The sequence below is a fragment of the Lepidothrix coronata genome, unplaced genomic scaffold (genome assembly GCF_001604755.1).
Source record: "Lepidothrix coronata isolate B3197 unplaced genomic scaffold, Lepidothrix_coronata-1.0 Scaffold9, whole genome shotgun sequence".
In the NCBI taxonomy this organism is placed as follows: domain Eukaryota; kingdom Metazoa; phylum Chordata; class Aves; order Passeriformes; family Pipridae; genus Lepidothrix; species Lepidothrix coronata.
Genome location: NW_016690189.1, coordinates 213,269 through 357,447, shown reverse-complemented (window position 1 = coordinate 357,447; position 144,179 = coordinate 213,269). Strand labels below are relative to the sequence as shown.

Below are 144,179 nucleotides of genomic sequence, written 5' to 3'. Positions count from 1 at the left end.
AAAATTCTTTTTTAATTAGCATGAAGTAGAAGTAGTAGAGACTTTAAAGAAGAAAGAGAAGGACTTTTAAATGAATTGTTGAGGAAAAGGTGTGTGGGGTTTTTTGTTTGTTTTTCTTATAATTCGTTAAATTTGATTTATAAAAATATTGTATTTTTTGTGTAGAGTAAACAGCTTGAAGATGGACATAATGATGATCTTATAGCTCTTGATGAGAAAGCTCTCCTGCAACAATGCTACACAAACAAGCCCTATAATATGCAGCACAGTATAAGGAAATTGGAAGCTGTAAGTATTTTGACTGGTATTATGCTGTTAACAATCTGGATATGGAGAATGACTTCCCAGATATTCAACAGAAGTTATGCCTTTGGTGATTTGGTTCTAATATGTAATTGCACCCATTGAAATAATTTCTTTCAATGGGAGCTGAATTGAGCAACCCAGTGAACATTTTTTAAATCTTATCTGCAATGGTTTTGTTTTATGCAGTAATGTATATAACTGAGAATGAAAACTATGAATAATAAATACAGATATATTCATACAACTAACAATAACTGAGTGATTTGACTGAACCTGAACATAGTGTTACATTCAGTGTCAGGAGCTGGACTTTGATGATCCTTGTGGGTCTCTTCCAGCTCAGGATATTCTATGATTTCCTCTGATCTGTAGCTTTTAGCTGAGCCTGTGTTCCATGATCCATGGATTCCATGATTCCATAAGCTCTGCTGCTAGTATTAGATTAAGTCAGCAATGGCTTTGACCAAGTCTTCAAGCTCCAGGGATGGAGCTGCTACAGCATCTCTAGCCAACGTCTTCATCTTCATGTCATACCCTGCTGTCCTTGAGAAGTTCTTCCTATTGCCTGTACCAAGCCTCCCAAGGCTCAGTGTTTAACCTTCACTTCCTGTTATACCATTGGCTACTGTCAAAAAAAGTTTGGTTATGTCTTCTTTGTAACTTCTCTTTTGTCGCAGGATGTTTTCAGAATGCCTCATAGCTGCTGTTTTTGCCAACTAAACAAACCCAAGCTCCATTAGACTCTCCTTTCAATTGCTTTGGCTCCGATCCTCTGTCAGATCCTTTCCAGGTTTCTCTCATCCCTGTTGATCTTGGGAAGGGGGGAGCTCTGAAAAATGGAACAAGTATGGCCTCACTAGCATGCATAGAAGGGAATTAAAACTTTTCTTATATAGATGTACCCAATATGTTTCTTTAATTCCTTACATAGACATACATTCTACTCTTTTTAGGACTGAGCCGTAAGGATTTCTTGCCCATCTAAAGTTACCTCTTGAATTTAGGATCATTTACAATGATGAAGAACCTTGATTTGATCTTGCATGATTCAGTATTTGCATATGCAAAGTGATAGCTTTCATAGCTGTTTTTTGAAAGTATTGTTGAGCAGAGTTATACATTCTAACTTTCTCGTGGAATATTAATCCATGAGAAATTTTATGATGTTTTAAAGTAAATAATAATTTTAATTTATTTTGTTTACTCATGACTATGCACTGAAATTTGCATCATTGCAAGCCTTTATTTGATTTCTAGTCTTGTCAAAGTGAATGCAGATGTTTCACTGCTGGGATCACTATTAATTTTCATGATAAGAAAATCTTTTGAGAAAGTACTTTTATGAAGAACTTGAAGAAGCTCTTATTTTTAAAATAAATTTGAAAATCTATGCTATAGGCTGAAGATAATGGAAAAAAGTCTTGAAGTTCACTAGAGTAACTACTTAGTATCAAATCAAATAAGATGAAAATACTGAGAAAGGGAGCAGTGCAGGACCACAAAATAGGAGGTACTCTGCAGCTGGTATGCTCTAAAAGGAAGCCAGGAGGTGTCTGAGCAAGGTGTTAATGGGACCTTCAGAAGCCCTTTTGTTATTGATTAGCACGCATGGTTACATAGGTTGACTCACTTTTTCTAGGAGCATCTCTTAGGTTCTCCCAGGTTCATGCTTCTGATAACGGTAAGAATAATGGAAAAAATCAGCAAAAGTGACTGCATGCATATTAATTCCATTGTGTAAATGTTGCTTCAATTGCTGCCATTTGATTTTAAAGTGCTTTAAAATTTTGCTTAAGAATACACAATATTAACATGTCCTTTTACTGTAATCATTACCAAAAAGTCAAATGTTAAAGTAGAATTTCTCCTAATTTTTCTATAGTTTGAGATGAAAGTTTATAGTACATGTGTAATTGCCAATAGATGGCAATTACTTTTGAAAATAAGTAATTCAATAACCTTTGAAAAAGGATGGTTTTCTCTGAATTGTCATATTTAGGGAACAACAGTTACTACTTTCTAAACAGTGAGAGTTGCTGCAAGTTCAGTGTTTGCCTTCTACATTTTTGTAAATTCATAGTAGAACTTTTGTCTAAGAGCTGAATGGAGGATGTCCCATGGAAAAGTACGTTTAGTGAGCTAGTATTCATTGAAATTCAAGGTGTAAGCTTTCTTTTTTTTTTTCCTTTTTTTTAAAATCACATTCTTTTCAGCATGCTAACTGATTTGGGCCTATAAGCCAAGGTCCATGGAATATGTTCTGTTTTAACAAACACTGCTCTTTATTATCCCTATGTCCTCCTTTACATCATGCCTTTTAATACATCTGTTGTGACAGTTAATGGGGAGAATTTATAACTCAGAATAAAGCACCCTGTAGTTCTGATAGCTACAAAAATGAAATACGAAAACAAACTAAAAAGCCCCCTATTGCCTATAATTCAGAAATCTTTTAAGGCCTACAATCAGTTTGGGATAACCAGCAACTGGTCTGATGTTACATTAGTTATTTTGGTTTTTTAGATTTGGCTTTTTTTCGACTAGTGCCAAGCAGTATTTATTTTGAATGATGTGAATTTTACCCATGCCATCTCTGTGGAATTGGGAATTATCTGTTATGGTTACCTGGTGTCTGGGAACCACCTCTCAGATCTTCTTCATCCATGGAGAGACTTGATCTCTCTAGAATTTGGTTTGCACACAAAAATCGAGCAGAAAAAATTACCAATTGGAAAAACCTCTTAATTCTTTAGTTTCAGAATACCTAAAAAAAATATCAGAAAGCTGGCATAAACCCCCTAAGTAACAATAATCTCTGTTTTCTTATATATAAAAATTGTCTTTTGGAAAAAAAAGGCAAATTTAAGTTCAGTGAAAAAGTTTAGAAATCTGGAAGATAAAACTAAGAGATGCTGAGGTCTGGTTGTTGCTGGTGGCCTCTATACTGTTCTGGGGCATCCTCTTGTGCTTCGGTTTCTTTCTGTGTAAGGAGTGTTGATCAACATCTGCACACTTTACAGTGAGCGGCACAAGGTTATGATTCAGTATTACTTTAATAAAAATAATAGGTTCATGTTAAATCCCCTTCCCCCTTAGGATGATATTTCCTGAAAGGCTTTTCAGCTTGGCCTGTCTCAGCAGAAAATTATTGTGGCATGCAGGAGAGAAAAATCTTGCACTGAGACTAAAAGAATTTTTTTGACTAAATATTGCTGGAGGTAAAGTTTCATTCTCAGAGTTGGAATCTGTGTCAACCATGAAACCTGGAATAGTGTGATTTTCCTCAGGCTCTGTAGTACTTACATAATGTCTCAGAAACAATACAGAAATAAGGATGCTGTCTGTCAGTTGAAATAGTAGAATTCTCATATTTATTGACAACTAATATGCATAGACAAATTTAGTGTGTAGCAGAGAATATTAATGCATATTTGTTATGCTAATAGAACTCTATTTAAAAAGGATGGAAAAAATATTAATTGGGACATTGGTAAGATTGTGACCTCTGATGGTTAAAGAGTAATTTATTATTTGAAGTGTCTGATGTTATATATTTCATTTGCACTCAGTCAGTTTTTCATCGCAGGAGGATGTTGCTGCAGAGAGGAGAAAACAGGCTGTAGTAGAACAAGTGATGGTGGATCAGTTATGTAGGTAAGTGAATTTATGATGTAAAATTGCATTTTTCCCTATACAAGAATTTAGATCTGTGTGTGACTTTTCTTGCTTAAGAGGTGTTTTGGTCATCTTGTTCCAAGTCTTATGCAGTCATATGTAGTAGTATTGCTTGCAAAAATTCTTTAAATTAAGTCTTTTTAATGTAACTTAAGAGATCACTATAAAGTGCTATGTGTATGTTAATCTTTTTTCTGAGAATAATTTTTAATTTTGTACTTTAACCTATTTTAAGGGATTTAATAGCGCTAGCTCACAGAAATAACCCTCCTGTACCGCAACAAAATATATGGATGCCTGATGTTACAAATTACACTTCTTCGGTATTTATTGTCTTTTCTTAGAATCTTAGCTTTATTAATACTCCTTTAATAATACTGGCACAACATCTTTCAGGCATAAAGGAGTATTATACCAGTGTTGGTCAGGTAGGAAAAAAAGACACAATGATAAATCAAGTTGTTCAAAATTGTACAGTAAGGCTCTCCTAAATTCATTGCTATCCCTTTAGCTACAAGAAAGCATTGCTTCTGTATGGAAGGATCCCCCTATTTTAAGCATGGTTTAATAATTCGGGGCTTTATGCAAGCTATGTAGTTATGACAATATAGGAAGATGCAAGCTAGTTTAATCTAGTTTCATTTTAGTTTATTCTTGCTAAGAATTATCTGTGGGTACGTCTACAGTATATCGCATTCTATGCCTGTTTTACAGTCTCTGTAGTCATCTGCACTGGTATTTTAGCCCATCAGATCTTAAGACTTTGAGGTTGAAATGTTGTCGCACTCACCATTTTATTTTTTCTTTGTTTTTGTTACGATGGCTGTTAAATTACCTATATTGTTTAAAAGTCTGTTAATGCTTTTATGCTACTTAAAAGCTGAGATAAAAGGAAGGTTACCTGAGGGAAACAAGATTGTCATGAAACATAATGATAAATTACAAGTGTCATTGTAGCAGGATTAAAATTAGGCAACTATTCAGTGTAGAAATCCCCAGTTTTTAAATAAATGCTTGGCCTGTGTCATACCTCTTTAAAGATTGTTACAGAGATGATCTTAAAAATACACTGGTTATGTTGAAGTGTTTCAGTACGACTGTGTAGCATTAAATGTACAGCTTTGTGCATCTTAGGTCAAGAATGCTCATTCTGTGTTTAACCTACTTCAGCTGCTTTGCCTTATTTTTCCCATGTATTCTTTCTACTCTGAACCCTTCTACTGATAATGTCAAACCAATATTCAGTAGTGCTACAGTTGCATCAAGATGAAGTTTTAATTTAAAAAATCTCTCTGTTTATGTTACAAGTATAACTGTGCCAGTACTGCCAAACAAATTGGTATCAGATAATTGGAGTAGTTCAAAACTGTTGAATGAAAAAAAAAACTATTAAAAGAAACACAAGGGTGTTTTGAATATATTTTTTTTTTTTAGTAGAGCCAATTTTGCACTTAAATCAGTGTAACTGATGTGTGCAAAGATGGATCTTTATAGATCAGAGAGCAGGTTTAGAAAACCATAATAGCTGTGCAAAATTATTTTTTCCTTCTGATAACCATTTCAATAACAACAAGCATCTCATTTATTTTTAAAAGGTCTTTTGTTTACTTGCTGAACAGATAGAGAAAATATCAAAATGTTCAAAAACCAGTTAATCTGTTTCTTTTCTGCTTGATGGGACTTTGAGATCCTATCAGCTCTGTAGTCAGCGCTTTGAGGAAGGAAAGGAAGTGCCAATGTTTTTGTTGGATGACGGATTGGATGGGGCTCTGAGCAACCTTGTCTAGTGAAAGGTGTCCTTGCCCACAGCAGGGGAGTTGGAACTAAATGGTCTTTAAGGTCCCTTCCAACCTAAGCCATTCTATGATTCTTTGATGATGTCACTGGCCACTATTAGAAAATGCTGTCACTGATCTTGGTGGGAGCCATGTATGAAGAATATCACTGGTGGAATATTTACCGAAACAGTGGAAATCATGAAAAAACCCACAAACCTTCATAATACTAAGATTTATTTTGTATCAAAATATGTAAAATATACTTTAAATAATACATATATACATGTAAAGTTACTAGATAGTAAGGCACTGCCAGAATATTATTGCATATATTTGATTTTAAGTAATAAACTTAAGAATTCGTAAAAACAAACAAAAAAGGAAGTCCAGAAATTTACGCAAGCTTGATGGATAACTCCGAGATTTTATTGCTGTGTTATTCTTTGGTGTTTTCTTTCCTGAGTAAAAATATGTAAGACCTGAAACTGAGACATACTAATAGTCAGAGGGCTTCTCCCTGCTTTTTGTGGTCAGAGCTGTTATAAGCGACCCGGAGCAGTCTACGCGTTCTGATGTTTGCAAGGAAGCTCAAGGACTTCTGGAACTTGGGACAGCACCAGTGCATTTTAGAAAAAGAATACTGCATGAAACGAAGTAAGTTTATAGAAATACATTTTCTGCTGGTTTGGGGTTTTTTTTTGCTCTGTGAAGTTTGTTTGCCTTCCAGATGTTTTATTTCTGGCTAGGATCCACCAGCTTCATGTGAGACCTTTTTTATAGCCTTCTTGTGCTTATTATTGCCTAGTGGGACCTTTTTATGTGGATTATTTTTGTATAATGATTGATTCATAGAATTTATAAAACCTGGGAGAACATTTTTAAGCTTATATTGGTATTATTCATCACAAGGTTTTGCCAACCTTTTCCAAGCAAGTTCGATGCTTGCAATCCTGTCATATCCTGAGGTGCATAAATTGCATAAATATGCATCTGTAAATGCTAATGTAGATTGACACAATATAATCTTACTTTTCTATCATGTTTTGATTTCTGCTGCAATAATTAACCCTAATTGGCATTTAAATTACATTCCTGGACTGTGAGCATTGAAACAGTAGCTGCAAGGACTTAAGAAAAAAATGAAAAAACACTGTGATCTGTAAAATGCAATGAATCTGCAGGTCTGAGTTTTGTTCTGTTAATTTTTTTCAACATTCAGGCAAGCATCTCTGCTTTGTGCATTTTAACATCATACTCTAAAGTCTTTCTCATCAAATGCCATCTTTGTAATCTTAAACAAAGAAGAAAGACAACAAAACCAGTCTCTCAATCTCTTACACCCATCGCATGGACAAATCTTCATTTCTGGAACTAGTAATAGGGCCAATATAAAACATTTAGGTGGGTAAAGAAGCCTCAGTCTGGATATTTTTGCAAGACAACATTGATTCATGGAAGTATGGTGAGTGGTAGAGGTTTAATTCTTATAAAAGTGTGTGTAAACAAAATATCCCATTCATATTTATGCCTTCTGTGAATATACTCTCATATTATATAATAACAGAACATATTACAACTCTGAGTTGCTTTCTAATTCAACTACAAGGGATCGTCTCCTCGACCAGTTGCCAAGGATACCGTATTTCATGTTTTTTGCTGTTTTGAAATGGTTGATTTTTATGTAACATTTATCTGTGAGCCCATAGGTATTGTTAACATGCTGCATTATTTTCACAGAATAAGGACCAAATCAGGATTAACTGAAAATATGCTCTCTAACAAGCTACGCTTTGATAGTAGGATTATATCAAGGTAATCACAAATTTTGTGAAGCTTTTCAATTCTGTGAATTTATAAATGATGATATTTACTCATACTAATTACTTGCACTGAATGTTTCTGTTGCCTATACTGAGGAAAAAAGTATGTGCTGTGTGGTTGCAGATATATGCCTACGTGTATAATACAAATTTTGACATAGCTGATGAATAATGGCTTTACAGTCCCACTGTAGTGTTGAGATCTGTAAGTCATGTTATGTTACCATCATGCCTGTAGCTCTGTTGAGGACAGTTAGCACAGGGACTGTTTAAAATAGTGCTTTTAGCTATAGCATCCCAGTTGATTAAAACTTATTTTTGTAACTGTCACAATTGTAGATGTGGTTTTGCAACTTATTTGTAGCTCCATATGTATTAAATTTTAGGACATCTTTGAAAGTGTTCTGATTCGAGTAGCTGTGGCATAAACATATTTTTCAACTTTGAAAGTGATGCTTTTCTGAAGCTGTGAGCTGTATACTCACTAGACATAGCTGAGGATTCAGCTACAAAGCTTCATATAGCACAATGAATGCGGTAGTCCTGGTGTACATAATCCTTGAGTTAATGAGTGAAAATTATATTGTATACTAAAACACGAAGCCTTGAAAGGTGTTTCTGACATTATAGAAATGGAATATTGCATTAAAATATGTAATTGAATCCACAAGTTGAATTCCACGGTGAGTTAGAGAAAATAGTCAAATACTTCTTAAAAAAAATTGTGCAATACTCAACATTGGAAATAAAATGGGTATTGAGAGCAGCCTTGAGGAGAAGAATTTGGGGGTGCTGGTGGATGAGAAGCTACAGAACTCGTCAATGTGTGCTTGCAGCTCAGAAAGGCAGCCATGTCCTGGGTTGCATCAAAAGCAGTGTGGCCAGCAAGTCAAGGGAGATGATTCTCCCCCTCTACTCCTCTTTCGTGAGACCCCACCTGGAGTGCTGCATGCAGCTCTGGGGTCCCCGCCACAGGAAGGATGTGTACCTGTTGCAGCAAGTCCAGAGGAAGGTCATGAAGATGAGCAGAGGGCTGGAGCACCTCTACTATCAGAACAGGTTGAGAGAGTTGGGATTGTTCAGTCTGGAGAAGGGAAGGCACCAGGGAGACCTTATTGCAGCCTTCCAGTGCCTAAAGGAAGGCTGCAAGAAAGCTGGAGAGGGCCTTTTTAGAAGTGCATGTATTGGTAGGACAAGGGGAAATTACTTTAAACTGAAAGAAGCCAGGTTTAGATTAGATATTAGGAAGAAATTCTTTATCGTGAGAGTGATGAGGCACTGGAACAGGTTGCCCAGAGAAGTGATGAATGCCTGATCCCTGAAAGTGTTCAAGGCCAGGTTGGATGGGGCTCTGAGGAACCTGGTGTAGTAGAAGGTGTCCCTACCCAAGGCAGGAGGATTAGAACTAGATGATCTTTAAGGTCCCACCCAACCCAAACCATTCTGATTCCAAAATAAGTGTTATTTATGTTTGGGGTGAATTGGATTTATATAGATGAAAAGCATAAAGGTGCTTTTTAATTTCCCTTCTAGAAATGGCCGCGATGCTTGTAGAGAGTTGATTGGATTTTTTTTCGCATGTGACAGATCCCTCACTGTGTATGAATTTCGACAGTTTGGAAGAAACAGGTAGGATAAATTACTTTTTAAAAAGGTTTTAGGAAACATCTTTCACTGTATCTAAGAAGCCTAAATAAATTTAATTGTTTGAATACCAGTTTTGAATTTTTTCACAGAACAAACGCCTTGCCTTTCATTCAGAAGGGAGTTTATCGACATCAGCGTGGGCAAAGGAAGGGAAAAACTTATGATCTTGGTGACCTCTATGTTGTAAGTATTCTTCTGCTGAATGTAAGGCAATTTTGTTGGTGACTTGGAAGTAATATTTAGGTATTCGAATGGAAAATTGTGATCTAGCCTTCTGGGAAGACCAAAAGTCTTCCCTTCAATAACATTTTTGAATTAAAGACTTCTAGGAGTCTGGATTATTTTGCTGTCCCGTGTTTTATTGATTCCAATTTAGGCTTCAGATTAAGGTGTAGTTTGTGATTTTCCCCCTAGAGGGCACAAGACTGCAGGGAGTGTGGAAAAATTTTGTGGGCAAAAATTATCTGCTTGGAGAGTCCTGAAGAGAAAGTAGACCAAAGTATTTGTTAAAAATAAATAATCTTTGCAAGGTCTACTGGCATTTTTAACTCGAGGCAATGATTAATTATTTTTTATACATGAAGAAGTTGCAGGTTAATTTTTTTTAACCTACAGTTTCAAATGTACACTGCCAGCTGTTTAGAGCAAGCATTTTAAACAATGGTAAACTTCATCTGCCAGCTGATCTGATGACTGACTACAAATCATATTGCATCTTCTGTACTGCCGTACTTCTGTACTGAGTTAAATGTTCGTGGTTTATAAATACTTGAGCCAGTTTTCAAGTACAGACTGTTTTCACTGAGTTCTTCACATCCTCCTGCAAATCTGAAGTTCAGAGCAAAAACCATGTTTGTATAAAGTATTGAAAGTAAAAGAAGATGACATTAGTATTTAGTATGCTTTGTCTCATCATATGACTTACCCTAACTGCTTGCATGTAGTGACAGTCTAAGAATTTCCAAAATGAAATAGACAAATTTGTGATATGGAGATTGAAGCTACTTGTTAGAGATTTTCTTTCTTTATTGTCATTTGTATTTTTGTAATCTGCAGATGGAAATGGGTTCTGAATAAAGATGTATCATTGGAATGATGTTATATCTGTGAATCTCCATATCTACAGTCTTGCTTTCTGAGCTGATATTAAAGATATACAGACCTTTTATAAAGTCCAAATAGTTTAAACACTTGCACAATAACAGTGTCTCTGTCTCCTCCTTCTGAATTCTTGAGTTCTGAAATTATTACAGTTATTACAGTTAAAACTACTGCTATTTTTTTTTATTATTCTCAGCATTCTTTGCATTTAGTTTGCTGCTTTTCTTTCTCTCCTCTCCCCTCCCCTCTTCTTCCAAACCAAAAAGCATCTTTAACTTTGAAGAATGTCAGGTGTGTCCTCTGTCCCCAAACTGAAAGGAAGGGGAATTAGTAATACTTAGAGGAGACTATATAGGATAGTAGAACTCTATGTTACTAATAACATATTTTTATTCCATATTTCTTAGAGAATTTTTAAAGCATAACTTTATTGTTAAACAATAAAACAACTGAAGAGTTTCTCCTAGTCTGAGAGAACTTTGCTCTCATGGAATCAGTGTTGCACCTTCTGTGACTCTCTTCTCTGGTCCAGTGAGTTTTGGATCTTATAAGGCTGAAAGGAGAAGAAAAATTGAAAAGCAGAGCCTGTCTGAGGGAACAACAATCTGTAGCCTCAAATTTTTCAGCTGTAGGTTAGGCAACAGTATGCCCTCTTACTAGACAAACCTGCATGTAGAGGATAATGTGTCATCTTGGAACCTGAAGCTCAGCTGTTTTTATTTAGAATTAGAAGGGCTCTGTTTAGAAGGTTAACTCACCCCAGCTACACTTTGTCATCATTTCATAAATGCTTATAACATTTGAAAGTCTTGGATGATGTACTTTACGAAATTCACAGAATCACAGAATATGCTGAGTTGGAAGGGACCCACGAGGATCATCAAGTCCAAATCCTGGCCCTGCGCAGGACCTTCTCCAAGTGTCACACCATGTGCCTGAGAGTATCATCCAAATGCTTCTTGCACTCTGTCAGGCTTGCTGCTGTTACCACTTCCCCAGGGAACCTGTTCCAGCACCCAACCACCCTCTGGGTGAAGAACCTCTTTCTAATATTCAACCTAAACCTCCCTTGACACAATTTCAGGCCATTTCCACAGGTCCTGTCACTGGTCACCACAGAGAATAGATCAGTGCCTGCCTTTCCTCTTCCCCTCATGAGGAAGCTGTAGACTGCAGTGAGGTCTCCCCTCAGTCTCCTCCAGGCTGAACAAAGTGACCTCAGTCTCTCCTCATACGGCTTCCCCTCAAGCCCTTCACCATCTTCATTGCCCTTCTTTGGACACTCTCTAATACCTTAATATCTTTCTTATATTGAGGTGCCCAAAACCGCACACAATATTCAAGGTGAGGCTGCACCAGTGCAGAGCAGAGAGGGACAATCCCCTCTCTCAACTGGCTGACGATGCTTTGCCTGATGTCCCCCAGAACACGGTTGGCCCTCCTGGCTGCCAGAGCACTGCTGTTGATGAGGACCCTCAGGTTCCTTTCCATGGCACTGCTTTCCAGCATCTCATTCCCCAGTCTGTACGAACATCCGAGATTGCCTCTTCCCAGGTGCAGAATTCAGCACTTACCCTTGTTGAACTTCATACGGTTCGTGACTGCCCAGTCCTCTGATTTGTTGAGGTCTCTCTGCAGGGCCTCCCTGCCTTCAAGGGAGTCAACAGCTCCTCCCAGTTTTGTGTTGTCTGCAAACTTGCTTAGTATCCCTTCCAGTCATGTGTCCAAGTAATTTATGAAAATGTTGAAGTGCACAGGACCTACGACCTATGACCTATTTTTAAATCACTGTATGCTTTACCAACAGGGAGCTAATCTAACTTTCCGAAGTGTTGATCATAACCTTCCAGAAAGCGTTAAGCAGAACCCTGTCTTCACCCTTCGTGTGATAAGTATTGATGAAGCAGCTATGGATTTTCTAAAGTAAGTGCTGGTAGCTGTTTTTCAAATTACCTTCCATTCCTTAAGCAAAAAAGATTTTTTTAATAAGAGCTTCTAATACCATATTACTTACACTGCTAAAAACAGAATCTGTATTTAGACTTTAAATTAGTAATAGATGTTAGTGGACTTTGCATAGTTCAGTAACTTTCTAGAATGATAAGGATAAAATAATTAATTAAATTTTGAATCTGTCCTATTTGCAATGTTTGAAGTTACATGTTTTTATATACTAATCATATACTGAAAATTTTCTTATGTGATGAACTAAAATACCACATTTGGGCAAAAATGCTTTTTTTATGATCAACATTATTATTGAATCTTTTGTGACATGTATGTTAAAAGTTTATATCAGTCATGATAATATAAGTGTTTGAACACACACAGGAGAAGAATTGGAGGTTTATCTCTCTGGTTTTTCATTTTCTTTTTCATTCCTCTCCTAATTCTTCCAGGCATTGTTACATGTTGAAGACTGCAAGTTTTCTGCACTTATTCTTTCAAAATAGTTTTTACTAAATTATGTTGTCCCAGAGTCTGAAAGATGAGAATTTTTTTAGAATTTTTTCAAATGGTTAGGTAAATGGTTAATTTTGACTATGTATCTCATACCAATACCTATACAGAAGTCATCTGTCTAGAGAATTAAGTATCTTTCTCTTCAGTTTCTGGCTTTTATTGTGAGTATACTGCTTCTTAGTACAAATAACATCTTGGTATAGAATTTATCACATTGCTGTGCCTGCCTGATCACTGAAGTTATTCAACAGTGTTGGAAATACAGTCAGGGTTTGATTACTCAGATTTTGGTGAGGCGTGTCAGCTGATAGCAGATGTTACAGGGTAGAAATTTTCATAAAATCATGGAATCATAGAAAGGGGCCTCAAGAGGGTCTCTAGTCCATCCCTACTGTTCAGAGCATGGTTTACTGCAGCAGATTGCTCAAGGCTGCATCCAGTTGGGTTTTTAAATACCTCCAAGGATGGAGACTTTGCAGCCTCTGTGGGCAACCTGTTCAGTGTTCAGTCACCCTCATGGTACAAAAGTGTTTCGTGATTGTTCAGAGGGAACCTCTTGTGTTTCAGTTTGTGCCCATTGTCTCTTGTCCTGTCATCGGGCACCACTGAGCGGGGCCTGTCTCAGTCTTCTGTACTCCCTCCTGTCAGGTGTTTATGCACACTGATAAGATCCCTCAAGCCTTCTCTTGTCCAGGCTAAACAGTTTCATCTCTCCCAGCCTCTCTTCATATATCAAATGCTTTGATCCCTGCTTGATTAGGAAGAGCAATAACAAAATCTCAATTAAATATGTTCCGTATCTAAAGACTACTTTTGTTAGCACAACTACACTATTATGTAAGTGTTTAGACACATGAAGCTTATTCTCAGTTACGGTAATATTCATTTTAATGTCCCTTTATACTGAAAGCTTTGCAAAGGAGCCGTAGTGAGCTAACAGTGCATAGAACAGTAAATTCAAATTCAGTTGGTTATAGAAATATATAGTTGTATGATGCTTAGTGCTAATTGTTCCCTCCATGAGGTAAAACACCATGTAGTTTAATTTAAGACAGTTTATGTAAGAAATTTACATCTCAGAAGCCTATCATTCAGGTAAACAACTTTTTCTTTCATTTGTTGCTAATCTTATACTTGTGAAATTTAGAGTTGATCCAGTGTTATCTCTGAAGGTTCCAGAAAGACGACTTGCTCACTGGGCTATAATTTTGGCTTTTTTTGCTACCTGTGGTGGAATAGCTTGTTTCTTTTTTTATGCTCTCTCTGTGTTCTTTCCATTAGTGACTAAATTTCAGACAGTGAAGTCTGTCTTTTTCTTCTGTATGCGGGTGTTATTGAACGCTCTTGTATTCGGTCTGAGCTGGAGTTCATTTCCCCATAGCAGCCCTCACAGTGCTGTGCTTCACATTGGTAGCCAGAAGGGTGTTGATAACACACCGGTGTTGTGGCTGCTGCTGAGCACAGCACCAGTGCTGTAACATCCCTTCCTCAATCGAGAGCAAGATCCTGGGAGGGAACCCAAGTAGGCCTAAACTGACCAAAGGGATATGACGTCATATCAGATATGATGTCATACCAGACCATATGACATCAGCTCAGATATAAAAGCTAAGGCAAGGAGCAGGAAGGCAGGCATTCATTGTCTCCAGTGGCTGCCTGATGAGAAACTGTGGCGCGTACTGAAGCCCTGCTTCTCGGGAGTGGCCAACCATCGCTGCTCATGGGAAGTAGAGAATAAACGCTGCTGTCTTTTGCTTTACTTTTGCACATGCAAGCTTTTGCCTAGCTTCTGCTTTAATAAACTGCCTTATCCATACCCACAAGTTGTTTTCCATCTTATTCTCTCCCCTGTCCGGTTGGAAAGGGAAGTGATAGAGTGGCTGGGTGGGCACTCGGTGTCCAGCCAAGGTCAACCCACCATAGCTCTATTCTCTGGTGCAAAACTCTTGAATTGAGTCCTCTAACCTTCATTACTGTACTGAAAGAGAGTCCTGCTGAGCTACAGTCCAAAAGATCTGTTGCAGCTTTCCAAGAGCACCTGCGTCCTGCTATCACAAAGCATGAATCTTTTGATTTACACGTGTTTTAGAGAATACATTGTCCTCTGTAGGTGGTTGTTGACTTTCCAGTTTAGGTGATTTGAATTAAAGCTCAATATGTTTTTTTGTTTTTTTTTTTAATACAGCTGTTTTGAATATAGTAATATTATGTGTAATTTCACCAATCAACATTAATTTTGATTTCTTTAGAGCTTCTTCTGTGGAATTCAAGCAACAATGTTCCAAGCAGGCAGACAGCAAAGTTTTCAAGAAGATTCAAGGTTTGTGTTTACCAGAACCCATTTTATTTTAATTTCTGTATCTCTGTGTCTTTACAGCTCAGGGCAATGAACAATAGTGATGTTATAAAGATTTTATTTGTATAAATGAAATTAAACAAAAGTTAAATATTTATCAGAATATTACTGGAATCTGATACTAGCACAAATTAGTCATAAGAATGTTTTCTGCTGTCTCTTTGAATAAACAGTCTGGGTAAAGATTGTGGAGAAGGTAGAGAATAATTGTGAATGTTTGCTGTCATTTGCTAAACCTGTTTTATGTAGGCACTCTTTGGTCACTAGAATGTGCTTGGACATTTACTTTCACAAAAAATTTTTGGAATAAAAATTAGGGTTATTTTTTAATCTTCTAGTTATTCCATTTTTTCTCCTTGCATAATAGACACAAATTGATTTCTCAATTATCTGACTACCTCAAAGGTTTCCTAGTGTGGCCTGGAAGAAGGTTACATGTGTATACTTTAAGGCACCTTTTAACATCCATCTGAGTATCATCTTCACTGGAGAAAACTTCTTTCTTTCACCTTATGTCACAGGTGGGAGTGGGAGCTTCAGACAAAGTTTGTTAGAGAAGCCCTCCCGTTGAGGCAGGAGGTGCAGAAAGGAACCCCTTGCTTTCTAAACTGCTTCTCAGAGAGGAGCCTGGGTGTGGCTGGATCCAATCTCAGCCCCAGACTTTGTCAATGGTTCTAAGTCTAAGGAATTACAGAGGTGTGACTGAACCTTTGTACAGCTTTGTCCTGCAGGATTAAAGATGGCAAACTGAGTATATTTATATAAAATGAATTATTTATTATGAGAAATTATTAGACAAAAGATCTTAATCAAAATTATTGGCTACACAGTGTAGAAACTAAAACTACTAGGATAGGATAGTGCACTATAGCGATTATATTAAAGCTAGCAAAATAGAAAGAAACTATTATTGAGATTGATGTAACTCACCCATACAAATGACCGTGGGCAGATCTCTCACTCAGCCTTGAGGGTAACCTTGAGGGGTGGCCCCATCCAAGGGAGGAATCTCCACACACACTCCAAGAAGGGTCATGTTAGAAGAACCTACTGTATGCAAATGGACTGGACTTTTATAATATAAAGTGATTGACTGCCAGTCATGTGTCTCCAGGTCAGCTTAACAGCTTATCTGCCAAATCTTTGCCTTATTATCAGGATGTTAGTTTGGGGTTGATGTGTCAGACTGGTTTTAACATAATTCAACACCAAAAACTGCAAGACATATCCTCTCTCAGTCCACCACTGATAGCTTTGCAAATAGGGAATTGTTCAGGTTGCTTGTCCACATTCCAGAGCAGAGCATCCTGATACACCATGCCCCTATTTTGCTTTATAATTGTAGATACAAGTAATTTGAAGGTAATAGCAGGTGACTTCTGTTAAAAGAATATGTTGAGAAACTTGGACATCCCTAAAGTAAACCTCCTACCTGAAGATTTTGATAAGGCAGTTGTTTTTACCCTAGAAATAGTTCTCTGCATATAATTCTGGAACGATTTTGCATAATTACTCGTATTTGTCCTTGTTTCCACATGTTTTTAACATGTTTGCACAATAAAGAAGCAACTCTGTTTCATAATGGAGTGTTTGTATTGTTCCAGAGTTGCTTTGTATGTTGAATCATGGTATGTAATCTGTTCTAGCAGAAGTAAACAGCTTTATAATCTGAGCATATAGAGGGCAATAGCCATTATTCCTTTCCTTCTGTGGTCTTTTTAAAAGTTCGTGCTGCTGCTTTATATGGTTTCCACTCAAATGTTAAGTAACTGATAGTTTCATTTTGGACTGGTATTCTTTCATCAAAGATCAGGGAGCCTGGATGCATAGATATGTCATTTTAACCAGCACTATCATAAGTAGATGTGATGTTCTTTACTTCTATATTACCTCCATAGCAAGGGGCCAACTTCGGGTAAACATTGTGTCCCTTATTTCTCTAAATCCTTAGGTATATTCAGAGGGACACTAAGTAAAAGAGGAGTTCGGGTTATAACAGGCTTAGGAAAGTATTTCCGACAAGTAGACAAGAGCAGAAATGGTTTTCTCTCTCAGGCAGCCTTTAAAGAAGCTCTAAGAGTATTCCATTTGGAAATCCCTGAAGGGGTAAGTCTAGCTGAAACTGTAATCATGGGTATTATCTTTCTTAATTTATGGAATTGCTTTCTTTTCTTTGCTTAAATCTGTAGTTTAATAGCTGATTTTTGCACATTTTCTTTTGGTGGTGTTTTTGATTTGGCTTTTTTTCCCCCTTGTGGTATATTGGCATTTGAGCATTCAGTTTTGTGTGAAATTCTTAAAAATAAAAAAATAGTATATTTAAAAGCATGCAATCTTCTTACATCATGACATGAAGAAGCAAGAGTGATTGCAATCCATTTCTTCTTCTTTGGCTTTAGAGAATAGTTTATGCTATTTTCTTATGTTTTTCCTTTGTTTTATATGTTAGGTTTTGCAAATAGCCCACAGCTATCGAACTGCAAATAATGTGAATTATGGTCCTCAGTGACTGATATGCATTATTTTTACAAATCTTTAAATGAGTTTGGATTTAGAAGTTTGGGGGTTTTGTGGTGACAATATTGTAATTTTCCATTATAGCGAATGTTTTATTTTAGGACATACTGAAGAACTTTGGCAAAATATTTTTAAATTGCAGGACTTCGAATCTTTATGGCTTATTCTTGATGATAGCAAGAGTGATAAGGTCGACTATGGAGAATTTACTCGTGCCATATTTGGAGAAATGAATGAATATAGGAAAGCCTTTGTAAGAAAAGTAAGTTTTATTGCAGATATTCTAAATGCAAAGATTTTGCAGTCTAACTTTGGAGTTAGTTACTTATCATGTCCTGGTTGTTGAGTTCTGTTGTTTTTCTGAGTTGTGTTTTTGGAAATTGACTTTTTAAAGTTTCAGATCAGTTTGTCAAAATAAAAGTAAATTAGAGGACTGCATGCTGTTCCATTGTTGAATTAGTTAATTTTAAACTCTAGAATTAATTTCTTTATTATTTTGATTTTATGTATATGTGTGCTTTTCTCATAGTTCAGTCCAGTGTATAAAGCATCTGACACCCTAAAATGATCTCTTCCAGAAGTCTGTTTCCTTATTTTGGCAGATGACTATATCAGTGTAGACTTTTTTCCCACATTGCCTGAAATAGGAGGCAATAATACTTGTCTCCTTTGAGACCTACAATTAGAGTCATTTGTGAGACACGTTGTATTTGAAGTACCACTTGTTATGTGTCTATAATGTGATGTGGAGCTGTTTGCAGTATCAAACACTGATTACAAACCAGCCAAGTAGTAGTGACTGGATATCAAGATCAAGAAAAATGACATATACTTTCATACTTTCAATCATGGAGAGATCCGACTCTTCTAGCCTTTTATATTGAGCATGTGTATTTGAGTAAACTGAAATGAAAATGAAGCTGCTGTTAGCAGTGCTGAAGAGGCTCTGTCAGAATGATGCAGGAATCTTAGTAATTGGAGGAGGCAGAAGGGAAGCAGCTTAACTTCTGATGCTAAGGATGAGCTAAAAATTATGGAGAGAAAAATTTTTTGACTTGTTGAGGGGACTACATTTGATGTGAAAGCTGTTGAGATAAAATAATCATGAAACTGCATAATCTAGAATAATTTTCTGGTATCTGTTGCCTTATATAAAATAGGTAAATTGACATAATCTACTGCACAAGATCTGTTAGTGTAAGCCAAGTAGTTAAGTGTATTTGATCTTTTCATCTTTCCACATTTTTTTCCTTATATGCTCATGCTTTAACTCTTTTTTTCCCTATAGGCTTATATGAAACTAGATTTCAACAAAACTGGGAGTGTGCCTATGGTGGATGTCAGGAAATGTTACTGTGCAAAGAAACATCCTCTAGTATTGGCAGGTAATTCACATGAACAAGCAAAAAAAATCTGTAACTACTGAAGTCGTTAGCAGAAGTTACCAGATGCAGAAACTGGTTGGAAATACAGACTGTTTTCATATTGGCTTAGACTTGAACTGTTAAGGAGAACTTTTTTTGTCTGATGACTTAAAATGTATCCAGAACATGACTATAAATAGTAATGGAGTTCATATATACAATTTTAATACTGCTCTTTATCAAGCTGCACACACTGCATATATGCAGAGTAATTGTTTTCCATGTTGGTGTAGGACTACATGTAAGCAGTTATTTCTCAGCTTTCATCTGTAAGTTATCAGTGAAAAATATGATATAAATAATTTTCACTTAGGAGGATACTCTTATTTTCACATGACTGTTTTCCATCAAAATACACAAGGATTCCAGCTGACACAGAGTGTACTCTACACTTGAATAATTTATTCAGAAGGAACTTCATTTATTTCTGGGACAGGTTTGTCATCCTTTACAGAGGAAGTGCTGGTTTCTTCATTATTCATTCATTATTCATTATTTTTTCAGGATTCTCAAAAATGTTTAAAATCTACCATTGAAAAAATATGAATTTAAGTATTTGTATGGCAGTTTCTAAAATAATATGTACCAAACTAGTCACTATGAAAGTCTACATAGTGTCGTGACCCTTTTGGTTTTACCTGTAGAAAAGAGGATGTTTTTTTGTATTGCCAGTGATTTTAATGGTAACATATGAAGACACATGCTGGTGTAGGGATACAACATATGAATTTTTCCAATGCTATAGTGGCATATTTTTTGCATTTTTTTCTCAATGACACAAAATCATTTTGAGTATTATCTTTATAAAGTCACGAGGACACATATAAATTGCAGAGCACTTTTCAAATGCTAATTTGCATCCTAAAGTTTTCCTAGAACTTTGAACTTGTGTTACATGTTCTTACAAAATAACTTCTGAAATACCAAAATTTTAGTTTACAAATGCATTATTCAACTTTTGCATTCCCTTCAAGAAAAAAATTTTCCTGATGTCATTAATTCATTGCAATTGACTGACCATGTTTCTGTTGATATTTAATGCTATCATGCTGTCAAAGTAAGGTGATTTCTACAGCTTATATTAAGTGAACCAATAACTTAATTCTGAAATCAGAATCTTGACTTTGCTCATGAAAAAAATATTTGAAAGCTAAAATTTGAAAGTTTCTTGCCTGAAGTATATTAAATGCTACATATTAACTGTTCTTTAAAATGTATTTAATGGAAAAATATACTTTCATAGGCAAAGCTGCAGAAGAAGAAATTAAATCGTCATTTCTAGAAACATTAGGAGAGACCTGCAGCAACCCCACTGAAGTGTCCTATTCTGAGTTTGAAGATTACTATGAAGGATTAAGTTTTGGAATTGTGTGTGATGATGATTTTGTTAATATCTTAAGGAACTCTTGGGGTGTTTAGAGTGGAAGATGACAAAAATGAAGAAGAAACATTTTCTAAACAAGGAGTAACTAAATAAGGGAGGATTTAATCTTGATGTGCATTGCTTTATAAATAGTGTGTTAAACTGACATCAGGAACTGAAAACTTTAGATACTTTAAGAATAATATATGACAAATTTCTTGGAGTGTCTGTTCAGCTATGCTAGCCACTCTGCTAATACAAATACTGTTCATTTCATTTCATTGGAAATAATAAAGGCTGTTTCTTATACCAAAAACCATCTTTTTGATATTAGAATAAAGTGGCATATTTTAAAATAACTGGGAATTAGAATACTAAAATGCATGAATGTGTATGTGCAAGAGAAGATTTTGTTTTATGATGCATTGTGAAAAGTTTTAGGTTCGACTGTATATCAATGGTAACTTTTCTTCAGAAAGTTTCTTATAACATTCTTTGTCTTGTTTCTTGTTTCTTATGGTAGCACTTAGCTTGAAAGAGAGCAAGTCATACTTTTCCAGTTTTGAGGGTGTTTGCAGTACTGAAAGTGCAGAGACGTTCACAGCAACTAGCCCCTTGGCCTATGGACCATCTTGACTGATCTTACTTTGTCATTTTGGTCAGGAATCCAAAGCTGAGCATTGAATCCCAAAGGTTTTACAAAGCACACATGAATTTTATAATGCACATCTTCCTTTCCTACATTTTGCTAAGTGGTTTTCTAAACAAATAAGTTTTCTTTATATCCCTAGGATTTTTTTTTAACTAATACTTAGCAATTATATATTTTGTCAAATGGACATATAGCATTTCATATCAACTCTGAAAGTATAAAACAGAAAAGTATTTAAAAAAACCCCCAAACAACCACCTGTGTTACCACAAAAATTAAATCATAAAATATTCCTTGCTACTTCAAATATTCAGACAGATGCTTTTTTCAATGTAATACATCTTGTTAATTCTGTAAAATTATTAGTGTTAAGAAATAAAAAAGTATTGTTAATTACACAGTGAGAGAGAGATAGCCTTTGGTTCCAATAGACCTGTCACTAAAATTAACTGTATGTTGAACTGCATTTCTTAAGCCTATACGATTAAAATATATTAGTTTCCTTAGAGCTTGTCTGCCTGGTTTTGAATTTATAGTCTATGGTTAACACAACCTTCCTCTGAGACAGAATTTATATTTCATAGGAATTAAGGGGCAGTGCTGGAATGGATGCCGAAATGAGGGACTTTGGTCCCTCTGTCGATGATGGGTATATTCTAGATATAGTACTTCCTTGGTCTAATAGCTTGTGCGTTTTTATTTTTCGGTTGTTTGTACCCTCAGTTGTAACAAGAATTTCAGTTTCTGCTCTGAATCTTCAAGTGAGAGATTTTGGAGGATTCTTTTGGGGCTGCAAAAGTCTGTGTGTATTGGTTTACAGGGAAAGGCAGATTTTATCAATGGTTATTCTAAGCAGGAATTCTGATGTGGCTCATTACAATTTTCTTGTTCACAATTCCTGCCAGACTTTCTCTTGATGAAAAGATTTTTTTAATTAGTGTTTCTGGAATTGGTGATTCTGAGAAGGGCAGCTTCATCTGGTTGTACAGGGATCTGCTTGTTAATGTGTCAGTTCAAATAACTGAAAAATACCAAGTGATTTTTATTAATTGTTTTAAGAATCACTTGCTCTATTTAGACTTGCTCACTTAGAAGAATTGTACCAACAAATAAAACTGTAGCTCAATTTAATGAATGAAAGTGATGGTGAAGTGAGGTATTTTCTTTTTGCAATGCTTAATTTTATTGTGAAGCTTTTAGGAAGATTATTCCACATTTTCCTATGGAATGGAAAAATTCATGACAAGTGGACATATCCTAAGTGGGCCTGCTTATCAGCCAAAGCTGTGTAGGTCACATCTGCTGCGAATTACTTGCTCTTTATTTTGTTCTTATCACAGAAATGAGGTGCTGTTATGACAATATTGTTGATGTAGCTTTGGTAGTCATGCATAGTATTTTTTAATCTGAAGACAGATCCCTAACAGGGTAATGTAAGATAAATTCTAAAGGTCGGAAATTGCCTGGAAATACAAGCAGGTACTCTGTAATTATGTGAAACCTGCTAAGTATATAATTTCTTTTAACTACAGGGTCGGTTATGCGGGTCCTGCTTGACCAACCTGATTTCCTTTTATGACCAGGAACCTGCCTGGTTTATGCAGTAAAGGCTGTAGATGCTGTCTACCTGGACTTCAGTAAAGCTTTCAATACTGCCTCCCACAGCATGCTCATGGGGAAGCTGGCAGCCTATGGCTTGGATGGGTGTCCTCTTTGCTGGGTTAAAAACCAGCTGGATTGCTGGGCCCAGAGAATGGTGGTGAATGGAGTTACATCCAGCTGCTGGCCAGTCATGAGTGGTGTTCCCCTGGGCTTGGTATTGGGGCCTGTCCTGTTTAATATCTTTTGATTATCAATGATCTGAATGAAGGGGTTGAATGCCCCCTAAGTAAGGTTGCAAACTGTGCAGGAGTGTTGATCTGCTGGAGGGTAGGAAGGCTCTGGAGAGGGATCTGGACAGGCTGGATCCATGGGGGAAGGCCAATGGTATGAGGTTCAGTAAGGCCAAGTGCTGGGTCCCGCACCTGGGTCACAACAACCCCATGCAGAGCTGCAGGCTAGGGGTAGACTGGCTGGAAAGGACCTGGAGGTGCTGCTCAACACCCAGCTGAACCTGATCCAGCAGTGTGCCCAGGTGGCCAAGAAGGCCAACGGCATCCTGGCCTGTATCAGAAATAGTGTGGCCACCAGGACTAGGGAAATGATTGTCCCTCTGTACTCGGCACTGGTGAGGCCACGTCTCAAATCCTGTGTTCAGTTTTGGGCCCCTCACTTCGAGAAAGATGTTGAAGTATTGGAGCATGTCTAGAGAGCAGTGAAGCTCGTGAAGGGTCTGCCGAGTAAGTCATATGATTAGCAGCTCAGGGAACGGGGGTCCTTTAGCCTGGAGAAAGGGAGGCTCAGAGGAGACCTTATCCCTCTCTACAACTACCTGTAAGGACATTGTAGCAAGGTGGGGGTTGGTCTGTTCTCCCAGGCAATCAGCAACAAGACAAGTGGAAACAGCCTCAGGCTGTGCCATTGGAGGTTCAGGTTGGACATGAGGAAAAAAATACTCACTGAAAGGGTGATTAAGCATTGGAATGGGCTGCCCAGGGAGATGGTGGAGTCACCATCCCTGGAAGTGTTTGAGCAATGACTGGACATGGCATTTAATGCTATGGTTTAGTTGGCATGGTGATGCTTGGTCAAAGGTTGGACTCAGTGATCTTGAAGGTATTTTCCAGCCTTAATAATTCTATGATCAGCTGCCTCAAAACATCAGGTATGGTGACTATGGTGAATTTTTAACAATTTTCACAAAAGTCACTTTTATCCGCCCACTGCTTTTCATTGTCTAAATTTCAGATGGCAGCAAACAATTCAAACCAGCTTCTACCTAAGGCTTGCCCACCATGCTTACAGTCAGTAAAATAACACATGAAGTGTATTCAGACAAGGGTCTGTGATGTCTGACTTGTCAGTAAAAGTGATCTCAATGCCCTGATTATTTGCATTCTGACTTGCTCTTATTTACTTTTGAACATTTTATGAACCTGAATTCTGTTCTGTCATCAATACTTTGTAGCTTTAAAACTTTCTGGAGATGTCTGCTGGAGTTTACTGCCTTTGTGTTTCAAACAAAACTTTTTCTACATTTGCTACCTTTCTCAGAATTGCCTGCATTTTCCAAATTAGAATGTGCTCTTAGTTAGGGGTTCTCAAAGAAGCTGGCTGGCTTGTTCCCTGAAACTCACTGCTTAATAGAACTAATAGTCTTCATACCACCATGATTTACACTTCTGCTAAAAAGTTTTAGCAACTTGCTGCAGTTGAGAACATCAGAAGTGCATTATGCTGTGAACATATTTTGTCCTATTAGATGTGCAGGCTCCCAGAAGACAAGTAGAAATTAAGTGAAGTGATATAACTCCTTATTCTCAGTGTCTGTAAGTACTTCATAAAATGAATATGCACTGACACTGTAAGCTGGAATGTGTAAGAGAACTTGGAAAAAGCAGAACACAGGCACACAGAGCAGAACCTTCAGTAGCTTCACTCTGTTTGCTAATGGAAGTACAGCGTCCTCACCTGGGATAGCTTTGTTGCTGAGAGGAGGTGTTCTTACTGATTCACACTCAAAAACTCATTTGTCTTCCGTAAGAGTTACTGCCAGCTGATCAAATTATATGGGTCTTTGTGACCAGAACAATAAAAAGATTAAAAACATATCTACCGATGTGTGTTTGTAGGGAGGTGCTGTTACTTTTGGATGTGGGTTGCTTTGGTGTTTGGTTTTTTTTCCGGTTTTGGGTGGTGTTTTTTTGCTTGTGGGATGGTTTTTTGGTTTTGGCTTTTTTGGAGGTTTGTGGTTTGCTTTGGTTTTGAGCATGCTAGCACTAGATAGTAAAAAAAGAAAGCCTAGAATTGACTTCTGACATGTTGAACAAAACAGGTAAGTTTCTGTGGCAGAAAAAGGAAAGGTGGAAATCACATGCATTTTTTTTTCTGGATATTACTCTAATTTATCCTTCTTCATACTCAGCAATTTAGAGACTGAGATAGTTCAGTGCTTCATCTTCTTAAGCATCTTGTCTTTGAGAAGCTGCATCAGAACTACTCTCATAAGCCTAAGACATTTCCAGTGATGAAAGAGACGAGTAGTATTTCCTTCCAGGTCTACTTAGACTATTTTTTCCACAGGGAACATTTCTAAACATTAAACAAACTGGAAGCTACTTAGGAAAGAAATGTGGTAAGACATTACCTTATGAAATATTTTGTTTTGTGGCTCCTATACTTTTTTGGCACTCATTTTTGATTGTGAGGAACTCAAGGCTTAAAGATGATAAAGCACCTTTGAGGGGAAAAAAAATTAAATCTGTTTATCACAGATTTCTTAATGCATTTCTTAGAGCATTTCTAATTTCTTAGAGCATTTGTTCTGTTTATCTGGAATTTATAGAATCTGACTACTTGTTTTCTGGCTATTTTTTTTTCCTCCTCACTCATGTGTTATATTTTGGATGGAATTAATTGGAGTTGTGCACAGAAACTTCTTTGTTTGTTGCCACTGGCAGAATTTTGTGTGTCCAGCATCCCTGGAGAAGCAGCTTCAAGATAAGAAAAGTAACAGCCATTTCTTTGTGCTTTGGTTTTTTTGCAGGCTGCATTCTTACGAAAGATGTTTAATATTTTAACATCTTTTGCTGGCTGGTGTTTTTTTTTTTTTTTTTACGGTGCTTGCTTGTTTCTGTAAATTCCTCTCCCAATTTTAGGAGAAAATAGGAACCTGACAGACTCTGAAAAATGTAGGAAAAATGGTATTTAGAGGGTGTGCTGTCTAGGTATTTAGCAAATGAGAATTCTCCCTGTGGAAGCCTGACAGTACTTTTGAACTGCCCTTTCGAGTAGTCTCAAAGGACCTCTTTGGTGGACTCCTTCCAAGTAGACAGAGACCTGAAAGGTTCTCCTCATGGACAGTGGAGGTCAGGAGGCATAAGCACTGATGAGAAGGTCTAACCTTGTGGTTGGCAGAGGCAAAGTTGCCTGCTTTGGTCCCAGCAGTGATGTCTGCTTGCCTTGCTGGGCGCTTTGGTAACTGCTGAGATGGTGGACTCCTTTTGTAGTCCTTGTTGTGAGAGGATTGTGGGAAGAAGACTCCTTGCATACATTATAGCTACTTACCAGTGCGCCAAGGTAGAAGACAAGGACTGTCCTTCTCATGGAAAAGCTGCTCTTTATAACAACTTTATAACAAAAGACAGGCAGAAGACTTAAAATGGAGATGAAACAGCAGGGGATTGCAAAGACCTCCTTTGTACCAGGGATTTGTGGGGCTTTGAATCATAGAATGGTTAGGGTTGGATGGGACCTTAAAGATCACCTGGTTCCAATATCCCTGCCATGGGCAGAGACACCTTCCAGTAGACCAGGTTGCTCAAAACCCCATCCAGCCTGGCCTTGAACACTTCAGCCTCTTCCCCATATTTCTGTTTTATGCCACATCTCACATTTGGTTGTAAATTGGGAATTAAACTTGGCAAGATCTGATTAATTAAGGTTCAAAAGGGCTCTATTCCAAAGATAACTGCTGATATTCTGGTGTCCTGTTTTTATCTATCTCATTTCTAGGGTGGTTGTCGGCAGCTACAGAATGGGTAAGGGTGGAAGGGACCACAGTGTGTCATCTGGTCCAACCTCTCTGTTCAGTCAGGGTCATCCCAGAGCACATTGCACAGGATTGTGTCCAGACTGTTCTTGAATATCTCCAGTGAGGGAGAGTCCACAACCTCTCTGGACAATCTATTCCAGTGCAGTCAACCGCAGTCTACCCTAGTACTAGTGACATCTTGAAGTTGAGGCTGAGGACCCCTGCAACATGAGTGGCCCAGATCAGAAAGGTATACAGGGAGAAATGTTGGTGTAGTTCTTTGCTCTCTTTGACATGTCTTTTGAAGCTCCAGTGTCCCTGGAGCTGTAGACTTTGTGACTCTCTGAACCTTAACCCTAATGATTGCTTGAGACTAAGGCTGAGGTCCTCAGCACCCTGGGTTGCCAAGATTAGGGGTCACAAAACTTGCTTTAGGAGGAGCATGCCATGGACTTTACCTGCTTTACACAGTTTTATACTTCACATGGGGAAAGGACTCTGCTATAGAAAAGCATAGGTTAATATCAGTGGAAGCTGAATAGCAGCTTCAGGGACGTATCTTAGAACAATATTCCTTTTTCTTACAACTGGTGTTGAGTAAGTGAACACTTAATGACTCCTATGTCTAATTATGAGATCCTATGATTTGTCTTGGCATGAATTAAATCCTGCACTCACACTGGTAAAATTATTCCCCTGAAGTAATTTCTTTTGACAATAGCATTTGCCTTGCAGATGCTAGTGATTAACCACAAGTTTCAGTTGTGAATACTGCAGTTGCTTTCATCCACTAGACATTCTTGACTTCTCCTTTCTCAGTGTTTCATGACTAAGGGGAGCAGACAAAAGTCAAACCAATGTTTTTGTTTTTCCTTTAGAATCATCATTTTGGAAGTCCCTGATATAGCAAAACAGTTTCAACCAAATTATACTCTGTTTCTTATAGGTTTAATATGCTTTTGAGAAATATCTGTTCTAGATACTGTTGTTGCATAGATCCAACTAACCATGGGGAAATAAGCACTCAGAAAAGTTAGTTTGTTTATTTATTTATTAAAACCAGCACAGTGAGAAGGGAATCAGTTGTCAGTGCCAGATAATTAACTTTCCATGTTACTTGTGTTTCTTTTCTGATTCCTTGTCCATTATTTGAGACTGTGTGATTTCTAAGTTCTTCTTCCAGTTTTATCTTGATATACCTCCAAAATCTTTTCTTTTGGGAGCATCCTTCTTGGAAATGAGCTTCTTCAGTAACAGCCATAATGCTAAAGAATGTTCTGAAATAAATCAAAATATGACGTAATATCCAACAAGACAATCTCTGGGGAAAGGATAGGAGACGGTGCAGATAAAAGCAAATAGTAGGTGGTATGACATTCCTAGTAATTAATATTTTGTGTTCCTTCATATCTTCTGACTCTTCCCTCTTCCTTCTGGAATGCCAGCCATGAAGCAAAGCCTACCCTGTACTGGGTAGGTGTATTGTTCAGTATAAATACTCTTGCTTCACATAAAGTCAGAAGAAACCAGTCTGGAAGAGAATTCACAAGGTTATCTACTCTATTATCCTATATTATCTGGGAAAAAAAGAGCGTGTGCTGCTTTCTCATCTGTAATAGAGACTTCACCACATTCCCAGCTAATCTGTTCTCTTGCTTCACTGTGCTTCATATTAGGAGAAGTTGTCTACTGATTGACCTGAATATCTCTCTATGGTTTAAGCTGATTACTGTTTCTGCTATCCCATGCTTTCCTTATGTAACAGCTTTGAAAATTATTATTACATTCCCTTTGATCTGAAGTTTGCTAAGTATGCCTGTTACAAAAATTACATTAAGTGGACAGATTGAAGACCATTCTCATTTTTGTCCCCTAACTGCCAGTTGGTGCCTTTCTTGTGTTGAATGCAATGCCTTACACTAGGCACAATGCTCTGGTTAAGGTCTTGCCCATGAGGTACTTACATTATAGATCTTATTTTTGTATCAGTGTGTCTTTCATCTCTTCCTTCTTTCCTCTATTATCTCTTTCCTGTCCTCTCTCTTTCCTCTCTCTTTCCTTTCACAACAATCTGATTTTATTAAATATTGCTGATGATATGATTAATTTTAGCTCACAGATTTTCTTCTCAAGAACTGATTTTTCTTGCATCATTTCACTTGAAGTGAAACAGGGAAGTTCTGCCACACTTCGAGGTATGGGGATATGGTACTGCTGGAAAACCTGGCCTTGAGTGTCTCAGTTGTGTGGGATTCTTGTGCTTATGGTTTTTTTGGGTAGCTATCAGGCTCGTGTCAGCTTTACCTGAGACTAGAAGTATTATTATAACTATCCTTCCTAGTTTTGCTTTGTAGGATATATGTCAGTGAAATTCACGGCATCAACATGGAATCTTAAAATGGAAAATAAAGAAAAATCAAACAATTATTATTTTTTAATTATTATTTTTTTAAGGGAATCTGAACGAAAAAGTAAGGTATTTAACAGCAGCTTTTTTCAGACACTGTATGTAAATGGTCTGTTATGCATTTAAGAAATGTAATGTAACGTAATGTAATTATGTATACATGTATTTATTAGAATAGGTTTTATCATTGCTTATTTTTTATATCATATGGAAAATCTTTTGTCTAAGCTGAAGCATATATTTAAGATGTGTAGTAATCCCTGCTGCTGTGTGATGCGTAGAAATGCAGGTAAACCACCTTCAGTCTACAGTTTACTGTAATTCCAAAGCAAAACCTTGCTTCTCTTCCATATTGAAGGTGTAGCATGTCTATTTTTTCCTGCTCCTCTGTTTTTAATTCTTTTCCTTAACTTAGCCTGTGTCTAGCCTGGTGAACTATGTTCAGTAAACATAGTGGAAGACTGCAGTTACCAGGTGAGATTTTTCCTTAGCCCCCTTGTCAACTTACTACTGTATTAATGTCTGAAGTGCCTTCTTTCTTCTCCCCAGTGAATTAACTCCCATAAATAATACATAAAACTATGAACTGCCTTTCACCTTGAACAAGCAGTCCACAAGGTTGCTTTAGACACTAGTAAGGATTATGTCAAGATCACTAACTTGTTACTATTCTTTTTGGCTTAATTGCATTTTTCTCTCACTAAAATGAAAGGAATAGTAAAAACTGTAGTTGTATTAATTCCAAATAATCATGGACTTCAAAACTGTTCCTTTGCACTTTGACTTCGAAGACAGTATTTTTTTATAGCTTGTTAGATTGACTTGTGCTCCTGAGCTGTAGAGACTATTTTACAGAAGCAGTGAATGTAGGCTGTTAATTTATAACTCGTATCTATGAGTAGTTTAAAGGTGGAAAAAGATGGTTCTGATACTTAAAAAAACAACTCAGAATGATGACAATACGGCAATACTCAGTTTAGACAGAGTTTTAATTGCTGGTTTCTAATATCTTTCCTGGTAAAAAAAGTGTTCAGAAGCATCAAACAAAAATTGGCATGGTAGGTGTCAGTTTAGTGATCTAATAAAATTTAAGTGGGGGCTGGTGTCATATCTTTGTGCTGCTGGAAGGGCCTTATGTCATCTCTGTACCATAAAGCTGATTGTCCTGTTGCCAAAACAGGGCACGGTGATACTCTTCCTTTAGGAGAAATGATCGACAATTGGCCTTCTTGCCCATCTTTATTCTTGAATGTATTTTGCCTAAGGGAGGGGCTGGATGGCTGTAGGACAGGAACTGACATGTGGAATCTCCTGAGCAATTTTCAAAATTAATATTAAAAGCCTAAGCCAAGAAGTTATTAAAAAAATGTAAATTAACCTGATAAGCAGTGGTCTTTTCTTTTCTCTCAAGATTAGCATAATATTCACATTAATTATGATACTGCTAGATTTTAAATTGGTGGAGGAGTAGCCATCTTTAAGTCACAGTAGCGGGAGAAGCTTAAATGTACACTTAAGATGGCAGCTCTACTCTCAGAGCATCTCTTTTAGCATTCTGTCTTCCACTGTGCCTCTCCTTTTGATGCTGAAACTTTTTGAGCTGGGACATGTCAGTTACTGTTTCATTAATGTGCTTTCTAGTTTTGAAGAGCCTAAAAGATGTGTCATGGGCTGAGTCGAGCACAATGCAACCTATTATATTTGGATACAATCCTTGCCTCAGAAAATGTAAAATATGAGTTGGAAAAGGTATGAGGGAGGGAAGAGGTGAAGATGGGAGACAGGGAATATTATGTTAATGATACAAACAGCTAACGTTTAATGTAACAGCAAACAGCTCAGATTGCATCTTGCTCAACAAATATCTATGATAACAATTTGTAGAATAAGAAGATTATTGAGAAGTCAGAGAAAATCTTCATCTCTTCACAGGTTAGCTGGAACACTAAGGTAGGTCCCTAGGTAGGTAGGAGTTTAAAATATTATGAGGATTTCCTTTGTTTAGGTGATTCTTAAGCAGATCTTTAGAATCCCTTCTTTTTTAGAAAAGGTCCTTTGAATCTCCCATGTGATACTTTCCAGCTGCCTAAAATTTTATAAAAAATTATTGTCATATGATATGGGAATGCTTCTTCCATTTTGACAGTCAACATTTGTGAAAAAGGAGGAAAGATTTTGTTGGTTTTGTGTGTGTGGTGTTGTTAACCTCAATCTTGAGAAAAGCAGATGAGATCCTGAGCGGAACACAGTGACATTAAGGGACTTACCTGTGCATGCCTTGCCGGCAGCTGTCTTACATACTGAAATGGTGTTGCATACTTAAATACAGTGATGGGAGATCGACTTCTGTCTCTCTGCCAGTCCTGTTAACTGCCAAATTGCAAGCTAAGTAGAAGGGTGAAAGTTACAAAACTGACACCTTGAATTCCTGCAGGAAGTCGATAGGAAGCTTGTACCCATGCTGTGGCATATGTAGTGTGATTTTGAAGTGAAAAGGTCTTCTTAAAAGGGGTATTAAACTCTCAGGTCATTTTAGCCTGCATGCTTTCAAACTGTAAGGGGATGAAGGTGTTACAGCAACCCATTATCAAGAAACGTTGTAAGTGGTTGTGGCAGGGTCTTGGTTAGTGCCAGGCAGGAGTGTGCTGCTTAGCTTTAGGCAGCTGCTTTAGGTACCTCTGTTGTGCTGACCTTTAGGTATCTCTGTTGTCACACTCTTTAGGCTGCATGCTTATTCTCTGCAGAAAAAAATAGAGCCTTCCAGACCTTTAAGGCATGTGTCATTCCCACTCTGGATATGTAAAAGCTTAGGGAAATCACCATAGCCAAAGTGACTAAGAAGAGTGAGGAGAGTATTCACTTTTCCTGTGGGACATAGATGTTACAGATTAATCCCCAATGCAGTTTCTATTGTTGGGCAGATCAGATCAGGTCAGGACCTAACACTTGTCTCTGTTCTGAGTTCCTACTACAAGAGGTATGCAAGGCCTCAGACAAGACTGCTGATGCCTCAGTGGCCCCATTCCTCCAGTCCAAACACATCTCTCTACATCTTCATTTACACCCACATGCACAGGACAGGTAGGTGGCTGGGGCTGGTGTTTTGTTGGCTGTGTTGTACCTCCTGTCCCCGACTCAGGTAGTGTGCTCAACAGCATCTGCTTCAATGGTAGTCCCTAAGCCCACATCTTCCCCCTTGCTCCAGACCAGTCCTTTTTTTTTTTTTTCTGTAAGGAAGACTTAGAGCTACTAGAGCACTGCAGTTTAAAACAGATTGGGAAAAGATCTCAAGGGTATCAAATGTTGCTGAGATGTTTACAAGATCAGCATGGACATGGCACGTTCTTTGACAACTAAGTGTAACAGTCAATGTGACCAATTTGGTTTTACTCTGTGACTAAGTGTATGAGCTGACTTATTCAAAAACATGGAGAAACCGGCAGTTTTACAACCTTGTATTATTTTCCTTATACTGAGAAGGGCTTTGAACTGAGAGTTAGTTAGGCTGTTTCTTCAGACTTTTCTACCTCAGCACGACCTTGCACAGCTCTTTAAGGCTTGCTGGCCCCTTCTCTCTGAAGAGCAAATGCTGATGATGCTACCTGCGATGGATCTGATATTTCCTGTTTGGCTGTCCCCTGCCAGGTAGGGTAATGGTCCAGTTTACGGGTCATAGCAGAAATCTGTGCCAGCACCTCTAACTTTGGCAAGCAAGACTGAAGCACAAGCAGAGAAGATGCAATGTTTATCTCTTGAGAATACTGTTCTGTTTCCATGGCAGTAGACAGCTCAGTCCAGATTTGGGCAATCTTGTCTGCAAAGTAGCATGAAAAAAATTCAGAGAGGAAAAATTTGACTGCAGCTGAATGGAGGCAGTCAAAATTAATCAAGCTTGCATACACTGAGATTGGGTCTGCTATGTGAGACTGCAGACACTGTGAAGAAACCTCTTTGCTTCCTGCATAGCTCAGTCATCTGATTTCAAATCTGCCTGCCTCAGTCAGTGAGACTCTGTGGGAGACTTCTGCACCTTGAGCTCTAGGAGTTGCCCTTCTGACAGGTGAACTATAGCTCCTCACAGTGGGAAGACAAAACCACTGCAAAAAATGATTATTAAACTTTGAATAAACAGTAGAAAATTAACTGTTGTTACAAAGTATCTTCTGTACACTGATAATCAATTAAATTGCTGTTGCTTCAGGGATGCCTCGAAGATCATCAGTGTAAACATCTTCCAAAGATAATCTTTTAAAGCATATCAATGCCTTCTTGGAGTATGTGTATTATGGTCTCTTCCTAAAAATTAATGAATTAAGAGTGGAGTTTGCTAAGGAGGAAAATGATAGATGAGGTAGGTTTCCAGTTAAACTTTGGTGAAACACAGAAGCTAGGTGTAATAATACCAGCCATCTGAAAACCGCTGTAGTCCTTTTAGTGTGTTTCCAATGATTTCGATGGCGTGTGAGGGAGGATTTCCTGACTTCCTCAGATAAATCACCATCATATGTGGATTATGTATCAGATTTGAACTGATTCTAGGAGAAGATTAGTAAAAGGTACTGAAAAGACCTAATCTTTTAAAAACACAAAGTAGCTATTCAATAACAGTTTGAATATCAATTGAGGTAGTAGATTGAGTGTGTGCTGAATGATAGATAACGTAATTTACCAAAGTAAAAGTGTAAAGGTCTCTTTAATTTTTTTCCCCCTGGGAGTCAAATTATATCCAAATCAGTTTGATCACTTTAGAGACTTAGAAACTAAATATTGCTCTAAATTTCTTTGCAAGGTTGCTTATTGGTATATGTACAGTCCCCCTGTAAATTAGGCGTTTCTTAATACAGTCTTTGGCAATGAAATGAAAATGGCAGATGTTCCAGAGCAAACTGTTGTAGATGTTTTTGTTTTGTTTAAGAGTTTTTTGTTGTTGATTTGTTTTGGGTTTGTTTCTTTTCTGAAGAGACTGCTAAAGTAAATAATAAGGCACTTCTGTTTGGACAGGTTTAGTTCTTTCAGGGCATGCTCTTTTGTAGCTGAAGAAAACGAATTGTCCTGCATCTTCTAGGTGACTGTTGATTATTTATATTATGGGAGTGCTTAAGACTTGCAACCAGATGAGGCCCTCATTATACTGACACTGAAGTTTTATTATTAGTTTGTTGTCCAAAAACTTCAGTCAAATGAACGAGATGGATAAAAAATATAAAATCACAGAAAGTTTAGGAACAGCATTTCCCAAAATTTTCATGAGACTGCCAGGAAGCAGAAGCCAAGTCAGTAAAGGCTAGCTCAGCTCTGCTGTAAAACAAGATGTGTGGCTTGGGCATTTCCCCATTTTCCATCTCTCTGCACTTTTTGAATACAAATTGAAAGTTTGTCCCTTTTGAATGAGGGAAGCTTGAACCCAAGAGCTGTTTGGATGTACTGCATTAATTTCCCTGTCTCTTGGGACTCTGTATGCTTGACTAGGACATTCCAAGACTTTTTTTTCCAGTCTCTGTAAGTACAAAGAGCACCTGGAAGAAGCTCAGTCCATATATTTACATTCTACTTGAACTACAGAGTAAACGTCTGTTGAGGAGCTCAGTACGGTTCTCACGGTTTAATGAGTCTTCTTTACAAAGACACTATCTTGCTGGGAGGTCACAAACCCTCAGAAGTGGCATCATGTGCTGGCAAGTTGTGAATGAGAAAAACACATCACTGACTTTTAACTGGAATTGAAGCAAGTTTTTCAGGATAGATCAAAAATGCAACTATTTCAGCATTGGGCACTAAAAATGTAAGTATAGACACAGCCTGAGGCAATACCTCCTTTTATAAGCAGAATATAAAATCCTAAAGCTCTTGAGAAAATCTGCATCCCACAAACGTGAATCAGCACTGACAAAGCTACTTGAATTACAGCAGAAACAGGTGAGTAATCCTTCTTTCCACCATCTTGCATTGCTAACACCTCTGGCATTGGTAATTTGTGGGAGCCAACAGGCACCTCAGGGTCATGAAGGAAAAAGGCAGTGCCTGGAAGATTATGGTGTGGTTGACATTTAGGCAAAGGCCATGTGCGATCTAATCCTGATTTAGAGGAACATTGGAATCAAACATGAAGGGTGAACTGAAACAGTTTCTAAGGGAAAAGCAGGTGAGAGCACGTACTTCGGAGGGCAGGTACCTGTAAGAGCAGGTACTTTGGATCTGAAAGTTTATGAAGCTGGTTGGAGGAGGTGATCCATTGGAAGGGCTCCACTTGCATTGTATGTGTGTTCTTGCAGCATCATGGGCAAAACTGTCCTGAACTGGGGGATTTTCACCCTCAAGCACACCAACCTTTCCTCTTGTTTCGAAGAGAGAAACCCAAAGCCTATTTTAATGTACATACACTTTACAATTCCATCCCCACCACCAGAGAAGGCAAAGACTTAACCATGTAGCATGGATTGTACTGGGGATTACTAATTAGGCAATGTAATCAGCACTCACCTGTTTTTTCTACCATGTCTTCTCAAAAGACCCCAGTCTTGTGTTCTCTTTTTTTTAGTTTCCTTGATAAATAAAACGCAAGGATCTTTTCCAGTTTTTTAATGAGAGATACCATATTTGGCTGAATTTCACAAGGACCTGAAATCTGGGGTGGGGGAAGGCAGGTGAAGCACATCTGTCTATATACAGTCTCTCATATGGGGACTCCTGCCTGCTACTGTGGGACTAAGAGTATGCTGATTTCATGGCACCTTTTGTACATCTGTTTTGTCCAATCTTAGTTTTATTTATATTTCTCTACAATAAGACCTTTTTTCAACAATTCTGTGTCATTGATCAAACCAAGCTTGTATCTCAATTGCATTAACTAAAAATGCAATCGTGCATTGGAATTTAAAAATAATGACAACTTTCTGTTGGCTTTGTTTTGAGCCTCATCCAAATGAACACCATGGCTCCTTACAGTTGTATTTCAGAGACATTTACTTACTCTATTAATTTGGGGTTTTTTTGCAATTTAAGATTAGGATTATAGTTAACTATTAATGTATTTCAGTATAATGTGGCTGTCATGTTCTGCAAGATCTGTAATGAAATAGTATATGTAATCGTTAATAGTAGAGATGATTATAAATAATAAGGGAAAATAGAAAAGTAAATGAAAGAAGTAGAAGCTTAAAAAATGTTGATGACAGTGGATATTTAAAATAATTGGTTAATTTAATAATCAGTTACATTGATGTAAATAGGTAATATTTTGTCTGTGTTGCACTATGTTCAATTATAATTTTCCATTATAAAATTGATTATTTTTTGTTTCCAATTACAACATCATATGAAAAATATGAAATGGTGATCTGCACTAGAAAACTTGGTGGCTTCAGCCTCTCATGCCCTCCTCAGGAAGGCAGATGTTATCTGGCTAGGATCACCTTCCCAGGGATTCATTAGTTAACAGGGACAGAGCTCCTCCAGAAGGTGATTCAGAGCATGACTTCAACAGGGGTGCACTGCATTTGGTTTTCTTTTGCACAAGTCCTTTCTTCCATTTACTCCTATTGTTAGACACCTGTTAGCTCAATGACTTTGCATTGCAGTATTCAAGCCTGCAAGAAGAATGATTGCTGCTAGTAAAATGCTCATTTGGCTTGGGTTTCTCATAGTGATCTTCATATTTAATTTTATTTCTTCGTTAGTTACAACAATGACATGGAACCTTTCCCTTTGTAAAGGACTTCTTATCCAGCAGGGAAAATTGGTTGTGCATTGTTCAAAGAAAGTCAAAGTCCCAAATCCTGAGCTACAGAAATATTTCCATTTGCCTTTTAAATGAATTTGTTTAAGAGTATGTGTAAATAGATTTTGGTTTTGTTGTGTTTTTTTTTTTTTTCATTTGCAGACATATTTCATGGTAAAATTCATTCAGCAGACACATTGTCTTACATATATCTCATGCTTTCACTCATACTGGAAGCACTGAGGAGTGCAAAAATTCAGGTCAGGCTCTTGTAGGGAGAAAATTAATTAATAAATGTCATTATGTCTGTGTAGAATATTGTCATTCAAGAAAATTTCAGCTCTGGAAAGTCAACATCTAACATAATTTCATCCTTTACTGAAAAGTCTGCCACATGCTGAAACTACAAGGAAGAATGACACACAGAGAAATTAATAGCATTATATTTAGTAACAGACAAGTTGCAGAATATGAAAATTTGGTATGACTGAAGGACTATTATATTCTGGAAGAGACCATTCCTTTTCTTACCAAGTGGAAAAATTATTTCTGTGGCTTGCTCTTATCCATGCAATAAACCCCCTGTGTGCTTCACAAGTCCAAAGTGTAAACTGGTTGCTCATAATACATGCCTCTTTCATGGCAAAGGCATTACAGTATGACTGTAATGATTTTGTTTATGAGATGACATCCTTGTTAGTCTTAGGTTTCTTAGGATGTTGAGTGGGTTGTGTTTTGTGGGTTTTTTTTTGGAGGGGGTCTGGGTTTTGTTGTTGACTTTGTTATTGTTTTATTTTGTGGTGGTTTGCGTGGCTTTTTTCTGGAGGGCGGTGCTTGTCTTGTAACTTGAGCACAGCTGTGGGACTTGAGCAGGCAGTGACAGTTCTGCAGGAAGTCCTGGTATTCTGTGATGATACAGTTTGAGTAGTGTTTTGGCAGCTACTGCCACCCCATGGTTTTCCATATTGGATGAATGGTGCAGAGCTTTAATATGTTACGTTTCTCCAGAAACCTCTTTTAGGTCGGAGAGAAGACAATGAATATTGACTTTGTCTTACTCACTCCTTCTCTATGTCCCCTTTCAAGAAAAATCCCGTCTGCAAAGAAGATCTAGTATGACATGAGTGGCCATAGGTGGCATTAGGATGGCAGAGTCCTTTCCACTGTATTTACAACTATGTAATTGAATATTAATTTTGGTTCCCTGGGTTTTCACTAATTGATTATATCTGTTTTGGCAGGGTATATTTTGCCCTTTTTTTAAGGAACTTCAGAATGTACATCTGGAGAAAGCTTCTGAAACCCATTTCTTAAAGTTGCTTCTGCTTTGGGAATCTGTGTTTACATCATAGATGCTACATATAGACAGATCTGGGTTAAAGCAATCTGGTCTAAACAGAGTGTCCTTTGAGCATTGCTTTCAGCAGAGCTTTGCCCTCCAGACGCCAGCAAGTGCCCAGCTGAAGGCTCTGATGCGGAAAGTTTCAGACACCATTATTCCACTCATTTCCCTGTGTCAGCCAGGGAATACCCTTGGTGGGGAAGAAGATTTTTTTTTCTCCTTTTGAGGAAGTGGCAAGAGGGATTACCTCTCATGTTGTATATCTTCTCTTTGAGGCTGGAAGCTTCTTTCCCTTTTACCAACCCAACTGAAACCAGGCTTCAGTGTAGGCAGCAGAAATTAATTCAGCTGGCTTGTGGGCAGACACATTGGACTCACTCATGTATTACAGTGCATAGGCATTGGTTTCCCTGATATATTACTGGGGACTCTCGACTTCCACTCCCCCTCCTCCGCTCCCAACCTCAGACCTATGCAGTTTAAGAAGCATGAGACAGCACCCACTGCTCTTTATCTGTTTTTCCCAGCTGATATACAAGTTGGATCCCCTCTCCTTGAGCCGGACCCCCAGCCCCCCCGCTGCCGGCTCGCACCGGAGCTGGTTCTGGGGGCGCCCCCGTTGTCGCGGTCAACCTCCCTCTCTTGGGGGCTGAGCAGCTCCTCTCCGCAGTCACCTGTAGCTAGCGCTGCTTTTTCTGCATTCCTCCGAAAAATAGCTATTCTCAGCCCCGATCCCTTCCCGCATGTTTTACTTAAGCGAACAAAATGTCCATGTTCCAGGAGCGGAGGTGGTGTTGCCTCTCTGGGAAAGATGCGGTCTTCCCTTTCCCTGTCGCTTCCCTGCGCCCCACAGGGCTGGAAGCAGGGGGCCGGGAGGTGTGGAGGGCTGGCTGCGCTGCCCCTGCCCCCGCCCCGGGGAGGAGCTTCGGCCCCAAATGAGGTGCGACTTCACCTTTAGGTTCGTCTTCCTGGAGCGGTGCTGGAATTACGGCCGTCCCGGTCCCCGAGGCACCCCGGCTCGCTGCTCATGACTCTGCGCTCCGCCGGCGGTCCCCTCTCCCAGACTCGACGTGGAACGGCCGCATTCCCCCCTGTAAAATGAGGGGAGCGGGATCTCCGCGCGGGCAGCGGGAACTGCTGTTGCGCCTGTCGGAGTTGAGCATGGAGGGAGGTAAAACAGCCACCTGAACGCGGAGAAACACCCGAACCACAACAAGTAGTCTCGCCTGGCAGGGCGGCACGGAGAGCGACTGGGGCCGGAGTCCACCCGGGAAGAGAAGCCGCCGTCGCTCCTCCGGCGAAGGTAACGGCGGGGCGGCGGGAGGGACCCGCGGGGCTGGCGGCGCTGATCCCACCTGCCATTCCCCGAGATGCGCGCTCGGCTTCGTGATTTGTCTGAGAAAGTAGCGAGCCGAGCTCCGCACAGACAGCCTCTCCCGGGGTTTGCTTGCTGCCTGCGCTTATGGAGTGCTTGGTATTTCTTCCCAAAAAGCAACCCCTTCCTCCCTTCTGCGGTGGGGGCGGGGGAAGAGGAAAATAGCTAAGCCTTCCTTTTTTTCCCCCTCGTTAAGCTGTTAGGACAATAAAAGATAGATGCCCATTAAATAATTAACCGCACACTTTCTGTTCCATCAGCTCGGTTCACGCAGCCCCGCGAGGGAGAAGGGGGTGGTGACGGTGGCGGATCCGTACGCGGGAGAAGCAGCAGCAGTGCCATTTCGGTAGCCTGCTTCCAGGGGAAGCGGGAGACAGCCCGGAGCAGTGCCCGGGGCGGACAGGCGGCAGACCCCTCCTAAGAGGAGCGTGCAGAGCCGCCCGGCGGTGGGTGGCGGGGCTGGCCAGCAGGGCTCTCCCGGAGTGCGGGTCGGCGGGAGATTTCGGGGATGGAGGGGGCTGGGGCAGGTCGCAAAGGCGGGGAATAGCCCCCCTACGTGGTGCCTGGGGGGCTTCTCCTCTATTTTTTTCTATTTGCGTTTAAGGCAGAAGCTCGTCTCCCGCGGACCTGCCGGCGACCGGCTGCCCCCCGCCCAGCGACCGGCGCCCCCACCCAATCCCCGCCGCAGCCTCCCGCGCTCTCCCCAGTCATGTCCCACCCGGAGCGATGGGGAAGCTCGAGGACAACGAGAGGGTGATCCTCAACGTGGGGGGCACGCGGCACGAGACCTACCGCAGCACCCTGAAGACTCTGCCGGGGACCCGCCTGGCTCTGCTCGCCTGCGAGTCCCAGAGCGAGTCCCCGGGTGGCGAAGAGCGGCCGCTGCCGCCCCCCAACCCGCCGCCGCCGCCGCCGGCGGGCGGCTGCCCGGAGCCCGGCAGCGGCTGCAGCCCCCGGGGCAGCGGCGGCACCAGCGAGTTTTTCTTCGACCGGCACCCAGGGGTCTTCGCCTATGTGCTCAACTATTACCGCACCGGCAAGCTGCACTGCCCCGCCGACGTCTGCGGGCCCCTCTTTGAGGAGGAGCTGGCCTTTTGGGGGATCGATGAGACCGACGTGGAGCCCTGCTGCTGGATGACCTACCGCCAGCACCGTGACGCCGAGGAGGCCCTCGACATCTTCGAGGCACCCGACCTGCTGACGGGCGAGCCGCCCCCCGACGGCGACGACGACGACCTGGCCGCCAAGAGACTGGGCATCGAGGACGTGGGGGCGGCCGCCGAGGGCAAGGGCGGGCGCTGGCGGCGGCTGCAGCCCCGTGTCTGGGCGCTCTTCGAGGACCCCTACTCCTCTCGAGCCGCCAGGGTAAGCGCCGCCGGCCGGCGCTCCCGCCCGGGGGCTGGGGAGGCCGGCAGGCTGCCGGGGTGCCCTGGAGAGGGAGGCGAGCAAGTGGGGCATCAAGGGGAAGCTCGCCCCGCTCGGGGTGTGAGTGCAGAGTGATGCTTTTGGTGGGCCACTGCATAGCGGGGACAACGGTCCCCCGTGAGGTGGTGGTGCTTTTCTCCTCTACATCTGCAGGTGATGTGAGGCAGCATGGCGCTCCCTCTCTGCCAGCACCTTCCCCATGGGAGTGCACATGGGGTGAGGTGGGAGCTGTGCCCTGGGGCACCCCCCTGGCCTGGATGGGGGTGTGAAGGTGTATTCGCTGGGGGACCTGTTTGTGTGTGTGTGTGTGTGAAGAGAAACAGCCCCAAGGTGCCCTCATCCTCCCTGAGCACCTGCATGAAGGGGCCTTTGGGGCCAGGGCAGCTGGCCCGAGATCTTGGGTTGGAGGTAAGGTGGTGGCAGCGACACGGGAGAGTGACCTCAGCCCTTTCTCAACTTTGCTCTGTCTACACTGGTAGGTAATCCTGGTACAACAAAGTAAGTGTGACAGGGGGTCACCCTGGGTCTTCCTCCATTGATTTCTCAGGGTGACCATCACTGGCTCTGTGACTTGAGGGTATGGGGATAAGACAGTAAGTGATCATACTGACTTTCTGTTACTTAGATAGACATTTTATATTTTGATGCTGACTACTTTCTACTTGGATGATTTGGATTTTAGTTCTATCTTTTAGTTGCTGTTGTCAGGGGCGATGCAGGTTTGCTGTCTAACTTACTTTGGACCAAACAAACGGTTGTAATTCCTTTGAAAGATATATGCAGTGATGTCTCAAATTTAACAACAAGAAAAGCAACCACCAGCAAATCCTCCCTGGAATACAAGGCGAAGAACTTGTAATTGGAAATGTTTGATTATAAAATGGTAATAAGTGTTTTGCAGCATATTTATCAGGATTCCCATGAAGTACTCAGAGCTAAGCCTCATCCAGCAGAAAGTGCAGTTATGGTGGGTGTCATCTCCTGATCAGTTCCACTGATTTCACTGGCAGTCTCATAGATGTGCGTATAAGTGTGTGGCTTAGTGACTTACGGAATTGTACCCCATGGCACCATGCAGTTTCTGGCAGCTCATCCTCTGAGCTTAGTGAGGTAAGTTAAACAGAAAGTAAAAGTCCTCGCAGCTATTACTATCACTTGCTAAGTTCCAATGTTGTGTTTTTGAATGTTGCCCACCAGTATGTTTTCCCTTGACAGCTGGCTCCAGCTGATTCTTAAAATATGTTTTTAATGAAGGATGGGTTCTGAAGAAGAGCTACTTTGCTCATGAGTGACATACCCACATTGCTCGCATCTTAGCTGTCTGAATCCTAAAGAAAATTTGGCTGTCAGTTACCTGACAAAACTGTAATGCGTGTGATGATTGCCCTGCAGGTTGTCTTTCACCCACTGTTTTGTGGAAAGTTGCTGACAGGGTCAAAACTGCAGCTTTTACGATGGAGGATCTTTCCACTCACCTTTGCTGGAGAACTGAGAAGTACGGAGTAAATATCGAATGGAAGATACCAGGAGAAACAGAAAGATAGGCGTGCTGATTGTAGTTGTGTCCTGGAGGTATAGCTGGGTTTTCGGTCCAGACTTTGGCAGAACATGTAGGCGCTCGCTTTCCAAATTTTCCATTTGTACTAGATCATCCTGAACTGTCAGTGGCTTGGGTGAAGATATTTCAAGTTTGCAAAATGAATACTGTAATTAACACTATAATAGCAAATTGCAATATGGCAGTGTTAATCTCTTAGAAGATAGAGTATTTACCTTTTTATAACTTAAAGACTGGTTTTAAACATTTTATTCTGATTTCAACCCCAGGCAGCCAGACTAAGGCGGTGTCGGAACTGTAACAACAGAACCTAAATCAATATTTTCATTTTCACAAGGCTGCTACTCTCTGCTTGGTCTTTCAGGTAGGGAGACAACTTTGAGAATTTTTGGCACAAGTTTTAAAGCGTTCAGGTGAATTTGTATTTAAGGACTTCCATGCACTTAGTAAGCATTTTTGAACACAGTAATTTAAGGTGATGGTAACCTTCGTTTGGAACTGACATTACTGTGAATTCAACATTTTTCCACACTTGAAAGAAAACCCTATTATATTCTGAGTATTCTGGCAAATGCCCTGTTGTTTTATGTCATTTGAGATGATGACTAACTTTAAAAACATTCGAGTGAAATCCTGGCCTCACTGAAATCAAGACAAAACTGTGAACATCAATCTTCGTCTCATAGTGTTAGCTACTGACTCGTACACCACTTAGATTATGGTGAGGCTGCTTAGTGGTAAACTTTCCTAAGAACTGTGATAATTATTTTTTTTTTTTAGGTTTACTGTGTGATTTAAGTTCAGCGGTGTCTTTTTCGGGAGGTATGATGGTGATAAAAATGGGATATTTTCTATTAATGAAATGGTACTTAATATTTGTGATTTTCTTTATCCTAAACTGTGATCTCTAAAAATAGAAATTTATAGAAATTCAAATATAAGTTGCCATGGTAACCTCTTCAGGGATAGTGCACGCACAAGATTATTCTAGCAAGACCATCCAGTGATGTTATATAAATAGTGGAACTAGTTTATTGACAAGAAGGTTTACTGTATTTGCAATTCTAAAAAAAAAAAAAATCAACTTTTAGTGCACGCAATTTGATATGCAGATAGTGACATCTACTAAACATGGAGTTTGTAAATATAAAATGTAATCCATGTACCTATGATTACTTTGAAACCTGCAACACTTTTCTTTGTTTCCCAAGTTCAGGAGTTAGGTCTGAATGTTATTTCTGTTTTCGTTTCATTGTTTTGGATTTCACAGACTGTGAAATGAAATTAAAGAGTACAGCGGTACTCCTTTCTCTCCAGGCTTAATAGACTGATCATTCACATTCTATTTGACAGAATGCTGTTATGTAGATATGGGAAGCTACATAGGATACTGTCATAGGAGGAGAAGCGCTGGGCAACTAAATCTTTCTGTGCATTGGTTTCAACATCTCTGAAACAGACACTTGATCCTTATCTGACTCAAATGTGCACTGTTAGTTTTGCTAGTTAATACCTGTAAGTGATTTTGGTGTCCTTTGATGGCTCAGATGCCAGCTTTAGTAAAAATGCAAAGATACATCCAAATAGTTCGTAAGAAAGTACCAGAGGCAACATTAAGCACTGAGTTTAAAAGAGTGTCTGCAGATGTCCAACAGGAACTAGAAAGTGCTTGTCTCAGATTTTGTATTTCAAAGTAATTAAGCCTTTAAGGCCGTTTTACTTTTGAATAATATGTGAAACATGATGCTGTTTAAAGAAGTAACTAGTATTTGTCAATGATTTTTCTTAAGGATTATGTGTTACTCCTATACTTAGTTCAGGAATGCAAAAATGGCCCTGGGATTCACCAAGTTTGTAGGTATATATCCTTAACTTTTTGAGAAGACTGTAAATCTGTTCACGGATAAGAAGACAGCACCTGCAAAGTTGAGCGTTCAGCAGCGCAGGAGTCAGCATGGCCCAGGGTATTCGGGGTGGCACTGCCATTTGCAGCAGCTGAAGGCAAATTACACAACCCATTTGCTATATGGTCCTTATCTCTGGGAAAGATCCTTAATTATTTGGGAAATACAAAACCTAATTATGAAGCATTTGTCAAGTTTCATATAAGTAAGTATTCACTGCAATGCAAATAAAACCACAAAAGCCTTGCAGTCCAGGCATCAAGATACATACTTTGCAAGTGTTCTTACAAATACGGATGCTCCTTCATTGTGACATGAGGAGCTGGATTTGAACAGTGGGCAGTATTGTTGGAGGGAAGTACAAAGTTCCCATCTATGACTTTGTGTGATGCTAAACTGTCAGAGATTCCTTTCAGTGTCCTGTAGCAGCTTTTCCGGCTTTGAATGTTCGGTGAGGTGAAGAATCAGCTGAAATGAATGAGATGGGAGAGGAGAAAAATATAATTTTATAGACCCTCTTGAAAGGCTAAAGGCACAGAAATTATACTGAAGAAAATTCTTATAAAAGGTAACTTATGCCTTTATTTGTTGGCTTGCTTACCTTTATGTTTTGTCCAGGTACCTAGATACCTGTTTTGATATGTGTCAAGAAAGCCTTGATTTAGGAAGCCTGCCATGCACTATGGTGAATGACAAAAGTGAGTTATATTTTTAGGACTTTACCTGTTCTGATGCAAGACAGGTTTTATTTTTGGTGGAAACAACACTGCTGCGATAGTCTGAAATACTGTGAATGGAGTGGTGAAGATACGTTAATCTCAGCATATATGTTTGTAGATTAATAGTGAATAGCAAAGGTTGTTTGCTTTCTTAAGTAATAGAAAGCCTCCTAATATATGTGGAAATCTTTGTCTTGTATTCAACAAGGAAAGCAGATACACTTTAGCTTTTACTATTTAATTATTAGGTAGGCAGACATCTTCTGTCTGAAAATGATACAAAGAAAATAGCAAAGGTTGATACAGAAACTGCAAGGAAGGTGTTGCTTTTGGCATTTTGATAATCAAAGTGCTGAATTTATTTGTAAGTGGGAAAATAGTCCATTAGATTAAATTGGTGAAAACCAGTCATTCTGCTTCAAGCATTTAGACTATGGGAGCTGTCCTTTTTAAAGACATGAGAAAATGTGTTCCAGAAGATGTGTTCCTAATGACAAAAATCATAATGCATCACTGTTACAGATATTCATACGCTCTGTAGCTTCATGTGTACATGGGCTGACTAAATCACATGATAAGTAATTTTTATTAATTCTGGCATACTGGCTTTTAAAAGTCTTAATTGGAAATTCGAGCTTAATATATGATGTATACAACGTAAACTACTGTGATCTACATGAAGCATAGATGGTCTCTGATGGTACTGATATCAGTGAGGTAAAATCAGCAAGATTTCTGCCTTCCGAGCTTATGCCTTTTCCTCTACAGCTGTTCTGCCTGATGCTGCTAGTGTTTCCATGGAAACAAGCCAGCTCTTGGCTTCCTCTTCCCATTGAAAACAACCTTCTCACTGTCACTTATTCATCTGGGAAAAGGATTTTGTCATGGCTCTGACATAAATGCCACAGAGATTATCTGTCCTATCATTTCAGAAATAGATGCTGTTAGGCATGTGCACGTGTCTACAGCCAGATTTGTCTTTCAACGGCTCTGAAATAATTTCGTTAATGGACTTAGACTGAATTTGCTTTGGTGTAACTGGAAATGGAAATTAGCTGAACTATACACAGCCCAAGATGATAACAATGTGAGAAGTATTTTTGATTGAGAAATTTGGCAGACCAAGTGCTCTACCTTTATGTAGGTAACACAGAATGTGGTATCTGTCGTGTTTGTTTACAGTGATAAAATTCTTATATGTTTTACTTTGAGAATGAGAATTTGTCTTCAGACTGATTAAGATGGTGGTGGGAAGAATAGCTCAAGTTTTTGGATGAATATTGTATAGGTTTCAGTGCTACCATCAGATGAGGTATCATGTTATTATGCATGTCATGTAATGCATTCAGGATATGAAAAAAGTGACGCAAGTAAACCAGTATTTTCAAGATCCTTTTATTCTTGAGGTGTCTTGTAGTTAGTCCAAAGTAAATGTGTCAATCAATAATCTGTGAAGAAATCAACATTTTTTTTGATGTGGTCAATTTGGGTTGAGTCATAATCAAAGAAGTTCAGGACTCAAATTCCAAATCCTTGATCAGTATCCTGTACTGTAGGAACTTTTGAGATATTTTAAGAGAAGTTTGTGTAAAAACTTGCCTGTCTTTTTCTCCCTCAGTGATCAGTGGCCAAAAGGGACTGTTCTCTTCCTATGAAGTTGCCTTGCAATTGAGGCACAATATGAGAGAAAAGGCATCCCTCTGTAAATTTTTAATATTTTAATAATCTTCTATAAAGTGCTGTCCAGTAGTTTTAAGATGGTAGAAACAAGTTCTTCTCATTATCAAGTGCTGCTGTTCATTTCTCCAGAGATGACTCCTGCTTGTTCTGCGCTTCAGACTCTTGGCTCATCTTGGGGAAATACGGTTTCCTTCAGCCACAACTGGAAAGAAAGAGTTTGTGCTCTCTGTATCTAGCACCCAATGGGGATAGTATGTTCCCTTTTATTCTCTTTATTAAATGCTTTTTTACACCTCACTTCTGGCAGCATGGTTTACATAAACTTACTGATTTATTGTAGAAACTTGTGGGGATTTCTGCAGGTGATTTGTCTTGTTTTGTGTATTTTTTTGTTTGTTTGTTTTGTTTTGTTTTTTTTTTTCATTGTGAATAAAGTAGTTAGGCAAATAAAAGACAGGTGTGGTAGTAGCTGGAATATCAAACTATCAGTTATTGTTTTACTTAGTATTTCTTATAGTAATACAGTTCCTTTACACACACTCATTCTTTCACAAGCACACACCTTTCCAGTATAAATTAGTAATTGCATAGAAATAAAAATTTGTTTTTAAAGAAATGCTAAGCAAGGCTATTAAAGAACTTTATATGAAGAGGAAATAGGGGAACTACATCCACTCTTACTTACGTGTATTCTTATTTCCAAGGAGCCTTTTCCCTGGAGCAAGGGCCGAAACATGAGAATATTTCACAAAACAGAAATAATTTAAAGCGGTAAACAAAGTATTCAATTTATCAACATGATAACAGGGATTCAAGTCGTAGTGACGACCTGGTACATTTTTTTCCCTATACTGACATACATATGTGTATATTGATATAACTAAGTGGTAATTTTGTCAGAGTGCTATAGAAATAGCTGTAGAGAATGAACATGAAATCACATGGCTTTGGGGTTTTTTTTTAGTTCTACTAATGTGTTTAATTAACATCTTTGTTGATACTTTATGATGACTAAAGCGCTTTTGAAGGAAAAACTCCACTTCCATCTGTAAATCACTAGTGTTAAAAATAGAATCTAATCACATGAAATACAATTTCCTGTGATTTATGATTTGCTTTACAGATTTCTTGACTGAAGTGGTGGTTTGAAGCTTAAAAATGAAATTATCCAATTATGTATTATAACAATGTGTTGTTATTCCCCCTGCTGCCCTTAAATTGAAAATTCTGAGATGTTGCTGTGATTTTGGTCTTTTTTCCAGTATGTTAATTATTCCAGTGATGTAATAATTCAGTCCTTTCTTATTACAGACAGCGTTTTGTAGTTTTCTTAATGTTTCTAGGTGAACCTTAGATATTGTGTCTTTGGTATATTCCTGCAAAATGCTCAGTCTCTTAACCTAGTACAGAATAGTGTGGTAAAGTTCATTAATATGCATTAAATACACATAATATCATCTAGACTTATTTCTGAAACAAGTATAGTTTCTTACATGTTTACATTTTCATTAATGTATAGCATACAATATTATATTTTTTACTGTGCCTAGTCGTTGGAAAAAGGCAAGTATCCCTTGAAGTTCATGCATTTGGTTTGGATAATTTGTAGAGTACTAGCTATATAGCAGTAAGCTTCTTTTTGATTGTTGAATACTTATTCTAAGAGAAATAATTTTTCTCTAGGAATTACTTCCACCGTGCTAATATGCTTGCTTTGATAAAAGCACAAGACTACTCCCATACGATGGGTCTGATAGTACGTGGGATTTTAGAGAAACAGAAATCAAATGCTAAATCTCAATTAATGGCTGAGAAAATTTCATTGGAGGAAGTGAAATTTAGTAGAGTGTGACGGCTGTGGAACAGTGCTATGAACTGCTGGGTACTTGTTGTTGCAATAATGAGGAGCACAGGCTGAGTTCCTAACGATTTTGCGAAGGGACTTCATTGGTGCTGCCCCAGCACTGGGTGAGAGAGCTTAACCAGTCCCAAAAGCATCCTGCTGGTGGGTGCTGTTAAGTAGGGGGAAGAATAATGTCTTCTGATAATATTTCTGTTGTAATTTCTCAGATCATAAACATTCAGAAAATACGTTAAGCTTTTATATGCTGTGAACTACACTATAAGATTGAGGGTAATCAAGTATGTAGTAAATAATATTTTAAAAAAACTGTGCCATAACAGAATTTTAATTTGTTTAAAGTAGAGATAAAAAGTATTACAGGACAATATAAAGATGTTTTTAAAGTATACAAATGCCTGTGTAGAAACTTCCTTTAGTTCTTAGGCAATATCAAAGGAGATGGCCTCATTAGCCCTTATTTTTACATAGGTATTAAAAAATTCTCTGTAGTTTTCAAGCAAGCAATATTTACCACTGTCATTTGGTAAACTTCTACTAATATGAATGACAATTATTTTTAATATTTGGTTTCAGGACTATCTTCGTTTTCACAGGATAATTGTTAAGATCTGAAAGAGTTAACTTAGATTTTATTTTTATTTTAATATCATCCCAAGTGTTACAGAGGTTTTTTTAATGACAGGAATTTTTCACAATTCTAAGTTTAATCTAGATGTGGTTTGGAGAAGAACCTTATTTGTCTTTCTGATTTCTGATCACATTTGGGAAAAGACTTTTCTTGCATTTGCAATTCTAGGTCTGATACCTACTCTCAGATTCTCGTTTGAATTTTAGGGTATAATTGATACACAAGCACATCTGAACTTCACCTTGAACATCCTTCCCTTAGTCTGCAAAATTATTTTAAAAAAGTATAAAAACTCAGTGGAGATGGAGTTCTGTCTCCCTACAGCTTCCTGGGGAGAGGAAGTGGAGAGGGGGGTGCTGATCTCTTCTTCGTATCCAGTAACAGGATGTGTCAGAATGGTTCAAAACTGTGTCAAGAGAGGTCTGGACTGGACATTCGGAAGCATTTCTTTACCAAGAAGCTGGTCACACACTGGAACAGGCTTCCTATAGAAGTGGTCAATGTCCCAAACCTGTCAGTGTTGAAGCGGAATTTGGACAATGCCCTTAATACCATGATTTAACTATTGGTTCAGCCCTGAAGTGGTCAAGCAGTTGGACTAGGTGATTGTTTTAGGTCCCTTCCAACTGAAGAAATCTATTCTAGTCTAAAGAAATAAGTTCTGGTCTTCCAACCTTCTTTTCTCTTACAGTGGAAAATTAAATCCATTTGCTTAATAGTGATGGTGTTTCCTTTATTCATGGTTTAAAAATGAAAGTGTATATAGTAAAAGGCATATAATGAAGGAGAACTCAAGCAGGATGGGATTTCAGTTTAGGTATTGAACATCAGCACTGGTGTAAAATTCACTATCTGTTCATCATCTGGTAATACTTTATGTTAAACAAATTGATTTAAACAAATTAGGCATGTTAATCCTTTAGCCAGTCAATTTTATTACTGGCTTTATTTGAGACTATTTGAATATAGTTTCAAATTTGAGAATCGAGTCTTTTGACAGCAGGACGGAGTTATTTTCCCGATTGCCTACATGATGTACCTGTGCAGCTTGGAAAAGAAATGGCTATATTTGTCATTTGTCTTCGTAACAGGCATGTGAAGCTGATGTTGCAGTGACCTGTGAATGGTCAACAAAATTGGTTTGATGCATTGCAGCTACAGGGTCTCCTTGATTAGTCATTGTGTTATTGAGGTTGGTGCCTTGATAGCAGAAAAAAATGAACTCGGGGAATCAAAAATGAAAAAAAATAATAAAAGGGAAAATTAATCTTGGGGGGGCAGTGAGCTGTTAGGGACTGAAGCAAAGAATGTATTTACATAGGCAACCAAATCTTAAAAGTGGCAAAGACATTTTGTGTTGCATGTGTCTTTATTTTGAGTGATGTTCATTGCTTTAAGGATGGAAGATGCTGGGTTTTTATAAACTGCAGGTTTCTCTACTTACACTTCTTGCTGCAGTTGCCCCTTCCTTAATCTGTGAGAAGGGAGCTTTGATCTTTTGATCTTTTCAAAATTACTGCCCTAATGACTAGGTTAATGATGTTTTTGAAACAACTGTTGGAAGTAGGTACAGTCTCCACCCTCTATTCAGGAGCTGTGATAGCTCTAACTGTCTTTTAAAACTATTTCTGAAGGCTTTCAGAATTGGCTCTTAGTTGGCTGTTTCTTCACTCTTCAGCTGAGGTACCTTGCATTCGGTATCTTGCACTGTCACTGAGCCAATGACTAGCTATTCTAGTGCTTATGAATCAATGCCCTTTCCAATGCTTTTATAGTAAAATGAACCATTCTGCTATGGCTTGAAGCACAATGATAACTATAGGTATCTGTCTTCTGTTAATATTACCTTTAGTGGCTGTGTTAGCAGCTTTTCTTTGAAATTGTGATGGCATGCATCATTTACTGAAATGAAAATCCTGCAAAATTTCAATGACTTTGTATTCTCAACAATTTAAAGACATTTTAAATCATAGTTTGGTAGCAGAAATGACCCATTAGTCTCTAGAGAAGTGCAGATGTAGTTTATATTGGGTTTGTATTTCACTAGAGCAACCTCTTTTGCACTGCAGTCCTGGCAGATTTGTGAGATGAAAGCAATCCTCTTTGAAATGATACCTGCTTTTATTCAAATATCAATAGCTAATTTTCTAAAATAATGTGAAGAAATATTAAACTCCCGACTTGTGCTGCTGCTGTTTGTGTACTCCTTGCACATACAGATCAGGAGGTGTGTGTTCGTAATTATAACGAACAAACTTTGCAAATCTTATTTTGTTTGTTTATTGGCATTGTAGTTTTGAAATAAAAAGGTAATTGCTACGGTTTCCTAATCACACTGGGAGTAACATGCTGCCTCCAGAAACCCAGGTCTTGTCTCTGGGTTGGAAAGTCTTGGCCAAAGAGGAGGCTAAAGAAAAATGTGTGACCTAAATTTTTCATTGCAATTGTACTGTTCAGACAAGTATAGTGCGACAACTGTGCACTGCAGAAACAGGGGTGAAATGTGAGTTTGAGACAGGAGAGGAGAATGTTTATGGCCTTAGTGCTTTCAATCTTGGTGTTTTTATCCATATATATAAATATGAATGCAAATATTTTTGTATGTGTGTATAGATATATGTACATGCACTCAGACACACACATACATTTCTAAACAAATTAACGTATTGGTGTTCTGACCTGTAATTATGATGGTCAAGAAGATTTTATTTTCTTTTTTTTTATTTGTCCTTGAAGATTTTAATGAAGAAGGCTGCATCCTAAATTTCATGGCTTAATTCAATGTTCTTCCTTATACTTGTTTAATTCAGTTTCCAGCTGTAAGTCCTGGAGTGTACGAATATCTTGCTTTTTTAGGCTATGACAGATCAATCTTACTGGATATGCATATATATTACTATATTGGTTTAACAGTATTTTGTTAATCATGTTTAATAACAAGTAGTGTTCCATTCCTTATAAATTTTGTCTTACTAAAAATGGGAGAAACCTGAAGGAGTTACATAACTTAAGATATCTTATTTTCTGTGAATTATCTCATCAGTGACTCTCAGGGCCAATTAAAGCTTTTCCTGCACTTGTCATATTACTAAATCTCCTTTGAGTGAAGATTTATTGCTGTCAGATGGTTGTGAACTCACAGCTTTTTCTCACTGAAGGTTTTGGATCTCTCTGTCTAAATTGGAGCCTTATTTTCAAAGTCCTGTAAAGATTTAATTGTTTTCAAAATCTTTATCTTTTTGTCTAATGTTATTATAAATGACCATCTGGTTCAGAGTTCTTAGGTGAAGGATTGGTCAGTTTTTTAGCTTTTAGAAAAACAGCAAACCAAAGCAAAACAAGGTAAAGTTGTTTTCACTTGGAAATTCTTGCAACTTAGGACATCTTGTCAAGAGAAAGTACTTACATTTACACTTATACTTGTAGTCTCAGGAAGTGTAACTCTGCTAAAGTAATTTGAGCTCAGGAATAGGTTAGAAAAACAATAAGAGGCTGAAGGACTGTTGTGACCAGATCGAGGTTTGACTGATGTAAGGAAATCCGTCCACACCTGAGAGCTCTGCCTTTCCTGCAACAAATGCTACATCGAGATGGAAATTGTTTTACAGTGTTTTGTGCAGGCATGACTCCATTATGACGTGCATTATGCATTACGTAATTGTGCTGGTTTAAAGGTAAACCAGCAGGGGAAATGAACTCAACTCAAAAGAGAGATTATAAATCAGAATAACAATTTAATAAAATAATACAATAAGTACGATTATACAGACAAACAATTGGTTTTAACCCACAAAACCCAAATATATAACCCAGCACCCTGGGGCATGAACAGAGTGGTGTTCGTTGGGCCCCCTGAGTCCAAAGGAAAAGGAGAGGGGAAAACCTGTTGGTGGGAGAGCTGTTGCAGTCCGGTCAAGAGTGGTGATTGCAGTCCAGTCGAGAGCAGTGGTTGCAGTTTGATTGAGAGCGGTGATCTCTGCAGTCTTCCTCTGGATCCCATGAGTGGTTCAAAAGGTCCCAAGACTCCAAGATTATATATCCTCCAGTTCAGGCAGGAATGCTGAGGACAAGAGCAACTCCTATCTCGAAGGCCTCTTAGCACCTAGTTTATAGCCTGAGGAGCCAGGCTCTATGTGCAGATGGTGTAAATGGTTCATTGATAACAGTTTCTGGGAAATGGCATGGAAGGCTATAGAATACACAGTTTTGGGTTGCACCCATCCAGTGATGAACTGGTCTCAGCTCTCCTAACTAGGACAGTAATTTAAAAAATAATTATTCTAAAGCAAACCAACGTTTTATCGTATTCATTTTATGGAAAGCCTATAAAACTTAAGCAAGGAGACTGTTCTTTTTATGACTTTATTTCAGACATCCTAATGTAAGTAATTCTATTGCTTTTACATTTTTTTTTAAATATAAGTAATTATATAAATATACTGCTTTTATAGAGTTATGCAGAATGACTCAAAAACCTACAAAGAAGACAAAGTTCTGGTAAGTTACCTAGAATACCAGCAGAATCCTAGTGATTTTTTTTTTATTTTCAAAAGATATACATTCTTTATAATATTTAATAAGACATTTTAAGAAAATCATGTCTCCCAGGGGTTCTGTTTTCCCTTCTTCAGCTTTAGTGAGGGGATATGTTCAATACAATGAGTTTTGGCAGTCGTTTACATCAGGTTGTGTTGGTAACACACACAATGATGTTTCATCTTTGAAGTATTGCAGCCTGTTTTATTATTCATTTATCTGTCTTTTTTTAAATTTAGTTCTTTTTTTAGAAGAAGTAGAGGATCACTTTAAGTTCATATGTTTCTGCTTCTTGTGAGGAATATTGACGAAAGAGAAGCATAAAACCATGAAATCAACATTTAAGCAGAAGATGCAGAAAATCATGGAACAATGTAAGCTGTCAGTGGTGTAGGGATTGTGTCATGATGTAGTCATTTGGTCAGGCTAGGAGGGTGAAGAGGGATCAGGGGCTAAAGTGCTAGCAGGGAGTTTTAGAGATCAGGTTTGTCTTCTGTGGTTCACCCTTGTCTTCAAACTGGTAAGATACAAATGTTCTTTTACCTTAGAAAGTAAAAATAAATAAATTTAAAAAAAAATAATGCAGTGCTCAAATAATGCAGTAAAAAAAAGGAACTGTAATTTAGTTGGTTACTGTCAAATGTAGTGCAAATGAGACCTTAGGTACTTTTTAAAGGAGATTGGTGTGGTGGTTTGAAACTCCCAAGAATCTAATTTTTAAGTTCAAGCCCCCCCTCCCACAGTTTGCCCCTGTGAGAGGGTTTAGTGATGGTACGGACTTGATATCTTTTTCACCCTATGTGGAGAGTTTTCAGACAAAACACAACCATTCGTTATTGGGGGAAAGGGAAAATATTTACAGAGGTTTATTTACACCCACATATATATTTACATTAAATTAAATTTCTCCTCTTCTTCAATAAAAGTCCAAGAAGAAAAGAGAAAAGTCTTTCTGTCACCTCTCAGGCCACAGTTCCTTCATTTCAGTTTTTTGTGGCACTGGTTAGTGTCCTTCATTTTCCTGAGGCAGCAGATTTACGTATGGCAGTCAGGATTTTTGTTCTTACTTTGTGGAAATTTCAACCCCGAGCCTGAGCCTTTGGGGGATTTCCTTGTAGATCTTCACTCCAATTGGGTTAGAACATTGAAGGCAGCTTTCAGTTCAGTCTCACCAACACTCTTTTCCTCTGTCCCAGCTCGACAGCTTGATAGAAACAGCAACAGCAGCAGCAGAGGGCATGGCCACCTCCTCCGCATTCTGCCCTGGCTCAGCTCTCAGGACAAACTCTGGGTTTTCAGCTCCTCTCTCCCTCTCTCTAGCTGCTGCTGCATTTCGGAACTCCCTAAGGGTTTGGAAGTCCACCCCTCCTCTTCAGAGAGTCTCTGGTTTTGGGAAAAATAATACAGTCTTACCCCAAACCAGCTCTATTGAGTTTTCCTCTGTTTTGTTGCCAGCTCTCCCTCCTGCAGGAACATCTCTGCGTCTTTCAGCCAGCTTCACATTATCTTGTTGCTACTGGCTATCTTTTGGCTTTTAGCCACTGTTGTCTCTGTTCAGGACTGCTCCACTGCCACTTTCAGTGTCTTCTGCTGCTGCTGACAGTAAGGAAACTTTTCCAGCTCTTGATTACGGGACCCGGTCCAGCTTTGACACTATACTGGGTCTCCTGTGGCCTCAGCTGGGGCTGGGGGCCCTTGGCCCCCAGAGGGGCTCACTGGCCTTCTGCCTCCTCGTGGCTCAGATCATGGCTACCCTCCTTCTACACTACCTTTACTACCTTCTCTTCCGTTTCTGTGGGCATGTGATTTCTGCAGGGCGCACATGGACTATTGATTGGTCCAGTATTACCAGTGGGGCAAACCATTCATCATTACTACCTCAGAGAAAAGGTTTCTCAAACCACCACAATTGGGGATAGTTTGCTGGTTTCTGTGTCAGAAAATTTAAGCATACATAATCATCTCATGGCCATTTTTTTAATTTCTTTTTTCTTTTTTTTTCTTTTTTTTTACATTCAGTGGATCTATGGTGGAAGTAAAGTGGGACTGTGTAATAATTTGGATATATGCAGTAATGAGTATGAGAGGAAGTCCTCGATATGTTGATAATAGTGTTTGCAGAGCAGAGGTGGAAGACTTTATTCAGAGAAGGCATATCCCACACTTGAAGAGTACGGAAAGAAGAGCACTTTGAATTCAGTAAGAAAACAGTGACCATTTTGCAAACTGAGGCAGGGTCTACATGGAAGAAGACTTTTCAGCCATATTAGTAAAAGTTGCTTTTTTCTATGTAAACACAAGGAATTTGAATTAAAATTACAGAATAGTAGAAAAGACATCTAAGATCACAGATTAAGGTGGGGTTTGGCACATATTGGTTTGTCAAAGTTTTTCCTGCAAAACTTACTGTTACCTTTATTAAGTAAAAGGTTTCCAGAATTTAATACAGACTGTTGAATATCTGCCAAGACCTTTGGTATTCAGCCTGTGCAGTTAAATTCTAGCACAACAGAATGTAAAGTCTTGAAGTGAGAAATGTTGGTCAGTCTTTGCAGTTGTCTCTGCTGTCAATTTGATCTGCAGTGTATTAGATGACTATCATAAATATGTTGAATGATCTCATGTTGATTCTTGATTGTGTTCTGTAGCAGCTTTCTAGGGGATATATTTTATCAGACTTTAAAAAAAATAAAAAGAAGGCAAGATTCGAAAAGAATGGCCAGTGTCATGAATACTTGTGGTGGCACTTAATTTTGTATTTCAGGAGCATTTGTATTAATTAGTGAAAGCTAGTTGCTATTCTTTACTGGTTCATAATATGTTAATTAGTTGTGCTTAACTATAGATTAGTATTGGCTAAGCACATGGCAGGGTTGTAATTGAGTTACCATAAATTTTGGTCTGAGGTTTTTTCAAAGGAAATTAATCCTTAATTAATCCTTAATTCTGAAATAACACCCATCTTTGTGTCCTGTTTCTCTTGTATAAGAACTCTAGCTGTCAATTCTCCCTATAGAGCCCTTTTTAGGGGAATGCACTTTCATGAAGACGATGTGTAACATGTTGCTTAACACTTTATTGTGAAACAAACCCAAACATTTTACTTACTGATCAGAAACATGAATTGTTCTCTAAGGTGGAAGCCATGGAGAGCAAGAGCAGCACCATCAAAACTGTTGAAGTGTTTTGAAGATTCCTGGGGTGCTAATGATGTAACTTTATCCCCCCCCCTTCCCTCACAAGAGGAAGCTATACTGAATTATTATATCAGGGAAACTATACTGAATTCTTATAGGAAGTTCACTAATAGTGTAACTGCTGTGTTTTTCTGTTGGAGAAAAAAACCCCAAAACAAACAAAACATTTAGTTACATCTAGCCAAGATCTGAGGATGTGCTTAAAGCATGTGATGATATTGGCTGAATTAATTCCAGAAGATGGCAGTTGCCAAGTGTTAAGTGTGCTGTGACCATGGACAGGCAAGCAATTTCTGCATTCAGTTAATTGCTTTGGAACAAACAAGATGCAGGATAACAAGTGAGCTCAGTTTCTTTTTCTACCTAAAGTGATCAATGCCTATTATCATGACAGAGAAAGGCTATGTTTTGGGGATTTCTTCTGAGGTTTTTGAGGTTTGAAAAATTTTTCCCTGGTGTGTTGTTAATAGCCTTGTGTAATGCAGGGCTGCATTTCAACATTGATTCCTAATACAAAGTAATGTCAAAACTTAAAACAATATACAACATTTTATTTAGAATTGAATGCACATTCCCAAGCAGTACACCAACCATAAAGTATTTGGCAAGAGAAGATTTATATAATTATAGCTTTATAAGTCTGTTGCATATGCTTTCTCTTATGTACGTGCACAGTGCTGATGATAGGCTGGTTCTGAACCGGGAGAGGAGGACAGATCTTGCTTCATGTTTCACTGTGTAACTTAAAAAACCCAAACCTTTTATTACAGGATTTTAATGTGAAAAAATAGTTCTGTATATTCCTAGTGGTCCTTGCAAATTGCTGGCACAGATGACTAGTTTGGCCCTGAAAAAACTATGAGCTGGTAGCCGTGGTAGTGATCCACAGTGCTTTTTAAACTGAGTTTGGCACTAAATGTTAGGAAGGTCCTCCTTCACTCCTGTGGTATTTATTAGAGTGAAAACCCTAATAAGTAGTTTCAAGACTTATGCAGCTAAATACCTTTCTTTTCATAAAGATTGGTGTTCCTAGTACTGTTCTGTTGAATCAAGGGTGTTTGTGCTTAAAAGGACACTCTACTTCCTGCATTAGTCTGGCAGTCTCTGAATCAGGAAAGGATTTCCTAGAATATGCAGGGAATACTGGGCAAAGTGAACATCGTCAGATTGATAAGTGTGCTAGAGGATTGGAGTTCACCTATAAATAGGAAACCAATTTGAAAAAAATACATTAAGATCTTGAGGAGAGAGGATCTTAGATGAAAAATGTAATCCAGTGATGCTGAAGAAAAATGATACATTTGAAATGACAATTAAGTAAAAAGAAAGGTCGAGGTGAGAAAAGAAAAGATCTGTTGGGGAGATGTGTTTTGTTTGAAGGCTACAAATTAAGTAGGGCTTTGGAAAATAGGAACTGGTGATACCCTGAAATGTAGATTGTGTTGGTTAAAGTTGCTTCTGGATTTGTTTTATTCTGCTGCCTAGGGAAGAAATAATACATGTTAATAGTTTTGTAGAGTGAAATATTTGCATTTATTATAGTCCTGGGAATTCTTCAGCTGATTAGAATAAAATATTGGTAGGGGGAAGGGAAGGGAGAAGGAAAGGGAGAAGCCTCAGTGCCCATTCCTATAGAGCTACAGTCTTTATAGGTGCAGCGATGTACTTTAATTTTGAAAAGCAATATATAAAATATTTCAGTTTACCATGAATATCTCTGAAGCTTTATCTGAATGGCAAAAATACTGTGTACCTCTGTAAGCTTCAGAGTGGGATCTTATATGTGCCCTTGCTTTTTATTTTTCTGGGGAGTCCGTAGCTCACAATCCTGATACTGTGCTCATGTCTATCAAAAATGGTGCTTGTTCTGCAGTAATTGTAGCTTTTTAGATAGAAGATTTTGGAGTTTAATGCTTGGAAACACATAAGGTGTAACTGTGTTAGGCAAAACAATTTAAGTATGTACCTGTATGCACTAATATTAAGTATATTATTTTATGGTGATTTTCAAGAAAACTGAAAACTAAGTAGTTTTTTAATTTAGTTCATAGGAAAGTGAAAAATAGGTCATGTAAAAAGAAAAGAGGCTAATAAGATAAATGTTTAATATTTGAAATTCAGGAAAACCACTAAATAGCATAGAGATTTTTTTTTATTCCAAACTCATTATTTTTTACAAAATAACCTTGAATAAAATTATCCTAAGGGGACTGTCCAATACGTTCTGACCTGGCCTACTCAAATGAAGGCTTTTTCTCCATCTCAAAACCTATTTTAGGACTGTTGTAGGAAGAACACTGATACTAAGGACTATGATTCTAGTTTTTGTGTGGTACTAATCCATAGCAGAAGCAGTGCACTGTGAAATTCCCCTTGAAAACAATGTAAGTCTCCTACAGCCAAGCAAAGGATTTCCAGTTCTAGATTACTTACAAGCATGACTTCTTTAAGCAATATCTGAATTGGAGGTACATCAAGTGAATGATTCTGCAAACCATCTTTTCTTTCTTGCTGTGAGCATAAAAGTGCATTATAAATCATAAACAGTACATAAAAAAAAACATTTCTTATTGCCATATTACAAATTAACCACCAAGAAAAAAAAAGGACTCCACAAAGCTTCAAATAGCCTTTAAAAACACTAAAAGAAATTTGGTTTAGCTCATCTGTGACTCCAGAGGCCATCGTATTCCTGTGTTCCAAATAACAACTGATAGAAAACATAGTGTTTTTCACTCTACAGAGAAAATTTTAAAAAGGGGGGGAGGGGAGAATGTCCTGAACAGTTTCTTCTCAATCTTACCTTTGACGAAAGAAAAGTGTGGCATGAGATCAAAGGAGGAATATGAGCTTAGGAAGCATGTTTATTAAATTTTTAAGGTTTTAATTAATTCATATTTTCCTTTACTAAGAATGGGAGTCTCTGCACCAGGAAATGTAGACAAATTGATTTTGTTCTTAAAAGTTCCAACTATTATTTATAACCATCTTCACCTTTTTTTCTGCAGAGCAAAACATTAGCCATTCTTAACACTATATCCTGTGGTTCTCCCCCCAAAAGTTAAACCAAGTGCTATCTGAGATCACATAAAGGTAACTTTTGCAGAAGAGTATCCCACAGTGGACTACAGCTCACCTCTTTTAGCCTCCCATAACTTTAAAATGTTCTCTTTGTTCAAAAAAGTCAAAGAATCAGCTATTATGCAAGGTTCCTCAAAACCTTATTAGGATACTTTTTGTATACGAACTGTTTCATCAGTTTTCTGTCTTTAAAGATGGCACTGTTAATGCTATTAGCAATTGTTAGATTGATATGAAGAATGACAGAAAAAAAGAGCAGAAGGACAAGTGACTTAGCATAAAAGGCCACATTGCTTGACCTTTAGGATACATTTTTAGTACTGAGTTTAGGAGATTTATTATGTATCTGTGCAATTAAGATGAAGACTCCAGGAGAAGAACAATAAAAAGTGAAAATGAAGCTTAGAGATTTGTGATACCCCTTTTCTTGAATTATAAGTGATAGCAATTAAAGTGTCAGCCTTGATAAACTGCTTTGTCTGTATTCATAATCAGGCTACTTTATGAAAATTTGAATTATTTTGGAACAAACAGGAAGGAATGGAACAACCAAACATGAAAACTGGTATATGTAAGTGATGATTTTGTGACACCTTTCATCACAGGTTCACTTTAAAATGCCTTATTGATAATTGCATAGAAAGGAAAATTCTGCCTAGACACAGCTGGGGACAGTTCTACTTCTGCACTAAATTTAGATTTTTCTTAGCTTTCTTTTTTTTTAAAAATTCAAGTACGTGAATCATCATCCTTATTTCATGAATTTGTTAATTTTTGGAACAAACTAATTTTCTTTGGGCTATTTCATGTTTTTTCTGATTCACTTGTTTTTCTGCTTCATTTTTTTCCTCTTTTTTTTTCTTATCACTTGAAGACTTTCTAAATTTAAGTAACCCATTGCTCCTCTGTAGAAGATTCATCAGCAAGGCTGCATTCCGTAAGTGTGGGCCTTTATACCTTTAGAGCTAGTGGTGCATCTCATGAGTTCAGATATCTCATCCTGTAATACAGGATAAGTGGGCAGAGTCCATACCCCCTCTTTTTTCCATTTTAGTGAGTAATGTTAAAAAACACCATAAACCTCTATAGACTCACAATTCAGAACTGTTAAATATAATGAACAATAGTCTTTTCTTTTTGAACGTGGTTAGACTTATGATGTTAAAACTGCAGGAAGAACTTTTTAATTCTAACTGCAAATGTGTTACATCCCTATTACAGAATCCTCTACACAATTTCTGCTTGAAAAGTTCTCAAATGTTGTGGCATATAATTCTTCAGCTGCCTGGCCTGGAGGTGCAATTCAGTGCACCTAAAATTAGGAATCTAAGTTCCTCATGTTCTTAATAATTAGAGATATGGGCCTGAATGATTAAAAATAGCTGAGAGAGATGCATTCATTTGGACATGGTAAATTCTCTTTTGAATGTTTTAAATATAATTCTGGTGTATGTGTGACTGAAATAGGCATTTGTGCTCTCTACTTCATTGAGATGCTTTTGTTAATTTCACATTAGCTGTACTACTGAGAACTAAGCAATGTGCACAGTGAAAAAAGAGTTGGTATAAAATTGGCACTGATCTAACTGAATTGTTTGCTAAAGCTGATTTGCCTAAAACTGTGTAACAAGCTTGTGTGACCATGGTTATATCAGTTAAAGAGTACCCAGTACTTGTTTAGCTTACTTTGGCTTCCAAATTGATTTTCTCACACTTAACAGAATGCACTAGAGGCCAGCTCTGATGTAAATATGTCAATGTGCAAACCAGTGTAGCTAAACTGGTGCAATTTCTCTGTGATTTTCGTAAAGGCCACTTGTGGCATTAAGGTATTCTGACCCTGATATTACAGGAAACCACTGGTTCCTGCCTGGAGCTGTCAGTTTTGGTCCTAAATGCTTGAGATGTCTGAGGTACACTTGCTTTCAGTATGCAATACTTTTCTTGGAATTAAAGTATTTGAGTGAAATCAGATTGAACCAAGACTTAGCTACTCAGCTACTTGCATCTGAGACACTCACTGCCTGTGTTTAATAATTTTCTTTTTTCAATCCTTGCCTCGGTCTCTTCCAGCTATAAATTCCACACACGTGCAGACTGTTGTTGCCATATGTATGCATGTATTTGGCTTGTGTACATTTTGGATAGCATGGCAGGAGCTATCAGTTCTGGGCTTCCCTAGTTGTTACTGCGCTAGGGAGAGTAATGAGTTCCCAATGCAACTCACTGTCAAGTTTGTGACCTCATCAAAGACTACTGTATTTTTGTAGAGCTTGAATGTTTTGGTGTTTTTTCTTCAAGTCAGTAAAATCATCCTAATTTCATTCTAGCCTGTCTTGTTAATGCGGAAGAACTGTGACAGCTGCCAGCATACTTTATTGCAATTTATAACATCACGCGATCACCAAGTGATGTTTTTTTCATTCTTTGTATTTGTGCTGAATTCCCTCCTTGTTTGCCATGCCCCTCAAACACACAACAGAGTGATTGAATGCTTTGGGATGTGCTCTGGTTGCAAGAACCCTGTTGAGGCACACCTCTAAATCTGTTATTTCAATATTAGTGATTTCCATTCCCCTTGGCACACTCCAGATTCTGCACTTCTAAGCTGGGGAGCAGAGGCTGGGATGGTTGCATCACACAGGAGGATTTACATGAGGCTGGGATGTGTTCAGAATCAGCAGAGAAGTTCTTGTAGTAAGTAACAGGCCTGTGTTTTTGTGGTGGATTGCATGGAGGAGGATTGCTGGGTGAGGTCTGTTTGTCCTCTGCCATGTGAGGCAATGAGGGCAGTACTGACAGAACTGTCATGGACTGCTGCCTGGGTGGACCTGGGGAACTCCATGCAGGTGTGGCCTTGTTTTTATCTTTCAGGCCTTTTTGGTGGTAGAATAAGAGACAGACCAGAACACCAGCAACCATAAAAGCTGTTTTCCTACTTGAAAGAATAGATGGCAATCACAATCAAAATGGATGACAGCACATTTTAATTTTAAAAGGTATGTAAATAGTCTCTGTTCAAAGGGAAAGTAAAGCAGGGGCTCAACAGGAAGCCTGAGAGGAGTCTGCAGTAGGCACACACCTGCTCAGCAGTGCTAAAGTGATGTTCAAGTGCAAGGCACTACGTGCCTATGCAGCATCAACTGTTGAGTTTCTTTTTACTTTATGAAGCTGGACAAATTCAATAACTGTAAACTCTAGTTTTGCTGGTTTTATTTTTGATAGAAGAAACTATTGTCCCCTTCTTCATTAAACGTTTCCTTTCCACTGCTGTATATCCCCTGTTCATTTTGAGGAAATGAATGCAGCCCACTTTGTTGCGTGGGCTAGGAGGTTATACAGTTGCAGCTTTTATATAATTTACTCCTGTGTCTTCTTGGGGAACAGAAACCCCAAACCTTTGGAAGATCTTTTTGTTGTTGTAGGTAGTAGACCCATGCTTTCTTGAGTGAAATAGTCTCAGGCACAAGATATAGCCTTTAAATGTAGAAATCACCGTAAAAGGCATCTATGAAAATTGTGCAGTTAGCAGCCTGAGTTAGGGAATACTAAAATTCAGCACTTAGCAGTAACACCATCCTGTATGTGTATTTAAGATGCAAGATTGTAGTGCTGGGTGAGACTCCTAGGCAATGAAGGCTGTTGCTACCTCCACAGTTAGTTCACCAAACTCCATTGCATGATGTAGACATGTTGGTAGGTAGTTACTAGTTTGTCATGTGCTTATATTTCCTTGAAAACTTTGTAATGAATTCAGTATCTATAGAACAGGCAATCTGGTGTAATCAAAAGCAAGGAACCCAATGTGGACTGTGAATTGCTTTCATTTGGGCTACTGTGTATTATTTTGTGCTGAAAGTGTTTTCCTTTCTTTGGATTATATCTATTCTACCTCTGTGGAAAGTGAAAATATTCTTGTAACTTTGAAAGTTATTGAGAAGATGAAAGGAACAGATTCAGTGATTAAATGAAGAGTAATATGGTGATGCTGTAAAGACCACCTTGGCTTCCTCATTACATATTAAGCTAGCTTCTCAACACTACCATGGGCATCACAGTGATTTGTAACTGTCCAAGATGAGTTTTTGATGAGATTGACTAATGTATGCACTGGTCTGTATGGACAGTTTACTGCAATGTAGCGTTCAGCAGTGTCAAAGAGGCTAAAGTACAATTACAGACTTTCTGTCAAAGGCCAAGAGCTGCCCTGCAAATGTTGCCAGAATAAATAAAGCAGTATGGAAAAAGTGCTTCTGAAAGACAGCCCACTGTTGTAGTTTTGTTTTTTCAGGAGCTGGAAGCCAACTTTAGTATCTTAACTGCAGCTAATGACTTCACCAATTTCAGAGAAAGCCATCTTCTTAGTTCACTAGGAAGAGATTGATTGTCTAAATGTCATTGGAAATGTCATCAATATGAAAAAAACCCTCCACCTTTGCTTTAAATTTCAAATCAACAGTTCTTGCCAGTGGGACCCTAACTTGTTTGTACAATGTGTGGCTGCTTGAAATCACATCAACATATTTTGTTTCATACTTGTATTACAGCTTCCAGAAAATGAGAAGGATTGTGAGAACCAGAAGTTTTGTTGCTTTACTGGCTGGTGGATGCTTATGTAGTGCATTAACGTTATACTGATGTATTTCTTTAATTAGGTTTGTTACTAAGTAAAGTAGGATTTATTACATTTTTAAATGTTTATGAACACTGCAGGATCTGACTTAGCAGAGAAATTTGTTCCATGATTTTGACCTCTGAGGACATACAGACTTCCGAAGTTTGGCTGCTGCAGAGCTTAGGTTTAATTCTGGATACAAAGTAGTGTTTCTTTTAATCAGGAGCCAGGCAAAGTAAACAGTAATGTAAAGAGTCATGAACTGTCTCATTTACCTCAGTGGATGCTGAAGCCAGTTGCTGACCATATGAGTGCCAACATTGTTAACCCTTTAACTGATCAACACGTTAAAAAAAAAAATCTTACTTTTCTGTTTATTTATGTAATCTTGTAAAAAATGTGAAGTCCATTACCTTGAAAAGATTGTAGTTTAAGGACTAAGACTATTATTATTTATTACTAAGTATTCAGTAGACTAGTACCCTAAAGATAATGTTTTTCACTCATTAAATTGTGAAATTCTAACATTACAAAGACAATACTATAGAGCTTATGTGACTTTTGTTATGTGGTTTATGAGGTTTTTTCATTTTTATGTAAAACATGGTTGTCTTCACCGTATTTTCAATTGCAGTTGAACAGCTGTATAATTATTTCCTGGTGACTCCCTTTCAATAATAGCTGACAGAAAAAAAAAAAAAGAAAAGTAACACATACCTGTTTATATTAGCGTGGGCTCTAAACACACCACAGTATTCCTCCCTCCTGAGATTACAGAAACCCCTTGAGCTTTGCATTATTGCCCTTCTTCCCCTGTTGCACCCCTTCTTAGAGGCTCTCGAGGGCCAACAGCAAAGTTCCACCTCACGACAAGTTGGTAGCTGCCGTTCAGGAGCAGGAACAGTTGATGCTGCTTTTCATCCCAGAGTATTGATGTGAGTGGGTGGGCCAGACTCGTTGCATTGTCTGCATAAATCATTTGATGCATAAATTACTCTCGAGTATCATCTTTTCATTGGTTGTCAAATTCTCAAGTGCCCCTAAACTGCTCTGAATTGATGACTGACAAGATTATGATTTGGGAAAGATGGAAAACTGGGGAAGGTAATGACTTACGGTGATCAGGTCTTCTAGGTATGCAAGTCTACCTTTTCTTCATAACCTTTGTTCTTCTAAGTGTGTTTGTTTTTATTATGGAGCAAAGATATGGAGTTGTGGAGTAATGGAGACTGTCCAGATCACTAAAGTAGTGAGAAATTTAGAAATGATGGCTTATGGCAAAGAACACAACCTAAGGTTGTTTATGTTAGGGAACAGGATAAAGTGGAAAGGCATAGGGGACCTCAAATAGGCTGCTACAAAAAAAAGGTAAGCTTTTCCAGTGTCCATACCAAGGAGACTAAAACATAACAGGATTAAATTGGACGTAGAAGGATTTAGTATAGGTTTGGTTTAATTTTGGTTCAGTGCTTTTGTTTAGTCAGAACAGATTCTGATGATAGAGCTGAAGCCATAAGCATGAAACATCAAGCCTTAATTTTCTGCTGTCTCCTTGAGTCTTTCAAAATTCTGTGGAGTTGCCAACAGTCTTCAGGATTTAAAGTTCAAATTGTACTTCTGTAGCTAGAGAGTTAGAGAATAACAAATAATTGTCTTGGATGAGATCATCCATACTTTATTCCCATCCATGCTTGTTTTATGTTTTGGTTTTAATTGCAAGAAGACTTTGTAAGAGTTTTAAAAAGGGGTAGAAGTTTTTAATATTTAGGAGATTATATATTTCTAATCACAGAAATTTGTGAAATGTACATTTGCCAGTGGATTGTAGAACAAGAGTGGTCTCAAATTATAGGTTAGGGTTTTGTGTTGTCCTGATTAATTTTTATTTGTTTTTTTAGGCCTTCTTACTCCATGTTATCGTGGTGTGTACCTGCTAAAAGCACAAACTGACAAAAATAGTTCTCTATGACTCCTATGAGAAGTGTTGTGAGCTCAGAGAATGAACAAGTCAGGCAGTGTAGGCTGAAGCTATTTGTGTTGGTATTTAAGTAACTGTAACAACTGGAAGAGAGCAGTAGTTCACAAGGAAGAGTTGGCTTGGAAATTGGAACATTTTTGCTTACAGTCTCTATGCGCTGTCATGAAATCCTGCTCCAGAGTTTCTAGTCCTGAAGCAAGCTCTGGCCTTTTTCCCAAGTAGAATCTGAAAGGTGATCTGAAAGGTGATCTGGAGGTGCCAGATCCTGTGGTTTTCGTCACATCAAATTGAGAGTCATCATTTATGATTTCTGTTACACAAATCAAGGTTTACAAGCCTGTCCTACGTAAGAGAAGATGCCAGCCAATTTGTATCTCTGTATCTACACTCCATATGAAAGACGTATAGTAGTTTATAAATAATCCTGTGAGGGATCTAAATAAGTGCAGGGAAAATAGAAACATTTATAGTCTATGCTTGTGCCAAAAATACTTCATTTTTATTGAGAGACCTATCTTCTTCTCATGGAGAATGGTAGCAAGATTTTTACCTGAAATAAGATCTGAAAATAGGTTTTGAAAAACTTGAAAATAATAATAGAAACCATCTGGAATACCCTCCAAAATCTTGAACTCAACCAGACTTTATCTTCCATATATTTTATATTCATTCAACTGTTTCTTCTTCTGAATTTTTCATGCCTTCTGATGTTGTGCCTTTTCTTGTTAGTGCTTATGCAGGAAGATGCCTTTTTAATGCACTTACATGCTTTTCTGAGTAAGGGCTGTAAAGTTTTCCTGTAGTGAGTGTGTTTCATATGTGGAACTCCATGCAAATGCATGAAAAGCAGCTGAAATGCTGGGTGGTATTTATTACTTGGCTAGTAATAAATTTGTCCAAACTGCAGCTTAGAGGAGATAAAAACTATTCATAAATTAGATATCATAAACTATTCATAATTTAGATATGGGGAAGGGGAAATAATGGGGAGGTGCAACATTTTTAAGGTGCTGAATTTTTTTTTAATCAGCAGTTAATTCCGAAATGTCATTCAGTAGAAATTTTACTTAAAAACAGAAAAAAATGATGATAAGTTTAAATCTTTTGATTTTAAGGAAAACACCAAAACCCTGAATAAACCCAGAAAAATATCCATTATGGACTGATCTCTATGAACATTTAGCATTTCAGTGTGTTCTTCAAACTGAGAAGTCCATTATTTTTATTGCTCAAGTGACTGCTCCGGTTAGACACGTAAGGCTTTCTGGGGAAGCGAGAAGAAAACAGGCAGAATTTAGAGCTCTCTGGAGGAGTTTTACAGTGGCAGCATTAAAGGGCAAAACATCCTGGGTGTCAAACACCCAAAGCACAACTGACAGACTGCTCAAGTCCGAGAAAGTGTCATGTGCTCAGGCTGCCTGATACATGTTTTAGCACAGTCTGAGTCACGTGCACTTCAGACAACTTCTGCGCGGTTGTCAAGAGAGAGTTCAATAGTTTCAGAGTAAGAGTTGTCCTGCGAAAGGAAAAGTGGAAGTCATGATGAAGCATTTCAGCAAAAGTAAGAGATGTGCAAGGTGTTAAAAAAAGAACCCATAACCTGACGTGGTTGGTGGTCTTGGTCAGTTCATTAAATCTCAGGCTCCAGTAGAGGCAAATTTTAGAAAAATGTAGTAGATGAGATTTCTTATATAAACATGAACATCTTCTATTAAAAGCCTGTGTACATAGAGGTGGTGAGTCTTTATGAACATCTGTTGGCTTTTATCAGAGTTCATTATGCAGAAATGTGACTCTTCTGCTCATTTTAAAGTTTGGACATTGGACTTAATTGATTCATAAGAAAGCAACATGGGTAGTTGACGGTTATTAATGTGCATAAATTACTAAGGTGAGCTTTGTTCTGATGAATTAATAAGTTAATTTTAGCAAAAATGGCCCAATTACTAGCAGAAATGAAACAGAATTTCTTTGTAGACAAGCTATAGATATAGATAAATATTATCAGTTTAGATTACTTTTGAATTTTATTGATACCAAAACAAGTGAGTGGAGAAGAATGTCAGAACTTTTAATATGAGAAATCACAGCAGTTAATGTCTTTGTAACAGCAGCTGTTCTGAATTAATGGAGCATGACTGCATGCAGGCAAGGGAAGAGCTTTTCTCTTAAAGAAGGAAGTATCATCCTTGGAGGTACCACTGGAAAAAAAGCAACACAGCAAACCCAAAAAACACTTGAGAAGGTATCTCTGCAAGGAAATTAGTTGCTTTTGCTCTGCTATTTGGAATGCCTACTCAAAACTTATTGTTACATGCTCCTAGAATTTATGCCATGATGCATCTTCTTTACACTGTGAGATGTTTGTATAAGTGGTGGTGTCCAGATGTCACTGAACTGTTGTACAGGTGTGCAGGCTTGTCCCTGCCCTGTGAATGTCAGCCACCCTGCAGGGGCCAAGTGACCTAGTGCCAGTGGTGTGAGATTCTGCTGTCAAGTCCCACCTGTCTGGTGTGTTGTCAACTTGCAGACTTGTATGAGTCTTTCTCCTCTTGTAGAGAACACTGTAGACCTAAAATGAGGGACTTTCCTTTCCCATACATGGGAGAATTGGGAACTCCATCTACGTGCTCTCTCTGTGCATGTGTTATGAAGTCTTTTACACAGCACTCAGTTTTGACTTGGCTCCGTTGATGAAGCTTATCAGTCCAAATTCCACTTCCAAAGTTTGAATGACTGTTCCACTTTGAAAGCCCAAAGCAGGAGAATGCTGATTCAAATAAATGGTAGTTGCTTACCAAGATGAAAAAGTTCTGACCTAGACAGAAATTTAGACCAGAACTGTTCTTCGCAAGAGTAGCTACTACTTATTTACTGCAGGTAAATAAGCTTTTGAGGAGAAAGAGTTTGTACAACTTGTTGGCAGACTTATGCAATAGGAATACACTGCTGTTAAGTGTACTCCCTGTACAAGGAACCGTTTTGCAAAATTATGATATCAAGGGTGTGTTGTGTGAAGGAATAGCTATTGAAAAATCCTAATCCTTAATTACTTTAAAATTTTATTCTAGTGTTAACAGATTTTTTTGCAGTCCATATATGCACTGCACTCAGTGATGTTTCCCAGTCACTGTAGTATGAGTTAGGTCAGTGATCTGTTTGACATGGTAATGAAGATCGATGGAGGCTGAGGTGAAGCCCTTTTGTACAGGAATGTCAGCAGACACATAAGCCTACAGTGTAGGCTCATTTTGTTATTAATGTTTTTTCTCACAGGACTGTCAAGATTAACTGTGTCCAGCAGATGTTTTACCAGGAGAGCTGCATTCCTGATGTTGCTGGAAGGTTTTAATCTGAGAGATACAAAGCTTGTTTCCCCAATACTATCAATGGCAGAGAAAAATTCCTTTCAGACCAGTTCTGCTAAAGGGAGAAAGAAATGCTAAACTAATGAAAGCATATGTCTTGAATATTTGAAATTAACAAGGTCTTTGAATGGTCAAAGCTGCAAATAATTCAATCAAAAGTGTGGGGAGAGAAACCCTGAAAATACCAAACCCTCCCGGATAACTATGTGACTGGATATGCTAATTTCTCAAATGAGCCCACAGTTTGAGCAGTGCTGGGAATATTTTGGCAGCTATGCACAAGTGGACAGTGCAGTCATTCAGCTTGTGGTCTTCTGCCTGGGGGTTTGAAACATGATCTTTATGTCCTGTTTTCTTCACTAATTTGTCTGCCTTAAAACTCATTAATTGACCAGGTAAATCTGGATGAATCCATTTGAATGTACACTAGTGATGGAGGTGAGCTATGACCCACACAAGGACATTTTGGACTGCTTCTCCAGAATATCCATCATGGGAGGCCTTTTAGAGCAAAATGAACCTCATGGTTGTATTCTATGTTGAGGGGACTTACTTCTTCAGAGGAGGAGCTGTAGTACCTGTGGTGAGGAAAGAGCATGAAGGGTAGCTGGAAAATGTATATGGGTGGTTGAAAGGGCAAAATGGGGCCCCTCTGCTCTTCCTTCTGTCCAGCCAAGGAGTAACAAGCAGTTCCAGACAGATTTGTTAGAAGTGATGGACAGACTATGCTTCATAGCATTTCTAGTATGATGATAAACTCGCACTCTTTTTGGAAGAGTCTGATCTTGCATCAGTGAATGTAAAATTGCACTGGGTGCAATCAATACCTTTTTTTTTAATAGATTTGTATTAATTTTCTTGGCAGAAATGGTGTTTTGCCCTATATATAGTTGCAGCATATAACCAAGGCAGTCATTCTTTTGATCATGACCTACTGGCATTACACCTATTTAAAGAGTACCAAACCGTCTAATGGGCAAGTGTGAGAAGCACTAGAGAGATCTTTCAGTCCCAGGGAAGCCAGGATGTTGATCATGGGAAATGGTTATTTGAAGAAGTCTGCCAAGGTAGAGGCACTTTTGGTTAGTTATTACTGATAATAAACAGAACTTGAAACAGTTATTTTTTTTTGTGTCTGTCTCTTCTACATAGAGGGTCTACTTGTCGTAAAAAATGGAAACTAGATTATACTTTTAGTTTTTCTTAATGTCTGTGATATTTGAAACAGAATAAGGTGAGAAAAACAAAAAGATGCAAAAATACATTTCTTTTTAATTCTATGTTTATATCTATTTGGCTTTCTATCAACAAAATATGTTTGTATGAATAACAATTTTCTTAGCCAGATTTTCAGTGACTTCAAGACAAGATAGATACTAGTAATGGGAATAGAATTTGGCAAATGACTATGCCAGACCCACAATAACATTTGTTAAATCTATCTTTCTTTTGCTATGTTATAATAGAGCTAGTAATCTGAATATATTTTCTCTTCAATGAAGAGTGATAACTACTATAATTATTAATGCAATGCCAGTCACTTAAACATGTGGTATTCAGTATGAGTAATAATCTTTCTTTTAAAACAATTTTCACTCCTACGGTCACAATTTCATTACTTATTTCATGTCATGTTATTATTAAGTGGAGTATACCTAAATGCTCTTCAGAAAAGATTTTGCTGACACTTTCAAGTTAGTTTTAGGTCTAATTAAACTTCTACCATAACAGATCAGACATCTGGAGATTTCCAAATTATCTTTTTTTTTTTTTTAATAACAGATGAAGTGCCAGTGGAACAGAGAGACATAGGTAAGTTTGTATGATGTAATATATTTGATCAATCACACCAGAGTCCTTTTTCCATGTGGAAATGTTAAATGTGAAGTGCCAAGTGTCTCAGGGCACAACTGAAACTTAAAATGGTGACATTTGAATGTGTTGCTGGTCAGATGGAATGTCACAGAGGTTGATGAGGCAAAGTAAGAACATCTGACATATTGAAGCTGATGGGAGTACTGGAATGGGTAAAAGTCTTCGAGAAGCCCTTTTTGTAAATTTTTGTTATTAATCACTGTTGTTAAGCCCAGAGCCTGTTACATTTCTATTAGCAGACAAGTAGTGAAGTTTGATCCAATCACAGGAGAACTGAATGCCTCCTGTTGATTTAGAGGCAAATGGTCTGGTCTTCCCAACGTCACAGAATCATAGAATGGTCTGTGTTGGATGGGACCTTAAAGATCATCCAGTGCCAAGGCTCCTGCCATGGACAGGGACACCTTTCACTACACCAGGTTGCTCAGAGTCCCATCCAGCCTGGCCTTAAACACTTTCAGGGGTGGGGCATCCGCAGTGTCTCTGGGCAACCTGTTCTAGTGCCTCACCACCCTCACAGTAAAGAATTTTTTCCTAATACCTAGTCTAAACCTGCTGTCTTTCAGTTTGAAGCAGGATGTCCTGTCACTACATCCTTGTGTAAGCTCTCTCCATTTTTTTTGTAGGCTCCCTTCAGGTATTGGAGGGATGCATTTAGGTCATCTGGAAGCCTCTTTTCCATGCTGAACAAGTCCAGTCCTCTTAGCCTTTCCTAATAGGAGAGGTGCTCCATCCCAAGTGCATCATCTTGCACTTGGTCTTGTTGAACTGCATGAGATTCCCATAGGCCCATTTTTAAAATTAGTTTTAGACATGTGTAACATGTGAAAAGAATACCACCTACAGTGAAATTGCAGGAGGGGTCACATGTTTATTTGCTTGTGTTCTGTGTGCAGCATAACTTTCTGATTTGTAGTAGTTGTGTTTTTTGGTCTGGATTAGATGTATATATTTGGAACAGATTTCACTTTTTTCAGCACTGAGAGGTTTGAGAAGGAAACATTTGAGAAGGGAAATTGTGGATCTAGCTCCATTCACAGCTCTGGAGTTAAGAGAAGTATCAACTGATTGTCTTTATCCTACATGCAATAAATAAAACTTCTGTCATGTGACACTTCTTTTATTCCAAAAGAAGAACTAAATGATATTCTGGCTTCTTGTTGTTGCACTTCTCCATGGCTCAGAGCTGCAGTTTTCAAAGGAGGAAATGTGCCAAATTGTATTGCATGCCAATAATGTTTCAGCTTATTAAACTGCTTTGTGATTTCTGATCAATAGTCATTTATCACCCATCTTGTAAATTGCTGTGAAGTGGGTTTAATGAATAGTGGTGTAGTTCAGTGGAGCAACTCTTTGTTTATATCGCAATAGAAGTTCACTTTTTTCCTTATTGAATGCATCGGAAAGTTATTATTACTGTTTCTTGATTTATTTCAGGATTTTTTCCCCTCAGTATCACTATCCTTTATAAATCAGGAAAAAACCTCAGTTTTCTATGCAAGAATACCATGGCTTTACTCTTAATAAACATTCACATGACCAGGTTTTTGCTTGTGGACCAGACATTGAAAAGTATTTATTCTTTTGACTATTCAGTGGAAAACTGGCTCAGAAGAGTTTTGTGAGGAGACATGAAGTGGTTATTTTATATTACTCCAAATTAAAGTGCATCGGAGGCAGTTGCTTAAGAGCTTGGAATGAAGTTCTGCTGGGGATATCTGCACAGCTTTTTAAATTAATTTAATGTGGGACGGAAGCCAAAATGTAGTGCTGTTGATGGGACTCTGAACATTTCTAGGTTTAGTATCAACTTCCTGTTAAATGTCGCCGTTACAGCTCATGGAAGTATTTCCTAGACTTGATTAAGATTTTGATTTTGTGCTCTTTCATCTTATCTGGATAGTTACTTGTGTAACTTGATGGTACAATAAGTGTTTTCCCATACTGATTACATTTTTATTTTCTTCTAACATAGGTAGATGTTTAAGCCACATTTCTTTTCATTTCCCTTATGTAACACAGTCCTATTTACAGTCATGAGCATGAAGGTGCTTCTGAGTCAGAGTCAAGCCCAAATGCTTGTTTATTCGCTTCCTTGTTTAGAAGGAGAGCTGAGGTCATGACACACATACTAAAAGTTATAAATACTAGGTAATCAGTGATCCCAATACATTTGAGTTGAAATACAGAATGGTTGAGGTAGGAAGGGGCTTCTGGAGATCGTCTAGTCCAAAACCATGCTTAAGCAGGGCTGCGTGGAACTGGTTGCTCAGTACTGTATCCAGTTTGAGTTTATCAAAGGATGGAGACTCCAAAACCTCTCTGGACAACCTGTGCCAAGGCTTGACAATCATTTCATTAAAATGCATTTTTCCTGTGTTTAAATATAATTTCCTATATTCTGATTTGTACCAATTCCTTTTGTCCTGTCTTTGGGCACATCTGAGAAGAGTCTGGCTTTTGTCATCTTTCATTTAAACTGGTTGAGCTGGGTCAGCCCTAAACTTGTCTTGAATCATTGTGATGTGCCTGTGTCAAATTTTTTATATGGAGAGGCTTAAAGCATTAAGATACAGATCTTCTAGATTTTTCTAAGACCAAATGGAGAAACAGTATTCTTAATATTCCATTTGTTGTGGTTTACTAGTGTTGCATTTTTATGATTTTTCAGTGTTCAAAATAAATTATCACTCATTTGATTAAAAAATTGAATACTAACTATACTGGAAGAAAGGTAAATTTCTGTTTCAGGGGAAGCAGCACCTTCTTATTGCTCATACTCTCTTCTGCTGTCTGTTAGAAGTCTTTAGCTCAGTGAATAAAATTAATATGCGTTTATAAAGCAATGTACTTTTACAGTGTCACTTGGCAGAAAAACTTGATAGCACAGAATGGGCCCTCACGTTAAAAAAGTACAAGATAAGCAGCTGTTTTAGTTTTCAACCAGTGGGATAACGGGGTATTTTACTTTCAGCAAGGAAGAAATACAGCGCAGAAAACAAAAAGTCCTGATGTTTACTTCACAATGTGGGGAAGAAGCTTATTAATCTTGCCTGCCATACCAAAGGGTGAGAGCATTTTTCTCTCTTAGAGCTTGTGTAGCCTTCATGGGTTCATAATTGCCTACTCTGAGTAACGCATGTGAAATCTGTTTCACAGTGGCAAATGTTTCAATAAATCTTGGTGAACTATGAGCACAGCACACTAGCAGTAGAAATCCCTCTTGGATTAATAAGGGGTTTTGTTTACAGTTTCTTCAGTGATGAACCATTTCCCTGTTACGTAGAAAATTGTAACAATTTGAAGCAGACTGGACTCAGAGACTGCAAATATCTGTTTCCAAAGCTCTGGCCTCTTATTGTCTTGTGTTTGGTGTCCTCTGTGACCTTCAGAAAAATCATATTGTATGGACAATTTTTTTTTTTGTGTGGCATTATTAACTCTACCACTACTCTCTACCCTTGTTCCTAAACTGCTAAAGCACTTCTTCAAAGCTTATTTAGCTATCACAGTGCTACTTTTGTTCTCGAACAATTATGGATATGTCAGTGCTTCTAAGTCCTGATTTTCAGGATATAGCTACGTGCTGCTCAGAAATACCATAGACGAGCTATATTACTAACAAGATTTGGTTTTAATTATTTTCTTCTAATGGAAATCTCTTGATGGCTTTGGCTTGGGTTCAGAGCTTGCGTGCTTCCCATGGATTGCTGTCTTGCCTCACTACAGCCAGCAGCCCCAGCCTTCCCAGCATCATCTTTCCTCTGGAAGGCTTTGCATTATAGTGAAGGAATAAAAGGCTACTCTGAGGGCTTTTCCTCTCTAAGTGTTTAGGTTAAGAGAAACAGCCTTTGTTTTGTCACACATAAATGTCAAATTTGAGGCTGGTTTTGTGGAAAATAAACAGTTCTGTTAATAAGATATTTAAACACACGGTTTGCTGATTTAACCAGTTCATGTTCTCTGCTAAAAGAAAAATATTTATTTGTAAAATGGCTCTTCTGTATCTCCAACAGCATTATGAATAAAATTTATGTACTTCCTTTTCAGATAAGTATGAATCATGGCTTGATAATTAATTAAAGAGGAAAAAGAAGAATTAGGTGGTAGTATCATGGTCTTATAGTTTCAAGCCTGCACATTTGCAGAGGGGCATGAGCCTTTATATAAATAATTTTTTGGTGCCCTAATGGGACATACATGCCTTGAGGTGATTCCTCCTTGAGAATAATGTGTACACTCAGACTGTCCCAGAGTTAAGGCAGCAGGGTGTTAGCTTCTGCAGCTGTTGTACTGTAAGAAGTCTGTAGGCTTTGTCTGTGAATGACAATTACAGTTCTTTGGGGAAGTAAAAATCCCCTCTCTTCAGCAGAATATATCATTAGATAACATGAAACATTGCCTTGGATTATAACCAGTGTGATTGCCGAGCCTGAAAATCTGGTGCATTAAACTGCTTGCTGTTTGAATATACCTTTCTTACCAGGATTTGGGATTACAGTAAATGACTCCTATGAGCAGAGATACAACAAGCAGATTGAAAGCTGCCCTTACACTTCAGGATATTCCCTTGTTGCTGGTCAAGACGGTATATGCTTGTGTGTAAGTGCTGAGGGGAGAATGAAAAGTTTCTGTTTATAAGGAAGTCAACAAAACTAGCCATTCCTTGACTATGCTCATCTGAGAGTAGTTGGGGATCTTTCATGAAGAGGACAGCCATGGATGGGAGTGCTTAAAAGGGAGTAATGCTCAGAAAAAATACTCAGTTGCACAGAGATACTCTATATCTCTGTCTTCCTTTGTTTGACCACTGTTTTTATGTGTTTCAGCTTTTTTGTGGACTCTAGTGGAAAAATCCACTTTTAGGCTAGCTTAGGCTTTGCTGGAACTAGGAGAACTTATTCTATCCAACAACAAAGATGAAAAAATTATTTAAGGTAGAGCTTGGTACATTTATGAATGGAATTGGGTGATGAGATTGCTAGTAATTGAACCAACTAGTTACAGTCCACGGGTGTCCAGCTGAAAAACCCCAACTTTCACATGTAGGAAATACCTACAAACATGATGCAAAAGATACTTTTTCCATCAGTGTGGAATATTTGTATTTTTCCTTTTGTATTTTCATTTTTTATATCAATGTATTTATCAGGCAGTAATAAGTTGAAAGATGAAGCATTTTTGTTAGCTTTTACACGTAAAGAAAACAAAATACAAAACCAACAGGTATATGCTTCAACTGTTGTTCCAACAGCTACATTCTAGTCACTCATGAAATGTCTCCTTAAAAACAGATTTTTAGTCCTGAGATGGATCTCTCTCCAGAAAGGATAAATCTCTCTATATTAAAATGGTTTAATAGTCAGTATTTTTAAATATTTGCCACTTCACTTTGTTTTGAGGTAGTGCACAAATATTGCATCTTTTCAATCAATAGGTCTTTTATTCAAACATACAGATTTATGTGTTTGTTGAGATATTTTAAACTTCTCTTGCCATTACATAGAGTGCAGCTGTTATGTTTTCTTCTCAGCTTTCATTTCCTCGTGGTTTTTATTTTTTACTTTACCATATTTATTCTCTTTTAAGGAAATGGTTTCTTTAGTTGCATTTTGCTCTGGTCTGACTTGAATTCCGACGTTTTCAGCTGTGTTTCTGCCTGAATTGGAAAGAGAGGAGATTGACCAGCTGCCTTTGTCTGTTTTCCATGTGATATAATGCCTTTTGTGAGAGGTATTGGTGAGGAACTGAGGTGCAAAAAACTGTGAAATACATGAAAATCCTAAAACCTTCATATAAAAAATTGAATATCTAAGTGTATAAAGATCACAAAGCATATCATTCTACTACATATTTAACAGTTTTTCCTGAGCAGTAGGCAGCTAGTGTTGTAAAGTTCATGCAAATTTAATTCTATGAGATGAAAAATAACCATGTAGCAAACATGTAAGACTTAGATTTTTTAATTTTGTTTATTGCTTTTATTTGTGTGTGTTTTGTTTTCATATGGCTGAATCAGCATTTCATTTCCCAAAAATCTTCTAAAACTATTCCCTCTAATTTATTAACACTCATTGCTGAGGGCAGACCTCATCAGCTGGAGGTTCCCTTTGTGAAGATGTGAATTAAGCAGCAGAGCATGACTGTTTCTTTAGTTTTGGGGAAATTTACAAAGAATTTAAAAATGGGAGTTCTGAGATTATAATGCTGAATTTCAAAATTAAACTATAGTTTGAACTTTTTTTGCTGTTGAGAACTGTAATGTTCTGTAACCTTCTGAACTAAGGGCAGAAGCAGAAACCTGGGATGTTGTCAAATGGGCTTTTTGACAGCAACTAGCTGAAGAGAAGTGAGCCATCCTATATGAGATGTTTGTCCTAGTTCTTGTAGTCAGGCTATTGTAGTTCTGCTAGAGTAAAAATAGAAGAGAAATGTAATTTACAGGTAGAAATAATATATTTTCTTAGATCAGAAGACATAGAGGGAAGAAATAGGAAAGGCTTTGGCTGTATAAGCCCTTGTTCAGATGAGAAATGGTAAAAACAGAGGTAGTAGGTTGATAACAATTGCTGTGAATTAAATTATGTAGATCATCTAGACAACTCAAAGAAAAGAATTCTTCCTACCTGTGGTGCAGAGTGTGCTGTTGTGATGGATCATGTTGTTTGATCTGGAGGAGGCAAGCCTTAGGCTGGTAAAAATTGCTGACATACAGATTTTCCTTAAAGTGTAAAGGCATGTTAGGAGGAATTCATGATCATTTTTGTCTGAGAAATTACTTTGTCACTACGCTAGAATTACTTTTACTGCTTGTTGACAGGCATATGTTCAAATTATTATAATGCAGTTTTAAAATATTGTTTTAGGTCTTTTTTCTTTTTCTCCCCAAGGACTCTTGATTCTGTTGCACTCTGCCCTCACTTTTTAAAATAAAGCTTTTCTTTCCTCCCTTTGTCCCTCCCTCTCTCTCTTTTGTCTTTGCTTACATGAGCTTACTCTCATTTTTCTTTGTTAATTGGAGTTCTCTTTTCTGTGGCAAGATATCAGGAAAGTTAATTGAATGTGCCAGTATAAGTTCTCCAGATGTCATATCACATGCATGGTATCTAGAACAGAAGAAATAATCTGTATGCATTGTAGTTGGAGGCAGAGAAAAGGAAAGCCTTCAGCAGCTGCCAACATTTATTTAGTACAGATGCTGAAACCAGGCAATTATTCTGCAGCTGTAGTTCTGAGATGGCCAGGAGATCTTCTGTAAGGGGCCATCAACTTAATAACTGTCTTTTTAAAAAAATGGAAATCCTAGTGACTGGTAATCGAATTCCAGAACAGTCCCTTGGAGCAGAACACATGCAGTAGGACAGCCAAGGGCACCTGAGCAATTCATGGCTGTGGAAAGGGGCAGAAATCAGTGGAAGAGACAGTTTATACCAGCTGAAGATTTGTCATGAGTTGGTGGTTTATTTCTGTAAATCCTAAAATGTCCAATACTATTCTAGTGTGTTATCACTGTATATCAGAAGAAAGGATAAACCAAAACACACCGAAAATATGTACCATATCCATAGCTCCTCACTTGAAATTGAGGACTTGAAACACTATTTACTGCATGCTTAAGAAAAGCTCAGGATAGTTTGAGACTTGTGTGTAATAAAATGTGTATGTTTACACATATAGCAGTTGAAGGAGAGAAGAGAAGGTTTTGTGACAGCCTGTTGAAGAGATAATGTATTGTTGAACTGTATTTGGAACAGGAAACTCATTCAGCCTGAATTTCTTCCAATTCGTATAGTCTAAATAAAAGGCTGTACAAATGGGCCTGGGCTTGAAGACAGATCTAGCAAGAAAGTTGAGCATTGCAATTAGAAGGATATAAAGTTACTATATATTCCCATTTGAACTATTCCTTTTTTTTTCCCCCTCTTCTCTCCTGCGTGTGTGCCTACCTTTCATGCAAGGGTGGTTGTGAGGATTAAATGTTGTGTCATAGCATTGCAAGATAAGCTGTTATATGTTTCTTGGTATATGTTTATACCAGTAGAGTACCACTGAGTATTACTTCATTACATTCATGCCCCCTAATCAACACTGACTCTGAAGGTAAAACAGATGGAATTTGTTTGCTTATGAATTATGAAAAATTATAGTTTAAGTTCCTGCATTTTAATGGACAAATGAGTTAATGGCTGTGTGGGTGGGCTAGGTACTACACGGTGTGTAGCCGAGTAGATGGACTACAGTTGCTTCAGTTCACTGACTATGCTTTCAAGTACACCTGTTCTTCGTTGTGATTTTCAGCTGGAAAATCTACCATCTGGAATCAGACCAGGTTTTGAACAAAAAAAATTAATGGCTATAAATGTAGGTCAAAACACTTTTTTCTCTGCTAAAAGAAAACACTTTTTCATGGAACTTGATAACAGAAACAACTGTTTGTTGAGAAATATAAGGATAATTAGAAAGTAGAGTTTCATGTTGCATGCTAATGGATGATGAAAGGAGAAAATGAGAGAAATATGTGAAGCATATTGGCACCAGTTTAAATTTTCCAGGTTGCATCTAATCAGAACCCATTTTGGCTTGAAATGTTAGTTTGTTGAAATTCCATATTTTACTTTCTGAGAGGCAGAATATGAAACTCCAGTGACTTTTTTGATTTAAAGAGAATGAAGTGGAAAAGATAGGCAGCAGATGACAGGTGTGTTATTTGGCTGTTGCCTAAGTTTATTTACTTTACATACAGACAGGAGCTGTGTTTTTTTTTTTACAGCTGGACAAAATTTGATGCAAAATTCTTTAAAAATTGTCTTGATTTTGAAAGATGCTGCACCAACCCAGTTTCACAGTATTAGCCCAAAAGTGCAAGGGTATCTGGTAGTGTAGAAAAAAGCACTAAGGTGGTGAATCCGAAAAATCTGGTATGAAGAACTACTCAGAGACTTTTGTATCTTTAAGCAGCAAGGTATTTGTTTATTCAACGTTAGGAGCAAGCCGGCTCGCACTGGACAAACTTGCTCGACTTGGAAGTGCAAAACCAAGCCATTTTATACACTTTAGATACATGGTTACATCATTTAACATACATATTAATAAGTAGGCTAGTCTCTGGGCGGAGTCTTTCCAGACATGTGCAGTCTTCTACTGTGGGGGTCTTCTCCTCAAGCCTTCATCCCTCTGGTGGTCGCCCTGGACGTATTCCTCGATTTGACCTCTTCAATTAGGTGAAGTGAATTCTTCAAGCTTGCAAAAACCTGGCTCTGGGCCTTCTAGATCTTGTTCAAATGTCTAGTTTACCTAATTTATTACCGTGTGTGTACTACTCCTATTCTTTCTATAATAAGGCCTTTGGTCCAGTGAGCAGAACAGAACATGATATTAACCAGTGCTCCTAAAATGTTCTTCTAGCAAAACAGGTATTGGGGTTTCTTAGCAGGCCAAGATATCTCAGTTAACCCTTTTAGGACTGGCTCCTGTTTCAGTTCGAGAATTGATCTGTTAAATTACTTTGATTTACATGAAGAGTTTGCAGCCATGTAGATGACCTATTGAAAAGAACTAATATTTAAAGAGAAATAGAAATAGTAAGTATTAGCAAATTAATGTTTAGTGGTTAGTTTTATAGTTCCTCTTCTTCTTGGTGTAGGAGAGTCAAAAACTAAAAAGATGAGCCGAAGTAGTGCCAGTGCATTGACCTCCACGTAATTGCAGAGCTGCAGCAAATGCTAAATGTGTCTGTTAGGAGGGAGCCTGAATGATAAACCATTTCCTCCACTGCTAAGGGAAAAGGCAGATCCCCTTTTCTGCAGATGTCAGAGATGACGTTAACAGTTACCTGTGTGCTGTCACCAGGATGGAGGTTATTATGACTGAAGGATACTAGTTGCAAGGAAGAATTATTTATCTATTTGTCATTCAGGTCTTACAAAATGCTTTATGAAGTATTCAGAGCTAAGATGAAAAGCTTTGCTTTGAAATAAAATAAGGATGCTTACACAGTTTTTTTTTTCCTATGGGACTGACAAGCTGTAGGAGAGGACAGCTAACAAGCAGCTTGCAGAAGACTGGTAAAACTGAGCCACTCTGGTAGCTTCCAGGATAGTCAAGGATATCTCTTTTCTAACTTTCCTGTCACTACTTCACGGTTATTATTATTTCCTATTGCTATTTTTATGCCAGGGAGAGTGATATTGTTGATTTTGGTGATTTGAAAATATTTTTCCCCCCCTTCAAAAGGGAAATGTTTGGCTGCTAATACTGCATGATACATAAATGACGAGCACTGATGACAGCTGCTCACTCACATTTGTCATCATTATGTAAACTGCCATCTGTCAGAAATGGGCACTGTCCGACTAAAAAGCAGAAGAACTCAGCTGAATATCAACCACTAGGCTGGGTCGAGCTTCAGCAGCGCTGGAAAGATTGTCTGGTCATAGACTCAACTTCTTCCTTTTGTGTTTGTTGTAGCAATTGGCTTTCAGACAAAAGTAGTGTACCTTGGCTGGGCAATTTGCATGCCTTGCTTCTGGTGCTGTGCTCCCAAATAAACATTCAGCAGTGAAGAACTAAACTGATGATGTAAATTGTTTCAAACATTGCCACTGACCATGGTGGCCTTTATACCATGTGCACTGTGAATGTCAGTGCTATATTTGGGAGAAAAGTTGAACAACCTGGTTATTGCTTTTCCAACAACATAGCTCTAAAATTCTGCAACTGACAGACTTGGAAATAAGTAATGAAAACATTCTGTGTCCTGAATAGAAGGAAAGAGTAATGACTAATCTGAAACAGGATGACAAAACTGTTTTCTGCTTTGCAATATAGCGTAGTTTGGAAACAAAATAGAATATTTTTGTTCAGTTATTAAGAGATTATGTATGAGAAAATTCCAGCTAAATATATTTTAAAAAATCCTAAGGATAGTTGCAAATTGTTGTACAATCAGTACAAGTTAGCAACTGTGATGCCCATCTACAAGAGGGGCTGGAAGGATGATCTGAGGAATGACAGGCTTGTTAGAGTGACTTCAGTGCCAGGAAAGGTCATGGAAGAGATCTTCTTGAGTGCCATCACACAGTATGTGCAGGACAACCAGGGCATCAGGCCCAGCCAGCATGGGTGTATGAAAGGCAGGTCCTGCTTGACGAACCTGATCTCCTTCTATGACAGAGTGACCCACTGAATTCATGAGGGAAAGGTTGTGGATATTGTCTACCTGGACTTCGGTAAAGCCTTTGACACCATTTCCCACAACATTCTCCAGAAGCTTGCTGTTCATGGCTTGGATGGGTGCACCATTCACTGGGTAGAAAACTGGCTGGGTAGCCAAGCTCAGGGAGTGGTGGGAATGGAGGTACATCCACCTGGTTGTGAATGTTCCCCAGGTTGTTATGTTCCCCAGGGCTTGATATTGGGGCCAGTCCTGTTTAATATCTTTATTGATGATCTGGACAAGGGGATAAAGTGCACACTCAGTAAATTCTGAGATGACACTAAGTTGGGTGGGAGTGTTGATCCCTGGAGGGATCCATCCCTCTCTTAAACCCAACTCCTACAGTGAAAGGATTTTGTTTTTTTCAAAGAAGTTAGTTTGCTGTAATGTTCAAAATTTTCAGTCAAAATTATTGATTTGCTGTGAGTCTTGATTAAAAAAATATTGAAACTCCAGTTTTTCTCATGTCCTGTAAATTAGAATCATCACAGAAGAATGATGCTACCTCAACACTGCTGCATCACAGGGCTTACACAGGGCAGGAGACAAGCAAGGGCTAAATTTTATGTACTCAGGAGGTTTACTTGTCTGTGTTGATAGTGACACAATATGATACATCATGCTCTTTATCACAGGCCATTTAAACTGTGATTAGTGTATTTAGTCAAAATCTAAATATAAATAGAAAATAATCTTGCATGTAAAAATGTTTGTTCTGTGTAGATTTTCCCCAAGAGCAATAAATTAGCCAGTAAGAGGTTTTGTGCAGTTTTGTAATTTTTATTAGTCACTGTGCCACACTGTACTTCAGGAAAAAAAACACCTCTATTCAATTTTGAAACAGTAGAAGAACCTTTATTTGAACAGTTTCTGGCTACATGTCTTGGATGATGGGTACAGGGAACAGTAATTTTAATGTTTAATGTGTTTTTAGCCTTACTTCATCAGTTACACAACACATCAGAAGTGAAAATGTTTTTCATTCCAGTTTGCTCACTTTCATTCCAACTTGATCTCACTTACCCAAGATAACAGATTTTGTATTAAGGAATTTGGAACTACACTGACACCAGTGCAGGGTCTGTGGAGTTGGGCTTCTGGAGCAGAACTCAACAAATGATTTGTTATGGTGCACACGATCAGGTATCAACACAGAGCACTTCCAGTCTGTACACTGCAGGCAGTTCTGTACCACACACCAGCAAACAGCTACAGACTTTTCCCCAAGCACTGTTTATGTTTTGATGCCAAACCTTTCTTCTGGTTCTTCTTAATCCACCTTGAAAAATCTACTTCCCCCCCCATCTTTTGCCTTTACTAGGAGGCAGAAGGCTACAAGTCAGCTATGTTTTCTTTTGCTGTATTTTTTGCAAACCTTTTTTACTACTTTCCAAACTCAAGAGATCAGCATCAGGCATCAAGACCACCTGTATTCTTCTGTTGGTGCCTTGACTCTGACTTTAAATGGTCCACACCAAGTAATTGGGTGCAATACATTTTTAAGTATTCTATGGCTGCTATGTCTGTACTGAAATGGCTATGCTTTGAAGTCTCTTTAGTCATGCTAGCTTGGGGCTTAAGTTCATGCTCAGGCTCAAATGCAGTATTGTCTTTGCTTATTCAGTTTGTTTCAAGGATGTAGCCCTCTAATCTTGACATGAGAAAAGAGCCAAAGTCCTAGTGATTTTCCCTGGTTGGTTCATGGAGAACCTTCAACCAAAACACGCACATGATGATTTTTGTAAATCATCATTTTTAAGATCTTCATAAAATGTCCAGAGTATTTCTAGTCTTTTCAAAGCCTTTTTCACTTGCTGTTTGTGAGGGATTTAGGATAAAAAGGTGGAAGAAACATCTGAAATAGACGTGTGCACCATTCTGCCGATGTGGTTAGCTGTCCTTGTGTGCCAGATATGCATGTACCTTCATTCCAAGTGATTTTGCCACATGTATGGTTAGGAAAAATTTATATTTCCCATACTTTTATAGTATTTAAAATGAACCTGTAGTGTTCTGTTTCAATAAGCATCTTCTTCTTTTGTGTTAAGTTTATTTGTTTTCTTCTTATTCTTTTCCCTCTTAATTTTCACCTGGGAAATTATTCATAGGATTTCTTAAATCTTTCTGTAACATGACACATTTGGTCTAAGAAATTTTTAGTTGTGCATTTTCTGCTGAGATAAAATAAGCAAGGGGAAAAATGGAAAACAGTTTTGTGGAAATGAATCCACTGTAATTAAAGCTGAGACAGACATTTTATCTCTTCCCTTGAGCTGTGCATGGAATGTTGAAAATAATGGTGTGATAATTTATCATATTTATACTCTTTAATGGACAGTTTGTGGAGAGAGTTTGTACTTAATTCTGAGAGAGAGAATAGAGTATTTCTCTATATATTCAAACTTGTGTTAACTTTTGCAGAAAGTAACTTGGAAACTGCCTTTAAATTTCTATTTTGTCTCAAACTTCATGTATACTGTTTCCATGGATGTTCCTAATGATGGAATTCTGTTTTCTCTCAAGAGCCAGAAAACTGAAGTTTGGATTTTGACGTCAATACATATGATATTCTCTAATGATTAATGATTTATTTTTGCCTGAGAAGTGGAAAGGGAGCAAACAAAGAAAAAACAAAAACAAACCCAACAAAATAGATACAATTGAATAGTTCTTGCATTGCACCTGTGACTCTACCATGTGAGGACCTTCCAGATTTGGGAATTTGGAGGGAAGAAAAAAAACAGTGTAAGTACTAGCATACTTGCTCTCATTTACTCCCATCGCAGCTATGATATGTACTGTCAAGCTGGAAAAGTCATGAGAACAGACTTTTTTGACTCGGAAGGAAGTCTTCTGTCTTTCCTGTGTAATTCGGTTCCTGTAAGTCAATTAGATGTCAGTTCTCATTCTCACAGCTTCTCCATCCCTCTCTTAAACCCAGCAATGTATATTTTTTCAATTAGGAAAAAAAACCATTGAATAGACAGACAAAATATAGAAGGACTGATGACTGACTCAAACATGTTCCATAATTAGCTCTTCCCCTTGTTCTGGTTAACAATGCCTTATTTTTTTTCAGTATTTTCTTATTGCAGCCTTTTTTAATGCCTTCGTTTCATTCACCAGCAAGACTGTAGTTTCCCAGAGCACAGAGAATCATTTCTACTTCTCTGAACACAGCAAGAACAAAAGAAACATGTAGCTGTAGCCTGTAGTTAGGTCGTCTGTTATTTTTTCATTGAAAATCCATTTTTTTTCAGTTGCTTATATTTTTGTCAAAACCACTCCCTACCAGTAAGTACTAAACTAATTTTCAGTGCACAGAAGGGGAATTTTATCAAGCAGATTCATTTCCCTAGCAAAGAGGAACTGTATTTTAAAAGGTTTATGCTTACATGAGGAGCAAATTATATGCATGAAATTTAAAAATTTATGGATACATACAAAAATTCAAAGTAGTTGCAAAGATGCAAATATAAATATTTGAGGAATCTACATTTTTTAAAGAAGTTTGAATTTTGTGATAGTAAGTAAGAGGTTGCTATTTTTAGACTGGAAAAGTAACGAATACTATTTTCAGTTTCCTTTGTTAGTGTAGGATCAGGGTTTCCAACTACGGAAAGCATATAAGTAGTGATATGAAACCCTCTTCAAAGTGGCTTGTAAAATCTGCCTAAGCCAATAAGTGGTATCTCATATTAAGTTTGAAAACCTTTGATACAAGCTGTGTAGGCTAAACTAAAATCCTTTCAGGTGAGGGGAAGAGTGACTTTCTGCCCTGTCTCCTGAATCCATACAGAATTTAACTACAAGCTTTTGACTGAAAATTCATGGTATATTGTCAGATAGTAAAGGTAAAGTGGGGAAACAAACTTTTTTTTTCCTATGTCAAGCTTATCTATTTAAAATGTGTTTTTATTAGCAGCAGGAAAAATGACAAAACAACTACCACAAAATACTACGCAGCTTAAGATATCAACTGTGAGGAACACTTTCCTAAAAAAACATCTACTCTCTGCTAAGCTTTAATACTCTCTTGCGAGAATATTTTCACAGATGCTTTTCAAGGAGAGCCTCTCCAACACAGGTCCTGAGCTGGAGAGGAAGACTTAGCACATACCTGACCAGCAACTCTTAACACGCTCAGATTAGTGAAGGGGTAAGCTCTTGTCATCATGTCGATCTGTAAGATGAAATTTGTTGGAGCTCAACAGGTGGTTCTAAAAAAGCCTGTGCATAGCAGCATATAACTTACTTTCAGTTTTCAGTTTTGGGGATGCACTGAAATTCGTAACATCGTTCAGAGATAACTATTAATAGTGCCATGCACAAAAAAGGTCTCTGATGCTTCAAAGGGATGCACAAACCCTAGAGGGATGCTCAGAGTTACTGCTCTGTGTGATTGCAGAAGAAAGTCATAAGGCTTGCACACTTCAAAAGTCAGGGCATGCAAAAGCTCAAGGAGCCCACGCAAATTCTCCTCCCCCCTTCTGCTTGCTCATTGCAGTACATATAATTGCTCAATCAGTTTTATTTATTTCGAGCGTCTCCTTTAGCACTTAAGAGATTTGATGATCCAAGTATGAGTGGAGTTGTTAAATAATGTTTCTTGGTATTGAGCTTTTTGGCCAAGTAGAAATGCAGGCTTTTTGATTCATTGTTGCTGCTTTGCTTGACTGTGACCTGGTCTCCACTGTTTATCACAGCAAGCTTCTGTACTCAAATGTCTATATGGTACATAATTTACTGGTGTTTTGGTCTGTGGGTAGCATTTTTATATGCTGCTGTAGCTGAAAGAAAAATTACACATAAACAGTCTTCCAATATTTAAATCTAATCTATGAAAAAGATTTTATTTCCATACAGCAAATAAACATGTTTCTTTAAAAAACATAAGACTAATCTGTAGGGGTGGAGTCTTAACTCTATGTGTCGTGATCCTTCAGTCCAACAAAATGACTCTAGAATGATGCAGACACATAAGGGTTTAAACTTCGCATAGTTTAAGCCCTCTCTGGACCATATGAAGTGAAGTGATAATGTGCTAAATATCACTGTTACAGATTTAATGACAAAATCAGCAAACACAATGATAGTAATGATGATGATACTCCTCCTCCTCGTCCTCCTCCTCGTCCTCCTCATATTGTTTCTGTGTTTTCAGTGAGAACACCCTGCCTCATTTAATACACAGACCAACCTTTACCTTTGATTTTAGTGCTGTCAGGCCAAAAGTGGAAGTGTTCTGGATTTGAAGACTGAGGTCTCATCTCTACCAAAATAAAATGAATCTATTCTTAAACCTGACCTCAAAAAAAAAAAGACCCTACTGCAATGCTTTTATCCATATAGAGTCAGGTAGTTAAGTGTAATGGCTTTAAATAAGTGTTTTTTGACATTTACATTTCTTGCAGAGTACTTTACGAAAATATAGAGTTAATAAACTGGTTACAAATATTACTGCAAAGGATTTTTATGATAAGGCAGAATAGTCTAAATAAATTTATATTGATTGATTAAACTTTACACATAAGTTGTGGGTGAAATTTGATAGATTTGATAGGTACCAATTACCTCCAGATCTAGCTATTGCTGACTAATCAGCCAGTAAAGACATAGAGTAAATGTCAAATCTGTGAATACAAGCTATGTTAAAATACTTGAATTTATGCTCATAAATTATTCTTTCCCCCTGCATACTGAGACAATTTGATTCCAAAGCCCTTATCACTGAATCATCAGGTTTTGATGAGGTTACTGCACTTCAGGCTCAATTTCTTCATCAAATAATTATGTTGGGTTTTACTTCTGTCTCCCAAAACAGAGAAATGCTAAAGTTAGTGGTCAACTAGAATGTTAACAGTGAAGGAGAGATAAGGCAGAACATTTTGAAAATGCTGGTATTTATATTTATGAAAAATTATTTTAGAAGAAAAAAGAAATAGCTCATAAGTAAAACAGAGAAATAAGAGTCAGACATGGTCTTTATTTCCATCACTCAAAGAAGCTTTAGGACATAATTTAGTCTTTTGGCATGTCTTTGTTTCTATGTCTGTAAAATGGCATGATAGAGGTATACAAGAAAGCTCAGCTAATTCAAGGCTGCAGGATTTTTAGAGATCTGTGTGTGTGTTAGATGGAAACAACCAGAACTTATTTCGGTATGAGAATTTACCTTATTTAAATTAACTTGATTACCACACTACTTAATTTTTAATCTACAGCATAAAGCACACTATTGAGTAGCTCATTTTTTATGTCATAACTTTTATGAGTCATAACTTACACAAAAACTAGAAATGAATCTCATGTAAATGTCATACCGTAGAGACCACTTTGAAAGTCTCTATTTAGTTTATTCTAACTCTGGAAGATTTTTGAATTTCTACCAGAAATATGCAACAGCAATAATTTTCAGTTGTTATCTAAAAAAAATTAAATTATTATAGATTTTCAAATAAAATTAAGAAATCACGATTACTTGAATTCAGAAAGCTCATTTGGAAACCCCTGAGTTAACTACCTTTGACAGGTTTTTGATGTATAGTCTGTCCTTCCTGGCCATCATATCTGTTTGATTTTGGAAACGCTTTTAGAGTTCTCCTATTGTTTCGGGAAATAGAGAACTGAAGTTCTTTGGAGGTACTTTGGTTGAGATGATTAAAAGAAAGTGTTTGGCCATGAAATTTGAATCTGGTTTAATTTCACATTAAAGTGGAAGGGGAAAAGTAAATATTCTTCAATACAACAACTGTCTTCAATTAATCATTTTTTTTTCTACTGAAAAACAGCTTTATGTTTTAAAATATCCATCCCATTAGGACTGAGCATACCATTGGTTTTTATTTACTCTGGATTAGAACATTTATTGTCCCAGAGTGAAATATTTAAGAGCTAGTCTGTGCAAATGAAACAAACAACTAAAAATAAGTGAATAATGAATTAATGAGATGCATGTTACTTACTAAAGTGTCTCTAAGGATTTATTGCCTTATGAAAAGAAAATAAGTATTGTGTATGTTTTTTTGGTGGAAAATCAGCCATCAGGAAGATACTGTCTTTGCCGTGAGTAACCTCCCTGGGAACAAATTGTTACACTCCAGATTTTAAGCCATAAACTACCCAGATTGGTTACATTTTATTTAAGACTTTTAAAAAGCCTTGTGGTTCGTTATAACCTCAAATTTGAGTCCAGAAAAAGGGTCACACATTCTTCTCAAGAGAAATTCTTTTAATTTAGTAAGAAAAAAAAAGATATTTTGGCAAAAGGTTTTACAGGAGTAAAATACAACCAAGAAAAAATATTTTACTGAAACGCTCAGCACAAGGACCCATTCCACAGAATCAATATACCAGCTTTAGTAAAACACAACTCATTGGTTTTAAGTTACCCACAAGAGTAGGAAAAGAGTAAAAGAAGAAAACAGATTAAAAGAATAAAGAGAGAAGAAAGAGAGAAGGAGAGAGAGGAAAGGAAAATGCTTATTGACAAGATTTGACAATTCACATGGTGCAGGCAGCTGGAGAAAAGAGAAAGAGAGAGGCTCACATGGAGTCTCATGTACTTATAAAGTTTGGTTTTCTCTCCCAGGCAAGATATCCAGTCAGGGCCTTCCAGGCCAGAGTGAGCTGTGCTGTAGGCAGTCACAGGCTCCAGGGCTGTGGTGCGGGTGGGCTACCAGGCAGGTCTGCCTTGAGTGACAGCCCAGCTACAGCACTTCAGTGATGCTGTGTGCTCTGTGTGGGCACAGCTGTGCTCTCAAGGACCCGGCCCTCTTAGCTGCAGGCCATGTGCTCTCAGCAGGCCTTACATGATAAGGCAGCCTTACCAGGTACCTGGGGGGTAGGCCCAGTCCTTCACCTTCCTGCCCCCCACCCCAAGTGAATTGGTTCCGACGGGTTGTCAGTAGTTCAGTGAGATTCGGATCCAGTGCCTCACACAGAGAAGAAAAATCTAAAACCAAATTAGTTCTTCGTCTAGGAAAAAATAGGGAAAGTACCAGGATTAACCGCCTTCTAATTAAATGATAAGCTTTTATTGAGTTACACAAACACTGTATATTTGAAAATTTTATCCCTAACATATTGTTGTAGTTACTAATTTTGCTATGCCAAGAAATATGGATATGTAAAGCACAGGAAAGGAGGAAGTTATTTCAGATCCAGAAAGGAAACTCTGTTAACATTTCTTTTCAGGTTTGCAAGAACTCAAGGGACTTGATTGCAAGGTATTGCATAAGAGAGAGGGATGAGCAACCTTTCAAAGTGCAGGCCTTCTGAATACAAAATCCCTTGGTAGGTTTCAAAAACAAGTAGTAACCAAATTTGTTCCACCTTTTGCCTCCTGTACTTGGCACTGATGAGGCTGCACGTTGAGTACTCTGTTCAGTTTTTGACCCCCCACTACAAGAAAGACACTGAGGTGCTGGAGCACGTCCAGAGAAAGGAAACAAAGCTAGTGAGGAGTGGGTGAGGGAGCTGGGGTTGTTTAGTCTGGAGAAAAGGTTATTCAGGGGAGACCTTATTGCTCTCTACAGCTACCTGAAAGGAGGTCGTAGGGGTTGGTCTCTTCTCCCTGGTAAAAAGTGATAGAACTAGAGGAAGTGGCCTCAAGTTGTACCAGAGGAGTTTTATGTTGGATATTAGGAAAAGTTTTTTCAAGGAATGGGTTGTCAAGCGCTGGAACAAGCTACCCAGAGAAGTGGTTGAGTCGCCATTCCTAGAGATATTTAAAAGATGTATAGCTGTGGCACTTAGGGACATGGTTTAGTGGTGGATTTAGCAGTACTGGGTTAGTGGTAGGTCTTGATGATCTTACAGGTCTTTTCCAACTTAAGTGATTCTGTGGTTCTATATTCTACCTTTATACAAAAAATGATGCCTTCCTCATGCCTGGCTGTAGCTTTGGATGAGTTTTAGGTTATACAGTCCACACCCCTTGTAATGTATAGAATAGGAATTTGAAAAGGTATATTTCCTGGAAGAAAAGTATTATTTGCACATAAAAGTCTTTGTGCTCATATAAAAGTCTTTTTCTGACTAGAATAATTTTTATTAGCTAGTAAATATGTGGTTTCTTATACCAATTTTCTTTTGAAAGCAACGACTGAAGCGGAAAATCATGCAGGTTAAAATGCTTTGTCCTTAAAAATGGTAGTTCTTAAATGTAAGTGAAATCACACTGATTTTATATTGTGCTACGTAAAACTTTAGAAGACTATCCAGGCAGAAAGATTTGAAACCCACATGCGCCATCTAGTATGAATATGCATGGGAAGTTAACTGAAGGATAATCTAAACTCATAGGCACTTGCCTGTAGTCACAGTTTTTGATGCATCTCTAGAGAAATTCAGAAAAAAATCTATCAGGGGAGGATTTTCAGCTTTCTCTTAAAGTTTTTCCCACCTAATATTTAAACACAAAAATTAAGAGGCGGATATCTGGGTGACAGCTATTGGAAATAGAATGCAAGAATTTTTTTATGAATGAGAGTGGGATTATTCTTAGCAATTTATGTCAGGCTTGTAAAACATCTTTTGCCTACTCATCCAGAACTACAGTGACAGGTACACCCTGAGCTTCAAAGAGAGCTTGGGAGTTACCAGCTCTTCTGGATACTTCAGGGTGAAGATTCATCTTAGGAGACAAACTGAATTGTTTATGGTACCTCTGAAACCCATGAAACCTCTCAGAACTTCCCTGAGAATGTCCTCTGCTCATATTGAATAGGGGTCCCAGAGGAGTCCCAGACAGGGTGTGATTCAGTTGTACTTAACCTCTAGGACAGGCATGAACAGGCTATTAGAGATTTGAGTGGAAGACAATGCTTAATCATGTAGAGGAAAGTCTGAAGAACTTACTGACTTTACCTGTGCTTCCCAGAAAACAAAATATGATGACTTTTGTCCTTTAGACTTTCTGATAGTTCATTGCAACTTCCAAGAGCTATCCTGAAGCTATACACTTGTTTATTTGGCAGAGGCAGGTATGTTCATTGGAATGTCACATGAATAAACATCTTGTAAACATCTTATGGCAGTGGTAATGTGATGATGATGTTGCACATACACACAGGTTAGAAACATAATTAAGAAAAGCAGATATTTCTCCTGTAGGTTTTTAATTCCCTGTTTCTCATTTTATGTGGATTGTGGTTGGGGACCATGAACAAGTTCTTCTTGCATTGGTATAAATTGTCCACTGTTGTGTGTGGACAACTGATATGTGTTACTCTTCATACTGTTGAAATCCTGATCCCAGCCAGCGATATGAGTGACAGGATAGAATAGATTAACTGGTGATGGAAATGGCCAATGAGTAAACCATTCTCTTTGCCTAGCCTAATCCATCTAAACATTTCTTGTCTCTATTTAGCTAGTGTCTGCACTCTCGCTGCAGTCAGTGAAAAGAGCTTCCCTAGAATGACAGATTGCTCTCCTGAGATACCCAGCTCTACCTGTAGATTATAGAGAAGAGTAATTCTACTCTTGATTCCTCATCTGACTTTCCTCATCTAGCATGTTACTTTCCTGAAGACATCCCTAGTTAAGAATGATGTTTGGCAAAAGTACTTGGGTTTCCCCTAAGGTACTGATTTTTTCCATATATTATGCACAACCAGATCTATATTCAAACAGTCAAGGGTATATGTATTAGCCCTACCTGAATTTATACTGTGCAAAATACAACCTTTAGTATCTCCTTTCCTATTTTATTCTGATTTGAGCTTGGTGGTTGAGGTACTTCAGGCTCTTTGACCCAAATCCATCCTGTCCCCCCATGTGCCTCTAGCTGCAGACCTATCCAGGATAGAAGGACAGTCACTCAGGTGTGTGCATGACACCTTAGTTGGAAGAACTTGACATGTTTTCCACCAGAGGTGCAGACCCCGTTCATTCAAAATGAAGCCTGTCTGCAGCAATTAGTCTTTCTCATTGCTTTAGCTGCCTGTTCTTCACACTGGTTATCTGCTAGATCTTAGTTACCTGCTTGTCATTCCAGCTTCTGCTAACTGCCTTTTCAGGGACTTCCCATCATCTTTGTTTTACACTATTTATTTTCTGTTTCTTCTCTTGTAACTGCATTGTTCACATAAAGTACAACATTACAAATATTTTACAGATCATGGCTGTTCCTAAGGTAACTGTTGCACTACTGCACTTCTGGGTACTGCGATAAACTACCAAATTCCTTGATTTTCTTGGTTTTGTTTTTAGAAACGTTTTTTGTAGTGGGAGCCTTTCCGCTGGTTTACTTTTTTATTTTATGGATGAGAACACAAAACCCTTTTAAAATATAAGTACCATAAGATTCTAGAGAAGCTGAAATTGCTGCAAAGGAAAAAAAGATGGGGCTGTGTGCTGGGAGTACAGTAATTACAACTGTGGGCAAGATGTAAATCATTCTTCCTGTAGAGCTGAGTGGGTGCCTCAGGCTATATTGAGACTAAAGAATTCATGCCTTAGGAGATCCTGGATCTACCAGATCCTCCCAGGACTTTAAGCTTTGCATGCCTGGCTTTCCTTCTTGGGTAAACCTTCTGGAGGAGGAAAGGGAGAGAACTGTTTTGTATCTGGGTCTTGACCACAGTACAGTTTTAGGACAAGTTGAAGCAAATTCCTGGACCCATGAAAACAGAAAAATTACCAGCTCCAATTACCAGCTTCAGCCATGTGATGTGGAGGAGCCTTTTATGCAGATGGGAAAGAATTCTTTAAAGCACCATTAGACCTATAAACCAAGCTAGATTATTTTTTTCTCTGGAAAAATGTTTTAATTAGGTTTTACTTTTATGCAACTTTTCTGGGGCTGATACTACTTAGCTGAACTGCAGTCTATTGTGGCCGGGGACAACTAAATGCTCTTTTGAAGTCCCTTAAGCAAATGTTAATTGTCTGCACTACATAAGGACAGTAAGTGCTGGAGGATAGATACAACCCTTGTGATAAATAACCAAAGATTGACTAGCACTCAAGGAAGGTAACCCTTGGCTAAAGTTAGACTCAGAGTGAGATGTTGCCTGTGAAAGTCTGACCTTAAAGCAAAAACACACCATGGTTGGGGATTTCTGCTAGCTAGAAAATCTTTCTAATAAGAAAACGAGGATTGGCAGGGTAGTGCTACTTTTAGCAAGAATTCTGCTCCAAGGCTCTGGCTTGGGCTATACATGGAAGCTGTGACTTTCACTCTCTTCTGTAGATTTTATTTAATGAGCTGTAAAAGTTATGTGCAAATAACCATTTAAATGTTTCTGAGGCTGTCTGCTATGCCAAATATTTAGTTCACCCTCAGATATGCCTATAGACTATGTAAATTCCATGACAGATTTCACATCTAAATATCTAAACACTGACAATGAATTGAAAAGACCTGTTAAAATGTATGATTGCAGGCTTTATAGTTTGCATTTCAGTTGGATTTGTTCCTAAGAAAACACTTTAAAGATGAATTTTTAGGAATTATTTCATTGAAGATTTATTAGTGTATGTGTCCATCTCTCTGCAGGCTCATCCAGTCCCAGGCCTTTTGAAAAATCATTGATATTTTGGAGTGAAGTCCTAGTACAAAACCAAGTATCGGTCAGTCTGAAAAGACGTAGGAATTGATGCAGCAGAAATATATACAATCAATTCGGGAAAATAGTGCAGTGATAGTTTTACAGCCCATGAAAATGTCAGTTTTGACTCTGATGTTCCCAGTAGGAGACATAGGAACAAGTGATTTCCATGGGTCCAGCTATTCCTCGACCAGGGAGAAAAATCGCTAAAAAAATACACATAGTCTGAGTAATCTTAGTTGAGTTTAGTGACAATGTTTTTACTCTCTAGGCAAGATACTGCAGGAATTAGAAAATAATTTCCTCTCTTGTCCCAGTAAAAAACTTGCTGTGGAAAAAAAACAGGACTGTGAGCACTTCCATGTGTTAACAATAAGTATTTTCGTTTCTTTTTGAAATAGCCATGTGGTGTCTCCAACCAGAAACCAAATTGGGTCTCTGAGCTCCTATGTGTACTTCTGCTCTTCACGATGACATAAGAGAAGTATAACTGACCTTCAGGCATTTATTTGCAGACTAATAAATCAATGCAGGAGCCATTCCATGGTTACCTACTGATTTTGAGTATTTCACCCTGAATTGTAATGCATGATGTCTGCCTGTGTTCCTGCCTGCATTGGTCATGCTAAATGGATTAAATTAAAAGTTTCAGTAAATTAATTCTTAAAACTAGTGCTTTATTAAAATGTCTTACTGATTTTTTTTTCTTTAAACTCACATCAAGCAGAGAGGCTTCAAATGAAAGCTGGTTAGCTCACTGGCTTGGGAGAAGTTCAAGGTCAGCACTGAACTTTGTGGCATGAGTGCAGCGACAAGTGAGAACTCACACAATTCACAAAAAAATGAAAGAACAAAAGTTGTAACCTTAGTGTAAAAATTGCACAAGAGCTTCTCTTGGCAACATGGTTCATAAAAATAAGAAAGCTAATGTTAATATCAGCACTCAAAGTGGTTATCATTCAGATGTTGTCGCTGTGTAGAGTAGTCCCAAGGGAGGATGAAATGGCAAAATAGTTCCTGTCTTTATTACTTGATGGGAGGACAGTTCCAGAATTATCCTCCTTGTCGCACTTGTCCGGTCCTGTTTGGACACAGTAAGCCCCAGAAGGTCCATCTACTAAAAAAATGAAAGGAAACACTAGTGCATCCAAATTCTTTATCATCCATATAATCCTCAGTTCCTTCTGGTAGGTATGTTGCTTGGTGGTTACTGGCATTTGTATTGCATTTTCCTTTGAGGAGACAGAGAAGAACCTCTGCAGCTGCTGAAATTAAACCACCCTGGACCTAGATTGTGCTTTGCTCTTTCCAGTATTTCTGTGGGTGTGAGTTTATCTATGAGTTTTTTCCTTGGAATCGTTTTATTTGTTCTTTCATGTGTGCTTCTCTTGCACACTTGTCTTTATGTAACTTTCACATACAGAGAAGAATGTCTCCAGCAAAGCTTCTGACTGCTCTCAGCTTTTTTCAGTAGAACTGAGCATGTCAAAGTTTACATGTTCCAGGACTATTCTGCAATGGCAGAAGAAAATCTTTGGGCTGAGGTGCCATGTCTTTTAAGAATGCTTATTTCTCTACACTAAAGGGAACCTAGATTTAGATACCTGTGGTACAGGCATCTACATTAACATCTAATTGTTAATGCCTGCCTAATGCTGTGCATGCTAATTGTCTTCTTTTTGGATTCCACGTAAAATGAGCCGTAAGAATAAAGGAGAGAGTAATTCTTCCAGATTTACTCTTGTATCATTCAATTGGTGAGGTATAAGGTTGAAAAGGAGGAAACTGGTCGGCAGGACCTGTTGGTTAAGTGCTGTGTTAGAACACTATGCAAAGCCTTGCTTTACCTGACTGCAGAAAAAGCTGACTTTTAAGTAGCTGAGAGTAGGACAACTTTCCGCAGCGCCAACCTTCATGTAAACAAGAACTAGGAATATTTTTTCTGAATGAGCAGGGAAAACCCACATTCTTGTTTCTGAATGTGTAAGCTCATTTAAACTGCAAGGAACGTTGTCTTTATCAATGATTGAGTGGTTATGTGCGTGTGTGTTTATAAATTCTATGTAACACATATTTATTTATAACACATAAATTATTATGTGTATATACTTATATATGTAATTTTAATGTATTTTAGAGAGAGGGAAAGAATCAACTATTGTGCAACTGTTTTATTTTCAAATAATCCATGCAATCTACTTCCCTTCTGTATGAGTAGTAGATACCATCTACCTTTTAAGCATAAAGCTACAGGGATTAACAGATTAATTACTGTAATACAAAATGATTCACTGTCCCTGCAAATTATGCTCTGTGAAAATTGCAACTAATTAAGGCTTGTTGGCTATCCAAGTTGATGCAAGTAGAAATAACTATGCTCAAAGCTATATTCTTATAATGAATTAACTAAATAGCATTTTCCCTAAGCTTTTTCAGAAATTTCTTCCATGCTTTCGTCAAATAGATATATTCATCTAAAATTTTGAAGCAATTAAGCCATTACTGATTTCATGGATTCAAATTATGCTAGAAACTCTCTGGGGCAGGGACTTGTCGCTTCAGTGTTTGTGAAATTCTCATTGCAATTGAAGGCTCTGTACTACCACAACTGAGTTAATAGCAGAAGACAGGAATCTTTTAATTTCATATATTTAGGATGTGCATTAAGTAATTTATAGAGAGTTTTGCTTTTCTTTTTCTGAATAAGACAAATGTTACAAGCACCTTCTTAAAAATTGGCCGTTTCCTCTTTTTATTTCCACATGTACTTTATTAATATAATGTGTTAATTTCCATCTTCCTGTGTAATGGAAGGAGTTGTAAAACTACAATATTTGTGCATTTGCTTATGTCTGAAGAAATGTCACTTTTATATAGGCTTATTTTTCTTCCTTATGTGAAATATTTCATATTTATCAGGGAAATTAAAAGTCCTTTTAAATGCAAAAAACCCAGAAAAACCTGAGTTTAAAGCCTAGAAATCATTTGGGTAATGATCTGGGTTTACACATCTTTGTATTTGAATGAGTCCTGGTAGTTATATAGAGGAAGAACTTAGTAGTAGTTGAATTGTAGGTTCTGAAGCCTTCTGTACTGAACTGATTACAGTTCATAATTGTATTTGGAGGAACAGATAACTGCAGTATTTATGAGTATTTACATGTCCTTAATGTCCCCTTAGCAGCAGTCAAATAACAAGATGAGCATGTGTCTTTCCCAAGCTTCTTAAAAAGAGGAGGAAATGACTTATTAAGCATAACTAATGCTGCACAAACTACCTCTCTCTTCATCATAGATTCACATTTGCATGGAGTGGTGACATTCTTGTTATGAATAAAGCAAACCTGTGCCTGATTGCATCCTGACTGTGGTACATTTATAGTGCTAGCCCTTGGCATAATCTCTGTGACGTACACACGTTTAGGAGAGCTGCATGCATCTTCTATTTTCAGGCTTTCAAGTAACCTTTTCAGATTATTTGGGGATATGGAGGGGAGGCAAAGCATACCCCAAACTGATTGTTGTGGAGCTGCAGATCATGACGAACCTGGCAGAAATGAATTGCTGCTGGCCTCAGCATTTCACATGTTTTTAAGGGCTCAGGGAGGGTTTTCTCACTGTCTTCAGCTCAGCTTCTGTGGTCCAGGAGGCAAGGTGACTTTTGGGGACTGTCTCCCAACACATACCCCAGTCATTATCTCCAGCTGGATGACTTTTCCTAGTTGCTGATGCAGACCGGTGATTAAAAGACATTATCTCAGAAGTTCTAGAGGTTTCTCTAATGCAATTTATATAATCATCCTGGTCTTGTTTATCTTGTTTATCTTGTTCTATGGGTGGAAAACAACTCAGGTTATGAAATTTGCAAGAGAGTTGTGACCACAAGATTTTGAAAATATAATGCATGATTATTTTTTATGCTTTTGTTGTTCTTTATGCAAATTGGCTGATGAAAAATGAATGCAGTATTTTTTCTGTAAGCAAACTGAAAACATAAGACATGAAATCCTCTGCCCTGCACAGTTCTAGCTCATCAGTAAACCTGAATGAATGTTTTTTTCTTTTCGGTGGTTTAGCACAGAGAATGGAAGTACTTGTTATTGCTTAAATAAATCTGTCACAATCACAATCACCCAATCACAGTGTGTCATACATACTGTTAGAGTAAAGTTAGAAGTACTCTAGATGTGGGTGCTTATGTAAAAATTCCCACTTCTACTTTTCAACGTTTCACACACAAGGAGCAATGTCTCTGCACTGCCTCTCTGAATAAGGCCATAATAGTGTATTCCTCTATTTGCTGTGCTTCTTCTGCCTTTAGATTTTCTGGTACATCACACCTCCTCCCTTGCTGAACAAGCCTATAAGTTCTGTTCTGAGAGTCATGAAACTCTCCAGCTCCCATGTAGATAAGCTATACTCTGTGCTATGGCACATACCTTGTGCACTCACTGTGTGGCACTTGGACTGTAACTTGTCATGTGTTTACCTGTCTGACTTAATAAAGGAGCACTATTGCTCCTTCCCTTTGACTAGGACACATGCTTAACATGTGCTTCTTGTCTCATCAGATTTTCTGTTGCCTGTTGACCAAGAACTCCTTTGATGACAATTTTGATGCTGTCAAGGAAACAATAGCAATGGTTTGCTTGTATCTATGGCATAGTGTAGGCAGATCATCAAGAAGAATATAAAATTTATCCTGTTTAAAAATGCTGTGTGGTATTAAGAATTGAACATTTATATTCATCTATACTGACTAGGTCAAAATGTGATCAATGTTGTGTCATTTTATGAGTCTTTGTGTAATTTCTGTCCTCATTTCCCCTGACAGTAAGAAGAAAATCAGTGAAAACAAAGCTGTTTAAAGCACTTGTCATCTATGCCACTCAATGCTACCAATAGATGTATTTCATACAGACCCACTTTGAGTGTGCTAAGATTGTTGAAGACTATTCTGTTTCACCGTAATGATGAACCATCTCTTCATTTTTATGTAATGGGTGGTCTTGCCAGGCCACAGTTAAAGCTCACTGATCTTCAAAAGTCACCTGGAAATCTGATAAGAACTTGTATTTTTCTCTAAATTTCAGTAAGTCTAGAAATGAGAAGCAGGATTGTGTCATTAAGGGCTTTGTAGCTGGTAGAACACAGGAAGATGTAGGAACAGTTAAGACCCTTTTCAGGAGCACTACTTTTGCCTTTGGAAGAATTCTGATAATTCTGAAGTGTTACTACAACTGGACATTTGAAAACACAATATCCACTCATCTGTCAGACAACTGAACTGGGTAATTTTTTCATAAGCAGCTTGCTCCTGTGCACTGGATAAAGCTCATATTGCAAGATAGTGTTGCTAAATCTTTGTCAGAGTTCTGACTACCCACTTCCTCCCAGAAGCAATTCTTACAGTGAAAGCCAGATGATACTACTAGTCATGTTGTCTGTTTTTCAATTTCTTAACCAGTAGGTATTGATTCCTTTAAACTTTGCAGGGAAGTTGCAGTGGAGGATGTGGGAAATGAAGTAAAAGAAGATAGTAAGAAAGAAGAGAGTAGTCTTGTGAGAAGATAATAACTTTGTGATTACTGTCTATGCATACATGATCTATACATCTGTCTGGTTTGAAATAGTACAGTAGATACACAGAAGCAAAACAATCACATTGCAAAAGCTGGAAAATATTGAGAAAGTTACATGAGAAAACATCTACAGGATGTTTTCTGTAGAGGATCAAGGAAAGGCATCAATCAGTTTCTGAATTAGCAATGTATTTTTCAAATAAAAATATTGGTATTTTCAGTAGAATCTAAATATTTTATCTGCTTGTGTATGTGAATATAAGTTAGAAGCAAAGTATTTTCAAACACCTTCCTCCAATTTTTGACTTCTGAGGAAAATCCTATATTTCTTTTAAAAGACCATTTAATTTATTTTCAAACAACAAAAGAAAAGGTAAAGGAAAGAAACTGTAGCTATTTTTACTCTGAGGGTTTGGTGATTCCATTGAAGAAATCAGGCGGTGACACATGGGGAGAGAGCCCTGTATACAATAAATCATTCTTGACATATCCCCTGGGCAGTTGGCTTTCTTATGCTATGCAGTGCACTGGGACGTACTATTATTATTTCCCATGTGATTATATGTGGGCATATGCTGTCACTTTCCATTGCTGGAATAAGCTATTTGAGATGGATTTTTTAAATATTCCCTCTTTATTCATCAATGAAAGGTCAGTTTGAGGCTTTAATGAATTTGATTAGCAAGGAAAAAATATAATCTTCCTTTCCTTTGTCCCTTCTTCAGTTTTGTAGCTAAGGGGAGTCAACAACCTCTAAGTTGTTATCTTAGATGCAGGAAATGGTGTGAAGTAGAATGAAAAAGGTACAACCTTAGATGACCGTTTTCCATTTGAAGGCCTCCAGTTTGAATGTGTTGATTGTTGACAGCTAGCACTGAAACCCAAAAGCTGTGTGAGTATTCATTATCTTCCCACATCTAGACCTAAGGAAAGATATCTAAGGAAAGATGGATGAAGCAATGGGAAAGAGAATTGTCTTTTGTAAATTGCCCTGTAATGCCCTGTGTGGTTTTCAGGGTGATTTGGTTTGTGACTTTATGTCCTTCCATCTCTTCAGCTTAGAACCTGGGAAGATAATGATGCTTTCACTGTATTAAATCAGAACTAAGACCTCTGTGACTCCTGATCACAATCATATCTAGTTTGTCCTGGTGGGAAGAAGAGTCTGGTTACATTTGTTTGTTCGTGAACCCTTTTCTTTCATATTCCTTTTGACAATTACTATTTCTCACTGTCTGTGTGTGCTTGTTATAGGGGCAAATACATTTACATCCCATCTACATACAGGGAATATAACACACTCAATATTTTGAGTACTCACACTGAGTACTACTCATTCGGTGGCAGATTTATTATTCTAGTAAATATTGCTGAAATATGGCTGATCAGTTTTTTGTTGATCACTGGGTATTTCAGGATGTCTTTTGCTGCGGAAAGCCATAGAAATTACACAAGTTGTCTACAGTGAGAGAGGGGCAGGTTCCTAAAGCAGCAACTCCTGTTTGCCCTGAGGTTGCTGTTATTTGCCACCTTTAAGCGCAAAGGCCTGGGGTGGGAAAAGAGACAAGATTTCATCACCCAAATTCAGGCATTTCATTAACCAGCTACAGCCAAGGTTTTATCAGACAAAGCCATATGTGGGATACTGGCCTGTGGCAGTCTTGCTTTGTCATGGACCCATCATTTTCCCTCTCTCTTTGCTATCTTTGCAGTTTTGCCATAAAGCTTTGTGCAGCTGTGCTATGAATTGGGTTTGGAAATGAATGACTTAAAAAGTGCGCAAGCTGGAAAAATTTAAGTCAAAAAACCAGTGTATCTCAGGAAGACAGAGGCAAATTCTGAGGATCATCTGAGAAACCATATGTCATACGTGGAGAAAGAGTGATTCCTTGGTAATGCTTTTTTCTCTACAGAGGGAACTAGCTGGAAGTTAACTGGTGTTAAAGTGATGTATAAAACAGCAGAGGAGCCCTAACACTGAATTGCCCTTCTTTGTGGCTGTACAGATATTGTTTTAGCAACCCTTCCTATGTTCACAGAATATATTGGGCTGTGTATCTTGTGAAAACCAAGTTACTAGCAATGATATGAGCAAAAACTGGATTTTTTCTTGTAGTTTTTCATTTTGCAATCAGTGGTACCTGCTCTCTTTGTTCTTTATGAGAGGAAATAATGTAATTTAAAGCCATTTTGTGTTTCTGTTTAGCATCTCCCCATGCCTGAGACTTCCGAGACTTTCCTCTTCCCCTGGTACTTGTAATGTCTTTTTCTGTTTGCAATTAATAGTCACCGTGCTTTGGCTGCAGCTGCTTCAGAGTCCACTCACTGAGCTGGTGCTTTGGGCAGAGGAGGAGTGAGAAGTTGCAGCCTGAGGGGATGCCTTCAAAACCCACCTAGCACTTGGCTGGTGACTTCAATGGAGTTTATTTCAAAGTATTTCTGACTGTGATTAGCTGTGCACACAGTGTGAGTTATCATGCTGTCAGATGTGCATGCTGGATATGACCCACTGAGACCTCAGAAGGTTATTTCAGCCTTCTATTATTAAAGTGTTTAAAAATAAACCATGGCTTTGAGCCGATGTCCAAGGTGAGGGGATGGTGAATGCGCCCTTCTCTGCTGGAAGCACAGCTGAGAGCCAGCGGATTCAGTTCTTTCCACATTATCAGAAGGAAATGAAGAAAATTGTGCAGTTTCCTGTCTCTTTTCTTCCCCATAATCAACTATCGGACTTTTTTCCGTGTTATGATATCAGTTGTTAGGAAGGAAAACTGATTTTGACTGTTTGGGTTGCAGAAGGTACATAGGAACTCCCTAGTGGGTGAAATTAAGGGTCCCTCCTAGTCAGTGTTCTTTGGTAACTTTAGATCAGCCAGCAGCATTTCTTCTTTCTTTGCTTTCTTTTAACCTAATACAGTAGAAGCAAAGAGAAAATTGTTTCATATAGAAAGGGATACTGTTTTAGGATTACAAATATTATACTAAACATATATAAAAAGTTTTCTTGGAAGTGGGAAATATGCCTGTATGCATGTCTATATAGAGACGGTAATTTGAAATTATTTAGTCTAAGATGGTATACATATTGTCACTTCAAATACATGTTATAGATTTTCCATAAAGAGGGTATGGGGAAAGAATGGAGACATAACTTTTTAATCTGTGTGATTGTGTGTATATGGATGCATTAACAAACAATTTAGAACAAAGTATTCAACTTTAAGTATAATTCTGCTAAAGCTTTCTAAACAGAAAGGTGACTTTATAGCTAGCCCCAAGAATGTGTCTTAGGAGGCCATTGCAGAAATGTATATTTTGTATAACTCATTATTTCATAGCTGTATTATTTCATAATGAATAGTGAGTCAACTGGAGTATGAAATTATGAAAAGCAACCATTTCAACAACCAAAATGAAAATGCAATCGAAGCAAGTATTTAAATTTCTTCCTTTACTCTTTGTTTACATGGCAAATGGAGCAATAGGTAAATGATATATCCACAAAAGAGTCAAGCAGGACTGAAATTGGGCAATCACCATCTGCTGTAATTTGAAACTCTCTCTAAATTGTATCTTATATGTAACTTTCATAGTCAATGGCAAAAATGTTTTCCTGCTTCTTTTTAGTTTTTTCTTTCACTTAGTAGTCCATCTAACAATTTCAGTTTCAGCCCCTTAGTTAAGAGTATGTTCCCGGAGTGGTGATCTCCTGCCTTCCGTGCAGCAACTACTGTGAGGTGTAAACCTTACTGCTAAACTATCTTACTCAGCCACAGTAATGCACTCTGAGGGCCAGATGCTGACGCATCGTGGGTATTCATGTAGGTGTTTTATGGGCTGCACTGTGCTTCACCTCCTGTGTACTTGTCTGGTGGGATGTGCTTTTCACTGCTCATGACGGTGACTGCTCATTTCATGAACTTTCAAAATGATAGTCATGCACTATCTAACTGTTAGTTAGATCCTCCTGCTCTGTGACAGTGCCCTTTTTGCTGCAGTTTTCCTTGTTGGCTTCTCTGACCTTCTTTTAACTCTTCACTGTCTTTTAACTCTCGATCTGTCAACCATCCTTATGTCATTGAGAAGACCTACAAGAAGAATATAGTTCTGGACAGGAGCGTGTAAAAAACGGATTTATTGGGATATGTTGAATGTTAGGAAAACAGTTACTGTTTCCCTCTTCCCCCCCGCCCTCCTCCCCCAACCTTCTTATATTTTAAGAAGGAGGTGGCTGAAGGTGAGGAGAATAGCCAGTCTGGCAACAAATAAATTTGCCCTTTTGACTTGCAGAGGTGGAAAATACTGAGAAGGTTCAGGGAGGGTTTTGTATTGATCATCTTCTGAGCTTTGAACAGTGAAGTATAGAAACTCCCCAGCCTTCTTACTGAGTGAGGGCAGATGATACAAGGGAAGGAATACTGTTTTAGCATTGTATGGTAAGAGGTTTGATGGATTCCTTCCTTTCCATTGGTTCCTGCTTGGTTTTGGTGGTCAGTCAGAAATGCCACCTTCAACCTCACGAACCCTGAGGAAGGTAATAATAACTAAGATAATGAAGCATGCTGCAAAATATCATAGCTCTTCATGTGAAATTTGGGCTGAACATTTCTGATCTTAGTTCACTTAGCATGATCGAAAAGCATTTTTGGTGAATAGTGTCTCAAAGGGCAAGCACATTTTGCTTATTTTTTGATCTGCAGAAAGGAAGGCATCTGGTCTTTTTATGTCTGTTAATTACTGTTAAATATTTGTAAGCAGGTGGGGACAGTCTATACAAGGAAAGATAAGCCTTCCTGGAAAGAGAAAGAAATTTCATGGAATTATAAATGTATGGGAATTTACCTTTGCAGTTAAAATAAAAATTAATGCCACTGAACTTAAGAACTTTTCAATATCTTAAAGCAAATTTAAAAGTCAAACCAAACAACGTGGCATCACTGCACTAAAAAAATATTTCCCTAAATTGAAGTCACTCCTAGGTCTCTATGGCAAGCATTTTTACATTGCAAAAGAAAAAACACTGAAAAGATGCATACTTACTGTTATCTTCTGCCTGATACTTGCAAGTGTTATTTCTAAACACATTTTAGCACCATTAAGGATATTGATAATTAATCCCCTTTTAGTATGTAAAAAACAAGAAATGAAAACCATAGCAGTTTAATTCACAGGTAAACCTGCCTGTCAAGACTCGAGCAGCTTTTTAACATTATTATGTGATGTTTGGGGATGAAGGACAAGGAGAGTAAAGCAACCAAATGCTTTACGAATTCTCAGAACTCCTGTGGTGTTAGTTCATAAGTCAGATATCCTTTCCCCTTAGGAGGCTTACTGATGGAATCACATGAGAAAACAGTGTTTGTTTTCTTTTGTACTCTTACTTTTGAAGCAGTAAGGAAAGGAGTTAATTGGGTACTGAATTTTGCTTCGATTTTCCTCTTTCAAGGCAAGCAGTATTTATTAGATTTTTCTTTTGCCTTGCTTTGTCTTGCATCGATAATTCCACAGGAAAATGCAGTCTGTGCATGTGTAGGCTGAGCATGTAAAAATAAAAGAGAAAGTATCAGATACTTCTTAATTATATGAAAACTGTATTTAAATGTTAGAGAATGAGGTTAACTAATGCCTTCAAAGGTTGGCAAAATTTTTTTATTTTTTACTTGAATTTCATTATTTAAATGCTTCTTATTCCTAATTACTAATAATTTCTTAGCTTTGAAGATTTAAAGAGCTATCTACAATGCAATGCTTGCTTCTTTTGAATTTTCATTATTTTCTTTCTTTTGTTCCAGAACAAAAAAGAGAACATAGAGTCTAAAAGTGCATCTGCCAGGCAACAAGTCAGTTTTCTCTTTATATGCTGATAACCTGGAGGTATAAATAGATGTAGTTATCAGCAATTCTAAAGGTCAGCAATTAAAAAAATTAATTTTTCACTCCATAGAGCCATTATTTCAGCTAATGCCTACATTCAATGGTTATAAATCTGCTCATGTTAGTTTATACCTGTCTGCTATTTCTTGCCTAGGAAAAGTTCACCAAGCAACAAAATAATCATCTGTCTGTTGTGAATATATTAAAACAGTGAAACTTTTCTATTCGTTTATTTTTGCCTTGGTTACATATGTATAAAGTCCTAGTTAACTGAAACAAGAAATGCAAAATATGTTGCAGTAAAATATATCTAATTTAGGAAAATGTAGCAATGATAGCACATCTAGGAAATAGGAGATTTGTTGTGAATATTATTATTGACTTATCAGATACTTGGAAGGGGAATATTAACATACTGACTTAGTCTCTGTGTATCACAGTTATGTGTATGTATTTTATGAAATAAGTTCATAAAAGCATTCAAGGGTGTGTTTTTTATAGATCTAGAGTATTGTGATTTATGTTTTCTTTCTTCTAAATGAGTTTTTCCTATGATACCTGAATAGCTTATTTTTAGATACAGTAATTGTAGTAGCAGCTATGTAGCCCTGTGTATTTTTAAAGCATTGCTATGATGGAGAAAACATGAAGAATCTCTTTGAAAAAGAAAGTGATTTTAGCATCTTTTTCCTCATGAAAGAAATTGTATGGTCTATAATTCCTTTTCTTATCTTTGAATTGAGTGGCATTTTATCTGGGGAACACGAGAGAGGATAAGCTTTGTTAGTAGTTCAGTAGCTAGAGTGGGAAGTAGCCTGATTAGACTGGATTTGGGTAAACTAGAAAATGTAATGGCTGTTTTAGTAAGTTAGAGACATTCTTCTGAAAAGTGATAGAAGTGACTAGGGAGGTTACTACTCCCAGCTGTGGAGCTACAGCAAGGGACGGGAAAGAAACTATCACTCCAGCCTCCTGTGAGTAAACTCATTTGACCTCATTAAGTGTCAGTTTCTTAATTTTTAAAACAAAGATGAAGAAGCGTGCTGTGATTGTTTGCTAATGTTTGTAAAAAAAGTTTGTTATGTTGCAGTCACTTGTGATCCCGAAGATCCCACTCTCAGCCCTGAAGTCTTCTGAAAGGTTCCACATGAGTGTGTGCATTGAGACACCTTCAAGTTTCTGATGAAGTGATCTCTGAAAATCCAATTTTGTTGGTAGGTCTCTGGAGAGACCTTCAAAACTCATGTTCTCTGAATCGTGATGTCTAGCCTGAAAAATAGCAAGCAAATCCAGGTTTGCCTCAGTAAATAGAGTTTTACTAGTGTAACTGGTAATATCATGGTCCCTGGGGTTATAAGCACTCTTTATATCATACTATATAAAAAATGTTTTTTTCCCTTAAGCTTTCCTTTGCTCTTTTCTGTAGAGCAAAATATTTCCCAATTTGTACTTAAAATAAGAGGTTTTGTTCATTAGAGTGCTTTATCACTCTAGTATAGAGGTTCATTTGTAGATCTACTATTAACTGATTATTGCTCTACCCTAGGTTATATACCTGCTTTTAAATAGAAAGAAATTACCAGTAATTCTAACAAATATACTGTATCTCAAGGTCAAATTAAGATGGCCCACTTAGTTTCCTGATAAAATTGCAATGTTATTGTCTTGCTAAAAATTTCTTCTGATCCGACTTTAACAATACACTGGGAAAAAATATTTTAAAACCTGCCCTTATATTACAGTTCCTGTTAATGCTTGACTGAGCAGAAATTTCTTTCTTAGCTATTTCTTATTGCTGCTAATGTCCTGAGATGCAACAAGCAGAAATTATTCTGTTGTGTTTGAGGCTCTGAAACAAACATTTTGATTTTAAAATAAAAAAAATTTAATGGACTTTAAAGAATGTCTGAAGAATGTGATGCAGTCTAGTCATAATGAAATTACTTCAGAGGGGAAGTAATCTCCTCACTTTGGTTTCAGGTTGGTTTTTGTTTTTTTTTTAGTGAAATTTTAGAGGTCTGTAAACATTTTTAATTTTCTCTTCAATGTAAAATCTCATATTCAATATTTCAGACTTTCCTCACGTTATGTGAATTTTACATATGTACGTCCCATCTCCCTCTCCTCAAAATTAGGGTAACTGAAGCCTAACAGTTCTAAGTAGAACTGCTGTCACGATCAGATCTACCGTCTTAAGAAATCCGCTCTCTGTGTATGAAGTAGCTACGAGTTGTTTAAATGGTATTATTATCCCAAATGGGTTAGAGAAGAAGATGGGAAGCATCTGCTCAAATGTTGGTGTGCACAGAGTCATTCAGTCATCTTTCATAATCTGCAGAGTCAAATGCCCACTTTCATGTCCTGTGGTCCAGTTCTAAAGGAGATATCTTCATGGGCCAGATGAATGATAGCTTAAAATTGCCTCGCTCTCTCTGTTGATTATAGAGAGGCTAGAATTCTATGCAGACTTACTGTAAATGTCAGAGAATATCTATTTTTGGAGCCCAAGTCAGCTTAAAGAGAACAGAGACCATAAAATTCCCCAAATGCAGCTCTGAGTAAGGAGAACATGTATATTTTGCAATGCCCAGAAAATTACGAAGACAGTATAAGGAGTTAGCTTGTAATTTTGGACACCTCCAAGCTCTGAGGACAGATGAGGAGGGTCTTTTAGATCATAGTTTTGATAGGTTTGGGGACTATAAGTCACATGTAGTGTCTAATACTTCTGAATTTGGCCTCATTAACCTAGGAACCTGAGAAAAGTGGAGGTTATTAGCTAGGAGAAAACTGGCATATAGGTGTCAATTTGAAAAACTAGGCAAGTGCTAGATTTTCAACACAAACTTATTTTCCACTAACTTTGATGAGATTGATTATTCCTACAATAACAGGAACTTAAAAGATGTAAGAAAATATCCTTTAAGAACACTTCTTTGAGATAACTTCCAGCATGGTCAAGGATTTCATAACATTTCCCATTCAAAGATGATGTGTGCATGCACATTTTAGATACGGTCATTGTAATAGCAGCTATGTAGCACTGTGTATTTGCAAAGCATTTCAAAGCAGATTTTCATAGTATTATGTGTGGTTTCAAGTGCCCTGTCTCAGCACTTATGGAGCATACATCAAAGAGTTCTAAATCCTGACAATCCTACCAGCTGTTTCCCCCTTTCTACATAATTTAGTTAATCTTTCAAGGCAAGTCGACACATGTAGTCAATTGGTTACAGGGATTTTTAAGATCATATTTCGTATTCTTCTAAAAGGCTAGTAACTAGGGTAAAATCTAACTTGGGAGATTTTCAGCTGTGCTGACAGTTCCTCATTGTTAAATTCAAAGGACATACGTGCTGATTGATTTCTGATTAAATCTTTGTCTTCTGGAATGCTCTATGTAGTTTACCTAGGCAGTTTATTTTGCAGCACCGTGTTACGTGCAATTATTTGAAATAGTAGGGATTTGTTCAGTAATATTTCCAGAATTCCAGACACTGGCAATGTAAACTGCAATAAAACATTCATTATAGTTCATATGGTTATAATTTTCCTCACATTTAGCTGCTTTCATGCATTATTAGTTGCTGTGAAATTTATAAACAGCTAGAGAAACAAAGAGCTACCTAGTGTGGAGCATGAAACCTGCATTTAGTGACTGCTGGCCTCTTGACTGATGTGCATAATAGCACAATAATAGCTGAAAAAGTGGTATATAAACAGTTTATTAATGAAGGAAGAATCTTTAATTGGGAGTTTGACCAAGGCCAACTAGATATTAAGGAGAAGGTCATGGGCAGAAAATTGGTTCATCAGTAAATGGCCTGATTATCTGCAGAATGAAATGAGGAACTTTTCATGACTGATGGCCAGAAAGAAGAATTCAGTAGGAGCAACAAGTTAAAAGATTTAATATCATCACAGTGAGCTGATGGTGGGTCAGATGCCACTCCTGACGCACTGCTTTGAATCTGGACTTCTGAAATTGCTGAACCAACATGAGTTTCTGTTCCCCCTGTTTTTCACTGTCGCAGAACTGTTCCTGCTCAGTGGTTTCTGGATCATGTGTAGCTATCAGTGTTTATCTCCACTTGTTCCTGCATCCCTGTAGGAGAAGCATCCCAATGGAGGTGAGCCAGGGAAGGTAGGAGGGACTAGGACCTCCCACTAGGGACTAGTTTGCTGACCCTTGGCTTGCTGAACCGCAATGAGCAAGCCTTTCCAGCTGGTACCAGCTGAACAGCTATGATGAAGGACAATCAGTGGAATTAGTCCAGGCTTGCAGTTACTCAAGTGGCCTGTTGTTGACAATGTCATGGCTGTTGTTGCTATGAGAAACCCAAACACATATTGGCAAGAGAGAAAGAGTGCAGATTAAATATTTATGGCATGCTTATTTACCTTTTCATTAGAAGAACAAACAAATTAATTGCTTATCCCACAGTCAGGTTAAAGATATGATGATTTTTTAATTGTTCCTAGGGAAAATATGGTCTCTCTTTAGATGTACTCTTAAAACGTCCTAAGTAGAGGAATTAGTATGCTGCGGAAGTTACAGAGCAGCCAGTAGCAATGGCATATTTTCAGTTAATGTATATTTGCCAGGAAGAAATCCTGTCTTCTAAACAGCAGCACTTTCTCTCTGTCCTTTGTAACCAAGTGTACAAGAGCAATTCCCAAAGCTGTTACACTGAGAGAAGGAAAACTTGTTTTATTTAATGTTTTTGAGTTATGGTAATTGTCATAAGCTCCTTCCTCACAGATTTTCAGTATTAACTTACCACCTGCTGACATGCCTGTGCAGTGCTACAGGCATCTGATCTCATCTACGCACAGTTACTGGACTGAGTCTAAACTAAATGTCCCATCCTAGTCCTTCTGTGGGATGTGGCATATTTTTATGGAAGACCTCATTTTGATTGTGGCACAAGTGACTGCCAAAACAATGTGTGAATGACTGATTATGTTAAATAAGTACTAATGATCAGAGCATATGTTTTGTCCATGCCCCATTTTCCCCCAACTGGGCTGTCTGCTTGAGAAATCGGGATGCTTCTCCCAGGGCAAACACTGTAAACAACCATCTGACTGAAGGTCAGCTCTAAGAAAATGGATTGCAGTTATTTGTGGTGCATTTCTACACTGCTGTGCTAAGAACAGCTCATTTAAAGGTACCCTGCAGCTCCCACTTGTAGACATGTTGCCTCAGGTAGACTGCATCCTATGTTTCTGTTTCATTCCAATATGTAGCGTTACTTTTGGAGATCCTGATGAGTTCTTCCTTCTTTACTTCTTTCTCAGTCTACCAAGTTGAGAAAATAAATAAACTTTTGAAGCTTGGGATTTATTTCCTATTCCAGTGATTGTAAGTAAATCTCTATTACAGTAGTCAAAACATAAAGATACAAGGACTCCCTGAAACAACATCTCAGCCTTGGCCATATTGACCACCATAACTGGTCTACTCTGGCCTCCAATCGGGAGACCTGGAGACACACCATCTATAACGCTGCTGATGCTTTTGAGAAAGCACGCAGGATCACCCTTGAGGAGAAAAGGCAACGCAGAAAGAATCGTGCCTTGCAGAATATACCATCTAAGGAGTCTTTCTCTTGTGCCTTTTGCAACCGGACATGTCTATCTCGTATTGGCCTTTTCAGCCACCAGCGCTCTTGCAACAAACATGGGTAGGAGCCCTTCCCAAATCTTCATCCGTGAAACCTAGCCATGAAATGAATGAAGTCAAAACATAGAATGGGTTATTATAATTTCTTGGAGTTTTCTCTTTAGTCACAATGTGGGCTGAAAATGTAAACTATGTTAGAACTGCACAAACTGTTCAAACGCACACAAGAACACTTACACACTCAGGACACGAAGAGCTTCATAAAATTTAAACCTTCGCCTTGTGGTTTTTATCTGTGATTTAGACCAACTGTCCAAATTACATGTATTGGAGAAACAGGTAACTCTAAAGAAGTTCTTCTTCAGTACTTTGTGGTGGTAGCAAGCCTTTGAAATAAATCAAACTGCCCTATTTTCAAGTAACGTATTAAAAAATAATAGGGGACTGAAATGAAAAAATATTTTTCTGTATCAAGTGTGTGAGCCTTCCTTTCACTCCTAACCTGGGAATTCCTCCTGTCTCCTCTGTGAGCTAGTTAGCCCACACATGATAAACAGCTCTCAAATCTAGCCTGAGGTTTAGAGTAAATTCATGCTGAAGATCAAAATGAAGCTTCTAATCAGATGAATGCCTTTAATTCAAAACATTTCTGCTGCTGGCATTTCATTGACTTGTGTTACATGTAAGATAAGAATATCACCAGAGGTTGAATAAGGCTGTGTTTATTTTTTCGTTTATACTGAGCTACATTATGTGACGTAATTATTAACACTGTTCTTAGAAATTAGGACTCACTTTATGAAACTGAAGTTTGGAAAGCAACAACTGTTTGCAGTCTTCTATAAGTCATTCCAGCTAGTAACCCTAAAAAAACCCAGTGTCATAGTCTTAAAAGTGCCTTGGGGACAGCTGGGTAAGTTTTATTTTACCAGCCTTTTCTGTTACACCAACCTATCCACACGTGCCTTGGTTTACAGTGGCTTGTTTGATATATGAAGAGTTTCCAATGGCTTGATGCATATCATCCGGATTTAATAATAAACACTTTTATCGTGCCATTTGCTTAGTGGAGATATTTAGAGGAACCTGTGTGAACTGGATCTTTCTCATGTACCCTGTCACCGTGTTGAACTTCATTTCAATCTTACTTCTGAAGTAAATGTGTATGCGAATACTAATTAATGATTCATAGACCAGTATCTTGCTGCATGTCTGTGTATCTTACAAGCCTGAGTTGAATATATTTGTTGGACGTTTTCAAATTACATGAGCCTTTCCAGATTTAGTTGGAATAAAAGAAAGCTCTTAAGGTCCCTGTTCCAAGCAGTGGATTTCAGATTTTGTTTTATTCCTTCTCTATAAATTTATTAACCTAGTAGCTGCAGAACGGTACAGCAGCAGTCTGTGCACATTAAGTGAGCTTATGCATGCACAGACACATAGATACAGTGTCACATTACCAAAATCAACGTGTTTATTCCTGTGTTAGCAAGAATCTTAAGCACATGCCCCACTGAAAACTCTGTCTCGTCACATTGACAGGTCTGACACTGCCAGACTAGGTTACTTTTTTTGGCTTACTCTCTCATTTCTTCTGTTCTGTGACATTTAGTTTGTTTCTCTTCTCAGTTCTGACAGCATGAAACTCCATTGCATCATACTAAATTATTTTGTTATTGGACTGGTGTAGCTACAGTTGTAATCAGGTCTTGTAGAGTGATGATCAGCCAATAAATGAGTACAAGCCTGATCCACCTTATATTTTTGGAAGAGTGTCATTGATACTGGGAGCATTGCAGGCAGTCTGGATTCAAATGAAATGAGGAAAAGATGTCGTGGTCTGTACAGGCTGTTGCTGCTCTATCACATAGACAGATGCATGTGTACTACGTTAAATCTTACCTAATGGATTGCTGCCTCCCTGGTGCATCCTGTAAATGCACATTTAACTGGCAAATGTTCTTTTGCTTTTGCATGTGACTTGCCTTATTGCCTTCTATGATATTTCATGACTCTGAATTTTCAAATGGACTGCTTCTGGTGTCTGTGTGCATTCATTCATAATTGTAAATCGACTATGTGTTTCATGAGCCAATTTATGCACCGTCATTTCTACAACCAAAAAAACACCAAAACATTTTAGGATCTGGCTCTATTTACACAGAATTTTGGCTCGTAGGGAAGCTTTCCACCTACCCTGTATTCTCCTTTGGGAAGTGCAAGAACCTCATGCGTCAAACCAGTTATGGCAATGTCACATTGTGGCCTCTTTAGCCTCTTGTGCATATTTCAGTAACACAGAACTGCAGAAAACAAATACAGCCATGTCTTCACATAGTAAAATAAAATAAAAAATACTTTAGCTCAACCAGTACAGGTAATGACTTTTGTGTTATCCTGTTTTTGTTATCCAGTGTGTTTATGGATTTGTGAAAATGGATAATATAGCAGCAGTTGGTTCTTCTAGAATGGGCACAGGTCTATCTACAAGTGCACAAAAACCTTCCCACGTTTCTTCATCATCAATTTCCAGCATCTGAGTATTTGGATCATTAGCCAGTGGTAGATAGAAAGAGATTTAATAATAGACTTTTGAGTATTTTTCTGGTCATCTCTCACATAATTTTTCATGCATTTGAAATAAACTGTTAATGAATATGAAGCTGTGAAACTTATATTTTCACACTAGTGCTCATCATTTCATATCTGGAGCACATGCTATCACTTGATAGCATGCCAGTAGTCAAAACATTTAATGAAATCCCTACTAGTGACATAGGAAATAAAAATTCCTTTATCTTTTAAATGTAGACTTACGCATTATAGCCTGGGAACATATTCTAAAAGCTAGGTTCTGAAATTATGGATAGCAAGAATTTGGGAAGCAAAAAGTATTGCTTCTGTTAGCAGACTACCACTATGAAACAGGTTTTGAGAGTACTTTTGTAAAAAACAGGGTTATGTCCCCCATTGAAGTATGTGTCAGGACAGCTAAGATGGAGTTTTGCTCACAGAGTGTATTTATTTCCCAGGATGCCTATTGAGATTCAGCTGAAATTTTATGGCTGAAATCTGAAAAAAACCCAAACAAACAAAAAAAAAGGGTGAGTAATACGTGAATAACTATCTGCTATTTCAGAGAACCTCCCATCCTGACACTGTAGTTATTTGTACCTGAAGGATTATCCGTTTCCTACTTATTTACTTTATGAATAAACTAGGGGGAACTTATGAACAAGAAAGGCCCCAGAATAAGGAAACTTGTGTAATGGCAAAGAGTCAACAAACCCCTTTAATCTTGGTAGTGATTTAACCCTATCTGACATAGAGGATTTTCTGAATTCCAGAAAATTTTTACAAGTTGGGCCAAAAAAGAAAGCTATGGCTGTCAGTGTGGGTAAGAGTGATCTGCACTAGGACATTATATAATCAAAGAAACAGTTGAAATGTTGATCAAATGAAAAAAAATTTACAGAAAGCTAAGAAAGTAAGGCATGAGTTCTGGAAGCAGTAACGTAAAGTTTGCTTTAAATGCCATACAGAAATGAAGGTGAAAGCCCAAGAGGGTCAGTTGAAACAGAGTGTAAAAACTGGATTGAGTCTGAAAAACTCAATATATAAGGCTCCAGCTGAGCTCCAGCTACTCTTTTTTTTTTGTGTGGTTTTGTTGTTGCTGTTGGTGTTGTTGTTTTTGGTTTTGTTTGGGTTTTTGTTATTTTATTTTGGTTTGGTTTTATTTTTTGGATTTTGATTTTTTTTAATAGAAATAGTATTGGTGCCAGCTGTGCAAAATGGAAAAATAAAACAAACAGACAAAAAACCAAACCAAAAAAAAAACCAAAAAAACAAACCACCATACAAAAAGTCCACCCTGGCTTTGTCTGATTTCTTCTGGAGTGAAGCTCTTCTATTCAGTGCGTTCCTGGCCAGTTGTCTGAAGGACAGTTTTTGTTCTGGATTGGCTGTATAGTATTTTTGCGAGCTCCCCCCGGCTATCACTGCAGCTGCACCTGGCAAGAGGAAGCAACTGACAATCTAAAAAACTCATCAGAACAATTATGTCTGCTTCTCTCTTGACAGGTTAATTACTTGTGTGCCATTATATTTTGTGTGTGGTTTTTGATGGTTTTGATACTTTTCTTTCAAGTGTGTTTCCCAGTTGGATTTGAAAACGCTTCTGCATTGTCTGCCTGTCTGTCACTTCAGATGGTGCTTGATGTAGAAAGAATAGATGGAGATTAAAAGAATGAGTGAGAACATGTTGGAGTGTTACAGTTAGAAAATCTTAGTCAGTAGGAACTGAGATAATGGTTATGGCTGAGTGGAAAACAAAAATTTTGTTTCATGAAATATTGGGGGTTTGAAGTCTGTTTAGCCCTTTGGAAGGCAGGGAAAGGTGGATTCCACATCAGTCCAAGGCTGTAGTGTGGGCACATGTTGACTCCTTAGAGACTTTACCATGGTCTTTCATCTTCCCTGTAAGCATCTGGAGCCTCAGCTACTGGTTGTTTTGGTGGGAAACCTTTTTTGTCAGGGTGAGATAGGGAAAAGCAGAAATTAAATTCCCTCCTGAAGAGACTGGAATCCCCAGTGAAAAGTCACAGTTTTTGTCCAGGTAACAGTAGCTTTTCATCACTTGAATTGCATTATTCTAGAAATTAAAGTAGCAGCATGCAAATGATGTGCTGCAACTAAGGGAGTTGACCAGTCATTATGATTTTTCAAACTGGAACCTTTCCAGAGGTTGTATAAAACCTCTTTATTTCCTCCCACCCAGAAATATATTGAGACTTGTCGGAGGAAGAAGTTTGACAATTTTCAGTGTTCTTGGAAGATCCACTGCCACCGGAATTATTAGAAGATATAAGTGCCTTATTAATGCATTAAGACTGTGGTGCATAAATGGGATAACATATCAATGTCCACATTAGGCACAAAGGAAGATACTACTAGAAATATCTTATTCATGTCTTAGGTTTGGAGGGCATCTATTGTATGGCCTGAGACAAAAGCTTTGTCTCCACACAAGAATGTGGCATGAAAAGACCCTGCATACCATGCAGTGTGCTGTCCTTCCAAACGTTTGCAGTAATGTGCAAATGTACTGGAATTGCTAATGGCTCTTACCAGGCACTGCTTTTGTATCCAGTGTGTGTGGTATCAACAAAGAAAGTGTGTCCTGGCATCGAGAGTTCAGCTTCGCAGGAATTAAGGTGAAGGACCAAGAGAAAAAAATTGAACCAAAGCACAATGACTTATCCAAACACCCTAACTTATAAGTGGATGTCATTCACAGTTTAAGAATTTTTCGTTTCTAGATGAAATGAATGTAGTGACAGAGAAATGAGAGGTCTGAAGGTCTGGGGAGCAACCATACTACTTAGGAGATGTGGGAGACAGGTTATTTTTATCTGAACTTTGATGATTTTTATCTCTGTTGTATATAAGGAGGCTAGAAATAGTCCTTTTATGGAACTGGGACATCTGTAGCAGTGTTGTGGCCTGGGAGCTGCCTGCTCTTGCTATGGTGGGATGGAATTGAGCTCAGAATCAGGAAGCACTATAGGTACTTGGGATCCAAAGTCCAAGCCCACACAGTACAGATGATATCATGGATCTTTCCAAAGTATTTGAGCTGGGTGGATGAAAAATACTGTGGTAATAACAGGTGAATCTCTTTATTATTGATTTTAATTTAGCAAGTAACTTCTCTTTTCATTGTTTCCTCTAGAGAAGAGGAGCACTGGGTTCACAGATGGAAGTCACTACTGCTGTTGTGAAATCAGATGAATGTTTTTTATTGCAATGCTAAAAATGCCCTATGTTGCAATGTTCTTCCATTTGTTGGGTGGAGATGCTGCTCTCAACCTTGGTACGTCATGTGAGTCATCACGCTCACCTCACCCTGTGTCTCCCTAGGGGCCAAATTTATAATTGCACTGAGAAACATGCAGCAGAGAAGCAGGATGTAAAAGTGCAGGTCAAACACAGTGATTTACAAGCAACCTGTATTTGAACTGGAAATAGCATATATTCCAAACATAGTTATAAACATGGTAAATCTTGCACGCAAATTATTTCATTCTCAGCTGTTCATGTGTTGAGGGCAGGGGAAATACCTGACTGGCTGGGATGACATTTATATTTTAGCATCTCCTTTACTGAAGGAAGAAGCAGCCTTTTATTCCTGAAATGGAGCAGGAAGAAAACCTCTCTCTGCCATGTGCTGCAAACTAGAAAGAACCCTTTGATGCATTTAAGTTTGCTTCTGTTTCCCGCAGTCTTCCTGGTTTGTCACATAGAGTCTATTAATGTGTCTCTACTCTTGTTTGGCAAAGTAATCCTGAACACTGCAAGTGATAAGTTTATATTTTAATGAACATCATCTGTCATGCCCCAAAAAACCCCACAGCTGATGTTTTAATGCAGTTTTTATAGTTCTGAACATCTTAAGGGACAGAGAGTCATAATGGCTAAGAAGTGCTCAAGTGTAACTGTTTTTCCTTAGAATTTAGGAGACTTAAGAACACAGGCATCCTGCTAATTTTTTTGTTTTGCCTTATAAACACCACCAGTGACTGACTTCTGCTGGTATGTCCCATGCATATTTCAGCAGCGACAACACTTGTAATTCTATGTACAAGTAACCTGCTCCTTATTTAAGAGAAGTATGCAGGCAGATGAAACCCAGTCTTGAAAAGAATGTGCAAGCAGTAAATATCCCATGTAGACCTTAAACTGGAAATGGAAACTGCAAAATGTGCCTCAGTGCAGCATTGCGTGCCACTCCTTTTGCAGATTACATTCGCAGATTGTCTCTAGTGAGCATAGTCTGCCTGGCAGTGGCAGCAATGGCACTTCATTCTCCCAGAATCCTCCACTCTGTGCATAATCATCAGAAAGATCTTATGTCAAAGATCCCCTTTACTGCCTGATTTCCTGACTCTGGTTTCACCACAGAAATGCTTTCTAGAGAATTGTGTTCCCTTAATGCAAATTTTCCACTCCATGCTGCAGATGTTGTTTTTCATTGCTGTTAGAATCACTGGAAAGATACCAGCCCAGACTATAACCAGTGCAGTTATTTTCCTTCAGATAGCCCAAAACCATAGTTGCATAGTAAAACAACTAACCCAGCCAAACTCAATGGCATGTTCACTCTGACACAAATGATAATAAGTATTTTTTATTGCTGGTTGCTCTACTGTAGGTGAATTTTAGACATCCAGGACATTATGTACTAATTTTATATTTCTTCCCACATCCCTTTGTGTGGAGAATGTAATTAAAAAGATCCTGGAATGGTTCCACTGTCTATATTCTAGTATTGATTTTTCATAAGTAAGCTAATAATGTAAATTAAAAAATAAGTAGGGTTTAGAATCACAAGGAAAAGGATAAATATATTTATTTTCTGAATAACTGTTATACCTCTGAAAGAGACAAGAGTTGTCATAAAAACCGAAAGTGCAGTAAACAGACAGTAGCTTTCCCCAGCATGTTAGGGAAGCTTCTTCTTAAGCCTGCTGGATTGGGATGAATGCTCTTGTCCATGTCAGCACCTGGTTCTGAAGAAATATATGCTATGGGGGATTGACAGGTCTGACAGAGGAATTCATTCCTCAGTTTACCTGAGGTCACAAAGCAAGTCCCGTATGGTTCCCCTCTGCTGCTAGCAAGCTCCTGCTCATCAATAACAAGCTCTTGAATAAAGAAATTTTCAGCAGGATGATGCACAACATTGCTGATATTTGTCCTTTTACTGATTAGTCCAGCCCTGAGTATAACTCATAGTGTCAGTCCCTAGGGCAAACTGGTGCTAAAGCTCTAAGGGAATGTTTAAGCTAAATAATAGGAAGTGGTGCTATATGCAACTTCAGTGCTAATGCTTACAACAGGAATGGAACATAATCTATGTATTAAATAAATGTGTAAATTGGATTTGGAAACATTCATGGGAACAGAGGGCTGGGGCAGCCTTTTGGGTCTTTGAGTCCAATTGTCTCTTATCACAGGCCCAGTGTCATCTAATCCCTCTCATAAATTTATGTAATCTTCTTCATATACTTAAATGTGCTCCTCCCAGGATCTAGAGGAGGGACTTGAACTATCTTTCATCTCAGTTCAAGTGTCTGCTTTGAACAGGGAATGAAATCTGAATGTCACAGTTGTCTGAGTATCCTAATAACTGCTGTGCTGGTGGTTTTTCTCTTTCTTACATTTACTTTCTCAGTTCAATTGAATTGTCACTTCTGTATCTCTGGAGACAAGGGTAAATGGAATTTTAATGTATTAAAAACTGGAAGCAAGCTACATATAGTTCTTTACTTATCTTTAGAAAAACCTTCAACAAGATTCTGGGCAACTGGTTGACCAATGCAGTTTTTTTGTACTGTGGAGCCAAAAAATAGATCTGAAAAACCACGTGTCTATGAACGAGTGTTGTCTGGGGTGATGTGCTCAGTTCCTCAGAGTCCGGATAAGCCTAGCTGACTACTGTTGCAATGAATAATTCACTGTCTCTAAATTTAGCTTTGATCTATGTGATTGTGTTGTGAACTTGAAACATACTCACATATATCAAGCACAGGGGTTTCAGCAGCCTTACTGTTCCCTCTCTCATAAAAACACCCTTCTGACCTAAAATTCTTCTCCCAGTGCATCACTCTTTGAGCTGTACTAGAATGTTAAAGTGTATAGTTCATTCATTTAGGTATCTCAAAGATTTATTTTTTTTAAATATTAGAAGACTTTTCAGATGGTCATGTGATATCATGGAGGAATTGCAAGGACACTGTCCTATCTGGCCTAGGAAAAGGCTAAGGCTGAGATACTGTTTTTTTTATAGATTATCAAGTGATTTTACTATAGAAAGGCATAAATAGTTCCCTGAAGAGGAACTGTTTTCATTTTATTAGATAGTAGATTTATCCTATGCTCCCTTCCATTTTTTGTGGAATCTAGTTGATGGAGGAGAGGAAGCCTTCAGTCTCAAAATGAGGCCAGGTTTGGAAGAGGAAATAATATCTTTCATCAGGCCAGTAATTCGGTTGGAAAAAGCAGATGAGTTTGCAGGCACATGCACTTTAGATACAAATATAAAAGTCTCAGAAACTGCACTGCCTTAAAAATCCTGATGAGGTTGTGAGAGGAGCTGAAAAGATACTTAAGTGAGTGGCTGGACCAGGGGACCATGGAGTGGTATCAGCACTGGAGCAGAAGAAAGATGAAGTTGCTTTTGGAGATGGAAAACAGGAAGGTGGTTGTGGTTTATGTCAAAGAAGAAGGGTTTGGAGGTCCAGAAATGTGTAGGGAGGTAGAAATATAGAGAGATGAGAGTAAGAGAGAAACAGGTTGCCTGAGCAGACCACCTGGGACAAATAGCCAGGGTAGCATGTGAAATGAAGGCTGAGGCTGGAGGAGGACCCTGGAAGAGCAGGGGTGCATCAGCTCTTCAAAGAGAGCTGCAAATGAAAATAAAGCATGGTTTGGGATATAGGACATGGATATACAAATAAGGTAAGAACACGTTGCTCAGAAGAAGAGAGGAAGAAAGTCTAGGATCCAACAGTAAACTTGAGGAGCAGAGCTGGAGCTGAGAAAGGGAATGAAGGACAGGGGAGAGAGTACCAGGGCAGGGACACACTGAAGTTGGAAATGCAGAGAGAAGCAAACTATGGACACGTGGAGAAAAAAAAATACCTAGAGTATTTTCAAGTCAGAACCAGGGAGTTTGAGACTGCCAAGTCTCGGCACTGTGTGCTCTGCCATGAGTTAGTTAAATTACCCCTGCCGTTGGCTGCCCTGCTAGCACAATTGACAGAGGAGTTTTGTCTATGGGATTGCAACTGTGACAGTTTCTGTAAGAGCCATAAGATGAAATTTCTTGCTTTTCTTAAATCTATATTACTCCACAAAACGTTCTCCATTGGAAGCTCATCATTAAGACTACCATACCCAGCGACTAAGGGTTAGGCAATGCCACAGTCTAGGTATTCTATTCATTATGTTTCCCGTAACTAATTTGCAATCATGAAACAAAGGTACCAGTTAATACCACCTCTATTTTATTACTGTGGTGTAGGTATTAAAATTAAATCAATGCTGCTTAAATAGTGTATGGAAGAAAGGGCTTCCAGTCAAAACAGACCTGGTAATCAGCTGTTTGAGGGCTCTGCATACACTTGTGAGTATCTTGGAAATGGCTCTGTCCCTTCAGTTTTTAAGAAGTACCTTGGTAATTTTCATTTCAGCACTTGCAGTAGAAGTCCTATTGTGTTGTACAGGAAAGACACAGGTCTGAAAAACTTGTAAATAATTCCAGGATGTTTTGATTAGCTTTGGGATGGCAAAAAGAGGAGATTAGTTGGGTTGGTTATAAGGCTTCTCTGGTGAAAGGTAAGATGGTCTCTAAGACAAATCTTAAAGGACGTCAAGCCTCAAAATCTCTTCTAAATTCACCCAAGTGTAATTTTAAATTAGGCCATCAGACTTGTTTTCAGTGAGAGAAAAAGTAGACATAAATGAGCTTGAGTGCTTAAGTGAGATGGAGATGACAGGGATGAAAATGTTTCTGTAATTTTAATGGACATGAGATTTATGCACTAAGCAAACTACATTATAATAGAATTTTCATTAATTTGTCTTAACAATGTCTCTCTCCATTTGCCTGCCTGACTGTGTAAGTCTATTAATAATAAATAGTATTATACTGAAGATTTTTTTCCAGTTTTGACCCATTGAGCCAAACGAAACCTTCTCATGATAAATCAAGTGCAGAAAAAAAAGTACTGCCTGTGTAGTATTTCAGGTTGCCACATCCTAGACCGTCATCTCTGCTGTAATGATGTGAACAGTAGGTAGACCAGAGAAGGGCAACAAAACAAACAGAGAGGCTAATTCGACTCAGTATGTCAATTTGGGATTGTCTGAAATAGGTACTTCAAAATCTGCCTCCTTCTTCCCTTCAGAGAATTTTAGCTTAATTGTGGAATATGCTCTTTTAGAAATAAGACACCTCTACGTGTCTAATACCAGACTCAGAGTACAGGCTGCAAATTCCTCTTTTTCTCACCTTTGCTTTGACTCTAGGAAAAACATCCATTGCATTTTTGCAGCTGCTAGAAATATTTTGCCTGATTGATTTATAGCAGTGTTTAATGAATGAGTGGCAGTGGTTTGTTTATCAAGCCACATAGTCATGCAGACCTTTTCAATAGGGCAAGGGCAAAGTGAGCCTTGCTGATGCCTTTTTAAAAAAAAAGATTGCTAGAATATAATTGCCAAGTCTAGTTAAAAAAAATGCACACAGCTGGCTGTTAAACCGAAAATGTTGCTGCAATATCACAGCTCAGAAAAATCACAAGTGAAACAAGCTTCGTAAATTCAAGTGGATGGAAAAGGAGGCTTCTGGAGGCAGCATAATTGCTCTTCAAGCAGTTCTGCTGAGTCTTCAAGAGGCAAAAGCATGCCGTGGGATGTATGTTGTGAGTCAGTATGACATGTTTTACTTAGCTGCTGTAACAAAAAAGTCAGATGATTTTGATATGCCTAGTGGGAATCAGCACTGGACATTTAGGAAATTAGTAATCGTTTTGGATGGGAGGCAGTCAGGGATGGAGTACAAGGGGATGTCCTGGGCAGCAGATCAGCCCTGTCCCTGAGACTCCCACTGTGTGAGATGTGGTCCCACCACTGAAATGCATTGTCAAGTCTTCTTTCCAGTTGCTGAGCAGGAGAATGTGTCTAAATTAGGGTAGCTTTGTAAATCAGTTTTGAATTCTTTGGGAAGATATATATCAATTAAATGCAATTAAAATGCAGCATGATTTGTAACTCTGGTTTTCTTTATGATTTGCTTTAAAATGTACATGTGACTAAGATTTGTTGAGTTGATACATAAAATGGAAGAAAAAACTCTCCAAACAATATTAATATAGATAAGGTATAGAGCAGTTCTTTAATGAAAGCTTTCGGGTGCACGGAGTACATAGGCACACACACACACACACAGAATTCTCACACTTTTTATAACTTTAACTAATTACCATATCTAGTGAGTACATCCAACCCAAAAACCATTTTTGCTCCTGGTACCACTCTCAGAACTGCCGAGTTGGAGCCTTTCTAAGGGTTCTGGGCCCTCTATCTTGTTCTAACTACAGTATATCTTATTATTCCGGTCCAGGTGTACATCCCAAACAGGATGTCCTTGCTAAAATGTCTTTCCTTCAAAAGACTGTTAAACAGAAATTCAGGAATGTAGCACAAACAGTGAGAAGGGTTTTAGTATCTATCTAAAGTGAAAGAAAATTATACAGCTATATTAAAATCTACAAAAAGCTGAAAATCTTTAGGCATCAGAGTCAGATATGTATTTGGGTCAAACTGCTTTTAGACTGCTGATTTACTGAACAGCTTAGTTGGAGTGAGTTAGTTTTGGACCTCAATTTCTGAATAAGAAAAGTGGCATTAGTAACCTTTTTATTTGTGCTCCAGCTGGTAATGAAAGACAACTGCTTTGTAAAACTATAACAAATGGGAAAAGAATGAGCAAGCAAGAAAACATTGGTGTTCTTACTACTACATACAGATGGTAGTCACTCTCAGCTGTAAATACTACTGCACTATAAATCTACACATAGGATATTAGCTATAGGCTGTTCTTAAACAGTATATCAATAAAAGTGTATTGACATACATATTTTTTTCTTTCAGTTATGACTGTGCATAGGATTGTAACAGCAGCATGCTAGCCACTAAATTGAATGCCAAATATTGTTAGCATGAGAGAGTACAAATGAGGAAGAACTGTAGTGTGGATTTGAAAAGAGTAGACATCTTTCATAGGATGAAAACAAAAATGTTGGGGGAACTGTACTAACTGTGGCTTGATGTTGGTTGAGAAATTATAATGGCCAGAGTTTCAAGATTAGGATGCTAACGTTGGGCTGTTAAATCTCTATGTAGACATTAAAAATGACTTTAATGCTGACATTCCACCTTATCCCCCAGAAGGAGGATGAGTTACAGATTTTTAGAGACATTAAATTGGTCTTAGTGCCTGATACTTCATGTATCGTGTTTTTGTTTGTTCCTTGAAGATTTATTAAAATGCTATGTCTGTATCCATTCCTTAATCTTTGGAGAGTGATAATGTGAGAGATTATGATTTGTGAGTGATGAAGTAAACTGATAGTATATTTGCCTTCAGTTTATATTTTAAATGCCAGTAGTTTGGTTAGTAGCTACTGATGGTATTTGTTTTCTTGCTAAATATATCCAGATACAGTGCACTGAAAATGCGTCATACCATAAAAACATGTGTGACTTTTCCTTTTTTTTTGTGTGTGATATGATGATTTCCCAAAAGGAGCTTATATCTAGGGAAGAATAGCAAATTTGAGAAATAGAGCCGTGAAGACACTGATGATATGTTTGGTGAGATATTTGGGTTTAGGTAAAATACACATTAATATTCAAATTCTACGACACAGAACATTAAAATATACAGAGAGTTAAGTTCATCACAAGAGCTCATTCTGAAATCACATTATGATTTTAGCAGTCTCCTGATAGCCAGATGGAATTTAACAGAGGGAAAATCATCCATCGTTTTAAAATCAGAAACAAGGACAATCTGTCAAATCTAAATGCAGAGACAACTCTCTTGAAAGCTGGAAGTGGTATTTAATTCTGTTATTTCATTACAATGTTAGTTGCTACTTTGAGTGAAGCATGCCATGTACTTTACAAATGCAGGGGTTTTTTCTGCTTAAGTAACATTCATGTTTGAGCCATATTGTCGTTGAATGCTCGAATTCCGCAAATTTATTGGAATTTTTGTGGATTTTTTAAGACTTTGGTTTTATATGACTAAGCAGCTATAAAACTAGATTAAAAAATCAGCATTGCAAGTTAGTTGGGACTAACTGGAAACAGTACGTGATTTTGGCTTTGTTCCTTGTTTGACTGGATCTCACTCAGTCTCCATGCAGAACTAGGGGGATTTCATAAAGCAACTGGCAGTTGGAATTCCTGTAAGAATAAAAAAGGCCTCTGGAGAATATTATGGGACAAATATATGGAAGATTTACAGAAACAAAGACTTTTCTTTCCTTGAGAGAGAAAAAAATCAATATCAGCTTATAACGTTTGTGATGGGAATATATAATTTTTGGTGTAACCACTTTTAACTTGATTTATTCTAAGAAGTACTGTTGATCGATGAGTCTTAAAATACATGTGTAGAAAATATGTAAAATACAGTTTATATGACTAAATTCTTGCAGTCAATAAGATTGGATGTGTTTAATGCATAATCAGCTTACTTTTTGTGGTCAGAGGGTTAGTAAGAGGAAGAAACTGAATCAGTTATTTTTTCAAATAATTTGTATCGCATTCTGAATTATGGAAAGATGAGGCTTTAACAAATGTGAACAGACATTGCTGGAAATAACTTTTAAATCTTTAAAGTATGGAATTTTTTTTCTTTTCAAAGTGAGTATGGTATTAAAAAAAATACTATATTCCTTTTATGTAGTCTGTTATTCTACAGAAAAATTACCCTGTTTCGAGAGTTCTGCTTAGCATGAATGATCTGGTAGGAAAGCAAGGAACTCATGACTGGAAACTCCTCCACTTTTGTTTTGGACAGGAAAAGTTAAGTTGTTCAGTTAAATCTTATCTTTTTTAATGAAAGCAGGATTTTGGTTATAATAGTGAGCAAGTTGTCAAAGCTAGTTGCTTTAAGAAAAAAAACCCCATGGTCTCTTTTCTGCGATGCTCTGTTCTTGTATTTTTAGTCCACAGGTCTGGTAGGGAGGAGTATTGATTTCTAAAAATTGTTTTAAATTCTAGCAGCATGGATGTATCAATCTCATAATGTGCCTGCAAAGATATTTATTTAAAGCAACATTAAAATCTTTTTCTTTAAAGGCAATTCTGTACCTGCATTAGAGAATATTAAATGTTTTATTTCCAAGGGCTTATTAAATATTCAGTTGTTTTCTTTTTCTGCTGTCAGGTGTATCAAGGGCAAGACTTCTGTGTCCTGGAATGAAACTGAAATAAACTAAATGAACCTCATAAGCTGCTATTAAATGCTCGCATTAGGAAATATACATTACACAGTGAGGGGAGCTGAAGGAGGAGGTGTTGAGATCCAACCCCAGAACAAGTTGTATATAGACAGGATACACACTTTTTCTGGGAAAACACTGAAATATTGTGAGAGATTGTATTCAAAACTTAAATGTGAAGCAATAAGCAAGTGTGACTAACACTTTGCTGTGCATTAACTTCTTCACTGATTGTGATGAGCGTTGGAATACTAAATAATGTGTGGAAATAGCCTGTTTTAAGGGTGTGAGATGGACAGATGAAGCATATTTTAAATATGGAGTTGTATGAGTCTGATTTTAGGAATATCTATGGTACACCTACACCTGAGTGTGAGGATCAGTTTCTAGCTCTGCTGTTTTGCCTAGGCTGTATCTAAAGCTATTAAGCCTTAGCATGACTGCAGTAAGGCCCTGGCTCCATGCCCTGACAAAAGCAAGTTCTGCAACTAGTCCCATATCTGGGTTTCCTTGGGAAGGAAACTTCGGCATGTGGGTTAGCTGTGAGCCACAGTATCCACTAACCAGGTGGCTTTTCCTACTGCTAAATCCAGGCATGGTCTATGAAGACTGTTGTCATCATTTGCAGCCACAATTTTTAGCGACATTAGTTTTTTAAAGACATTTAGGGAGCTACGTACAAGGTAAAACATGAACTTTGGACTCCTAGAAATTCTGCCAATCCACACACTGCTCAATTTTCTATTCTAGAATTGGTTGTCAATGTTGAAATTGCTTTAAACTCTGAGCTACTCTGTTCTCTGTGAGACACTGAATTTGAAGTAGGAACCGTAAAGTTTTCTGCTTCCAGCAAGTTATCTGCAGGCATCTCACACTTACTTTAGATTTATGTACTTCATTAAAATCAAGTTGTAGATGATTAATCCACTTACTGTGAACATTAGTAGAATTTAGCAACAGAGCTTGACTGGGGATCCCATCAACTAGACAAACTGGGAGATGGAATCTCTACCAATGTCTGAAATGTGATGCTGACACACAAGAACAAAATAGGGTGCACACTGCCTTCAAACTGTGAGCACAGGGAATCAGCAGCCTACTGAGAGCTTTAACTGCTTAATGAGGAATGTTCTGCATGCTGTGTATTACATAGTGAACATTTTTGTAGCTTTTAACCACTCTTTTGTGGCAAAAATGTACAGAAATTTTTATTAATTCAATTTGTGTTAATTTCAGTTTTGAAAACAGTGGCCCTGGAATGTGTCTACAACTATTCTGTGGCTTAGAAAACTGTTGTCCCTCAGGGGGGTAAAAAAGAAAACCTAAATGAAAAAAGATTATTTTATCTCATCGATTGAAACAAACCAGAAACAACTATTAAAAAAGCCAAACAAACAAATTCTAAGAAATGAAAAAAGGATCATGATTATTTGGATCTTATTTGAAAATTTTTCTTCACCTTTTTTTCTGAAGAGTTTCAAACCATGTGCTTGGGCTGCAATCTTTCATTTAAAAAATGGAGTAACTAAACTCTTTTGCTGTACACCAAGGCTGAACTTGTTTTTCAGCTAGTCAAAACCTGTTTTCAGAACTTACAGTGAAAGGTACTAATGATTCAAGCAGAAAATTGTCTCTAGTTGTAACCTTTCTGAAATAATTATTAACTCCTTTTAGATTTTTGTACTTCATAAAATAAAAAAGAAACAAACAAAAAGTTGGGTATGATATACGGATAATTGTGGACTGAAGGACTATTGCAGGACTGAGGAATAGAACTTGTTGCTCACGTCCACCAGAGAACCTGGGAGTGAAGATCTGTACTTAATAGGTCTGAAAGGTGGTGCTTGCCCACATGAACAAAAATGGATGTATTTTTAGAGGCTCATAACCTTAGAGGAGCTGGAATTAGGATGAAGGAGAGGGAAAGCATAAAGTGAGGATAGCACATGACTTTGTTTCATTTTTGTCATTACAGATGTTTGTGAAATACATGCTAGAGTCTTTTCAACACATTTCCTAGTATATAATGTAATACTAAGGAATAATCTTTGTTAATGTAAAGTAAACCCCTAAGAATTTTTTGTTTGACTGATAAAATGTTCCTTCTTGCATTGATCATTGCATTTTCTTCTTGCATGTTCTCTGACCCTCAGATTACTGCAATAACATTGTAGGTCTTTTGTGTCTGAGGTTTCATCATGCTAGGTGCTACGCAAGCTCTATTCTGATCCAAGGAGTTGACAATAAAACCAAATGCAACAAGAGATAAAAGGAATGGGTGTCTTTGCTCAAAATCAGTGATGCCATGCATATGCATGGCAAAATGTGTGCATCTTGTTGTTTTACATTTCTATGAATGGTTATTGCAGGATTATCAAAAGTCTGTCACCAGATTGCCTTGTCTTTGTTCTAACCTCTGGAAGATGACTGTCTTTAGGATAATGGAGCAAGATACTCAGAGGATTTGGGACATGACTGAATTGTCTTTTTCCTTTAGGGATCGTAAAACACTGAAAGTAGGTGCACAGCTGAAAATTTCAATCAGCTTTGCCAAGTGCTGAGTGCCAAGTGCACTGTGGCCTTTCACAGTGTCAGTCTTAAGCAAAACAATAATAAATAGCTTGTTAGGCACTTCTGCCTGTAGTTAATCTCTTGGTATTTGGCATCTTCTTTAGAAAGGTTCTGAACCAGAATGGACTCTTCTTTCTGAAATACAGAAACCAGTGCTACTTATTTACATACTGTTAGATTCACTGCACTGTTGAATGCACAGTTAATCCTTATAATATCTAGTTGTTGGAAAATTATATAGTTGTTGGTAAATTTTACTTTGGCTAGGCTGAATGTAGTTTTATTTTCAGGCAAAAAAATGTTAAGGGTTGTCTGAAGTCACCAGTGTGTTGCTGTTGAAGAGATTGCCCAATATTTTATCTGTCAAAAGTTACCTCCCAAATTGCAAACTACAGTGCTGACTTAGCTTCAGTGATTCTTAGCCTCCACAGATTTGTTTGCTTTTTCCATCCTTGAATGTGTCGAAGGATTCTGGAGGATGCTCTAGGGGCCACCCAAGGGTCATTCTTAGCTCACCAGTGGCTTAGAATCTGATAAATTCTCTATCCATTTTACGGAGAGATTTTGGAAAGATCTGCTGAGATTAATTCACTTAGGTTATATAAATCTTGTTGTATTTGCTGACTCTAGTTGTCTCACACAAGACTGAGGCTTTTTCTGTGTGTGTTGTTGTCAGGTGCTGTGAGCTATGAACATGAAGCAATTTTGTAGTTAAGGCAAAGCCAGAAAAGCCTGTTCAGTAAAAATCGAATAGGGTAGGATTGTTTGCTTAGCTTGTGGCTAGAAGTTCAGACTGGATGATAAGTGTTCAGTTCAGTCCCTGAGTCAGTCTTTTTTAGAAGATAACAGGTTTAGTGTTTTTATAATTGTAGGGCATGGTGTGATTTTTTTTCATTGATTGAGGAAAGGAAGCCATAAATAAGTTGCAAATCTCTGATATGGGTCGATGTATGGGATTTTTGGTAGATGCATCTTGTGAGTCTGAATGTAATAAATTTGCCAGGCCTGCATTGCAAATTTAAACTTGTTTCCTGGAGTAAAAGCTATTCTCTCTACTGCTTGTAAAAATGACATTTTGTTGTCTAACCAATGTTCTGTGTTAGAAAAATGCAACTATTCAGTATTGTACCAGCCCAAATGAGCTCCTGTGGCACATAACACTAAATCTGAGTGCTAATACTGAATTAAGTGATTGATACACAAAGTACACAAAATCAGTTTTGCCACAATGTTGTATCTTGGACTAAAGTGACAGAACAGAGGCATTCCTGCTTATGGCTGTTGTTCTGTCTGCCTTGTAACTAGATTTTTTCCAACAAGGTTCAAGATTTTGGTGTGGTAGCATATAGGCACTAGATATTTTTAAAATCCTTTTTAGGCATCTTTTTGTGTCTGTGGGCTCCCTTTGCCTTCAAAAATCTTAAGGTCTTCAGAAGGCTTTTTTTTCCAGGATAATATTGACTATAAAATGTCTGTTAAGCTGAAAATTCGAAATAACAAACATATTGATAACATGTTATAAGCCCTGGCTCAGGGAAGGATTTAAATACATCATCTACTCAGGTACCACACCATTACAGTTAGAGTGCTAGATAATATGGTGGTAATGTAATGTCACTGCAAAGAAATTAACCATTGTAGCAAAGGAACAACTGACTTCAAACTACCTTTTCATTTGTGTGTTTTACTGGTTATAAGAAAATCTATCTCTGCCTCTAGCTGTTTGCCTCATTGTTAATTTTTGAGATCCTGTCCTGGATGTTCTCTTTTCTTCAGTGTTTGACTGTGATTACTGACTTGAAGATCAAGCAGTGTATGTTTTTTAAGTCTTAAAAAATACTCTGTAATAGCTGTCTCCAGGTTATTTACCTGTATTTTATTAGTTCACGTGGCTCTATGGAACTGAATTTGTATTTCCCTTTTTGTTCAAATTGTCTTGGGTTTGTAACTTTGTTAGCAGAATTGTATATCCTAACACCCTGTCGTACCTCTACCACCACAGTGTGTGAGGTTCTGCTAGGTTTGCTTTTAGCGCTTCCTAAGAGGATGAGTGATGGAGCATTGCAAACATAACAGGCTGTGCAACCAGCTCTATCTGTAACATAGAAGGCATTTTCTATCAGTAAATATTCTGTATTTGTGTATCATTGAAAATCCAAAGGAAACACAGAGTTTGAATCTGCTTCTTGGTCCCTCTGAGGTGCCCTTCAGAACGGGTGTGAATTTTTAACCATAATTTCAAGACCATTAGGGTTGGCACCATTTTCCACTGTGTGAGAGGTGGATATCCTTGCTGTGGTTGGTGTGTATGGAGGCTGTTTATAAAGTACCCTGACAACTGAATGGAATTTAGACAATTTAGCACAGATTAAAGGATTTGTTGCCACTTTCTTAATGAGTTGCATCTTGTCTTGGTGTCCATCACCAAGACTTTTCCTGCTTCCAGACTCCTGGCCTTTGTGTGAGAGCTGTCTGCTGCTCTCCTCTGTCCTAGATGTAAATTTTTATGCATATGAGTTTGTCAGTCATTTGAGGATGAATAAGTAAAAGTTTTATAATAAACACTGGTATTGTTAGTATTAATGTGAAGAGCTGTGTGGTTCTGATGTCTCTTTTATCTCTTTTTGTTTCAGTTCATTGCTTTTGCCTCTTTATTCTTCATCCTAGTTTCAATCACAACCTTCTGCCTGGAAACACATGAGGCTTTCAATACTATTATAAATAAAACTGAGCAGGTCGTCAATGGGACAGAAACTGTGCTACAGTATGAGATTGAGACAGATCCTGCCCTGACGTATGTGGAAGGAGTCTGCGTGGTATGGTTTACATTTGAATTTTTAGTACGTGTTGTTTTTTCCCCCAACAAACTTGAATTCATCAAAAACCTCTTGAATATCATTGACTTTGTGGCAATCCTGCCCTTTTATCTAGAAGTGGGCCTGAGCGGGCTCTCCTCCAAAGCTGCTAAGGACGTGCTTGGTTTCCTCAGGGTGGTAAGGTTTGTCAGGATCCTGCGGATCTTCAAGCTCACTCGGCACTTCGTGGGCCTCAGGGTGCTGGGCCATACGCTGCGAGCCAGCACCAATGAATTTCTGCTGCTGATAATATTCCTGGCACTCGGTGTTTTGATATTTGCCACTATGATCTACTACGCAGAGCGGGTAGGAGCCCAGCCTAATGACCCATCAGCAAGTGAACACACACAGTTCAAAAATATCCCTATTGGCTTCTGGTGGGCCGTCGTCACCATGACCACCTTGGGATATGGGGATATGTATCCACGGACTTGGTCAGGCATGCTGGTGGGAGCCCTGTGTGCGTTGGCAGGGGTGCTCACCATAGCCATGCCTGTGCCTGTGATAGTTAACAATTTTGGGATGTACTACTCCCTGGCCATGGCAAAGCAGAAGCTGCCGAGGAAGCGGAAGAAGCACATCCCTCCTGCTCCTCAAGCCAGCTCACCCACCTTCTGCAAGACAGACTTGAACATGGCCTGCAATAGCACACAGGGTGACATCTGCCTGGGCAAGGACAACCAGCTGATGGAGCACAACAGATCATCAGGTAGGACCCCAGTGGAAATGCATGTCCTCTGAAAACACTTTATAGACCAGTATGTTTGGTAGGAGTCAGAAAGCAGCCAGCCTTTCTGCCCGGAGAAGACATAGCTCCCACCCTTCTCCCCTCCAACGTTTGCGTGTGTCAGTCTCATAGAGGACAAAGTAGGTATAGTGATGTTCCCAAACCTCTATGTAGCTGGTCTATACAGTTTTGCTTGCTCTGTTGAGAATGCTTTCCTGCTGATGATATCAACCTTTTCTTTTGCCTGTTGTTTGTTGCGTCATATGGATGTTTCTTGTTTTTCTGCATGACTGTGACTATTTGAGCAGCCACCGTGTCCCACCCTGTTGGACTCCATGGTGTTTTGCCTCAGTGTCTGTCTCTTGTGTCAGCTTTGCCTGTGCCACATCGTGGCCTGTTAAGCAAGATCCTACAAAGAAGCAGTCATTTAAAAGGAGCAGGTGCTTTACATCCAAAGCCCAGCACTCAAAGGAAATAGGAAGAAATTCTCTTTCTAGTTTTCTTTCCATTTGGCATTCTGCTTCCCTGGCTAAAAGAACCTCCTTCATCTGTTAACATTGCATGATATTTACTATTAATTAAATGATAATAGCATAGATGATGTAAAGTTTGTAAAAAAAAAAAGAAAATGACAGCCCTTAGCAACATCATCGCTATTGCTGTTGATTTTTGTGATTTCTATTACCTTATTTGTTAGAGTTCCAAATGATAAATAAGAAGTATTTTGTGCTTATCTCAGTGAAAATGCGTATCAAATGACAGCCTCAGCCCCTCCAAACCACTGCTCCGTATTCCATATCTGTGCAATTAAATTTTACCTCTCAGTATAATTAAAACAAATTTTTTAGCAGCAAGAATATTTTTTTTGTTTCTGAAGTGTATTTATTCTTAAGCCAAGCACAGTCTGTTTATAAAGCTAACATACCAGTCATTGGACTCCTGTTGGAACACTGCTAAAGAATAATAAGAGCAAAACCACCCATGACTGGTGTCGTCCAGTAATTGAAATTTATTTTTTTAAAAGAAGAGTCTATAAAATTGGTCTCTGAAAAATATCCTTCTTTGGTCTGTTGCTCTGTTACTGAATAGCATTTATGTTCAAAGAAGCTCAGTTTCACTCTCTGACTTACTGTTCATAAAGTTAACACAGCTTTTTGAACACAAAATATATTTAAGAGGACAGAAACCCTTGAAAGGACACACACTGAGAGTGAAATATAGTTAGTTTTACAGTACTTTGACTGATACCCACTTTGAGATAAAATCTTTAAAGTGTTAATGATAACAGCTTTTTCATGCCATCAGGTCCTACTAAAGGTATTCTGAATGGAGAAGGCTCATTGTGATCGCAACAAAGAGACACTTCTTTGTGTCTGCAGCTTTATTTACAAAGGATCCTTGATTTACAATAGTCCTTGAAATTAGAGAGAAAGCAAATATGCAAAAAGGAGACATTTTAAAGTCTTAACTTTCTCTTCAGTAGTGCCACCACTCACATCATGCACTGTAGCTTTATTTCTGGTAGAGAATGCTATTAGAGTCACTAGGAATTCTGTGCAAAACTTCAAGGCTGAATTTCACCCTTTGCATTCCTAGTTCAGAAAAGAAAGTGCTCAGATTTAAATGCAAAGGTAAAGCTCAAGTTATGTTTTTACTGAATTTGAAATAGTAGATAATTTTAAAAGAAAGTTCTTTGGGAGTGACAAATCAGGAAAGGTACAAAGTTTGCTGTTTGACAAAATAAAGTAGAAACCGAAGACAGCATTTAGTGTTGGGTACTTATAATGACAAGCAGTGCAAATGTTTTATATAAAGAAATGAAAGCTAAGTGTGTTATTAAACAGCCCATAGTGCCAAATGTTGAAAATTTAGCTCTCCTGGGTGAGGAGTTATCTTTAAAACATGCCAAACATCATATTCTAAGCAAAAATTACTAACATGACCTCTTGTTTAGCAAAAAGGATAGCCAAAATAGTAAATACATGTTTGAAATATCCAAGAGTGACTGTACTTTGAAGTTACAGTCCATAGTGGGCAACTAACTGAGCCTTGATTTGACTATTTCTTATATCATGTTAGTTTAATATAACCTTATATGAGTTTTTGAAGAAGAACAGGAAAGTTGAAAGATCATTGTTCTTGAATAAAACAAAAATCTTTTGCCATTTTGTACTGATTAATGATTAATTGCAGAATTGTTTTCTTCTAATGATTTACTTTATAACTATTTTTTGAGTGATGGGAATATCTGGCATTCAGCATAAGCTCTTTGTGATGTCTCATTTCCTCATTCATTATTGTCTGTAAATGGGCATGGTGCTTTAACCAGTGTTATCAGGTGAAGACAGTGCAGGAAGTGAGCAGCCACTCTCACCTGGTGAAAGGCTCCCTCCCATCAGACGTTCTAGTACAAGAGACAAAAACAGAAGAGGGGGAACATGTTTCCTACTGACAACAGGTGATTACACGTGTGCTACTGATGGAGGGATCAGGAAAGGTATGAACTTCTTTCATTAGATCATAAAAGGTTACTCAGCAATGTACTTGTGAAAAACAATCTTAGAGTTAAATGATGTGCACAATGCTCTTAGAGGAAAGACTGTACTCACAATGTATCTTTTTTCTTTACTCCTAGTCATTCTTTTCCTACTTTCCTTTTAGAAACACTTATCCCCTTTAGTCTTCAAAAAATGTGCTTGATGTTGGACCCTCATTTCACTTGTGTCTTTATTTGTCTGTTATCTCTAATGGAAAAGCCTGCAATTTAGACCTTGCTCATTCAACCACTCATCACTCAATATCATTTGTCATTCTAAAAGACAAATTAGTCATGTAATAACTTTGGTCTGCTCTTAATAACTTAGTAAAATTTGCAGCTGCATACACTTTAAAATGTCAGAAGTAAGCAACATTTTTGTTCTGAAGACAAAAAAGCATATTATGAGATGCTATTTAGATTTCTTTCGAATAAAAGTTTGAGCTTACAATGCCAAAAAATGTTTCTTCTTTGCAATACACCACTGATACTAAAAGGTGACTTCCTATCCCAACCAGAATTCAACTACAGTAAACAATGCTTGACCTTGCAAGGTGCTAAAAATACCTATCTACTTATTCAGCCTCTTTAAGTCTGATTGCTCCCTCTTCAGTAGGATGGGTCCCGGGCAGAGTTTGCAAAACTCCTGTTTCTTATTTGTACCTCTCCCATGACTATGTTGCTAGCCCATCAGGCCACAGCTGGCTGCAAAACTAACATCAGGACATAGCCCTAAAATCAGCAATGCCAGTAGTAGTCTTGCCATTTCCTTAGATAAGAATTCCTTTCATTTCTTGGCAAATTACATTCTTCTGAAATTGTATAATTCTAACAGATTCCATGTTCCTGAGTGCTGATGTGTAGTTATTCACCTCAGAGTTCACGTGAAGTAGCCATGGGGCAGTGGACAAGCATTTTTGGCTCAGATTTTTCTGGCTTTTTTTTTTTTTAAAAAACTTATTTGGTGTATAGAGAACATAGGTGTCCCAGCTAGCCATATACCCTGAAGGAATTCTCTTGGGTTGTTCTGCAAATGCTATTTTTGCACTTCAAAAGCATGAGCTCACTAGGTTAAACCTGTGAAGGCAGATATGCAACCAGAGTTGCATGTGGATGGTATTCATGAAGAGTATGACTGTCTCTATGCTCCTGCATTTTACAGACTTCTATATATAATGTTTAGATTAAATGGAACTTGATTGCAAACATGTTTTTGCACAGATTTACTACGCTTTCCACTGAGCATATATTTCACACTGTCTTCTCAACAACTAGGATTGTTTAAAGTATCCCTAATGGTAAGAGTCCAGTCTTTAAGGAGGTCAAGAACACCTGCATAAGTCACATTGTCATGGCGTCTTGCAAGATCAGGTTCTGGACTTCACTCAGCAAGTTATAGCAGTAACCATAACTAGAAGAGATCAGAAATAATAAAAAAAGTTACCCATCAGCTCCTAGAGACGTATTTATATAACAATAAAACATATTTTTTACCGGAACATTTAATTTGTAAATCCAGATCTAAAAGAAAATTATGTCATAGTTTTTACTAGAAAACTGGGGCTTGAGTTCAGAATGGACAGTTTTTTGATGAGAAATGTACTCTTTGTCTGGCTCTGATGATAATCTTAGTCAAGGTTCAAATGTTTTAGCCACTGGCTTTGAAGTATATTTTATACAGAATAGGGAAGTTTGTGTGTAATCAAAAAACACCTTCAAGTAATGGGTTTGAATACTTGAATTTAATTCACACATCAAGTCTACTACTTCTTTCCCCCCCCTTCTTTCTTTTTTCTCTCTTTCTTTCCTTCTTTCTTTCTTTCTGTACATCCTTCTTGTGTGGTTTGTTCCTTGATTGGTTCTTGATTGTGTTCAATGATAATTTATTCTGAGCTTTTTTCATTGACATCTTATCTCCATCTCTAAAATTATGCTGATTCAGAGCTGATCCACTAAAATACCTGAAACGTAGTGATTTTGGATCATGTTTCTGTCTCTGTTCATCTTGTGTATCTGGTTTTCATTTTTAGGAGTACCTATTTTCTTTATAATCTTTATCATATTCCTCTATCAGTTCTTTCCCTTTATCATTAGAAAAGTAGCAGGAAAATAATCTTAAAAATTACTTTCCTAGTTTCTATGTAAAAAATCTACCTGATTTTTTTTTTACTTTTTAATAAGCTTTATGTTTACAGGGACTTTAAATATATATACTAGCATTGTGCTTCCCCTTGATTCCCCTTTCAACTGTGATTCTTTCTAATTTGTGTAAATACTGATAGAAACTCAGAAACTGGAGGCTATTTCTGAAATGTATCAGAAGTCTGTGTAGCATCACAGTCTAGTCTGCCCTTGCAATCTGGAGAGAACATTGCACAGTGTTTTAGCAGACATGAGGTTATACATTTGTTTAATTATAGTTTTACAGCATACAGTTCTCAGTAGGTAAGAAATATATTAATTGTTGTTAGGGGAGAACCTAAGATATGATTTTTCCAGAAGATGCTATCTGGTAACTCTGTTATCTGAAGATCTGGACTTTGAACCAGTAACTATTTCAATCAGGAAAAAAAAAGTCTAATAACATTGCATGTGATGTTTAGCTTTATTGTCATTGGTATTTTATAGTTTCTGTGAGAAAAATCTCAGTATTTCACTGTAAGATGTACCAGAACATTGTAACCTGACAAATGCTTAGATGCATACTTGTCTTCAAGGAAATAAGTAGTGCCACTGAAATCAGTGAGACTTCTAACACTTGCAGTGAAGCATGTATCCATGTACTTGAGGCGCAAGGTCCTTTCTGGCTTAATCTTTGTTGTATTTCCTTGCAATATCTCTTTCCAGACTGAGATTCTTTTCTTAGTAAGTGGGGTTTTTCAGGTGGTGTTGAAAATACTGAAGTATGAAGATAGTGATGCAGTGAATAGCAATGCTTTTTCATTGTTTTACAGCATAGCTTCTACAAAGTAAAAACAATATGTAGCAAAAAGTAAGTAGCTAGAGCTCGCAGTGCATGCGAAAAGAAATGTCTGCAAATGCAATGTTCCCTTCAAATTGTGAAGCATTATGAGGCCACCTCATTTAATGATTAATTATTTACTACTTGCTTATGTGGATTAATACCATTTATTTCATTTGAGTCAGCTGGAAAAGAAACACAAATACAATGTTTTAAATTTGCCATTTGGGAAGCATTTGCAAATATGTCAAACTCTGCTATCTTATTGGTCTTTAAAATTAGACACAAAGTCTAAGGGTTGATATTTCTGAAGATGGAGCTTCTTTCTCAATTATCATTCAGTCCTCTGCAAAAGTGATTTACACATACTGTATACAATTTACCTGGTTTCTGGTTTCTTAATTTTAAAGAAAAATTGTCCTTTATTAGGAATTGAGTTTAGCAGAGATTATATAATTCTAACAGTTTCTATAGTCTGTCTTAATGGGTTTTTTATTATGCTTAGCCAGATAGCTCATTGAGTAACCTTGTTGGGATCCCTTAACTTGCACTCTCTGCTCAAGCCCACAAAGCGATAATGAGTGCAAGAAGGAATGTGGAAAAGCAGGTCAGACCTTTTTTGTGGTGGTCTGTTTAACTTTTGGGGGAAAAAATAGCAGCATTAGTTTGTAAATAATTTTATTTATTAGTATCTTTTGGCAGTAATGTGTGTCAGCATTGAGTTCTTTTGCAGGCAGATTCCCTGTGAATCCCCAATAGCTCCTTGGATTACATTACACTGTATTGTTTGTCTGGTTTTTTGGCTGACTTCAACTGATGTCTCTGCATTTTCTCATACAAGGCTATGAAAAATCTCGAAGCTTAAACAACATAGCTGGCTTGACAGGCAATTCTCTGCGACTGTCTCCAGTAACATCACCCTACAGCTCACCTTGTCCTCTAAGGCGCTCTCGGTCTCCCATCCCTTCCATCTTGTAAACCAGATGGCATCAATCGGCTATATAGTGTTAAATCAAATACTGTTTACCACATACCGAAAATAAGTATAGCATTAACCACAGGCTCCACAAATACTGTCTAACCCGTGCATGATACAACTGTTAATAGTAAGAAAAGCCACCTGGGTAGCTGAAGATTTTTGTCCTGGCTTTTAAAGATTACTTAAGTAGCACTTCTCCTTTTATCTGCTATATTGTCCTACTTTCCTGTGGCAATAAAAGGACAGTTAGCGGATGCTGTTGTCAAGTATATTCAATAAATAAGCATATTTTCAGGGAGATTTATTTAAAATAATGTACTTCCAACTAATTATCAGCCACTCCATTAAACCTCCATTTCTTGTGACTCTAATCCATTCTGAAGATGTCTGCTTTGAAGGGTCTGCTCATTTGCATGGACCATCCTGTCTCCATCACCTGACAAGCAGTGTTGCTGATTGTGGAGACCACAGAGGGCTCTGGATGTGTGTTCTCACATTGTTACCATTCTGCTGAAATGAAAGCACTGATAAACTGGTCTGCATGTGGGATTGTTTTTCTTTGTTTAACCTTTTTCTTTATTTTTTAACTATCTACTTGTTTATAAATGGCTTTATTTTGTGATTAACTTATTTCGGTACTGGATTGCTGTATCAGAGTTCTGAATGTCTCCGGTTGTTTGCACACAGATAACTGCAAAGAGGTTGTCATTACTGGTTACACGCAAGCAGAAGCCAGATCTCTTTCTTAATGGCTTGGGGAAGGCACAAAACATGCAAGAAAGGTAAACGCCATCCAGACTTGCAATTTTAAGCTAGCAAGTGCTGCTTGGTACTGTAGTAATTTCTCTACTCCAGGGTTCTTCAACATTTTCAGAGGCTGAGTACCAAGTAAAATTGAAACAGTTGTGGGGGCTTTTTTGTACCATTGTAAGAGGGTAGTGGTTCTCAAGACAGGTTTTTGACCAGCCTTGTACCTCTGGCTCATGACCTTCAAAAATTTCTTCAATGTTTTTTGAGCTTTGTCCTATTTGTTGTTTGTCTGTCTGTTTTGCAACCTGTCTCCTGTATTCTCCATCTGTCTTCATAAAGCATAAAGATACTGTTAAAATGGCCCCCTCTTTTAAGTTTAACTAAGAGCATTTTTTCTCCTTTTCTCTTTTTTTTCATATGGACTATACATATGTGTATAGATAGAAATATATCTATTTTTCAAGTGCAAGTTAGTATCGTCTAGTCTAACTCATGTGTGCACTCTGAAGATTTTTCAAGTGGGATTTAGTAGCGGCTTTACAGCACTGACCGGTTGCCTATGGCATCAGTCTTCCTCCTAGCAGCCAGCATTCATTACAATTTTGAAACTGTATCTCCTCTAGTGTCTTTTTCATTCAATATTAACCTCTGTTTATGCAACAGGATAAATGCAATGGTATGTTTGAGGTTCTGGGCTGGTGAGGAAAAATTACCCTAAACCATAGAATTTTAGAACTACATGGGGAAGACCATAATGACTGAAGTCTTAAGAGATCATTGAAATTGTTGAGTAATACCTTATTGTCATGTTTTATTTTTTGTTAGGAAAAGAAATATTGTTGACCATGTAACATGTTCTTCTGTATATAGCCTAGCCCAATAGCATGACCTGCATGTCAGAATTCTTGTACAATAATGTATTTATCAAAGTATACATTTCTGATATTTAGAGATGTACATTGATTTACTTTTGGTAAAATATTGTCAATAGAGAGATAATTGCAAACAGCTTTTAGCAAATTAATTAATACAATATTTGGTGCTGCTGTTATATTAACTACAGTGTTGTACAGAATTTATCATGGATTTTTGACTGCTGAAAAAGGGACAATGGAATTTAGCCATACCAAGGACTGTACTGGAAAGAGACTGCTGCTGCTGAATGGGCCCTGATAAACAACTCACACCTTGAGGAGGTCACTGAGACTTTACGTGCGAAGTAGAGCTTGTTAAAGAAGATTAAAGACTGCTCATAATTACTGCTGCCAGAGGAAGGGGTGACTAGTCACTGTTGATGAGTCAGCTGTAAATATAAAATGTGTGTGCATGGAATATCAGTTTTTATCTATATCAAGGAAAGCTGAATTCATGTCATCATTGCTAAGGCTCCATGCAAAGACCCACACCCCTGTGTTTATTCTTCCTGGTTCCTGCAGTAAGTTGTGCTGTGGATCATACAAAGACACACACTTAATAATGATAGTGATGTAGTCTACATCTGTCTTGACTTCTGTCATAATAATGGCATATTTTGCAAAGGTCACAAATTTGAACAGAGTAGCTTTGCTTAAGTCCTTGCTTTCTCAGTTTGCCATGACCTAAATTGTTATGAATTCTAGTGTACATGCCAAGTCTTAAGTTTACTTTTCACTTTGATAACAAAAATGTGACTGCAGATAAACATCACTGACTTTGTTCACAGCACACAGTCTTCTTTCATTGTTACCTCAAACTATAAGTATTATCAGAAATAAAATTCTGGCAGCAAGACTATTTTGGGGTTTTTTTAATTCAAAGTGTTGCAAACCCAGCATCAATAAGTATAAAAGTTGTATTAAAATTATATCCTACAAATGTATATTTTACATAAAATATATATTCTTTGATAAGTTACTTTCTGTGATTCTTGTGGTAAATGGATCTAGTCTATTCTATGTTTATGAGACATTGCAGTGCTATGATGTGATAATTATGTTCTCTCCATCCTATTCAGTGGGAAGTTCTCCAGAATCTGTTTTGTCACCCTGGTGTCCCAATTGTAGGGACCTGTCCCAGTTGTGAAACTCTGTATCGTGGAACTTCTGTGAACATGTCAAGGTGCATGCACAATCCTGGTGGAAACCAGTGGAAATGTAATACCTGAATTGGAGAATAAAAGGCAAAAGACCTGGGGAGGAACTTGGAACATATCTTCTGAAGTGGCTCATGCGCTTTCTTTAGCTTTATTGGTCCCCTGCCTGCTACTGGCCATCCCAGTTCTCAAACCAGCTTCCTGGGGTGCATGAGGATTGGATTCAAAAACTAGCATGAGCTGGCTTCTGAAACAATTTAAAATCTATCATGTTAATGATGCTACACCTCGTGCGGAAGTTGCAATTGGGTTAGATGTTTTAAGTCTAATGGGAGTTTTATTGCATCCTGGTGTGAAATCAACCTAAAAAAAGGGGTGAAAAATGGTTGCTTAAAAATTCTAATCTAATACTGTATTTGGGACAACCTGTGAAATCCCCAAATACACAAGCAGTGTCTGAGAGGGGTGAGGTAGCTAGTGCGACTGTACATAGGATCAAAGAGGCTGTAATGCAGTATTTTGGCAAATGTGCTGAAATGTAAGAAAGATTCCAGAAAACAGGATCAAGAGGTGTTCAAGTATTGGAAAATGAGTTATAGTGATATATCAGGAAAGCTCACTGTGCCCAAAGGGTTAAAAGTTCTGTGTCCTTTTGAGCAGTACCTACAGGAAGAAGAGATGTAGTGATTAGCCAGGACAAGGCTCACAGCCCGCTCCAGTCACACAGGTGTGATGTTTCCCCAAGACATCCAGAGAGAGGTGTCTGGTTTTCCTCAGTGCTACACACGGAT

General features: G+C 37.9%; 2 protein-coding genes across 19 annotated transcripts in view; both read left to right on the top strand.

The window, feature by feature from the left end:
- The window catches only part of CAPS2 (calcyphosine 2), a 32,153-nt gene extending 10,597 nt beyond the window's left edge, over window positions 1-21,556 (top strand). For all 9 annotated transcript variants that reach the window (XM_017804401.1, XM_017804400.1, XM_017804407.1 and 6 more), the window contains 12 exons: window positions 166-288; window positions 3,893-3,960; window positions 6,294-6,413; window positions 7,497-7,571; window positions 9,113-9,208; window positions 9,316-9,409; window positions 12,135-12,250; window positions 15,040-15,110; window positions 17,098-17,252; window positions 17,806-17,925; window positions 18,952-19,048; window positions 20,331-21,556. In XM_017804401.1, the coding sequence (XP_017659890.1) occupies window positions 166-288; window positions 3,893-3,960; window positions 6,294-6,413; window positions 7,497-7,571; window positions 9,113-9,208; window positions 9,316-9,409; window positions 12,135-12,250; window positions 15,040-15,110; window positions 17,098-17,252; window positions 17,806-17,925; window positions 18,952-19,048; window positions 20,331-20,506 (1,311 nt within the window). In that variant the 3' untranslated portion in view covers window positions 20,507-21,556. The remainder of the gene's footprint in view (window positions 1-165; window positions 289-3,892; window positions 3,961-6,293; window positions 6,414-7,496; window positions 7,572-9,112; window positions 9,209-9,315; window positions 9,410-12,134; window positions 12,251-15,039; window positions 15,111-17,097; window positions 17,253-17,805; window positions 17,926-18,951; window positions 19,049-20,330) is intronic.
- Window positions 21,557-39,125: 17,569 nt separating this feature from the next.
- KCNC2 (potassium voltage-gated channel subfamily C member 2) lies at window positions 39,126-143,506 on the top strand. 10 transcript variants are annotated; one of them, XR_001873074.1, is made up of 6 exons: window positions 39,126-39,503; window positions 40,180-40,940; window positions 133,142-134,072; window positions 136,420-136,587; window positions 140,430-141,349; window positions 142,381-142,410. XR_001873074.1 is itself a non-coding variant. In XM_017804523.1 (6 exons), the coding sequence occupies exons 2-5, from the start codon at window positions 40,302-40,304 to the stop codon at window positions 141,314-141,316; spliced, it is 1,800 nt and encodes a 599-aa protein (XP_017660012.1). In that variant the 5' UTR covers window positions 39,126-39,503; window positions 40,180-40,301; the 3' UTR covers window positions 141,317-141,349; window positions 142,381-143,506. The 10 variants fall into 10 exon arrangements, 9 of the variants coding, with proteins under 9 accessions (XP_017660012.1, XP_017660016.1, XP_017660008.1 ...); XM_017804523.1 differs by having other exon boundaries at window positions 141,255-141,349; window positions 142,381-143,506; XM_017804527.1 differs by adding an exon at window positions 134,399-134,530 and having other exon boundaries at window positions 140,430-143,506.
- Window positions 143,507-144,179: the final 673 nt, after the last annotated feature.

Coding starts and splice junctions, on each gene's coding strand:
- KCNC2 (XM_017804527.1), top strand. CDS start 40,302: ATGGGGAAGCTCGAGGACAACGAGAGGGTGATCCTCAACGTGGGGGGC. Junction 40,941..133,141: donor ACTCCTCTCGAGCCGCCAGG/GTAAGCGCCGCC, acceptor TTTTTGTTTCAG/TTCATTGCTTTTGCCTCTTT. Junction 136,588..140,429: donor TGATGGAGGGATCAGGAAAG/GTATGAACTTCT, acceptor TTCTCATACAAG/GCTATGAAAAATCTCGAAGC.